Source organism: Mercenaria mercenaria, chromosome 1 (assembly GCF_021730395.1).
Source record: "Mercenaria mercenaria strain notata chromosome 1, MADL_Memer_1, whole genome shotgun sequence".
NCBI lineage: Eukaryota > Metazoa > Mollusca > Bivalvia > Venerida > Veneridae > Mercenaria > Mercenaria mercenaria.
In genome coordinates, this window is record NC_069361.1 from 7,178,052 (window position 1) to 7,281,336 (window position 103,285).

The 103,285-nt window shown below is 36.7% G+C and overlaps 5 protein-coding genes across 11 annotated transcripts; 3 read left to right on the top strand and 2 right to left on the bottom strand.

The window, feature by feature from the left end:
• The first annotated feature begins 475 nt into the window (after window positions 1-475).
• On the top strand, window positions 476-12,946 carry LOC123524609 (arylsulfatase H-like). Its single transcript, XM_045302918.2, has 6 exons — window positions 476-557; window positions 3,885-4,007; window positions 4,340-4,521; window positions 4,798-5,020; window positions 8,287-8,571; window positions 11,945-12,946. The coding sequence occupies exons 1-6, from the start codon at window positions 476-478 to the stop codon at window positions 12,286-12,288; spliced, it is 1,239 nt and encodes a 412-aa protein (XP_045158853.2). The 3' UTR covers window positions 12,289-12,946.
• Window positions 12,947-18,110: 5,164 nt separating this feature from the next.
• LOC123545062 (steryl-sulfatase-like) lies at window positions 18,111-23,718 on the top strand. Of its 3 annotated transcripts, none has more exons than XM_053538841.1 (6): window positions 18,111-18,212; window positions 18,473-18,732; window positions 20,269-20,391; window positions 20,746-21,426; window positions 22,383-22,667; window positions 22,872-23,718. In XM_053538841.1, exons 2-6 carry the CDS (start codon window positions 18,486-18,488, stop codon window positions 23,216-23,218), a joined length of 1,683 nt encoding a protein of 560 aa, XP_053394816.1. In that variant the 5' UTR covers window positions 18,111-18,212; window positions 18,473-18,485; the 3' UTR covers window positions 23,219-23,718. The 3 variants fall into 3 exon arrangements, with proteins under 3 accessions (XP_053394816.1, XP_045187267.2, XP_053394812.1); XM_045331332.2 differs by having other exon boundaries at window positions 18,481-18,732; XM_053538837.1 differs by lacking the exon at window positions 18,111-18,212 and having other exon boundaries at window positions 18,297-18,732.
• A 137-nt stretch (window positions 23,719-23,855) lies between these two features.
• Window positions 23,856-32,024, bottom strand: LOC123545063 (actin, non-muscle 6.2-like). Of its 2 annotated transcripts, none has more exons than XM_053538860.1 (8): window positions 31,701-32,024; window positions 29,808-30,025; window positions 28,649-28,888; window positions 28,277-28,415; window positions 27,207-27,314; window positions 26,537-26,728; window positions 24,752-24,874; window positions 23,856-24,447 (listed from the first exon to the last, which is right to left on the bottom strand). In XM_053538860.1, exons 2-8 carry the CDS (start codon window positions 29,931-29,933, stop codon window positions 24,239-24,241), a joined length of 1,137 nt encoding a protein of 378 aa, XP_053394835.1. In that variant the 5' UTR covers window positions 29,934-30,025; window positions 31,701-32,024; the 3' UTR covers window positions 23,856-24,238. The 2 variants fall into 2 exon arrangements, with proteins under 2 accessions (XP_053394835.1, XP_053394828.1); XM_053538853.1 differs by lacking the exon at window positions 31,701-32,024 and adding an exon at window positions 30,313-31,121.
• Window positions 32,025-35,350: 3,326 nt separating this feature from the next.
• On the bottom strand, window positions 35,351-36,848 carry LOC123525666 (uncharacterized). The gene has a single exon (XM_045304811.2). The coding sequence runs from the start codon at window positions 36,789-36,791 to the stop codon at window positions 35,631-35,633; it is 1,161 nt and encodes a 386-aa protein (XP_045160746.2). The 5' UTR covers window positions 36,792-36,848; the 3' UTR covers window positions 35,351-35,630.
• A 2,419-nt stretch (window positions 36,849-39,267) lies between these two features.
• LOC128555705 (circularly permutated Ras protein 1-like) lies at window positions 39,268-92,151 on the top strand. 4 transcript variants are annotated; one of them, XM_053538875.1, is made up of 17 exons: window positions 39,268-39,410; window positions 48,800-48,956; window positions 51,724-51,918; window positions 63,470-63,652; window positions 64,142-64,361; window positions 65,960-66,148; window positions 67,046-67,229; window positions 67,834-68,072; window positions 70,407-70,491; window positions 70,837-71,043; window positions 72,290-72,482; window positions 74,772-75,017; window positions 75,711-75,827; window positions 80,480-80,575; window positions 81,797-81,888; window positions 83,808-83,931; window positions 91,717-92,151. In XM_053538875.1, the coding sequence occupies exons 2-17, from the start codon at window positions 48,846-48,848 to the stop codon at window positions 91,879-91,881; spliced, it is 2,646 nt and encodes an 881-aa protein (XP_053394850.1). In that variant the 5' UTR covers window positions 39,268-39,410; window positions 48,800-48,845; the 3' UTR covers window positions 91,882-92,151. The 4 variants fall into 4 exon arrangements, with proteins under 4 accessions (XP_053394850.1, XP_053394854.1, XP_053394841.1 ...); XM_053538879.1 differs by lacking the exons at window positions 72,290-72,482; window positions 91,717-92,151 and adding exons at window positions 72,050-72,236; window positions 88,912-89,799; XM_053538866.1 differs by lacking the exon at window positions 91,717-92,151 and adding an exon at window positions 88,912-89,799.
• Window positions 92,152-103,285: the final 11,134 nt, after the last annotated feature.

Sequence of the window (103,285 nt, forward strand, 5' to 3'; positions counted from 1 at the left end):
TATATTATACATATTTTACATTAAATGCATGCGAACATACAATAATTTGCGAATTTTTGCCGTACGCGACATTAGATAATCACTTCCGGGCATGCGCAGAAAACCGCTCCAACTCTGTAGTGAGCTACATTGATTAGAAACACAACCAAATTGGCACTTTGTTGGGGTAAATATCGACCCGTCTGGAAAAACTGTAGCGAGTGCCTTTAAGTACAAAAATATGAAGTAGTAGAAAGATTACACATAATAATCTTCTGACATTTTACAATGTCTATTGGTAATGACTTCATTTGTATCCTTTGCAGGAAAATGACGCTCCTGTTGCTAATAATTTAATTGGTTTCCTTGTGTCGTTGCCAAGCCAAATATTATCCTTTTTATTGCCGATGACCTTGGTTATGGCGACATTGGGTGTTATGGCAATCACTCCGTTAGAACGCCGAATATTGACAGCATAGCTAGCGACGGAGTCAAAATGACTCAGCATTTAGCGGCAGCAAGCTTATGTACACATAGCAGGTCGGCGCTACTTACTGGTAGATACCCTATTCGCACAGGTAAATACTAAATTTAACAGTAAACTGTCAAATTTAATGATATCTGATACACATAAGTCAGTCACGTGCTATGTGTACTCTAGATCCTCGAGAGATATACACGTAATACAAAGACATACGACTTATGAAATTTATGATCTGCAGAATGTACAAAGAACAAGGTCAAATACGAAGAACCACATTCAAAGAACAGTCACCCGTACAGTCTTGGAACGGTCAGTGGCAGAACTACCAGTAGGTTCTTTAAACTAATTTACTTTGCGACACAACTGGGAAGTTATAACTGGTTTACTGTCGCTGACTCTGAAACTCCAACATGGTTCTCTAGGCAATGCACATAACATGTGAATCCCTTGCACACGTAACAGTGACCATTCACGCGAGGCATTGTGTGCCCCTTACCACGACAAAGCGATACATTCTTATGAACAGAGTGCATTTTAGGAGAATAACGGGTGTAACAGATTTAGTTCCAGAAACTTTTTATGAGCCTTGTCAAAACTTAAAGTGGTAAAAACATATTTTATTGCATAACTAATTTACGTCGTGATTACATGTACAAACAACAGTAAATGCAAAAGGGTTGGATAAAAAGTTCTCACAACACTATTAAGTACCCTCCCCTTAACAGTGATAATTACAAGAGATGTAGATACAAACGTATTAATATGGTTTTGCAAAGTGTAATAGCATTGAAAAGAAGAAGAGAGAGAAAGGGAAATACAGTAAAACGAAAGAAGTGACATAAAGTACAATTTATCTCAGGCTGATAAATAATGGCCACAACCTCAACTAAAACCAGGGACGAAGTAATTTGTGAAAGATAAAACTTCCAGTTAATGCATTTAGTTCTTAGTCGAGAACGATAAGTTGAATACTTTTGTTTAACTAAAACGTACATCTCCGGTACTTCTGGTGCTTTAAACCATGACTTAAATTACTGTTTTGATTCAATAAGTAGCTCATACCATAATAAAATAAAACATGGTATAAAATATCTAGAGAATATTTCAATATGTTTTCTTAAGACCTCATAACAAAACAAGGAAACATAATCCTCACTAGTTCTTAAATTAAGTTATTGTCGGAAATAAATTACTTATGTATTATAGAACCATATTATGTTTTATTTTATACATCAGTCTCAATTTCTGATATACCTGTCTTTGCGACAAAGATATCCATCCTATTTACTTATAAAGGTTGTGATACGGATCGTGTTTTCCAGTTACAGTTCTTGCTGCTTCGTTTTGCCATACGACAACTGCATAGTCTAGAAGTGGTCGGAAGAATGAAACATCAATCTGAATCAAAGCTTTCCTTCGCAACGAAAAATTAAGTTTGGGCATAAATGCCTAATGTTTTTGAAGCAGACAGTAAGGTTTAATATTTTGATTACAAGAATATGGAACTATCGGTAATGTTTTGAATTGGATTGAAGATAATTTATCTAACGGTTGTCAAAATATATTTGAAGGGTCGTCTCAATCAGATTTCAAACCCGTGACATCTGGAGTTTCTCAAGGGTCTGCTATTTCTCGTCTATGTAAATGATATCGTTGACAATTTATTGTGTATTTCCCGTATGTTTGCTGATGAATCTTCTCTGGCAATATTGCAAATTTAAAAGATATTTTGAATTATGACCATTTTATTATTTCTCAATAGGCTCATCTTTGGTTTGTAGAATTCGATCCTAATAAAATAGAGGCAATTATATTTTCAAGCGTACTGTCTCATATTTGACAATATTCCAAATAAATTTGTCAGTGATCACAAGCGTCTTGATATGAGTTTAAGTATTGACGGAAAATGGCGTAAGCACATTGAAAATATATTACTTACTGATCTTAGCCTCAGCAATATTTTCTTCAATATAACTAAACAGATCTCTTTTTGAGAGGCTTTTTATGATTTTTAACTTCATTTTTTAGATTTTTGAATTTAGAAATGGTTCCAGAAAATAAGTGGTATGCCTGAGAGACAATGTACATTACACAAAACAGTTGAAAACTGGCCATATATAAACCAGCTCCTGCGTTTATCGCTGCGTTACATGTACATACAGTTTGAAAGTTTGCACTAAATCTTATTAGATACATCTACCATTGAATTATGTTTGCCCCCTACCTCCTGCGAAACGGGGCAACATACAATAATAGGTCAAAGTCGTAGTCACCTTGAGTTGAAATTCGATTTTAGTTCGGCTTTTGCCTACAGTCGTAGAACTTTATAGGATGATTGCCTGTGATCAGTAGATGACATTAATAGTGTTCAGAGTCAGAGTCTGTAGGCCTTGAAAATAGGTCACGGGGGCATTCGTGTTTAACATGTTTTGTTGACTAGTGTTATGTGGCCAGAAATGAACTTTCCAGCCTCATGTAAGCAAACTATTCTGGCACAAACGTTTCCCTTAATTAAAAGTGTAAATGAACCATAGTTCATTTCCCGTTACTATCTATCTCATGAAGGCTTACAAACCTTTGCCTCGTGAAGATATATCGTAAAACTGACAGTAATTTAAACGAAAAAAAAAGAAAGCATTATCCTCTTATGGAGACTTTTCTGTCAAAATAGTCTTTAAAATTGCGTTGTATATCCCAGTAACATTATTATGCGACTTTCTAAAAATACTTCTTATAAACGTCATCACTGAAATGTAGTGTAAACTTAGATGTTTGGTGAGGCTAAAGACAAAATATTCCAATCGCTGGTCTTTTCCTGAATAGTTATCCAAGCTGATCCAAGGCGACTTAAATTATAAATTTATTTAAATCAGATTTATGTGTTACTTGCAGCAGGGGTTGACCCAATCTCTCTATTCTCTACATTTAACTAATGACCCAATGCCAGAAATGTTAATCTATATGTAAATATACAGCACCAGTATTTTACTACTCTACCCCCAGCATTAAAATAACAACAAAAAGATATTTCATTGTTTTTAGCAGGTAATGTTGAAACTTAATTTTTCTCCTGTCCCAATATTCACGTGCTGACGAAAACGCTGTAAATATATACGACCCGGCTTACATACTTTACATATTGGACAGGTTTTGTCTTTAAATTATATTCTTTACAAATAAGGAATCTAATCCTTGTGACATTTTTGGTGGGGGAGGAAGTCTATCCGCAGATTTCTCCGTGTAATTCTCTCTCCTTAAGTCCGATACTGTGAATCCGCTGAAGCTGCTCGAGTGTTGGTTTAAGAAACGGACATTATTTTACGTGTTAGGGTGTTGGACCTGTGCCAACTGTCTCATCCAAGCTTTGGACTGTTACAATTATTCATGAAATAGTTACCGATAATTTTACTTAAATCTACAGGAATGGCTGCACCGATCATGATGAGAGTAATAGCATGGGCGTCCTCGAGCTATGGACTTCCGTCACCGGAAATTACTTTTGCTGAACAAACTAAGAAAGCTGGGTACATAAATGGACTGTTCGGTAAAATATTCTATATACTGAAACTTTCATAATTTCTTAGTTCAAAATTTGGACTGCTAAGGAAATACAATACAAATATTATTCTTTTAAACATAGTGCATGTTTATTTAAGGTTTCAGAGTAAATCATGAAATCACAGAAATATTGTTTAATTATTACGGTTGTCTTGAATAGTTTTTAGTCTACACTATTTTATGCAGCTCGGCTTTGAATAATGCTTAAATCTCATTTGAATCTCACTGTCGATCCCGCTTCGTAGGACATGCTCGATAGGCTCCAGCTTGTTCAGTATACATAATTAAGATACTAACAAATAATTTGATAATTTTCAGGTAAATGGCATCTAGGTATTCACAAGCAAAAGCTTGGTGACTTTGAACATCATCCGTTAAACCAAGGCTTTGATTACTTTTATGGACCTATTCACTCTAACATGGGCGATTGTGGAGGCGAAAGTAGAATAATAACAGGACAGATACCTGGCTGGTATGTGAAATTGTTTTCAATATGGGCTGTAACCGCTGTTGCTCTTTGGTGTTTATTCAGAGAAGATTATTTTGGCGCAATTTCTTTTATAGTTTTTTTATTAATTTGGTCTGTACCCTTGGCACTAGTGTACCTGCTGTTTGAAAATTTCACCCTTTTGAACAGTTTCGTTTACAGAAATTATGATCTAGTTGAGCAACCAATTAGACTGGCGGGATTAAGTCAACGTCTAGTAAATGAAGGCCTGGATTTTGTTCAAAACGCCACCAATTCGGGTAAACCGTTTTTACTTGTTATGTCCTAGGTACATACACACACATTTTTGACGACATCGAAACAATTTGAGGGACGGAGCAAGTTTGGTCGATATGGAGAAGCTTTGGAAGAGCTTGACTGGTCAGTCGGACAAATTCTAAAATCAGTTAAAGAATTTGGAATAGATGACAATACGCTTGTTCACTTTACCTCGGATCATGGAGGTCACCTGGAGGAAGGTACTGACGGAGGTTTTAACGGAATACTAAAAGGTAATAAAATCTGTACTAGTTATGTTAACATTGCTGGTTTGTAGTATAAGACACGAAGATTGTGAATGGTTTTAATAAGGTAACATTATTCAGTTGACAAATAAAACTGACCCATGCATTTGAAATAAAAGTTTTACTTAAAGGTAATAACAAAATGGGTTTCCTGTTGAAATGTAATCAACAAGAATCTGCAATGTAACAGTTGTTGCGCAGAAAGGCATAATATTCTTTGTTCATCACAGTATAACTGATTCCAGTGCGCTCTTGTTTGTATGAAGAGCAATTAGTAAATGGCATGACCCTATATTCTTTACATTCAGTGTCTATGATTTAGTTTATGATTTCATATTTGTCATAATTTCGTTCATTATGCATTTTGTATACTGCTTAGACATTACTGATCATTGACACCTGTAGATTTCAATACAATATGTGCCTATTCAATAAAAGAGAACTGAAACAAATAAAATTATAATGTGTCTAAACTTTCATGTATCTAAACGGTTATGTACATAGTCTGAACGTGCATTAAATATGAATGTGCTAACAACTTTAAAGAGGCTGTACAGAACCTATCAAATTGCCTTTTACAGAAACTGATGTGTCGCGTTCTTCATGTATAAAATCGTTTCCGCTGAATATCTTAAGAACGTCATAACCAACTACGATCCTTTCTCTAGCTTGGTATGCACATTGTTCGTTAGCAGTGAATAATTCATGTACATTTTGAGGATATAGGGTCTAAGATCAAAGTCAAAGTGACTATTTACTTCAAGGGCACGTTGCCCAATTGTCGCACTGACTTTGGTACAAATACAGTTTTCGCTTAAAAATAACACTTTGACCTTAAACCTTCTAACTTGGAAGGTGTATGGTTTATAAATAATCCCTATTGAATTTTAGATCATATTTTCAGAGTTCAAGGTCAGCTTGACTTAAATTCGTCATGGAACCCTTTTGATTCTGGGGTTTCTTGGTCAAATGCCAAGGCTACCCTCATGCTAGGTGACCAGATTGATGTATTATATAAAAGTGATGACCGTTCATCCGTCTATATGCAATTAAATATTCGCTGAATATCTTCAGTTTATCAGAATGCTTTGGCCTATGAGACTCAGATTTAACAGAAACTACGCTTATTTTGTTGCATAACGATTTTTTTTATTTTGACTATACGAAAATACTTAACGGAACTATCGCAAACTCAGCTTTAGTTGTTTTAGATTTCTTATCGGAACTACTTGTGATTTAAGCTGATTGTTTGCGACTTTATAATCATTTACAGACTGTTCGCGTCTACTGAAAAAGAAAAAAATATTATACACTGAGCTTCTAAGAGCCATTTATTTAAACAAGTGAATGAAGTATTGCCATGCAATACTCCCTAATTATCTCAACCGCAGTGATGTATATATGCAAGAGCACCGCCTGCGGGTGCCATCACTTGTCTGCAAATACTGGACAATATGTAAGAAAAGAGTTATAGTTTAGAGTTTCTTAATACAAAAGGGTCATAATTCTGACAAAATACAGGTTAGAACTATGGTTCTTGGCCTACATAGTGCCAAAAAGTAATAAAACCCCTTGTCGGATGAGTTATGAACTGGACAGGAGAAAACCCCAACTGAACTTAAAAGAGTGAAATTGACCTTTGAGCTAGGGATCTGATCTGAGTGTTGAGCATGACACGTCGTCTCATTATAGGAAACAGTTGTGTCAAGTACAGTGTTGCCTCTCTACAACATCACCCTTTGGGAGACGGAAAGTTTGGTTGTTGTTCGGAGGGAGTTGTTTAGAGAAGTAAAATAAAGAACAATAAGCATAGTTTGGAGTGAGTAGCAAATGTTGTTGCAAGGAGGGAAATGTTGTTCAGAGGACCGCTGTAGATAGGGAGCACTTTAATACAAAAATACCTTGATGGATGAAAAGGTTATGGACCGGAGAAGAAAAAAACTTATTGTCATCCGACCCCTTTGAGTTAGGGGTATTGGTTTGTACAGGCCACGTCGTCTTGTTATGGGAAAACACTTCTTTCAAGTAATAAAAAAAAATCCCTTAGTGCATGACAGAGTGACAGGAAGAATACTTTATTGACGTTTGACCTCCCAAGTGTGACATTGACCTTGAGCTATGGGTCTTGCTGTTTTGCATGACACATTGTCTTATTATGAGGAACGTTTGTGTTAATTTATACTAAAATCTCTTCATGGATTGCTGAGTTACATACCGGACAGGAAATAAGTCATGTTGACCTTTAACGTCCAAGAGTGTCCTTGACCTGTAAGCTAGGGGTCCGGGTCTTGTGCACAACATGACCGCTTATCATAGGAAAAATTTATGCAACGTAATATAAAAATCGCTTTATGGATGACAGAGTTATGGACCAGACTGAAAAGAACCCTATAGACCTTTGAACTCCAAGTGTTACCTTGACTTTAAGCTAAGGTTCTTGGTTGTGCGCATGACACGCCGTCTGATTATGGTAATGTAATTATTTTATGCCAAGTAATATTGTTATCCCTTGATGGATGGCAGAGTTCTGTACTGGACACGAAACAGACCCTGTTCACACCACGTTAACCTTTTACCGCCAATGGTGACCATGACCTTTAACGTAGAGTTCGGTCTGAACGTTGTGCATGACACTATGTTTTATTATGGGGAATATTTATGCCAAGTAATAATGAGTTACAGACCGGACAGGAAAAAATCCTTTGGCCTATAAGTGTGACCTTGACCGTTGAGCTAGGGGTCCAGGTTTTGCAAATTGCACGACGTCTCATCATAAAAAAAAACATTTGTATCAAGTAATATTAAAATCTCTTGGTGGATGACAGAGTTATGGGCTGGACACGAATTGCGGACGGACGGACAGAGTGACGGACGGATGGACGTTCCTACATATGGGTATTTAAGTGGCTACTCTTTTGTTCGCTCTATTGATCCTTTAGCCCAGTAAAAGAAAAAAAATAGCCACATAAAAGCTGGAATGAATGACATCAAAGAAAAAGTACAGTTACCTATTGGTCCTATAGCCACCTAAGTATGCAAATGTAAACACGGACAGACGGACGGACGGAATAGCACAATTCTATAGTCCCTAAAACTAATTTAGACCGCTCCTTGTGTTATGTTATGTTTGACTTGCATCAGTTGACCTTTTGCTGTGTTGTCCTTCTGTTGTCTTATTACCAAATCGAAATTCTTCTATAATTTACAGACAAGCTAGTTTAAACATTATATACCTGTTGGTTTCTTGCTTCCAGGCGGAAAATCTCATGGTGCCTCAGATGGCGGGATTCGTGTTCCAGGACTGATAAAATGGCCACGTGTTATAGAGAAAGGAAAAGTCACAGATGAACCTACATCACTGATGGATATCTATAATTTGGTATCGTCGGTTGCCGGGATCAGTTTACCTGCAGACAGACATATTGATGGTAGAGATATTTTACCTTTGCTCAAAAGAGACGTTTTGGTATCCCCGCAAGATTTCTTATATCACTATTGTGGTAACATATTACATGCGGCAAGATATCGGCCACGTGACGGTAAGTAACACCTGACATTGTTTCTTCTTTTTGAGAACGCTGCCTACACCAGTGAAAATCTCTATTTATATCGCAGGTCTTTTGTTTGAGCTATATGATACAACGGGACTAAAGTTCGCCACCAAGTTTTTGAGCTATGGTGAAACCCTGGAAAAAGAACTGATTGAAATTAAAATGTATTAAAATTTATTGAATGGCTGCCGATCAATAGTCAGAACATTACATGAATTATTCATCATGTTGTGTATACGCTTGGATTTCGGTATTGCTAAATGAGATCAAATAGTGTTCATTTAAGTGTGTTCTTTTGTTAATTTTGACATCGTGAAATGCTTAACTTTCCAAGCTGTTTAGGATTCATTTTTTGTATTCCACACATTTTGTTGGAAATAAGTAGTAAAGATAAAATTTTTATACAGGCAAACACACATGTAATCAGATTCGTGATTTAGAAAATTGTATTTCGTATTTTATCAGAAACAGGTCGTCATAAAGACCGCATATTCGTAATAGATTAATGGAAGTGATATCTTAATAAACTAATTGTTACAAAAACATGTCATATATTGAGTTTGCTTTATGTATACTGGACACACGAGTGTATTGGAGCGTGGCGATAAAGCACTGTTTTGACCATCTCCAATTAATGCAACGCATTAGATCTGATACTCGCGTTGACCAATAAGAGCCTTGCTTTCAACATTGTGAAAGTACAAGTTTAAAAAAAAATGTGTATTTAACCTGGGATTGCAGTTTTCGATATGTGATTATCACGTACGGGTTTATAATTCTAATAAGAAAGCTTATAGGAACACATGAGAATAGGTTGTTTTTCTTAGTTTTTCTATTCAAATTTTACAAGCGTTTGTAAGGGGCACCGGAGGTAAACTGCCTAAGGTATAAAGCTTTATATTTAACCATCGGTAAGTACGTGTTCCTCTGTGGTGTATTGGCCAAGAAATAAAACCTGTAAAATATCCTTTGGGAGCAAGAATGCAACCAAGAAGAACAATAGCAGACTCGGTTTGATTGAGTCTGTTCATGAGAGGTAATGAAATTGTGCAACACCTGTCACGCCCCCTAGCACCGGTTTAAGTGGAACTCTATTAGACATATGTTGAATGGACTCCATGGTCCCAAAACAAAGCAGGCCCTGGATTGATTCCCGACTCGCGCGTGATTTTTTCTTGATTTCACATTTTTAGACTCCTACTGGTTGAAAACCAGTTTCGGGGACTATAGGAATGCGCTTTTCCGTCATTCCGTCCGTCCGTCCCGTCCGTCCGCCCGTCCGTAATTTCGTGTCCGGTCGATAACTCTGTCATCCATAAAGGGATTTTAATATTACTTAGCACAAATGTTCCCCATGATGAGACGACGTGTCATGCACAAAAGCCGGACCCCTAACTCAAAGGTCAAGGTCACAATTGGAGGTCAAGTGTCTACAGGGATTTTTTGCTGTCCAGTCCATCACTCTGCCATCCATGAAGGGATTTTAATATTACTTGGCACAAATGTACCTCATAATAAGACGATGTGTCTTGTACAACTTTCAGCTCACTAGCTCCAAGGTCAAGGTCACACTTAGCAGTCAAATGTTAACATGGCATGAACAGGGTCTGTTTCGTGTCCGGTCCATAACTCTAACATTTTTAAAAGGATTTTAATTTCACTTGGCACAAGTGTTCCCCATGATGAGACGACGTGTAATGCGCAAATCCCGGAACCCTAGCTCAAAGGTCAAGGTCACAAGTTAGGGTCAAAGGTCAACAGAGTTTTTTTCCTGTCCAGTCCATAACTCTGCCATCCATGAAGGGATTTTAATATTACTTGGCACAAATGTTCCCCATGATAATGCAACGTGTCATGCGCAAATCCCGGACCCCTAGCTCAAATGTTTCTTGGCACAAATGTTCACCAACATGAGTCGGATTGTCATGCGCAAGAACTAGGTCCCTAGGTCTAAGGTCAAGGTCATATTTAGAGGTCAAAGGTCAATATCAAGAATGACCTTGTCAGGAGCATTTCTTCTCCATGCATGGAGGGATTTTAATGTAACTTGGCACAAATAGTCACCACCACGAGGCACCCTTGTTTTTAGAATTATGTTCCTTTGTTTTTACTATAAATAGATTATATTATAACTTTTTTATTACTGGTCGTAGAGAAAAATCGAGACCACTTTTCTGTGGTACAACATGCATGTAACATCCAATTTTTAGATGTTTTTTTTACCTATCTCTACCTGGTAAAGAGTTTCTTGTGGACTTATATTATAATATAGATTTTTTTGTTGTTACTATAAATAACTTATATGATAACATTTTTATAATCGGCCAAAAAAGATCAATATGAAAACAACTGTTGGTTTTTATATATGCAAATTTTAATCCATGTGTGTTGTTATAACATATTGTTTATACATCATTGACAGATATCAGTTCATTTTGTTATACTGCAGTAGAGAAAATTAGGTGCCTTCCAGCAGGGGACTTTGTATTGCATGGCAATACTTCATTCACTTGTTTAAAAATAGTTTAGAAACAAAACATCGTGTTCTTATGTTCATAAAATAATGAAACTTTTATTCTAATGAAGAAATATTTTAACAAAATCTGAGTCCAATCCCTTTTAACCAAACGAGTCGTCTGATTGGTTCAAAGAAAAATAGATTGTTTGAAATATAGATAGCAATATTGGAAATCCTGTTTTACAGAAAGATTAATTTGAATGGGTTGTCATCAGATCTAACTTTTAGGAAGATCGAGAACTTTAGTCAGATTGCTGTTTTGACTGATTAACGCTGAAGAGCGGAATATGGTTTGATATGACAAATATGTGTAAAAACGCATCATATGACAACGAAAATCAAGACCGTTCTTGCTTAATTCTTGTTTATAAATAGACCAGTCATGAAACTGATAATAAGCAACTGCGCTATATTGGAGCTGATTATAACATTAAATAATCTGCAAAATGATACTGAACTGCTAAAACTTTTTCCTCTATTGTAAATATAGTTAATTTTCGCTTCAGATAAGGAACTTTTTATGTCTAACGCTTGTGTGCAAGCGCACTTTGAAACAATTCATTCATGCCCGGGATATTTTGTTTGTTTGTTGTTTAAACAGATACTTGTCATTCATATGACATTTCTATTGATTAGAGCAATAAAGTGCAACTATATAACAAACGTATGTAAAGTGCGGGGGACTGAAAATGTTAAAGCATGAGTACTTCTCAAGACTTCTCGAAGACGATAAAACTTCCGTTTAGTGCTAGAATATATTTGAAAAATGTTGTTGTTGTTATTTGAAGCTATTCAGAACAAGTGCTGTTATCTAAAATGTTACGTTTTGTATTTCTGACTCAGGAATAAAGACGTGGAAATTGGTGACCCGTGAACCTGACTACATTCCTGGAACAACCGTGTGCCAATTTGGATGCAGCTGTAACACTGACGTCTTGGCAACGCCAAAACTTTACGATATTACCGTTGACCAGGGAGAAACTACCCCAATAGACAGCCATTCTGAAAATTACAAAGAAATAACGCCAATTATTCTAAAAGCGATCGGAATCCATAAAAATTCTATTGAGCCAGCAGAGACTGGGTTTACATTAAGAAAATTGGCGCCAAACTTATCATGGCAGCCATGTTGTAATGGAACATTTGCTTTTAATTGCTATTGTACTGATCCAAAATATCCGGAATGAAAATGTTACTTTTAATTCTTTATATTATAGTACATGACTATTACTCCAGATATATCATATCCAAATTTCATATTTGAAAACAAAAGCAGTTACTACACAGTATCTATGTAAACATAAATCATATATGTTTGTTTGTATCGACAGTACTGTGTTTTAGTTTTAAATAACTTCACACTTAACGTATCAAAATTTCACCAAAATCAAACTATGCCGTTGATATTTTTTACTAATTTACCACTTCATTTCATTTGGAAAATAAAACATTAAAATGTCTCAAATTTACAAACTGTAAAAAACGTTATAGGACAAAATATAGGGTTCTTATTTCGCCCTATCGAAATAGAGCATTTAAGGACGTATACTAGAATTTGGTGCGAAAATTTTCCCAATAACAGAATTTCTTCAAACTTTGGATATTGAAGGACAATCATCTATGAAACAAAAAAATGCAATAAAAATCATAGGTCACCGGCATCGAAAAAAAGTTATCTGCCCTTGAAAACCGCATTTCCCCCAAAAATGGCGTTTTCAAGGGCAGATAACTCTTTTTCGATACCGGTGACCTATGATTTTTATTGCATATTTTTGTTTCTTAGATGATTGTCCTTCAATATCCAAAGTTTAAAGAAATTCTGTTATTGGGAAAATTTTCGCCCATCTCATATACGGGGAATTCTAGCGTACGCCTTTAAGTTATAAACTATTTTCTAGCGTAAAATCAAAATCAACACCTCCGTATTCTTATAAAGGGTTTTCAGTTTGTATTTTCTGGGTAGTGGTAAGAACAGAATTATGTCTCTCCATTATTTGATATTTCTGAAATTCTGAAGTTTAATTAATGATATAATAGTCTGATTGTATGCCTAACTACAGTAAAGGTCTTTTACAGTAACTTGCAAGATGCCGACAAATAGCAAATGCTGGATTACCTAAATTGCAGTTTCAAAAATTATGGAATCGCGCTATGATGTAAAATTCGTTCATTTTATTACTCTATTCCATTTTTAGCTCACCTGAGCAATGCTCAGGGTTAACTTTTGTAATCACGCTGTGGACCACGGAATGGATTTTGATGAAACTTTACACAAATGATCTCTTGGTAGCCCTCTTTCAAAGTTGTTCAAATGGTTCCGGGTCATTGAACATATGGGTCTTTTAGGTTAAAATTAGATTTTTAGCTACTTTAAAAATCCTTTTCTCTAGGGCTTTTGATATTTGGCATTTGATATAAGGGTTTGACTCTCTACCATACTTGTCCAAATTATTACCCTAAGGTAAAAGAATGGCCACGCCCCTGTGTCTGACATGTACTTACTATAGGTTTTATATAAAAAACTTTGAAAATATTCTTCTCTGAATCAATAATGGCTAGGGCCTTGATATTTGGCATGTGAATCAGATTTGTAATTTATGCCGTAATTATTCAAATTATTGCCCTAGGTTCAAAAATGTGAGTGAAATGTATATAATATAAGCTAACATAGAACAAACCTAACTCTGTACTTGAAGCCTTGTACACAGGTGAGCGCTTTATGGTCAGTGACCCTCTTGTTTAAAATTTCACAAAACTACACATAAATGTTGTGTTTTATTCGACGTGTGAACATAACTTATAAGAATACAGAGGTGTATGTAGGGATAATACACGTTTTTTTTGTGTATTAACGTCTGCAGAAGCCCGCGGGATTGTTTGTGACCGGTCTCGGTCTCGGTCACAAACATATCCCAAGGGCTTCTGCAGGCGTTAATACACAAAACAAACGTGTATTGTCGCTATTCTTGCATAAAAAAACATTACACGACGACTAAATGCATTGTTTTCATATGTGATGACTTGACGATTCCGGTACATTTTTTATTTACCATTCTTGTTGTTCTTGGAAACGGTAAACATGTTTTAAATATCCATAACCGGGGCACTAAAAACAACGACTGTGACTCAATGCAGACTTGGAGCGCCGGTATAAATTACAGTCTCCGGTACATACCGGATTAACTAAATTTGAACGAAAATATCTTAAATGTATATATTTTGTAACCATGGTGATACTAACCCTAACCATTAGTCAGTATTTTATGCATATAGTACACTAAATGCATGCGGACATGCAAAAATATGCATATTTTTGCCGTGCGCTAGAACTGATAATCACTTTCGGGCATGCGCAGAAGACCGCTCCAAGTCTGCAATGAGTTACATCGAAAAACAACAACACTACTAAAAGCGTGATTTGAAGGTTTTTGAGCATCTTATTTTTATTTTTAGTTATTACAAACGTTACATTACACATAATTTTGCATATAACTAAAATAATTGATAAACAGGAACACAATTATTTTAAGAATAACAACTTTACATTCGAATTATTTTGAGTACGAACAAACAGAGTACGGATGAGTACGAAGCTAGTGACTAGCTTTCGAGGTTATTATATGAATTCTGCGAACAATCAGGTAAAAACAAACCGACTGATACTAACAAAAATCATTAATATAATACCTAAAAACGGGCAATAGCACAAGTTACACGCGATACTTATTTATTCACAGTTATTTACAATAACTGAACAGACGCTTTGTAAAGGGAGTAAACTCTAAGAGAAGCTAGAGCGTACATTGATGGGGGCAGTACGTTTGGGGTTGGAAACTGATACAGCTAAACATACTATGGATTACAGTGTATCTATAATGCTACAAGAAGAGGTTATTATGGAAGAAACAAGATGCAGATGCCAAATATCAGTCTGCGCAGAAATACATACAGACATCCCTGGCAAAGCATTTCAAAAATAAAAATCATGTATTAACAGCACGTGAATTGCCTTGTTTGCACACGATTTTTCTCCCGGTTATACATGGGCGGATCCAGTGAAAAAAAGTAGTTTTTATGCAAGAATATACGTTTAAATATCAGGCAAATATGAAATGGTATTTTAGATCTTGGTTAAGATAACGACGTCATTTTGTTTTCGACGAGTTGTACATCCTAGATTGTAAAGTGTATTTTGTCACTTTTGAAATATGGATGAAACTGTAAAAGTTTTAGGCATAGTTCGATTTTGTTGAACATCAATAAAATCAAGCGAGCCCTTGCTATCGTATGTCTGGATATACTACCCCAGTTTGAATACCCCGATCCCCCTCATTTCTTATAAAAGCACACCTCCTGTTTGCCAGAAATGAGTGCTACTATTTAAAAAACATACTGTTAATATATACATGTATTACTTAAAATATGTAATTCCCCAGTGTCATCACCCTTCTTTTAATAAACGCACTATAAGTACCTCTCCTATTAATTGAGATGAAAAAGAAGTATTTATAGTTCTACTTACTTATGCAAGTTATAAAAAAGTGAATTATCTTTTGCAAAATGCATATGCAGCTGTGAAATGGTGTGTGAACACCTTGGATGATTGATATTTCAATGTGGTCATCTTATATTAATGTCTATGACACTTACATCAACTATTTGTGATGGGGATATAGATTTGGCTTTGTTCATCCTTATGAAATCTAGGTTAAGTTTGAAATTGGGTCATCTATGGCCGAAAAATTGTGTAACATTATTTTCTGGTATATCAATTGATAGTTTGCTATCAGTAAAACATAAAATGTCATAATCAGAAATATTTGTTTTAATCTGTGTAATCAAGTTTATTTTGTATGCTTCTAATATTTTGATGAAAAATAGAGATTATCGAATTTTCTTCAGTGTTATTTGCCTCCGGATTTAACTCGACATCTCCAGAAATTACAAGTAAAAAGTGAACGATAAATGTGTAATATGCAAAACCCGTTATAAGATCGCTAGAAAGATCGTTTGAATGGTATATTTTATTTTCGAGAAAAGCTGGTGTATGGTAAAACCAGAGATGATGACAATGACATGTATGTAGTACAACTCTAAACGAAAAGTACTAAAGATGTAGATCTATATAAAGATATTAAATGTTGATACATTTTTCTTTATGTACGATTGTGTACGCAATAAGAAACCACAAATTGTGTAAATAAAGAAGTGATCTGTTTTCTCTTTACTTAAAACGTTCTATCAGTGAAATTTTATATTGTGAGGACCTAAATCATCCATAAGGCATAATAACTTCTGCTGTATTTTTACAAAATAAATCTGTCTGGACAAGACATTCAGAATACCGAGTATGTTGTTATTCCAACATGTCTGTTTCTGTTTTGATATGACATTTCTCGGTTTAATCAAGAAATAAATGTCACTTTCTGTGTGTTTAGACGGGTATGAACTACATCGTGACTTCTTGCAATCCATAAATCTTTTATGATTTGCCCAGTGTGGTTAACGCCCGTCTAAACAAACGAAATAGGAACATTTAATTCTGATATTTACCTTTCTATAGAAGCTTGCTACAGAAATGAGTGGTTTGCTTCCATGAGCGTGAAAATATCAAAATAAATATCATTATCATCTTAACAAAAAAAAAGCCAAAACATCTGTCCACGTGAAATTATAATTCGCTGTCAGATAAAAATTCAGTTTCTAATTATTATTCAAAATATCCTTAAATCAATGGAAAAAAAGTAAATGTAGTAGTGTCGATTATCATTTAACGTTCATTAAATACGAAAATGAACGCTTTTTCTTTCTATGCTAAACATACAATGAAGGTAATATTACATAATAAAATACAGAATTTCAACGAAACCATTTTACATACTTAGAATATAGAAAGTACTCGTGCTTCAATTAACTTCACATAATCATTTCAAAGAGTTACGGCAGTAAACTTAGTCATATATCCCAACCATGTTATTATTAAAGAAAATTTACTCTACAACAATAATGTTTTAAATGGCTATACACGTTACCGTGTTTCTCTTGCCAAAACCCTCATTTGATTTTAGTTTTGTTATTTATAATATAACCAAGTTCCGGACCATAGACTGTGATATTAGCCGATAAACATGCAACAAGTAAAATTTTATTTTTACTCCAAAGGGTACAGGAAATAGCACACGTCCTTGTCGTTAGCCTTTATTTCCGTATGGTTTTCCAAAGAAACTAAGACAAGAAGTACCTTTAACAAAGATACACGGCCGCATTAGTCAACGCACACTTTTCAGCTACGAAACGTGCATGTACTCTGCACTTTTACATATGATCGGGTACTAATGAAAAACGAAATGTAGTTTTTAAAGTAAAAATCCTATGCTTTTTATGTACATGTATAACATATTTTACAGAACACATATTTTACATCGTAATTATATTTATCAAATATTAAGACTAAAGAGGAGGGAGCCAAAAAGTGGGGGACGAAATGACCAGTTTGAAATCGTCAAGGGATATGGGGACGAGTTAACTTGGGGACGAGTTGACTATAAATCGTTTACGGGAGATCACTCCGTATCAGAGTAGTAGAATATTCAGATTTATGACGTAAGCTATTTCCACAGGAGTCTTGCAACGGGTTATACTGTCTAACAATGCAGCTCAGACCACCTGCACACCCCTTAAGAAAATATTATCTACTCCATTCGAAAACCTGTGGAATTTTTCATCCATAAATCAAAATGTACAATTTTAATTAGCTGTTAAATGACCATACCCCAGATATTTACAGGAAGTAAAGGTGAAATCAATACCGGTCTGCGGTCAAAGGTACAAGAAATTGGAAAGCAATGTACATTTAGCAGTGAAAGGAGCACATCCTGCCCTATATGTCATCACTGACAAACACATTTCTAAATATAATAAATGATTCTACTCCATTTTGATCTTGGATATTACTTTCAAATCCAGTTTATAAAGTAACGATTGGACACGGTGAATATTTGAAATGATAGCATATCAAAGTGTAATATCAAGTAGTGTACACGGTATACATGTACCAATGTAAACAAGGTCTGTATGGCGTGACCTGGTATATATAACAGTTTCACTTGCTGTGAGTATGATTTACATTATTTCAGTTCGGATAGTTCTATCTAGTTAATTATTCATTATTAATTATTATTATTGTTATTATTATTATTATTATTATTATTACTTGTTAAAGTACAGTCACTTCGACCAGGATGTAAATTATTAACGGTCCTATTACAAAGAAAATGCATACTATAAAATTCATCAGTACAAACAGTTTAAATTGATCAATTTACAGCTTGAGTGCAGTATGATAAGAAATAGGTCTAGATTTATTTACAGTATTTCAGGAGGAATGGATCTTTATTTGTTACTATTCCTTTTGTTCCCGTGTGTAAGCTCCAAACCTAACGTCATTATTTTTATTGCCGATGACCTTGGATACGGCGACCTCGGTTGTTATGGAAACACTTCCGTTAGGACACCGAATATTGACAGCATAGCTAGGGAAGGAGTCAAGATGACACAGCATTTGACAGCGGCAAGCACGTGCACGCCGAGCAGGTCTGCGTTCCTGACTGGTCGATATCCCGTTCGCACAGGTAATACAGAGCTGATATTTTCTTTGTAACAGTATAAATCCACAAAGTAAACTGTGTATGAAAGCCAAACAGGTCTGAGGTTCTCACTATTAATAACAACATAGAAAACGCACATTAACGCGATACAGCCTAGGTTCTTTGCGCGAAAATGCGGCCGAGTATTCATGGTATCGTTGCGTTGAAAAGGTGCGGCTGAGTATTCATGGTACCGTTGCGTTGAAAGTGTGCGGCCGAGTACAAGGAGTATTCATGGTATCAATGCGTTGAAAAGGTGCGGCTGAGTATTCATGGTATCGTTGCGTTGAAAATGTGCGGCTGAGTATTCATGGTATCGTTGCGTTGAAAAGGTGCGGCTGAGTATTCATGGTATCGTTGCGTTGAAAATGTGCGGCCGAGTACAAGGAGTATTCATGGTATCAATGCGTTGAAAAGGTGCGGCTGAGTATTCATGGTATCGATGCGTTGAAAATGTGCGGCCGAGCACAAGGACTATTCATGGTATTGATGCGTTGAAAAGGTGCGGCTGAGTAATCATGGTAATGATGCGTTGAAACTGTGCAAGAATCGTCTATGAACAAGGAATGAAACGAATTTTGGTACCATTATATTAAGGCATTTGATGTATAACGTTTCTTATAACTAGACTATTTTACATGTGTTTTGCCCACTTGGGCACATGTTGTAAACTTGCTGTTAGAGTCATTGGCTGTCCGTTGCCTATCTTGCTTCTTCAGCTAACATGTAAAGCCACGTTTTACCTTGTATACATAATTATTATAACGACGACGATTATGATGATGATATTTTATGAAGGGGAGGCATTATGCTGAATTATCGCGTTGTTGCGTTGCCAGAGTGAAAACACCAAACAGGGCAATAAGACAAAAAAGCAGCAAGATATTCCGTCACATTTTTGGCCTTTGAATTATTGTACGTTCGCATAATCGATCTTTTAAGACGCCATTGATACACGAACTGGATAGAAGATTTGTTAAATATATTTGGTTTGACACGGCAAAACTTTTGGTACTCAGTACATACTCAGTACCAAAACGCGTTAATACTTTACGGTGTAACACAGCTCTCGTTCACGGTCATGCTATAATACAGGATGTACTTTACGGGCGTACATGCAGGCTAAGTCACTTAAGACTTTGCCAAACTTCATCTTTAAAAAATATATAAAACTATTTGACAGAATCTGAAAGATACAATCAAGTAGTTTATTTTTTATGGTATGACTTTGTAGCAAAAGGTGACTTGAAAGCTTGAATTTTTTCTGTGGGCCTTAGCCGCTCATCAGACTTATATCACTTAGCTCGTTGAACCCAAAGTGTCTTTGGTTATATCGAACAATATCCGATCTATTACTTTATCTCCGTATAAACGCTGATTTTCTTTACCCTTTTCGTAACCATTAGAGGTGCTACCGAATGACTGACACCTAGATAGTTAATGTTTTGTTGTGCATGTATTTTGTTTTACTCTTTTCTTATTCATCGGTTAGAGCAAATGTATTTATAACATATATTATAGGCATGGCGGCCACTGGTTTGATGAGAGTAAACACGTGGCCGTATTCGAGTTGCGGTCTGCCGTCGTCGGAAGTAACTTTTGCTGAACAAACCAAGAAAGCCGGATATATGAATGGATTTATAGGTAATGATTAATATTTTCAGGGCTTATAATATTACGAATGAAAAATTCTAACTACACATAAAAGATTGTTTTCTGCAAGCATGCATGAAAACTACGATGTATCATTTTTAAATTTAAAGAAAGTGGCATTTATTTGCAGATTAACATGTCCTTATATCTTGTAAAGTAAAATCTAAGGTTTCATAAGAATTCTATAGACGATAATTCGTTTGGCTACCGACAAGATCTTTTGTTTAGTTTAGCCAAATCAATGTTCCTCCAGTGCTCTGAAACATAGGTCTGAATGTGGACATCAGTATAATGAACTACATGCATGCTGATCATCCTCCATGAAAACTGTTCATTTGTTTTCAGGCAAATGGCATCTGGGTTTGCACAAAGATACGTTAGGAGACTTTGAGCACCATCCTTTAAATCAGGGCTTTGATTACTTCTATGGACTTATTGGCACTAATCTGGATGACTTTGGACATGAAACTAAAGTAATAACAAGCCAAAGGCCTTACTGGTATGGCGAACTGTTTTCTATTTGGGCTGTGACCGCTGTGTCTCTTTGGTGTCTATATAGGGCTAATTACATCCGTGTATTTTCTTTTGTGGTTTTTGTATTTATTTGGTCAGTACCAGTGACATTTGTATACATACTGTTTGAAAATTACACACTTTTAAGCAGCTTTATCCACAGGAATTATGATCTAGTTGAACAGCCAATCAGATTAGCGGGTTTGAGTCAGCGTTTAGTGAATGAAGGTTTGGAGTTTATTCAGAACGCAACGGCAGCAGAAAAACCGTTCTTGCTCGTTATGTCCTGGGTCCATATGCACGTCTTTCTAAGGACAGCTAAAGAGTTTGAGGGGCGCAGCAAGTTCGGCCGATATGGAGACGCGTTAGAAGAACTTGATTGGTCCGTTGGAAAAATTTTAAAAGCAGTAAGGAAGTATGGGCTTGAAGATAACACGCTGGTTTACTTCACGTCGGATAATGGGGGCCATCTAGAAATAGGAACGGATGGTGGTTATAACGGTATACTAAAAGGTATGCACATTTCAGCGTATTACAGACTTCAGACAGCAATGTGAACTAACAAATTAATTGATTTACCACTCAATAAAGTCAGCGGACAAACCATTTAGGGCTCCGTGGCCGAGTGGTTAGTCGCTGACTTCAACATTTGCCTCATCGATGTGGGTTCGAAACCTCATTTGGGTGTAGAATTCTTCACTGAGGAAGCCATCAGTGGCTTACGAAGGTCGTGGTTTACAGTGCCGTCGTGATGAATAGGCACGGAGGGGCACCTGGGTTCTCCACCATTAAAGCTGAAGTCGCCATATGACTTAAATTGTGTCGGTGCGACGTTAACCAACAAATAAATAAACAACTCATTTAATCAAAATCATTCCTATACCGTGTGCTGTAAGAAGACTTCGACTGACTTCATTACACTGGACGTTTCAGTTGCTCAGTTCGTTTGATGTACCTCGTCTCATACGTAATAGCAGATATATAGTAGTATATCGATAGAGCTATGTTGTTAACATAAGCATATGTCCTTTCTGTACCTGTTGCTAGGTGTGTTTTGTTGTGTTGGACCACATTGGCATAATTTAAGGTCATCTAGCGATTTTCCAGTTTTAACAGCATCAATTTACATGAACATTACTTTATTTATGGGCGGGCACCACCGGCGTGGACAAATCGGCTCAGCAGGTTCTTTCATGTATGCTATTTTCGTTGCAAGGTTTCGAACTAAGCAATATTAAGCAAGACTGTAGAAGACCGGTACCTTAACCATTCGGTCAGTGAGTCCCTGATATTGATAGTTTAATATTTTAAGTTTTTATTCATTTAAATATTTCGAAAGATTCTTATTTCTCTGCGATATGGACATCTGTTATCTATGTAAAATGGAGTTTTAATTAAAACTCTCAAAACTTTAATAGTTTCCAAAAGGCGTGAAAATATATGATACATAAATTGCCTTAACTCTGCAGGGGGCAAGACACACGGTTCACCAGATGGCGGGATTCGTGTTCCAGGAATGATTAAATGGCCAAGTGTCCTAAATGAAGGAAAAGTCATAGATGAACCTACTTCTCTGATGGATATTTACAACTTGATCTCGACAGCTGTCGGGGTTGAGTTACCTTCAGATCGACAGATTGATGGAAGAGATATTTTACCTTTACTCAAAGGAGACGTTTCTGTATCACCGCACGAGTTCATGTTTCATTACTGTGGTAATAGATTGAAAGCTGCCAGATACCGACCGCGTGATGGTACGTAGCACGTTCTTGGCTTTCTTATATTTTACCATTTTATTACATGAATTTTATATTCTCGAAAGTTAAATATCTTGAGCTAGTTTACATTATAGCCATGTAAATTATATGAAATCTCACATTTCCTTTTAGACTAAGAAAAAAGAAATCCGTATTCCGTTTAGTAAGATGTATTTTCTGATCTTCTTGTTTTAATAACAGGATCAAAAACATGGAAACTGGTGACACATGAACCTGATTTAATTCCTGGATCAAAAGTTTGCACTTTCGTCTGCAGTTGTAACTTTGATGTTGCCTTAACAACACCGAAACTTTACGACATGACCTCTGACCTCGGAGAAAGTAATCCAATAGACGCAAATTCGAACACTTACAAAGAAATATCTAGTATTATATTACAAGCAATCGACAATCATAAAAATTCTGTAGAACCGGTGGAAACTCAGTTCACTTGGAAAAAACTGGCGCCAAAACTCACGTGGCAGCCATGTTGTAATGGACGATTTCCGTTCAAATGCCTCTGCACAGATCCAAAGTATCCGGAGTGAACGTGCAGTTGGTATTTTGAATGTCGAAATGATCAATGGTAGATGCTTAAGGTGACGTATAGCTGTTCGAAAGTTTAAAAAAGAAATTCCTTGTATACACTCGTTTTAGTAGCAAAGAAGCAAACAAGAATTCAGTTTTGTTTTTGCTCATGTATATTTGTTTAATCGTTTTGTTTCATGTAAATGGCTTTATAAAAAAAGTATAAACCACAAATTCTTCGCCGCTGATTTATGTTGGCAAAACCAATGACCACAACAAAATACATCCAAAGTTATAAATATACGAAAGACATATATTAAACAACTTTCTGAAATATTTAATTTAATTCACGCGCCTTTTCGCAATAGTAGCGGCTACAACATTTCTTGTGCAGCAGTTGAGAATGGATATCTTTGGACTACTAGATGTACAAAAGGAATTGCACTTCTGAAAACGGATTATAACCATAAAATTGCCAAATTTACTACATTACCCGCAATAAAAGGCAAATAATACTTGATATCTATTCTTGATACTTCATTGTCGCTTGAAAGCAGAGGCGAAATATAATGACAGTGTTATTTGAAAAAGCGCTTCTCCTTAATAATAAGTTGTGTTAGTGGAGTATTTCATCAACTGATAGATTTCGTTGAAATTATTTTTCTGAAAATGAACCGAAGTCCCACCACGAAATATTTGTCTGTCTCATCTCGAACCGATGTCTGCCTTAGGTGATCAGGTTAATTAGACGCTGTTAAGTGCAATGCCAGCATGGCGAACATCAACAGAATGGACCAAATAGGTTTTCTAGTCTTCCACTATACATGCATATGCATTTGTACTACCAATAAGCTTTATAACTGTACTGGATACAGATACGTGTATCATCTTACCAAACAAACTAGTCCTGACTCGGACATTTGTTAGGTCAGTTACAAGCTTCTATCATAACATCATATCTTTTCATTGCTCTTGACAGGTAGGTCGTTTCAATGTCCATGTACTTTTGCTATTTTGTGGTATTGAATTGGGCCAACAAGTTAATACACGCACTTCCGATGTACAATTGCCGGTCCACTTTCTTCATATTCCTCTTTGCTTACCCACATACTTTGAAAAGTTGATAAAGATGCTACGATCGAGCCTCCAATCCACACAGAGTACTTCCTTTCAGGCGGCGCAACGACCTTGACAATATTTGTTGGTTGTGTGAAGCTTCTGAGATCTTTCTCTACTCTTTCTGCCATTCCTTAAAGATAAAATTAACTTCATAATCAATATAAGCAGTGTAAACTGTGTATGTGGTAGAATAATTTGTAATTTGTAGAAGATGAAAATACAGGTAAATCTTGGACATCGTATAGAATAAACCACACTATCGCAGATTTTGCTGCAGCACTTTATTACAAATGTATATTATACACTGATCTCGACTAATTTCATAAAATCTACGACCACGGCAATGCATTTAAGCATGTTGCCTTCACTTAGATGCTCTACAATGTTGTCAGTTTGAATGGCTGGTATGTTCACAGTTACTTTAGAATAATTACCTGGGAACATGGTTGAGCCTCCTGACATGATGATATTGCAGAAATAATGTCTCCTAAGGTCTATATCACACTTCATGATGGATTCGTATATCAGGTCACTGAAACCATTCTGCTTTTCTTGCCCTAAACAACAATAAAGGGAAAATTGTTAATTATATGTATGTTTTGAAACAAATTAAATTGAACTGTCATATATAGCGATTGCTTGTGTATCGGGTTTAACCCAAAGTTTTCTTCTCTATGATGCGTGTTATGTTCTGTTTGTTTTTACTTTAAGTTTGTTGCTTGCTTGGCATGATTTCTATCATTACAGAGATAACAAGAGCTGTCCGTAAGACAGCCAAGCTCGACTATTCGAAATATTGTCACAGAAGCAGGAAAATATTACCCGAAAAGGTTAAATATCAAAAGAGTTTTAAGTTCAAAAGGGGGCATAATTTGACCAAAATGCATATCAGTTATGGGACTTGCTGCTATCAACTAGTTTTATAACCCCGAAGGCACATGTGAAGTTTCAATTCAATATCTGCATTAGTTTTGGAGATAGAAACTCGCATGTAAAACTTTAACCAGAATTTTCAAAGTCCAAAAGGGGGCATAATTTTCCCAAAATACATGCCAGAGTTATGGGACTTGACCCAGTGAGGTTGGTAATTGATCTAGAAAAAGAAAAAATAAGTTTCAAATCTATATGCCTTTTAGTAATTGCCGTATGTACTTGCACGCAAAACTTTAACCAGTATTTTCTAAGTCCAAAAAGGGGAATAATTTGCTCAAAATACATGTCAGAGTTATGGGACTTGATCCAGTGAGGATAGTAATTGATCTAGAAAAAGAAAAAGTAAGTTTCAAATCTATATGCCTTTTAGTAATAGCTGTATGTACTTGCACGCAAAACTTTAACCAGAATTTGCTAAGTCCAAAAGGGGGCATAATTTGGCCAAAATGAAGGTCAGAGTTATGGGACTTGCTGCTATCAACTAGTTTTATAACCCCGAAGACACATGTGAAGTTTCAAATCAATATCTGCATTAGTTCTGGAGATAATAACTTGCATGTAAAACATTAACCAAAATTTTCTAAGTCTAAAAGGGGGCATAATTTGCTCAAAATACATGTCAGAGTTATGGGACTTGACCCAGTGAGGTTGGTAATTGATCTAGAAAAAGAAAAAATAAGTTTCAAATCTATATGCCTTTTAGAAATAGCTGTATGTACTTGCACGCAAAACTTTAACCAGAATTTTCTAAGTCCAAAAGGGGGCATAATTTGACCAAAATGAAAGTCAGAGTTATGGGACTTGGTGCTATCAACTAGTTTTATAACCCCGAAGACACATTTGAAGTTTCAAATCAATATCTGCATTAGTTTTGGAGATAGTAACTTGCATGTAAAACTTTAACCAAAATTTTCTAAGTCCAAAAGGGGGCATAATTTGCTCAAAATACATGTCAGAGTTATGGGACTTGACCCAGAGAGGTTGGTAATTGACCTAGAAAAAGAAAAAATAAGTTTCAAAGCTATATGACTTTAATTGATGGCTGTATGTACTTGCATGCAAAAACTTAACCAAGGTGTGACGCCGACGCCGACGCCGACGCCGACGCCGACGCCGACGCCGACGCCAGGGTGAGTAGAATAGCTAGACTATTCTTCGAATAGTCGAGCTAATAAAAAAACTTCAAGTACCGAACCTGGTGGGAAAATGTGAGAGCTGTAGCTCCTATTCATAACTAACTTACTATTAACACATGAAATGAAGAAAAAACATAAATCAGTTAATACCTAAAAGAGTTCGATCAAACAATGCCTCTGCACAACGGAACCTTTCATTTCCGACAATAACTTTCTGACCATCTGGGAGTTCGTAAGTCCTGTCATTGGCGGAAGTACATTGCGTCGTCTGCATTTCCTTCCGGAAGTCGAGAGCTACATAACCCAATTTTTCTTTAATGTCCCGAACTATTTCCATCTCGGCTAAAAATAATCAAAGGCATATTTTTTCTAATCTGATGTCTGAGAAAGAGGAATAAGATATTTAATCTCATCAGTTTATATTTCGAATTTTCATATTTTGTAATGTCTGTTTTTGTCACGGCAAATGAAACATTTTCATAGAAGTGGTATTTGTATTAATTTAACGCCATAAAATATGTTTTAATTTCATGAAATGTGCGTCCGTCAATCCATAAAATTTCATTAAACGTTGATGTGAGGAAATTAACAGAAGTTTTAATACTACACGCATACTTTAAAGATCTAAATTTCAATAAAGAAGAAGCAAAAAATAAGTATTGAAACATAATTAAAGATTTGCGAAAAGATATGCTGTTTTATCAGTTTTACTCGAGACGCATTAACAAAATGTAAACTCTGTAAACAAATATACAGGATAGGTGCCTATTAAAATCAAGCGAGATCCGGTTCGAAATGTAAAGTAAAATATTTTTAATACCGGATGTGCTGAAGCTATGGCCTCTCTCCTGCAACAGTCTGCTTAGATAGCGAGTCAGGTCCCGCCCGGCAACATCTATCCGCATAATGGCGTATGGAATAGGATAAACTGAAAAATTCAAATACATTTGATAGTTTGTTCTTTGATTGATTTTAGCTTATAGTTACACCATATAGACATATTCACTTTCCAGCTTGAATGGTGTTGGGAGACCCAAGGTGCACGTGGTCACCCAGATCTTATATCAGGCACAGGCGGACACCTAAATACCGACCTAGATACGACCATCGACTTTCGACAAGACAACTTGATAGTTCAAATGCAAATGAAACTCAAACTCATGGCTACATACAGAAGGCGTATATTTCTATAGTTAAGATTATATATCCATACTAAACTGATGTAAAACAAAAATAAATGATGATGCCGAAACCTAGAGGTATACATCCACTTTACAACTGGCCTTTGTTACAGGTAAAATTACCAATCTTGCACGGGCAGCACTAACACCCTTTGTAAATTTATTCAGTATCCTGCAATTTCTTGAAGCACTTTGTCAATAAAGATCAAAAGAAAGAAAAACAAATTGTAAAATCTAAGCCTAAAACAGAAACTTGTAATTGTAAAGGCGATGTATGGCCTGATTTGAAGAGAAATTATTTCACCATGTAAATGCTACCAAAATGTGCTGCATCTGTAGACATGACGTTTCAGCATGATATTGATGCAAAACAGAAAAAAGAACAATCCTCTACAGCGCTAACATATAGAACTATTTGGATTTTCCATTGTTCGCGCCATGCGGCTCTTGAATGTCTGCACACCTGCATAGAGACCATATAAATGACTTCTTACGATACGGGTAATAGGGGTGAACTCGTACGAAGATACCTACTTCCTTCGATACGGACAATGTAAGATATGCTACGTGAAGCCATCTACATTCTGTAATTGTTCTTTTTATAATATATGTCATCCATGTTACGTTTCATGAAGATACTTGCCTCATTCGGTAGAAACAATAAATGTATCTATTTCATTTAATAAGGGGAATATTTTAGACTACCTACTTCCTTCGACTGGGACAATATGTGTGACGCCATCACCAGAGTCTATGACCACTCCAGCGTGTCTCCCGGAAGCAAATAGCGACAGGACGGCCTGGATACTAACGTAGAAAGCCGGGACGTAGAACTTTTCGAACATTATCTGTGGATAAATCATACGTAACTAAAGTACAGATAAATCATTGATAAAGTACAACACTCAAGGGCAATGTTTTTCCTAAACATATAGCATTGTAAGGATTTATTTTGACATGATTTTGGTTTCAGCAATATTCTACCGGGATGATACAGTTCGTATGCTTAAGAAAGATATATTAATTAAAGTGTTTTCACGATAATCCATTTTCTGTCAACGTTAACCAACAGTTTTGTTACCTGTGCCATGTTTTCTTTGTTAGCTTTTGGATTAAATGGAGATTCTGACAGCAGTACGGGTTGCTCCTCTGGCGCTACACGAAGTTCGTTGTAGAATGTATGGTACCATATTTTCTCCATATCGTCCCAGTTTGTGATAATTCCATGCTGTATAGGATAATTAAGGGAGAGAATACCCCGCTTTCTTTGAGCTTCATCTCCAACAAACGAATCTCGGCATTCTGCGCCGTGCATTTCTATCTGCAAAGTTGACTATAGAATTATATTTGGAGTATATATATCTTAGCAACTATTGAGCCATAGTTCTACCACTTAACTTACTAGATAACTTATTTAGATATCCCAGCTCCTGTAAGCAAAGGAAGATGGAATGGCACGGGACCTTTTTTCTCATTGTAAAGCTTGATCTTAAACTGACATGGATGACAGTATAGAAGCGCGTTTGAACGTCCTCCCATTATGGTAAGTATTTAACAAGGTTAAGTTTTGTGTAAAAGATAGTCAGTGGCCCGTTTATTATGCTAATGTTTAACATAATTGAGACTGAAGTATTTGCGAAGAATGTTCTGGTATACCATCGACCAATTACGCAGAAAAGGAAACGGCTTTTACTTAGAAAGAGTCTCTTTAGGTTTATATATATCAACAGCTGGTTCTCAACTTGTCAATGCATTTGCAATTGCTTACACAGAAATGAGGATGAAAAAGTGTCCTAGGGATTCGAAGGCGTCGGTCTTTATGTATGTATGTATGTATGTATACTGCTTGACGCCCCTTTCGGGTATAACTAGCAGGTGCGCGTCTGTGCCAGAATAAAAGTTAAAAGAATGACAGTAAGATGTCAAAAGGAAGATAGTGCAAGATAAAACTGTATTAACAAGGGTAAAATCAGGATAAAAACAGGGTGTAGTCACTTAACAGTAGTGGGATGCGTTAACAGCATGTCTGAAATGTTCAGGATCAGGCTGATTAACGATCAGGGGTGGCAGTTGATTCCATAGGGTAACGGTGTATGGAAAGAAGGAGAACTTAAAAACATTAATGTTTGTATGGATCTGCCTAAGGGAGTGGTCGTGCATATGACGTGTTCGTCTCAATGGCAAAGATTTTTTTTATTTATTAAATAGCGTTTATAGAAATATACAGCTGTTTGTCTTACCTCGTATTTAGGGTACCCTATCAAAGAAGGAAAGACACAACGCGGGGCGTCGTCGCCGGCAAAGCCAGCCTTACACATTCCGGAACCGTTGTCAATAACAATAGCTGCTTTCTCGTCTTCTTGCATGTTCTCTCGATCTGGCTGTGCAGTATTAAGATTTTTTATGTATCAACAGAAACAGTTCTTGGCATGCCAACTAAAGGTCAAAGATTGCATGTCTGAAAAAAAATAGATAAATATAAATATAAGTACTTTCTTTAAAATGATATATTATTATTAATAAAAACTGAAATAGATGTTAAGAACAAGGTCAAGGTAAGTGAGATCTGATGATATAATTATCTAAATATGTGTATCTTTCGCATGAATGTCTGGTCTACTTCGCTCGACATGCAGTTAATGGGTCCAAGGGAGATAACCGTACAGGCCTTGTACCCCGGAAAAAAGTTTGTCGTTCTCTGTTAAACAGAATCAGGTATAAACATTGAAAAAAAGATAGTCTTACCTTTCATGATACAACATACGTAAGTTTTGTTTGACTTCCGAATTTGTCACATTTAATTAAACGGTCCATAAAAGGTAACAGTATGTAGAATATAAATATTGCAAACATATAACAGCATTTATATAAATAGACATTACAGGCGGAGATGGCCGATGTTTAACGGTGTTGTTGATTGGTTTATTGAATGATTTTTTAATTACTTCTAAAAAGTAATAAACAAATAAAATAAAAATCACCACTATTCTAAACACAGAATATATCGTGTAAGTTAGGTTTGCCGTGTCGATTTTACGCTACGTTGCTTTTAGGAAGGTCAAACATAATCTATGGTGGCTGGTTTTGGTCATTTATGTTGCGTTGAGGTGCGCACGTACTGGCGCACATACAAACGCGCAACAACGAAAGCGACATGTGCAAAGATGAAATAAAATGTTTCTTTGCCTCGCGTTGGCGCATGCATCAGGGCGAGACAACAAAATGTGCTGTACAAGGCGACAAAACGAAACAACTTTTTATTTCGTCAAGATGCGCAAAACAAATGTCCACGCCCTCGCGAGATAAAATGTTTCGTTCTTTCGCATTCCATGTTTTTTGTTGCATTGTTAATTTCATTTTGTCGCATTGACGCGCGTGCCAAAACAACACACACTATTCAAATATTCGTTATGTGCGTCAGGACGCCACAACGAAATGTCCTTAATCTGCCACCATACAAAATCAATATTATTTGGCTAATGTATACTCGATTTATCTGTATACGGTTCAGTACATGCTGTAATGGATTTATATCATGTACGCTTCGGTACACATTTTTAATTCGACAAGTAACACCACCCAGAAGAAGATATTATGATTCAGTGGGCGCTGTAATAAATAATAGGCATTAAGTTTAAATTTATTCATTCCCAGTTATATACGAATATATCGTAGTTTGAACAAGAAAAAGACTTTCGCGCTGATAGTATATATATATAATTTTTATCTTTAGTGCAGCGGAGTGAAGGCAACAACAACATCCAGTGATCGATGGACCATTTCACACATACACCAAAGTAAATATAACAAAACGAAAACATGCACGACTTGAAATCCTAGTAGTTTTACGGAATTCGGTCCGAAAATGTTTTATTTTTCACAGTTTGACGAGTTTTCTTGGCTGATGCTAAACAGCAGTTTGAATTTGTCAGGGATCCCCAGACGATTCCAAAACAAGCTTGTGATATTCTCCAAATATGAATCACATTTTACTTATTTCATTCTCTGAGGGCGACTTCGTAGTATTAGCTAGGCCTAATATCCAAGCAATAACATATCATTATTGCTCATATTACATGTATAAGGTCATTTTATATGCGTCTCTGCATATCAGACTAAGCTGCACATATTACCCAGACAGAGCTCGTTTCCGCATAGACAGTTCTCTCGAGCCGGATATTCCCATCTGCACCTAAAAGCAGCGAAAGAATCTTCTATTCTTGAACACCGGACTGTTGACTCCTGCTAGCATAACCCCACCACCAATGCCAGATGACTCTTCTGTTGATATGTTCGAGCATACTGCAAAATTCGATAAAAATCAAATACCTTCATAGTTGCTCTTTGTGCCTGACAGAACATTTCTCGATTCAAAATATGTTATTCTAAGGAAAAACATTTAATGACGCTACAAATGAAAAAACTAAACCGGAACTTCGTTTTTGTGCGCCATTACTGGTTGTAGGTGCAGCCGTTACCGTTTAAATAGTTACCATCGAGCCGGATATTTCCATGATGGAAATATCCGGCTCGATGGTAACTATTTAAACGGTAACGAGACTCAGTCGTGTTACCGCGTAAACAACACGAGAGCCGGTGTAATGAAGTATTTCGACCCCCATAGAATAATGACCCCCTCCCCCGGTCATTATTCTATAGAAAAAGTGACCCACCGGTCATAGTATTATGACCTCCAGGTCATAGTACTATGACTCCCCCACGTGAAGTAAACTGAACCTCACGAAGAATATTGACTCCCATAAAAAAACGACACCCGGTCATTTGGTCAAATTTAGTGATAACTCATGTATCTAAGGCCCAATTGCTGCATTTTATGCCCCCACTCGGGGGAGGGGGGCATATAGATTTGCCATTGTCCCTCCGTCCGTCCGTCCTTCCGTTTGACCATTAGCCACAGATACCATCACTTGACACAGAAATCTGAGCATTCCGCAACGGGAAAAGAGATTCTATTTCTAGACGCTATATCTTGGTGTATACGAGGGGTGTTCAATAAATACCCGGAAAAGTGCTCTCATTTCTTTATTTCTAGTCTCATTTTGCTAAAATTTAAAAATATGACGGATATGAACATACTGAATGCAAATACCTAAATTACAGATTTCAGAACATGCAGAATATTTATTTGTCGTCTCCTAGGCAACGCCATCACCTCAAAAGCGGCCCAGCGTCATTATGATGCTGTCATATCACACTTAATTAATCAATACTGCTCGTGATTACCATTGATTCAATGTTTATCACCATTAAATGCATTTTACACCTTCCTAAGAATAAATAAATACTGTTCATATGATGTTCCTGTCGTATTGAAGAAATTAGACACTGAACTGATGCCCTATCAAGGAGCTCTTTAATTTATTAAATGTGACTGAACGTTATTTTTCATGTCTGTAACACAAGTCGTCAGCAGTATTCTCCTGACCACTTTTAAATGTCACGTCCCACTAATAAAATTTTATTTCTTCAGGGCATTGTCCCTTAAACCTCTTTCAGCATAGCATTTGTCTCTTTCCTTGATTTTCGATTCACATCTCCGTTCAACACTGATTTTCAAGCGACGACCAACTCAATATGCCTGCCAAATATTTTAATGATGTCACATTTATAATTTGACGTTATTGGCATAACGCTTACTTTTCATATCAATATTAACCCAATTTAAGAAAAGGTAGCTTGAAAAATAGGTAAGTGGCAAGTAATGTTTTAGCGCATGTAAAATAGAAACAGAGACAAAATTGGGCCGGATGACGTCACATGACGTTGCCATGGGGACTCGCATTTACTTATTAGTTATCCAAAGACAACGTAATTTTGACATATCAACTCAGTATTCTCTAGTCTACATTTTGTAGAATTTTCATTTATTTTTGATGATACATGAAGCATTGAGAGCACTTTTCCGGGTATTTATTGAACGCCCCTCGTACATTTTTTCAGGAAAATAACAATTCACAATACGTTCACAAAACACACCAGTGTCAATAATCCCTGCAAACTTCGGTATGAAGTAATTCTTCAGAAGAAAACTGCACAATAAACTGCTAGCATAGAACTTAGTATTAATAGAAGTTGCAATACTTAGCAGTGGCAGTAATGAGTACGGTAGCGGCAACAATAGAAAGTAGTAATAGTAGTAGTAGTAGTAGTGGCAGTTGCAGTAGCAGCAGCAGCAGCAGAGGAATAAGTGACAGCAACAACAACAGCAGGAGAAGAAGAGGTAGATGTACAAGACGTATTAGTGGAAGCAGGTATAGTAGTATCAGTAGTAGCAGTTGTAGTAGTAGTAGTAGTAGTAGTAGTAGTAGTAGAAGTAGTAGCAGTAGTAGTAGTAGAAGAAGAAGAAGTACATGTAGTAATAGCAATAGAAGTAGCGGCACCAGTAGTAGTAGTACAATCAAAATGTTAACTATTGGCAATGGAGGGTATTAGAGTTGTAGGTCTAGTAAAATTGTCCGTTAGGTTTGGTGGGGATCACTTTTTAATAGATATTATCGTCGAAAGTCTTTTTAGGAGCCGGTGAAGATGTCATTACGTTTCAAAGACAAATAACAATGTTTAACAGACGGAGGGCACCGGAAATGCCTGCCCGGTGTGCAAGAATCTGTTTTCCAGAATCGGTAAAAGCACCGGAAATCCCCGTCTGGTACGCAAGAAAAAAAAAACGTCATGATGCCATTTCTGTTTACGGACGTTTATCTCCCGAGCTTTGGATATTACGCTACTGTAAAAATAAAACAAGTACGTATTTTGTTTTGTTTTATCCGTTGTATATTTTGTAATACACAATATGCAAGAAAAATAATCTACCAGTTGTAGTAGATGCAGATGGGAATATAGAGCACCGTTTCCGCCCTCGAACCGGATATTCCCATCTGCATCTACAACCAGTGACAGGTTATTGTAATCCCGGTGATTTTACCCACGCCGGCAATTTTATTGTATAATTTGGTAAAATACTATATGCAAGAAAAATGATATACCACTGGTTGTAGATGCAGATATGGATATCCTGCCCTCGGGTAACTCGGCAGAGCCTCGTTACGGGTAAAATCACCTGAAACAGCAGTCCGGTGTGCAAGAAAAAACTTGTCTGTCAAAGTTTTCCTTCAGCAGTTCCTTCTAAAGATGTCTATTTAAGTTCTCTTGATGGGTCAACTCACTTTTTAATGTTAGCTTTTCATGCAGCATATTTTATGATAGAGGTAAGTCCTATAAAAGATAAACAAGAGCAAGCACAAGGTAAGTACATTTATATGCTCGTACTTTCTCCTCTATCAAACATTGTCCACTTTCAACTTATTACATAAATAACAACTCATACTTTCATGTTTTAAGACTATATGTTCCTACTTAAGCTTTATGTGCCCATACAATTTTATTTTGTCCGCGGATAAAAAAATACCAGACTTGTCTCCCATTCTCATCTTTTCCTGTCTTGCTTTAATCAAAGTATCACATACGTAGTTTATTTTGGGATAAATATGTTTAAATTAAACTAAGCATTGGGAGAACCGAACGCAAATGATGTATGTGTCACAATAAACGGTATAAATATGTCAGATCGGATCTGTGGATCATCCCTTGTAGAAAAATAATAGCAGCATAGTAACATAAATCTCTTAATTCTTTTGTGTGTGCAAGATGCAGATACAAGCTAATGTTGTCGGGGATGTACATCAACTTTTAAATTTCTATTTCAAAGCCTTTAAACAATTTCAGAAGATTATTATGGAATTGTATAAATGAAACAAATTAAGCAGACCATTTACATTTTTTTTTATTTCAACTATATAACATTATTTACATTCAAATTATTAAAGTTCCATAAAATTGAAATGAAGTATAGATATAAAAATATCAAAATAAGATAACAGTATATATAATTAAATACACAAAAGGATATTTCACAATTCTTGTACCATAAGCACATTAACATGTATAATATACTTTTAAAGATTTTATAAAGTGATTGCACATACTATTACAAACAATGTATTAGGCCTAACACAAATTACTCTTCCACTCCAGATGTATAACATCTACTTTTTTATCATGTTTCTTTTGAGGCATTTTTGCACCATTCTGCTGGACTGGGCATAAGATATGTCTGCTTCCACAGTCTCATAACTTTCTGCGTCCCCAGGCGGCGGTGGCGGAGCGCTCATAGCCATCGCCATTGGAGGTCCTCCGCCCATCGCCATCGGAGGCCCCCCTCTGCTTCTACGCATAGCCATCGGTGCATGAGCCATTGCAGGCATTGCATGTCCAAATTCACTATGTGCACTGTCGGGTTTAAAATTCTTCCGTACATCACTGAGGTTTTTAAAGTCCGCTAGTTTCTTTGCTCCCGGAGATTCTGCGACAGACGACAATTCAGCTTTATTCCTATGAAGCTGTTTTGTTTTTATGCCCTTTGACACCATTTTAGAATGTACTCTTCGTGTAAATTCTTCTTCGTCGATTTCTCTGCCAGCAGCTAAATCTGCCTGTGCCTCAGCGTTAACCTCGTCCATAAAGTGTTCAAGTGACATCTCTTCCTGTGCTCCACCAACAATAACCTGAGTCAGCAACTGAGCTTTCGTTAAAGGAACATACTGTCCACCCGTAATAAACGCTACAGCCATGAAAAAGTCCTTGTAAGGTGTGATACTTGGCTCGCAGCCAACCATATATAGTGTGATGCCTTTCTCAGCCATCCGATTTGTGACCTCCATTGGATCGATACCCGCCGGACATCCGTTTGGAAATCCATCACCGCTGCAGTTCAAACCATGGGGTGGTGCGTCTGAGATACAGACACAGATTTTGGTCGCCTCCTCTCGCCAAGTTAATTTTAAAACATCATGGAGTGCGTCAGCAACTGCCTCCGGGCAGTCCCCACCCCCTGTCGCTTGGCTGTTGCTTAGCCATTCTTTCATAGTTTTTGGAGAAGCCGTAAAATCATGAACACGAGTAACAAATGTAGCGTCTTCTGGCGGGTGATCACGATATTCTACTAACGCCAGGTGAACGTTACTTTTTTCACTGGCAACAATTTCTTCAACTATTTTACGAATATTGTCCCGTGCCGAATCTATATACGATCCCATACTTCCCGTGCAGTCCATAGCGAATGCTAAATCCAATAACTTTATGTCATGTTTCTTCAATGGAGGTCTTTCCACCGTGTCCATTTTTGTTTTACCCGTATTTTCAGCCATTTTTTGTAGACTAATGCATCCAATTTACGGAATGTTTACAACTGACTGCCTCTCTCATCACACACAATATTTATATAGGATACATGACGGCCTTGAACGAATACGTCATATGCTATAAATAGAATTGTGTCATGAAATCAGCCACAGGAACTTGATGCGAGTTGTAAACTTTACATAAATTGCTAAGTAGCATTATAATTTATCACTTGTACCTCCAATTTCACAGTTATTTTAAACAAAGGGGTCCGGCACATGAGTGGATTAAGTTTAATGACTTATTTTTGAATCCTAGAGTCATAATTATGGAAAAAATCATACTAATATAACTATATTAGTTATATTAGTATGATTTTTTTACATAATTATGGCCCTAGGACTCAAATATAAGCCATTAAACTTAATCCACTCATGTGCCGGACCCCTTTGATTTTAAGGGTATAAAAAAATAAAATTTAAGGAGATGTCACGGCTGAGATAATTTAGCATTATTACAAAACACAGTCGGTATTGAAATTGTGTTTCCAATACATGTGCTCATTAGATAAATTCTCAATATCTATGTGAAAATAAGGGATGTGTTTTGTATGATTGCAACACTGTGAGTTGCTCTAATTACTGACAAATGACTGAAACAATAGGAATTCGTACGAGAGATGGATAGACAAAACGACAGTGAGGTAACAATATATTCTTTTATTGTTTTAATGTATGAGTTGTAAGCTACAATAAAGAATACCCATTTTATGAAAATCAAACTGGAAGTTAGAAATAACAGAAAAAAATTAATTAGGTCATGAGTCATCATATACCTGTCAAAATTTGTCATTAGTTTTCACAAGCTGTCAAAATTACTTTTATCTCTCTATTCTGCAAATGCATTGTTTTTGAAAGTATCTTGGACGGATATTGTAGTGTGTAACTTACTTTACATTCCACATTAATATTTGTGCTTGAAATTGCTTTGTTGAGCTCACCGACGTCACATATGAATGTCTATTGTTTTAGTTTACTGTCTGTTATAAAGGTTTCAAATCTCAATATTAAAATATAAGAATTGTTCCTTTCTGGTAGACAATGGAAACTATTTGGTTGAATCATAATATAACAGTTTTTGGAAAGAACTGAATATTCTTTGGTTTTTTGTTATTCACCTGAAATTCAAAAGGAAGTGGCTATTCCTACGGTCCCGTAAGAATAGCCTTACAGGCTATTCCTACGGCTCTCCCGTAAGAATAGTGAAATAGCCCGCAGGTGGCTATTCCTACGGCTCTAAAGACAGTTTTGTATGTCCATCTTGAACTGTTAGTAATAAATATGTAATTATTCTAAGTTTACATCATGTTTTGAATATCATGTTACACGTTGTATGTTCCCTTCATGTCTCGGTGATAAGACATATAAAAATAGAGAAGAGAAATAAAGATTGACAATATTGAGAGAGTTTCTTTCGTGAAAATGTACGGGCCTAAAAAAGATTCTATACTTTTGTTGAATTTATTGTAAAAAAATAGTTAGATTATGATTTACAAAGGGAAGTAATAAAATGCGTTTGCATAGAATGGGGATAGGTCCTTTCGCTTTCAAGCCGACATTTCATTTGATTATTATATAGTCATTATATAGGCTGTTGCATAAGTTATAGACAATAAGTTATATGTATAAGATGATGCTGATCAACTTACACGTACTGTAATTATGCACGTGCATACACACGCGCCGATAAAGTAACAATTTGGGGAAAGAATTCGGCAGTGGTCCTTTAATTTTCTGTAAGGCGTAAAAAAAAATTGTTTGTTTCCGGTATCCCGACCTACCCTAAATTTTTGGCCCGACCCTAAATGTTTTTATGGCCTTGGAGAATATTTTTTTAACTTTTTAACAAAAAGTTGCAAAACTGCACTTTTTATGCTTTAAACATGGCCAGTGATGTTAGAAATCAACTTACTGATGCTCTCAAGGCATTACCCCCTTATTTGCATTCATTGATTTTTTGACACAAAAATAATTTTTGAAAAGTCTCCCTTAATAAAAAAAAAATCCAAAAAAAAAAATATTTTCCGACCTACCTACCCTAAATTTTTTGAGCATGTTACCGGAAACAAAGAATTTTTTTTTAGGCCTTATTAGTTATATCAAATACATGCACAAACATTATAAGAATGATTGATTTTTTTATCTTTAGGTGATAATTAAGCCATTTCTTTAATATAACATTTTATTCTTTATTATTTGAGTACAGACATTAATGATAATTTTGGACTGTCTTTAGAGCCGTAGGAATAGCCAACTGCGGGCTATTTTACTATTCTTACGGGAGAGCCGTAGGAATAGCCTGTGAGGCTATTCTTACGGGACCGTAGGAATAGCCACTTCCAATTCAAAAAGTGACATCACCTTAAAAACGCCAACGATAAAAGTATCATTTAGGCTGTAAACGTACCCTTCTGGCTTAGATGATACAACGCCCTGTGGATTAACGGGAAAGTACATGTGGCTATTTTTAGAAATGAATTAAGATAACCAATGAGAGGTATAACTATTTTTAGTAATGATTGAGACCTATGTAAACAACTAAGGCTGTTTAGAAATTATTTTGGACAACATTCTTCAGCCGAAAAGGTAGGTGTTTAGAATTTGTGATTTTTATGTAATAATTTTGTTATATATACTACGTATATATGTTAAAGGTAAAGTTGTTTACAAACAAGTATTTTGTTAAATACTGGTGACAATATTGGGAATACAGTGTGTGTAGCAGTTCCGAATCATGAGCAGTTCCAAATCTGAATCTATCTATCTATCAATACTGCATGACACACTTGCGAGTATTTTATGCAGGTGCGCGTCAGTGCATAAGAGTTTAAGGTTCATGTAAAGTGTTTGGAGACCACCCCTCAGGTGAATTTTGAATTTGGAAATTTATTCTTCAAAGACTATTACCATTACTAGCTATTTATTATAAATACACTGAATTGTTCAGAGGAAGTAGAGAATACATTATACAAAGGTAAGCTTCTTTGAGAATAAGTATTTTGTCAAAAATTACATGTATACTTCGATCGTCACAGTTTTATTTTGTAGAAAATATCAAACTTCTTTTTCGAAAGTATTTTTTCTTTAAATATGTTTTGTTTATGCCTCTAACATATTTATCTAGGTACTCCCAGTATTGAAATACAGTTAACTTACATATTTTCTGAAATATAGGAGTATTTTGTCATTTTGACAGCTCTACTTTCACTTTAGTTTTGCAATTTTTGCAACTTTTTGAAATGTAGATGTATTGTAGCAATTTTAACACTGGGAGTACCTGGAGAAATATGTTAGGCTAACAATAAGTATAGACCTAATGTCAAAATATTTTTGAAAAAGGAGTTTGATATTTTTTACAAAACAGAATGTGGGCAAGCAAAGTATGTGATATAAGAGAAATATTGTACCGAACAAAACAACCTCTCTTGAATGACACTTCTACTCTTTCTGAACAGTTTGGTATACAATGTATGAAAAACAAAGGCCTATGAGGTCTCAAAACATGAAACGAAAATTTACCCGAGGGGCAGTCTCAAACACTTTACATGAACCTTAAAAGCAGGAATGTACAGGAGAAATAAAGTAATACATTATATAATGTATTTGTGAGAATTTGAGACAAAGCTGATAGTGCTAGTAAAAAGGCGAAATGTACAGTAAATATATTAAAAACAGCCTGGTCACTCAGAAGTCCTGGCCCAGTTTGGTTACCCCTTGCCTAAACTGGTCCAGGGTAGGTGCCTGAGCAATGTCAGCCGGCAAAGAATTCCAGAGAATGATGGTAGCCGGGTAGAAAGAGAACTTGTAATAATTACAGGGTGTTTGAATTTGCTGGAAAGATAGGGAATGCATGTGTCTAGTGAGCCGGGTAGGAGGTAAAATATAAGATGGCATTGGCACAGCAACCAGTCCATGGACAATCTTGTAAAACATCAGTAGCCTGGCATCATTCCTTCTGTTTGCAAGGGAACGCCACCCCAATTGCTTTAACATGTGTGTGACACTGCTGTAATTTGAATAGTCACTGGTGACCCATCGAGCGGCCCTGCGTTGGACCATCTCGATTTTATGTATGTTGAGCTGTGTATGTGGACTCCACACTGAGTGGCAGTACTCTAGTTGTGGTCTAACAAGGGTTTTGTAGGCAAATTCCCTAATATTTTAATTGCTGTTTGGAGGGAATATTGTGCTTAATGAAGTTAAGTGTTTGACTAGCTGTTGAAGTGACCTGGGTTATGTGTTTGTTCCAGTTTAGATCTGAAGTGATGCTAACACCAAGGTATTTTGCATCTGAATCTGAATCTGAATAGGATACGTCGTAGCAACCACTGCTGACTTTCACACGACAGGAGGGAGTGCGCTTAGTCTAACTGAGAGAGTCTATTTCTAAATGAGTGCACTGTCTCTAAGTTCACGACACTGTCATCAAGTTTATTCCAATCCAATACTGTTCTTGGAAAAAATGAGAATCTAAAGTTATCAGTGACTGCTGAGATTGGTTTATAGCACTTTGAGTTGTTGGTTACGTAATTATCCACAATGTTGGAGGTAATAGGGTCAGAATATTTTTTTGCCCTTACTGCTCGTTAAGGTCTCTGTCTCTGAATGTAGTGATTTGCGTTGATAGACGGTAGCTACTAGCCCTTCCACCACCTTGTACATCAGCGTCAGACGGTTCTGCAATGATAGAAGTTCCAACTTTTACAGCATCTCTGTTACACATCCTTCATGTCTTGAGTGATAGTCTTTGGTGATAAAACGTGCTGCTGATCTTTGCACTTTCTCAAGTTTCTCAATTTCACCTTTGGTAAATGGGTCCCAGATTGAGGAATATGATGTAGGTTCCTCCTCAGAAAGCCTAGGGTCGAATTTACTTTCTTTCGTACTTGATCAATATGAGTGTTCCATTTCAAGTCTTCAGAGATATTGATACCCAAGTATGGTCACTTCAATTTAATTCTTCACATGTTGCCAGTAAAATTAAATGTTTTGTCCCTAGAATGTCCTTTAGTTGAAGCAATAATTTCACAAAGTTTTTAGAAGTTGAGTCATTTTGTTCTTCCAAGGGAGATGAATGATGAAAAAAGTGATTCTGAACTACTTGAATGACTATGATTGGAAATGACCTCATAAAAAATTGAAGGCTTTCTTATTTTCAAAAAAAACTTTTTTGCAGATTGAAATTAACTGTCATGACTATGTTTTGAAATGTTTATTTTATATTTTTCATAATTCTGCATTTTTAGCTCACCTGTCACAAAGTGACAAGGTGAGCTTTTGTGATCGCGCGGTGTCCGTCGTCCGTCGTCTGTCCGTCAGTCTGTGCGTGCATGCGTGCGTCCGTAAACTTTTGCTTGTGACCACTCTAGAGGTCACATTTTTCATGGGATCTTTATGAAAGTTGGTCAGAATGTTTATCTTGATGATATCTAGGTCAAGTTCGAAACTGGGTCACGTGTCGTCAAAAACTAGGTCAGTAGATCTAAAAATAGAAAAACCTTGTGACCTCTCTAGAGGCCATATATTTCACAAGATCTTCATGAAAATTGGTCAGAATGTTTACCTTGATGATATCTAGGTCAAGTTCGAAACTGGGTCACGTGCCATCAAAAACTAGGTCAGTAGGTCTAAAAATAGAAAACCCTTGTGACCTCTCTAGAGGCCATATATTTCACAAGATCTTCATGAAAATTGGTCAGAACGTTCACCTTGATGATATCTAGGTCAAGTTCGAAACTGGGTCACATGCCTTCAAAAACTAGGTCAGTAGGTCATATAATAGAAAAACCTTGTGACCTCTCTAGAGGCCATATTTTTCATGGGATCTGTATGAAAGTTGGTCTGAATGTTCATCTTGATGATATCTAGGTCAAGTTCGAAACTGGATCAGTGTGGTCAAAAACTAGGTCAGTAGGTCTAAAAATAGAAAAACCTTGTGACCTCTCTTAGAGGCCATATATTTCATGAGATCTTCATGAAAATTGGTCAGAATGTTCACCTTGATGATATCTAGGTCAAGCTCGAAAGTGGGTCATGTGCCTTCAAAAACTAGGTCAGTAGGTCAAATAATAGAAAAACCTTGTGACCTCTCTAGAGGCCATATTTTTCATGGGATCTGTATGAAATTTGGTCTGAATGTTCATCTTGATGATATCTAGGTCAAGTGCAAAAGTGGGTCACATGCCGTCAAAAACTAGGTCAGTAGGTCAAATAATAGAAAAATCTTGTGACCTCTCTAAAGGCCATATTTTTCATGGGATCTGTATGAAAATTTGTCTGAATGTTCATCTTGATGATATCTAGGTCAGATTCGAAACAGGGTCATTTGCGGTCAAAAACTAGGTCAGTAGGTCTAAAAATAGAAAAACCTTGTGACCTCTCTAGAGGCCATACTTGTGAATGGATCTCCATAAAAAGTGGTCAGAATGTTCACCTTGATGACAGCTAGGTCAAGTTTGAAACTGAGTCACGTGCCTTAAAAAACTAGGTCAGTAGGTCAAATAATAAAAAAACCTTGTGACCTCTCTAGAGGCCATATATTTCACAAGATCTTCATGAAAGTTGGTCTGAGTGTTCACCTTGATGATATCTAGGTCAAGTTTGAAACTGGGTCAACTGCGATCAAAAACTAGGTCAGTAGGTCTAAAATTATTAAAATCTTTTGACCTCTCTAGAGGCCATATTTTTTAATGGATCTTCATGAAAATTGGTCAGAATGTTCACCTTGATGATATCTAGGTCAGTTTCGAAAATGGGTCACGTGCGATCGAAAACTAGGCCAGTAGGTATACAAATAGAAAAACCTTGTGACCTCTCTAGAGGCCATATTTTTCATGTGATCTTCATGAAAATTAGTGGGAATGTTCACCTTGATGATATCTAGGTAAAGTTCAAAACAGGGTCACGTACCTTCGAAAACTAGGTCAATAGGTCAAATAATAGAAAAACCTTGTGACCTCTCTAGAGACCATATTTTTTAATGGATCTTCATGAAAATTGGTCAGAATTTTTATCTTGATAATATCTAGGTCAGGTTTAAAACTGGGTCACATGAGCTCAAAAACTAGGTCACTATGTCAAATAATAGAAAAAAACGACGTCATACTCAAAACTGGGTCATGTGGGAAGAGGTGAGCGATTCAGGACCATTATGGTCCTCTTGTTATAAATTGATTTTTAGCATACTGTTTTTGTTATTTACTTTATTCACTCTTTTTATATTCAATTTGGTAATTAAATATTCTAATTATATGCGTGTTGTTTATTGTGCAATGCTCAATGAGTACACTGTTCACTGGAGGTATTAATCGAGGCATATTCAGGGAACACTACTGGAAGCGTATTGCTATATTAACCCAGTAAAACTGAACATTACTATGTGAGCAGTGAGTGCTGTTTGTTTGTAATATTCTTTGAGCATCAGTCACACTCCAGGTACACTGTGAAATATTCTATTGCTGCTGCTTACATATTACATTGAGTCTATGATAACCTGGCGAAAATGCTTTTAACAACACACATCAGTGTTGAAAAGGAGTACATGGACCAAAACTATAAATATTCCATATGATGAAGTGTTAATCTTCATACATGGTTACGATTTTTTTCGGCAGTATGAACTGGCACTGTATCGTACATAGTTTCTAGATCACCTTTGCACAAAGTGCTCAAGATGAGCTGTTTTGATGCCTCTGTATCACGAAGTTGTCCATTATAGTTAACAATTCTACTGTTAACACTGGAAGAGATTACAATGTTTTGTCCATCATGAAACTTGATCAGAATGTTTCCTTCAATAAAGTCTCGGACGAGTTTGAAACTGTCATTTATGATCAAACACTAGGTCATGTGAATAAGCCATCCAGATGGCTTACGAAAGGTCGATGGTTATTCCTAGGTACCAGCTCATGGTAAATAATGCACGGGCTGTACCTTGAGTCTTCCTCCACCATCAAAAGCTGGACCTACTATAGTTTCGGTGTGAGATTAAACCCAGCAAAATATTTTTTATGTACTTGATCATCATGTATATTTTTTTTCTTTTGACTGACCTTTTTGATGCAAATTTTCGATGAAAATCCGTATGTATGGATACCCCATGGCCAAACTAGTAATCATTTAAATGAAATCATACCTTTTATTTTTACATCTTGTCATATGAACACTAAACCCCAAAGGACACAATTCTGATTGATAGATTGAACGTTTTCTGATGGGTGATTCGGAACTACTACACACACTGTACTATTTAAATGCTAGCACGCGACATTTCGACCCCAAGACATTGCAACCCCAACTTGGCCAAGAGACAATTCGAATTAAAATTATTATTTATTATTATTATATTAAAAGCTGAATGTGTTGAAAAGATTAGGTATACATACAGAATTAGGTATACATACAGGGACGGGGCATCCATGGCCGAGTGGTTAAGGTTGCTGACTTCAAATCACTTGCCCCTCATTGATGTGAAAGTGAAATATTAAGCCCCTTCTAAACTGGGTGTCTCAGGTACATCATTTTAAAAAGTGCACATATTTCACCACATATTTTTCATTATGTCTTGATTTGGAATGAAAACAGGTAATTCACCTGTCTGAACTTATACATTTTTTATCCAGGGTACAATATTGGTGCCTGTGATCAGTTCAGTCACATTACAGTTTTTTTTAATTTTCTGATGATCACATCAGAGATCCAAGCCAGTTCAAAAGCAGTGTTGCTAACAGCATGTGCAAACATTAAACTTCTCTAGGTACTGTATAAGTATGTTATCATTAAGAGGGATATCTAGAGGTATGGGTAGGGACTTAAGTCATTTATGGATCAGATGCTTGATCTGGCACTGAACAAAATGGACCATAGACCAACATAGACAATGAAACAACCTAGACCATAGGAAATCCTGGACCACATTTTAAGACAGCCTGGACCATCTTTCAGAAACTGCCTTTATACAGTTCTACTGAACAATATTGATTATCTTAATCAGCAGTGATTGCATAACATAATAATTATACGAACACTAATTATAATATACAACAGTGGTAATTAAATTATCCTCTGATTATATACAATACACGATGTGCTAGCTGTTCAAGTCACTGACCTCCAGATCGTACGACAACAAAAAAAGGAAATTTTTAGATAATAGAAAATTATTGCTATATTTCTTTAGAAGGCTGTAAAACATAGTTACTGACAGATTATATGTTATGGAAACACAAAAGAATTAGTTGTTTTTATTATTTTTTTTTAATTCAAAATTGAAAAACTTGTGTTTGTAATGGGATTCTATAGATAACCTGCCTTAATTGTAAAGCTTTATATATAACAATTGTTAAGTATTACTGTTTGTTTTGGTCGAGAACAAAGAAAAAATTTTATTGCGGCGGTAGCCCGGGTTTCAGCCTGACTCGGGCATGTTCTTTTTTTTGCCGAGCCCACTTGAGGATGCGAAGACATAGTTGTCCAAATGGCTGTTTGGTGTATGTGCATGCTTGCATGCGTAAATTTGTTTGTCCGAACCATAACTTTGACATTCATGGAGTAATTTCGTTTATATTTGGCATGAATGTTAATAACCTCAGCGTGACAAAGTGTCACACTCAAACCGCAGGTTCCTACCTCAAAGGTTAAGCTCACAGTTGGAGGTTAAAGGGCATGTCAGATCTTGCCCAGCCCATAACTTTAACATGCATTGAGGAATCTTGTTTATATTTATGCCCCCCTTCGAAGAAGGAGGGGTATAATATTGTTTTGCAGATGTCGGTCGGTCTGTTGGTCTGTCTGTCAGTCGATCAGTCTGTATGTAGACCAGTCTGTTTCCGGATGATAACTCAAGAACGCTTGGGCCTAGGATCATGAAAGTTGATAGGAAGGTTGGTCATCAGCTGCAGATGTCCCCTATTGATTTTGAGATCTGTATGTCGAAGTTAAAGCCTTAAAGGTCACAGTGACCCAGAACAGTTAAACTGTTTCCGGATGATAACTCAAGATTGCTTGGGCCTAGGATCGTGAAAGTTGATAGGGAGGTTGTTCATGACCAGCAGATGACCACTATTGATTTTGAGATCAGTAGGTCAAATTTCAAGGTCACAGTGACCAGGAACAGTAAAATGGTTTCCGGGCGATAACTCAAGAACACATGGGCCTAGGATCAGGAAAATTGATAGGGAGTTTGGTCATGACCAGCAGATGACCCATATTGATCTTGAGGTCATTTGGTCAAAGTTCAAGGTCAGATTGGCCAGGAACAGTTAAAACGGTTTCTGGACGATAACTTAAGAACGCTTGGGCAAAGGGTCATGAAAGATGATAGTGAGGTTCACCATGACCAGCAGATGAACCCTGTTGATTTTAAGGTCAGTAAATCAAAGGTCAAGGTTACAGTGACCTGGAACATTTAAACTGTTGCTTAAGAATGGTTTGGCCTAGGATCATGAAACTTGATAGGGGGAGGTTGGTCATGACCTGTAGATGGCCCCTATAGAATTTTAGATCTGTAGGCTAAAGGTCAAGATCACATTGACCCGGAACAGTTAAAGACTTTCCAGACGATACCTTGAGAACGCTTGGGCCTAGGATCACTAAACTTGATAGGGAGGTTGATCATGGCCCCTGTTGATTTTGGGGTCAGTAGGTCAGAGGACAATGTCACATTGAACCAGAACAGTAGAACTTTTGTTTTAATACAGTGAGCAAATAATTTCTGTTCCTTTGTGTAAGTACTGAATGCATCAAGGGGGGCATTTCGTGTTCGACGTTGGCATGAATGTTAACTTCAGTGAGACAGTGTGTCATGTGCAAACTCCAGGTTCCTATCTCAATCTTCAAGGTCACAGTTGGAGGTCAAAGGTCATCTCCAGCCATTAACTTTGACATGCATTGATGAATCTTGTTTATATTTGGCATGAATGTTTAACTCAATGAGATGGACTCTATCTCAAAGGTCAAGATCATAGTTATGGGTCAAAGGGAGGGCACGACATGTTGCCTGTAGGCATCTAGTCTTGATTTAACATTTTTTAAAACTCATGTTCTTATGTTCATAATATGACTAAACTTCAATTTTAAAGAAAGGTCATTTTTAGCGAAAATCTGGAGGTCAGTGCCTTTTAGCTAGTGCTTGCCAGTAAGCTTTTAAATATTGTCTGAAAATTTGCTTTTTAGTCCTTAACTAAGGGTACAATTTAATTAAAACACACAGAGGCATATTAAAAGTTTTATAAAAATATGCAAGACTTAGTGCTTAATTCTTTGTAAAAATTTGTAAATTGAACGTTCTTTATGGTCCTGTTGTATTATATAGTCCATAACCTTGATATTTTAATGGTCAGAAAGTTGAAGACCAAGGTCACAGTGAATTTGAGGCTAGAATAGTTTAGATTAATAGATGGAGAGTGGTTGAGCCTACAGTCATCAAACTTCATAGTATGATTGCCAGTGATCTTAGATGATTCCTATTGATTTGAGGTCATTAGGTCAAAGGTCAAGGCCACAGCATATTTTGAACTGAAAGTTACCTCCTACAGGCTATTGTATAGGGCATGAATGTCTTTCAAATAACTCCTTGTGTTCTCACTAATGTACTAATATGCCCTTTTCCCTGTGGAGCATTAAAATAGTTAAGCATGCTTATTTCCCCCTAACAGCTCCATTGTTTGAATCAAGAGGCCACTATGACAGTGTATTTTATCCCTCAGATGAATTAGTTTAGCCAGTACATTTAATGTATGTACAGCTTTAAGTATACTGATTGTTATATCTTTATTGTTAAGAAAGCAAGAAGTAGATTTGATTTACTATTAAGATGGATGGGGAAAACCAGATACTTGTTATCACTTGGAGGCATGCTGTCATGAGCCTTGTAGGGTTCAGACACATGAGCTGTAGGTAGCTGACACATTAAATTAAACACTAGACCAACGATCCATCGTTTATTTGGTAAGCTTATTTCTGTATTGCTATTTCAGGGATATATTCTAGAGGTATTTCAGGAACAGTACACTTGGTGTCGCAATGTTTTTAGGAAGCAAGTTTGTGTATGTAAGCTCTGGGGATGAGGAGGAAGATATTGTCACTGGTAATGTGTCGTCCGAGGAGGATGATGACCAAAATGATGATGGGGAGGTTTGTATTGAGCTATATTATTCAACTCATGGCTGTGAGAATTGTTTGAAATACTGTTATTAATTAAATTTTATTTTAATTATCCTTGAATTATACTGAGCAAAATAGCCACTGGAAACCCGCTGTTTTTTTTCTTTTTCATCAGTTTCCTAAAATCACTGAGTGTACATTTAAAAATAATAAATTGTGTTGATGTACCTTCAGATTAACCTATAAGTTAATAACATATAGGTGAAAATTTCAAAATTATCATAATTTTGTGAAGTTTACCACCATGACCAATTTTAAGTATTATAAAAATTATAAAAATGCAGTAAAAGGTTGTACATGTTTAAGCTAGCATGGTAGATAAAACTAGATATAAATATAATGTTCTCTTTTTTTTTTTTTTTTTGATAGTGCATGACAACATTTTGATAGTTTCTACCCGCAGAATTATTGCTAGTTTGTAAATTCTTGACATTTTTGTAAAAATAGGGTTGAAGTTGTAAAATGAATAAATTGATATGTTTTGTTAATCCCCCGCTGTGGTGGAGGGATTATAGGAATGGTCTGCGTCCGTCCTTCCGTCCGTCCGTCCTTCCATCCGTCCGTCCGTCCTTCCGTCCGTAACAAAATCGTGTCCGGTCCATATCTCCTAAACCCCTTGAAGGATTTTCATGAAACTTGGGTCAAATGATCACCTCATCAAGATGATGTGCAGAACCCATGAGTCAACCTTGTCGGTTCAAGGTCAAGGTCATAACTCAAGGTCAAAGGTTTGAGCCTGCCATTTTGTGTCCGCTCTATATATCTCCTAAACCCCGTGAAGGAATTTTATAAAACTTGGGTCAAATGATCACCTCATCAAGACGATGTGCAGAACCCATGAGTCAGCCATGCCGGCTCAAGGTCAAGGTCACAACTTAGGGTCAAAGGTTTGAGCCTTCCATTTTGTGTCCGCTCTATATCTCTTAAACCTCTTGAAGGAATTTTATAAAACTTGGGTCAAATGATCACCTCATCAAGACGATGTGCAGAACCTATGAGTCAGTCATACCGGCACAAGGTCAAGGTCACAACTTAGGGTCAAAGGTTTGAGCCTTCCATTTTGTGTCCGCTCTATATCTCCTAAACCCCTTGCAGGATTTTCATCAAACTTGGGTCAAACGATCACCTCATCAAAGCGATGTGCAGAACTTATGAGTCAGCCATGTCGGCACAAGGTCAAGGTCACAACTGAAGGTCAAAGGTTTGAGTCTTCCATTTCGTGTCCGCTCTATATCTCCTAAACCCCTTGAAGGAATTTTATAAAACTTGGGTCAAATGATTACCTCATCAGAACGATGTGCAGAAATTATGAGTCAACCATGCCAGCTCAAGGTCAAGGTCACAACTAAGGGTCGAAGGTTTGAGCCTTCCATTTGGTGTCCACTCTGTATCTCCTTAACCCCTTGAAGGATTTTCATCAAACTTGGGTCAAATGATCACCTCATCAAGAACTCATGAGTCAGCCATGTCAACTCAAGGTCAAGGTCACAACTGAAGGTCAAAGGTTTCAGCTCTGTATCTCCTAAACCCCTTGAAGGATTTTCATGAAACTTTGGTCAAATGATCACCTCATCAAGACGTTGGGCAGAATTCATGAGTCAGCCATGTCAGTTCAAGGTCAAGGTCACAGCTAAAATCAAAGGTTTATCCTTTCACTATCCATAGCAGTGGCGGGGGATTTAGCTGTCTTTCAGACTGCCTTGTTGAAGTACTGCAGTATTATGTAATGAATGTTTCTCATTGCAGAGTTGGTGCAGCCGTTCGGCGCATGCGCGGAATTATTATCAAACGGAACGCACGGCAAAAATACTCACTTTTTTGCATGTCCGCATGCATTTAGTGTATAATGTCCATAATATTTTGACTAAAGGTTAGGGTTAGAATCACCATGGTTACAAAATATATACATTTAAGGTATTTTTGTTCAAATTTAGTTAATCCGGTATATACCGGAGTCTGTAATATATCACGGGCACACCAACTCTGTATTTAGTCACAGCCTTATGTAATAAGCAGTGACATATTGTTCTAAGTATACCCTACATATATATCTCAAAAGAGTACCAGTACTTTCAGTCATATTAACTCTTACCATGTTAAAATTCAATAACGAACATGTCCATCTTACTATTTGGACAGTACCATTTACTATTAAAAGGGGTGCTTACCAAAAAGATACTGACTGAATGGCAAACAGTGCAGATCTTGTTTAAACTGCATGGATGATCTACACTGGTTGCAAAATCAATCATGTCCAGGATGGTAAGAGTTAAGGTGTTGGTAAAATGATAAATGGCAAGTGAAAAGAATAAAGCTTTTTTGTTAAGTATAGAAAGTTTAATTGATTTCAGTGATATAGAGAGTTCTCACAACTTGTGTCAAACCAGCTTAATGTCTGTTCTTTGAAACAGCAGTTAAATTCAGCTGGTGATAGGCTTGAGCCTGTGACCTAACAGTAAGGGGTCAGAGGTTGGATGTTCTACCCTGTGAAGTAAGTATCCACCTAAAAAAGGCATGCAGTAGACTTGTATTTACAATACCTTTTGTGAGTGTCCAGTCATATGACATTTACAGTTTAAGGTGTATAAGGTGTCTTAAAATTTTATAAGATAGCTATATTATGCTGATATAGCTTTACATATGCCCATATTTTGATTCTTGAAATAAATCTATTTGTAGTTATTGCATGTGCTGATCAAAATAGATATTCTGAAATGTCTTTTGATATATGTTGCAGACATGTTTACTGGACATTCTAGATACAGCCGGGCAGGAAGAGTATTCTGCAATACGAGAACAGTACACCCGCACTGGAAACTGCTTCGTTATAATATATAGTGTGACTGATAAGAACTCATTCACAGAGGCAGAGTCGCTCTTTGAATTCTTGAAGAGAGTGAAAGATGTGAAAGAGGGAGAAAAACTGCCAACAGTAAGTAACTTAGACGTAGTTATGAGCCCGTTAAAATTTTGTCTATACTGTAAATTAACTAGACTAGCAACTAGACTGATAATAAAGAATTTGTCACAAAATTTCAGATTTTGTAATTTTTCTGTTATTTTATGTAATAGTGACAACTGCCAGTCTATTTTAGAGATTTTTTCACAGAACTGATTGTAATATTATCATGATATTTGACATAGGATATAGACTGGCTTTATTCACAGTTTTGAAAATGAAAATTTAAGAAATAATATATCATGGTCTAAGAGCTAGTCTATAAAATTACCATGAGTGTAGGCTTAGAAATAGATCATTAATGCTTAGCTTCAGAGAAAGAAAAATCAATCAACACCAAAACATAGAAAGAAAGAGTTGTTTCACATGAAAATGAACAGCATGTAAAACATGTATATTACTCTATGAAACAAGTGTCAGTATACTGATATAAACATTGAATTCTGGAAAAGGACTGCATAAAGGAGCCCCACTTCTGGACAATGGAATGCCTTTAAAAACTCACCATTTTCAAAGAACTGTTACATATGTTTGTTTTGATGCATTTGCAATAGCGTGCGAGTGGTGAAATTTCACATAACTAGGTAGAACACAGTTTCCTGCAATTGTTTATTTTTATTTCTTTACAAATGGCATTCATTTTCAAAGTGGGTACTGGTACAGAATCCAGAAACACTGGTTAGGTTAACTGCTCACCGTTACATGTCTGAAATACTGTTGAAAAACGGTGTTAAACCCAAAACAAACAAAACTAACAAAACCTTTAACTTTACATTCAGTTTGATAATAGGATATAAATAGCAGAAATTCCAATAGAATTTAATGGCAGAAATTTCATGATATTTACAAGATATGCTTGTTTTCACCATTGGTTCTGCATAACATTCACCACAATAAATAAACTAGGGTATGTGGAAACTATGGTAAAGTTGGAGTGGTCACCACAATATATGTAATACAGAATTGAATTTTTGCCATAAATTTTAGAAAGGTTTTTCTCCATTAATATGTTTATTTTTAGCTCACCTGAGCCAAAGGCTCATGGTGAGCTATTGTGACTGCTCAATGTCAGTCAATATTTTCTAAAAAAATCTTCTTCTTGAAAACCACTGGGCAGAATTACACCAAACTTCACAGGAATGATCTGATGAATGGGGTGGTCCCCTTTCAAAATTGTTCAAAGAATTGAATTCCATGCAGAACTCTGGTTGCCATGGTAACCGAAAGGAAAAACTTTAGAAATCTTCTTATCCAAAACCACAGGGCCTAGGGCTTTGATATCTGGTGTGTAGCATCATCTGGTGGACCTCTACCTGTATCATTATGTAAAAAATGGAATCACTACCCGAGGGTGTGCAGGAGTAAACCTGTCAATGAAGTGAGGGCTGATGATTCATCTGAGGATATTTACATTGATACAGTAATTAGTGCTGTGGACAAGATGTGCAATCAGGCATTTGTGGATATTAAAACTGGACGTCTTGGGAAACAAATTTCTTTCAAGATAGACACTGGCGCACAGGTGAATATTTTACCTCATTTTGCATTGCAACAAGTAGATGTAAAAACCGCACTCTGTTCCTCAGTAACGAAGCTCACAGGTTATAATGGCAACCCTTTAGTATGTCTAGGTTCCATTACCTTGCAATGTACCCATGAACCTTCTGCACAGACCAAGTATGTAGAATTTCATGTAGACACCCAGTCACCACCCTTGTTTGGTTTCCAGACTTCCATAGATTTTGGCCTAGTTAAACTCGCACATGCTGTCACTTCCAATTATGTATCATCCCCGCTTAACAAAACAGCAGTGCTGAATGAATATTCCCAGGTTTTTAAGGGCATTGGTTCTATTCCAGGGCAATGTTCTATTTATCTGAAACATGATGCTAAACCTGTGGTTCATCCTCCACGTAGGATTCCTGTTGCATTACGAGATAAATGCAAGAAGGAGCTAGATAAGATGGAGAAATTGGGGGTCATTACAAAAGTAAGTGAGCCTACTAAGTGGGTCAATTCAATGGTGACAGTACAGAAAAAATCAGGTGACTTCCAATGGGTATTTCGTCTGCCATGGATCCGTTCCAAAAGAAAATAGACAAAATATTTGAGGGTCTCCCAGGGGTAGCTGCCATAGTAGATAATATTTTAGTATATGGCAAAACAAGGGAGGAGCACGATGCGAATTTGAGAGCAGTGCTCCAAAGGTCACTAGAACAAGGTATACGCCTTAATCCAGATAAGCTGGAGGTTGGGCAGTCCCAGATTAGTTATTTCGGTCATGTGATATCTAAACAAGGTCTTAGCCAAGATCCAGACAAGGTGTCTGCAATTCGAGAAATGCCTATCCCGGAAAATAGGTCACAACTCGAAACGGTACTTGGCATGAGTCAGTATCTCGCTAGATATGCACCTAGGCTATCTGAGGTCACTTTGCCCATACGAGAATTATTGGCAAAAGATGTAGAATTTCTCTGGGGTGAATCACAGCAGCAAGCTTATGATCAGATGATTGATATCATAACGCAAGCTCCTGTCCTTGCTTTCTATGACCCAGCCAAACCCTTAGAGTTGCAAACCGACACAAGTAGGTCAGGACTTGGGGCCACACTCCTTCAAGAAGGTAGACCAATAGGTTATGCCAGTAAAAGTCTTACACCAAGCCAAATGAACTATGCTATGATTGAGTTAGAGTGTCTTGGATTGGTATTTGGCTTGAAGAAATTCCACCAGTGGGTGTATGGGAAAAAAGTCAAAGTAGTTACAGACCACTTACCATTGATAGCTATATGTAAGAAACCCTTATTTGCTACACCTGTTAGGTTACAGCGGCTGCTCTTAAACATTTCACAGTATGATATAGATGTCACTTATAGGCAGGGAACTCAGATTCCTTTACCAGATACTTTGTCTAGATTCCCAGTCAAGGATACAGATTCGTCCCTGACGGAAACTGTAGAAGTCCAGGTTAATATGGTCAAAAGAAGCTTACCGGTAAGTGACCGGAAATTACAAGAAATCAAGGTCAATACTGACAGGGACAAACAACTTTTGTCCCTGAAGCAAGTCATTATTGAAGGTTGGCCTGATGAAAGAAATCACTGCAAGTCAGAACTGCTAGATTTCTGGAATTACAGGGATGAGCTTACCGTCATGGATGGGGTAATAATGAAGGGTCACAAAATTGTTATTCCTAAATCCCTAAGGGCAGACTTATTGTCAAAACTACATTCTTCAAGTCATATGGGAATAGAGAAAACAATAAGTAGAGCAAGTGATACTGTTTTTGGCCTAGAATCACCCAGGAAATTAAAGATCTCGTTCTGAAATGTCCTGTATGTTTGCAACACAGAGACTCAAACCAGAAAGAACCGCTTGTCTAACCCAAGTTCCAGAATACCCATGGCAGGTACTTGGCACAGACCTATTTGAGTTCAATGGCAAAGACTTTTTGATAGTCGCTGACCATTATTCACATTACTTTGAGGTCAAAGAGCTGCCTGACTGTAGAAGTTTGACAGTTATAAGTAGGCTCAAGGGCATATTTGCTAGATTTGGCATACCAGAAATTGTAGTATCTGATAATGGGCCATGCTATGCATCTCATGAGTTTGCAAACTTTGCAAAGCTCTGGGATTTTACACACCAGACCACAAGCCCTTACCACAGCTCCGGTAATGGTTTTGCGGAAGCATACCTGAAAATTTGCAAGCACATTTTCACAAAGGCCAGAGCATCAGGCACCGACCCAATGATAGGAATACAAGAATATAGGGTAACAAAACTTAAAATAGGTTTTTCACCCAGTGAAATCATGTTCCAACGTCAAATTAGGTCAGTGTTGCCAGTTGCTAAGTCACAATTACTTCCCCGGCAAATCTCACACAAGGTCATTTGTGAGAAATTGTCAGCAAACAAGGAAAGAGAGAAAGTGTATTATGATATGACAGCCAAGCATTTACCACCATTAGAAATAGGAGATTCGGCACGAATTCAACAAGCAAATAAAGATTGGAGTCCTGCAGTGCAAAAACATCATGATAGGTCATACTCTGTTAAAACACCTGACGGTAACACATATCGTAACACATATCGTCGCAATAGGAGGCATTTGTTACAAACCAATGAATCAAAAGAGTGCATACCTGATGTTGACATGCAAAATGTGGAAAATAACAACCTTTCAGCGCCTCAAGAAAATTCTGACTGTATTTCACAATTCTCTGATAAAAACAATAAAAGGTCAGATAGTGAAGCAAGCAAAAAACATATATGAGTAAATCTGGCAGGGCAGTTAAACCTCGGACAAGATTAATTGAAACAATGTAATATGATAACATTAGATAGCGGAACAGGCTTGCTATGTAAACAGAAAACAGAGATAATTAAGTGTTGATAGCAAAAATATGCCATTCATGGAGAAACAGACCTTATGAAAGAAATTTTACGTTATAGTAAATTTGGAGTATTTTGATTTATTTTATTTTAGCTTTCAGAAATTGTGTTCCTTGTTCTTTGCCAAAAAGGGAGATGTATCATTATGTAGATAATGTAGTATACTCACAGCGCATGCATATATTTTATACACACCCAGTTTGGGATGTTGTTTCAGTAGTTGTTAAGGCGCACTCATATAATAAACATATACTTGTAGTAAGAATACTGTCTTGGTCATTCTTTACAATAAGACACTACCAAAATTATTCAAATTATCCCCCTAGGGTCAAATATGGCCCCACCTCAGGGGTCACATGGTTTTTATAGACTTATATAGGGAAAACTTTGAAAATCTTCTTGTGCAAAACCACATGGCCTAGGGCTTTGATATTTTGTATGTAGCATCATCTAGTGGTCTTCTACCAAGATTTTTCAAATTATCCCCCTAGGGTCAAATATTGCTCCGCCCCGGGGGTCACATGGTTTATATAGACTTATATAGGGAAAACTTTGAAAATCTTCTTGTACAAAACCACACGGCCTAGGGCTTTGATATTTGGTATGTAGCATCATCTAGTGTCCTCTACCAAGGTTGTTCAAATTATCCCTCTAGGGTCAAATTTGACCCCGCCCCGGGGGTCCCAAGTTTTACATAGACTTATATATGAAAAAAGTATTAAAATCTTCCTGTCTGAAACCACAACACTTAGAACTTTGATATTTGGTTTGTAGCATTGTCTTATGGTCCTCTACCAAAACTGTTCAAATTGTTTCCCTGAGGTGAAAAGAGGCCCTGCCCTGGGACTCCAAAGTTTTATATAGACTTATATAGGGAAAAAAAACTTTAAAAATCTTCTTGTCTGAAACCATACAACCTATGCTTTTGATATTTGGTATGATGCATTGTCTAGTAGTCCTCTACCAAAATTGTTCAAATTATGCCCATGGGGTTTAAAGAGGCCCCACCCTGGGGTCACTTTGTTACTATGTGAGTTATATAGGAAAAAATACTTAAAAAATCATTTGATCCTATTTCCAAGACTGTTTAGTTATAATTACCTGATGACCCCAAGTAATATGATGTCACTTGACTGTGACCTTGACCTACTGACCTACTTTCTTGTTTTTTAAGATACACCCTTGAAATTTTGATGACATACACAGTTTTGCACACCAATCATAAAACTGAATATCATTGACCATGAATATGACCTACTGACTTTCTTAATATTTTATCATCAGTTTGATCTTTGAAACATGTAGCTCATATTACTCAGGTGAGCGATCCAGGGTCATCATGACCCTCTTGTTTTGTAAAATGAATTTGTTTACCACTATGAAATGAGCAGGGGAATTTTGTGTGAATACCTTTAAACTTTGTTATGTTGTGCATGACGAAGACTTGGTATGTATAAACTTCCTTGTTACAGATAGGAAGTATACATACTATATTCATCTCCTGCAAGAAAGTTGTGTTTATAAACATGCAATTTAACTTTCCCTGTAGATTTGAAACACCAACTGTACATTACTAGATTTAGCTCTAATTTTTTTTTCCATTATAAAGACTTCTGAATGTGTTGACAAATGCAGAGTGTTCATTGATACAGAATGTTAGATTTAATGGTTAGTCTTTAACATGATTGTCAGGTACACTATTACTTTCGCCTATACTGTTATATGGGTATTGGACATTGGACATAAGAAATAGAGATCAATATAATTGCACATGGTTTTTGGCATCATTATAAAGCCCAGCCCCAATTTTATTCAAATGGAGACGATTGGTCCCTTTCTGGTGCTGCCATAGCTATGATCATCAGAAAAATGCCTTTAAATGACTTCTTTTCATGAACTGCTTGATGGATTTCATCCAACCTTGTCTCAGTATTGTTATGAGTCCCTTTCTCAAATTTGTTCAATCAGGGGGCACTTGACTCCTTTTAGGGCAGCTAGATTTAAAAATAGAAATACCTTTAAACAACTTCTTCTTATTAACAGCCTAGTCTAGAGGATCATTATAAGGTCCTTTCTCAAATTTGTTCAGTTGGGGGCAGTTGGTTGCTTTTATGGGCCGCTAGGGCTAAAAATAACAATACATTTAAATGACTACTTTTTATGAACCACTCAATGGATTTTCATTAAACTTGGTCCTAGCATCATTATAAGGCTCTTTCTAAAATTTGTATAATTGGGGGCGCTTTAAATGACTTCTTCTCTTGAACCGCTTGATGGATCTTCATCAAACTTGATTTGTAGCATCATTAAAAGATCCTTTAAAACCCTTACCCTGCTAAATTTTTGTAATGAACTTTTCCATCTTCCAATTTGGACAGTACCATTAACTGCTAAAAGGGGTGCTGACCAAAAATATACTGACTGAATAGTGAACAGGGCAGATCATAATCAGACTGCAAAGGCAGAACCAGTTGTGTCCAGCATGGTGAGGGTTAACAAATTTGTTCAATTTTAGACACTTTGCCCCTTTTAGGGGCAGCTAGAGTTGAAAATAGAAATACCTTTAACTAACTTGTCTATTTTTTCACTGGTAAAATCACTTTATATCAAGGAATTTAAAAAATATACTACAATAGTTTCAGGTTTATAGTTGGAACACTATTTATTTCATAACAGTACTGTAAAGAAAAGTTACCATATATCACATACCTGCAGAAAGACTATATTTATTTTAAGGACCTTAAATGCCTGTCTGTTTATGTGAAGATTTTCTATAACTGAGGGACAGCAAACATAGCATGAGCAAGGTTTATTATCCATGTTGTCTCGAGGGTTGGGAAAGCAGCTGTCAATCAAAGGCAGACACGCAAAATTGTAGATTATGACATCAGAGAGGCAACTTCCGGTGGTTACGCGATGGTCGCTTCCTCTTTAGCTCTGATCGTTCTTCGATTTTTCTAGCAACATAATCCAGAGATGGTATCTTTAAATCTGTGTAAATAATACATAAACATCTCCTGTATTGGTTGCAGTAGGTTTGAAAATCCATAGACTAATTTCCTTAATTACTTTTTTTTTTTTTTTTCCTGAAAGGGAAATACATGACACCGCCATTTTCCCATAATGCACCTGAAAAGGTAAACATCCTGTTTGAGGCATAAGTTTGTCTGTTTTTGTTGTTTCTTATAAGAAGGTAATTCTAGTAAATAGCAATGTTCAAATCAGCTTTGCTTCCATTTACTATTGCATCAATTTTCCTGGTTTATAAAATATTTTTCCTGCCATTTATTTATGAGGAAACTTGCCCAGATGCACTCATACTCATTCAGGACAAGCCCCTGCCACTCCCCACCCACTTCATTACTAGCATGAATGGCTACATGGGAAAGGTAAAAGGACCGGTGTGTAGAGAAAAGCTAACCCTCCCGTACTTGTGTTCCCTGCTCCTAGCGGAATCATATGCACCAGAACCAAACCCAGGTCCAAGACCCCCAAAGTTTCCATGTGCAGTGTGTGGCAAGGCATGTAAGTGGACAACAGCCTGTGTATGCTGCGACACCTGCGACTGCTGGTACCATCAGGAGTGTATGGGAATGACAGATGTGGTTTTTAAAGCCCTAGCCAACTACAGCTGGGAGTGTGTGCAGTGCGGACTTCCAAATTTCTCCACTGAAATTTTTGATACAACGCTTTTCGAAACCAGCAACAGCTTCGACAATCTTACTATTGCCAGCGAAAGCGAAATCAGCTTTTCTTGTCCAAATGCAACATCATCTCCACAACGACGACATAGTTCAACTGTAGATAATTCAGCGAAAAAGTGATCTGATCTACCTCTCAGAATACTTGTAGTTAATTGCCAGTCCATTAAAAGCCCGGGCAAGAGAGGTCAACTTGAGAACATGATCTCATCTACCCAAGCAGACATTGTTATCGGCACAGAATCTTGGCTAGACGATACCATCAAGTCAGCAGAAGTATTTCCGCCAGACTTCAAATCATATTGCCGCGATCGACAAACAGGAAATCAAGGTGGAGGGGTCTTCATATTAGTCTCTAACACGTATGATAGTGAAGAGCCATCTGAAATTACCCTGCAAGAAGACTTTGAAGTTGTATGGTGTAGAGTCAGAATCAAGATCAAAGGATCACAACATCTATAATAAATAGGTTCGTTCTACAAGCCTCCATCAAAATCAGACCCAGAGTATCTGGATTGTCTAGGTCACGCTCTCGACAGGATACCAAGAGGCGCTCATCTATGGCTGGGAGGGGATTTCAACCTATCAGACATCAACTGGTCAAATGAATGCCCCAAACTCAACTCAACACAAACACGTCAATGCCAACAACTAATTGATGTTACTAGAGACCACTTCTTAGACCAGACTGTAACTTCGCCTACAAGAACAACTACTTATACCAGCAACATACTTGATTTATTCTTCACGAACAACACCACACTAGTTAACAAATGTGAAGTCCTCCCTGGTATAGGTGACCATGACGCCGTCTTCCTAGAGTCCAGTCTACGTCCCATTAAAGTTAAGAAGCAACCACGAAATGTCCATATCTACAAAAAGGCAGACTTCCAAAAATGAAAGCAGAATTGGAAGAATATTACACGACCTTTAAAGACACCACCCAACATATGGACGTGAACCAATCCTGGAAGATATTTGAGGATAAACTAAAGACCCTCGCTAATCAACACATACCATCCAAACTAATCTTCGGGAGCAAGACGCACAAGCCATGGATCAACAAAAGCATTAAATCAAACTTCAGAAGACTAAAGAAACTTTATGACAAGCAAAAATCATCCGGCAAATCATGCGATAAACTTAAATACCAAAAAGCTAGAAGTAAGACACAAAAGATTGAAAGACAAGAGTATTGGAAATACATCGAAGGACTCATTGAAGACCCAGTTGAAGATGACCAACAGCGACCAGGCAAACAGAAACGTTTTTGGAACTACATCAAGTCACTAAAAAAAGATAACTGCGGCATTTCCCCACTTAAAGACAAAGGCAAACTTTTTAACGATCCAATAGATAAAGCGAACATCTTGAACCAGCAATATAAATCAGTTTTAACATGTGAGGACAAAACATCTGTACCACACCCCGAAGGAGAGCCATTCCCGACAATGCCAGATATAGTAGTTGAGACACCAGGGATACTCAAACTCCTAAAGCAGCTCAACCCACTGAAAGCAGCAGGCCCTGACATGATCCCGGCGAGACTCCTGAAAGAGCTAGCTGACCAGTGTGCCCCATACCTCTGTGTGATATACAGGAAATGCCTATCGACCGGTAAAATTCCAGAGGTCTGGAGGACTGCAAACGTATCTGCCATCTTCAAAAAGGGCGAACGCTACAAAGCAAGTAACTACAGACCGGTATCACTCACACGTATTTGCTGTAAACTACTAGAACACGTCATTGTAAGCAGTATGATGAGCCACTTTGACAACTACAATATCCTTACAGACAGCCAACACGGGTTCAGGAGAAGCCGGAGTTGCGAGACACAGCTATTGACCCTGGTGTAAGAGCTTGTGTCTGCCCTGGATAAAGGGAAGCAACACGACTTGGCGGAACTTGACTTTTCCAAGGCCTTCGACCGGGTCCCACATACTCGTCTGCTGACAAAACTGGAACACTACGGGGTAAGAAGCAAGACACTGGACTGGATAAACGCCTTCCTGTCTAACAGGACACAGCGAGTTGTGGTTGATGGCGCTACCTCCGAGTCGGAATCAGTCATCAGCGGTGTCCCTCAAGGCAGTGTCCTGTAGCCGATTTTATTTCTGGCCTTCATAAATGACCTCCCTCAACAAGTAACCTCCAAAACTAGGCTCTTTGCCGATGATTGTATCATATTCAGGCAAATCAACTCCTTAAATGACTCAAAAATCCTAGAAGAAGACCTCAGAAAACTCGCAGAATGGGAAAAGACGTGGGGTATGTCGTTCCGTCCCGAAAAATGCAGTGTTCTACGTGTGCATAGGAAGAGAAATCCCTTCATCTTTAACTACACATTGAAAGGCCATACACTCGAAGTCGATACAGTCACCAAGTATTTGGGCGTCCACCTCCCTGAAAACCTCTCATGGAACATTCACATAGATAAGATCACAAAAAAGGCCAACAGTACATTAGGATTTCTCTGCCGTAACCTTAGAATCTCAAACCAATCTGTCAAGAGCAACGCTTACAACTCATTAGTCCGACCACACCTAGAATACTGCTCAACTATATGGAACCCACACACTAAGAATCTAACACAAACTAGAGATGGTACAGAGAAGAGCTGCGAGGTATGCCACCAACCGCTACCACAACACCAGCAGCGTTACATCCATGCTTGGCCAACTGGATTGGGAAACGCTGGAGGCCAGAAGAACCAAGGCACAACTGACCATGTTCTTCAAGATTGTCAACGATCTCGTAGACATCCCCGCAGACCAGTACTTGACCCCAGCCAGAACAACCACCAGATCCTCTCACTCTCTAAAGTACAGGCAAATTTCAACATCCACTGCCTACTACCAGAACTCCTTTCCAAGGCTGATAACACCATGGAACAACCTGCCTGCATCCATCGCAGAGGCCTCCGACTTAGTATCCTTTAAGCGGGGGCTGTCCGATCTCTCTATTTAAGGTGTAGGATCCCAGCTGTAAGTAAACCATTGATGATCCCCAGGGCTGTGCCGGCGTGGCTACCATAACCCGAGAGGCCTTGGGGGAGAAAGGCGAAAACGCAGCTGGGAAGATCTTTTACTGGTATTCTTTCTTTGATCTGTCATGCTTCTTCTACCTATCCTATTATTTTTCTCTTTTTTCTGACCTTGCAACCACCCATCGCGTAATAGTCAAGAGTGACTGAGACGATGTACCGCATAGATGTAGATGTAGATCATTATGCAACTACAATGTAGTACTATATGATATTACATACCTGCAAGCTTTTAAGACAAGCATTCTTTGGGGAAATACAGGGATATCTATCCCTGGAATAGGAATTTTGCATTTCAATACTTTTCCAGCTAGACTGGAAAGAAAAATATTCCCTCGATTTCAAAGCAGCACATACGTACATAACTTTTATGTGCCTATTTCAGGTGCTGGTTGGTAACAAAACTGATCTGTCAGCTGACAGGCAGGTAACAACTGATGAGGGTAATGCACTGGCTACAAAACTGGGGGTACCATTTGTGGAAACATCCGCAAAAACTGGAGAAAATGTGCAGAAGTTGTTTGAGACATTAATACGTCATACGCCTAGAACTAGCATGGAATATAAGGTAACGTTTTGTTATTTTAATTAACCTTCAGTTTGTGTAAAAAATTTGATGATGGTTTTTAAAGGGATCATAATAATTATACTGTTTGTAACTTATGACTGTCACAACTGATTATTCAGTACTAAGGTAATATTTTGTGTGTGAGATGAGTTTATAATACTACAAAATAAAATGTAACAGAATATCAAAGACAGAAAACAAAAAAAAAAAAAAGCCTTCAGTAACTAAACATGTTTCTTGCATACAGGTAATTATGACTCTCTGTATTATAGGGGGATGTACTTGTTTTGTTGTGGCTGTCTGTCTATCTGTCTGTCTGTTACAAATTCATGTATGCTTAGTATCTTTATAACATGTCATTTCACCATTCTTTGTAAATGAAGCAGTATACTAGTTAGACATGTGTTTTTTTCAAAAGCAGACATTTAAAATTGGTTCTTTTGTAACGTGATAAAATAAATTTGTAATCAATTTATGTTGTCTTGATAGGTTGTGATCTTGGGGTCAGGTGGTGTTGGTAAATCTTCTGTCACTGTACGCTATGTCAGCAACACATTTGTTGATTCCTATGACCCAACCATTGAGGACTCTTACAGAAAACATGTCATTGTGAAAGGAATTCCAGATGAAATGAAAAATGTGCCAAAACAAAAGAAAAAGAAAGCAGGACTTTTTGGTGCAAAACCAAAAAAGACTAGAAACAGAAGATGTAAGAGATTATTGTTTTCTGGTGTACAGTTACTAAATGCCCCATTCAAAGAAGATATGGTATATTGTTTTGCTCATTGTCCGTCTGTCTGTATGTTGGTATACCATTTGGTTTCTGATCAAACTTGACATGGTGACTGCCGGTGGTCAGTAGATGATCCCTATTGTTTTAGGGATCTGTACGTCAGTTTCAAGGTCACATTGACCTTGAGACTGAAAATAGTTTCTGCAAAATAACTACAACTAAAAAACACTTTGGCCTACAGTGGTCTAACTTTATAGAATAATTACCTGTAGCCGTTAGATGGTCCCTATTGTTTTTGGGGTTAGTAGGTCATAATTCAAGGTCACAGTGACCTCAAGACTGGAAATGGTTTTCACTTATAAACTAAAGAAAGCTTCGGCATGCAGTCATCAAACCTCTAAAGTTGATTGCCTGTAGTCAGTAAATGACTTCCATCATTTTAGGGGTTAGCAGGTCAAAGTCAAGGTCACAGTGAAGTCAAGCCGCATAATTGCTACAGAAATTTGGCCTAAAGTAAAGTCATCAAACTTCAAAAGATGATTGCCTGTTGACAATAAATGATCACTGTTGTTTTGGGGATCAGTTGGTCTAAGGCACAGTGACTTTGATGATTATAGAGTTTTCCTCTCAGCAACCAAAATAACGTTCAGCCTGCAGTCATCAAACTTCATAGTATGATTGCCTATGGTTAGCAGATTGCTCATTTTGTGTTTGTAGTCAATATGCCAAAGGTCAAGGTCATATTGATTTTGGGACAAAATATGGGCCAGGCCATCATGGGGTCAAACAGATTTTTTTGTATTAATATTTAAATATTTTTGCCATTTTAGGTAGATTGGTAGGCATGAGAACCAGTGCTATTGAATGCCAAAATGTTCTATTTGATTAATGTTCAATAATATGCCACAGTTTGAGTGTTATTAATGTATCATTTGGCATATACAGGAGAACTCTGGCCCTATCAGTATTCGGCATAAAAATGCATGTATCACATCTTTGTTCTACAATAATGTCTGTCTTACTGAGTACTTATAAAGCAGGAATGTATTCAAAATGTTTCTCACAGTATTTTCCTAGATCTTTCAAAACTGTCAGTACCCTCAAGTTTCGAAATTCCAGATCAGCTTACGGTTATTAGCTCATCTGATTTTTTGGGAAAAAAATGATGAGTTATTGTCATCACTTGATCGGTGTCGGCGTTGCCTGGTTAAGTTTTATGTTATGTCAGCTTTTCTCCTTAACTATCAAAGCTATTGCTTTAAAACTTGCAACACTTGTTTATCGTCATTAGCTGACTCTGTACAACAAGAAACATAACGCTATCCTGCTTTTTGCAAGAATTATGGCCCCTTTTGGACTTAGAAAATCAGATTTCTTGGTTAAGTTTTGGGTGTAGGTCAGCTTTTCTCCTAAACTATCAAAGCTATTGCTTTGAAACTTGCAACACTTGTTCACCATCAAATGCTGACTCTGTACAGCAAGAAACGTAACTCTATCCTGCTTTTTGTCTGTATACATGTATGATAACATTAGAAGTATTATAAAGTTATGACAAGGTTCTCATTTTTTTTCAGCTCTACCCCAGGGTAATACATCAAACATAGGTGACAGAAATGAGGGTGGAGGAATATTGAACAGCCTGAAACGTGTATTTAGTGGGAGAAAGAAAAAAGGTGCACCAGTTTTTCAGCATGCTTCAGTTGACCTGAGTGATGATTCTGGTAGCGATGAAGACGATTCAGACTTAGATAGTGGTAAAAAAAGTATGTGTGCAGTTAATCTTAACTATGTCAATGCTGAAGCTTCTCATGTCTGGAAAGCAATTCATTTTGAGATGTGAATTTTCTTCACTGTTTATAGCTGTTTCAAAAAGTTTTTGTTACTTGTAAGACCTTAAACACAGTTTTTTTAATATTTATACAAAAGCTTAATTTGTGTTTGTAATAAAACTGTAATACAGTTTTTATAAGTTAATTGTGTACACTTAAGTTAAATGAAGAAAAGGTCTGTGACTAAAGGAAAAGTATGTACTATAATTTTTTAATTACCTTCTGATATGATATGAGAAACCATGTAAATACAGTATAATCCGTGTTAAAACTCTTCCAAATAGCAAACATCTTAACACAACGACAGTTACTTCCCTTCCCAGTATGTAAAATTCTTAGTAAAATAAACTCCCAAGAGCAAAAATCTCGATAAAGAAAACAAAATTTTAGCCACCTGAATTGTAGAGCATATCTTTAAAGAGATATAATTCATTTATTGTGTATTAGTTTAGCTGTATACAATGACTTTGTTATACTGAAAAATAATTTGAAGTAAATTAGAAGTTAATAAACGGTTGAATTCAACTTACTTCGTATCAGCATATAATGATATATATTAAGTAAAACACAGAGATCAGTCAAGGTCACAAGAGGTTTTGAGTGATCCACACAAAATATAAGGAAAACTATCAGGACCAAATGAATTGTTTGGTTGAGCATGGGTACTTGTGCAGTGGATGCTCGAGCAAGCGCTATTTCACTGTATATGTTTTAAATATTACTTTTATTGTCAGAGAGGTAAATACAGTATGTTTGAATATGCGTTTTGGATTAATGAGCATGTTAGTGAATAGTATGAGACTTTAAACAATTTATGATTGTTTATTACAGTTAGAGAAGAGAAGAAGGTACAAAAAGCAGATGGCAATGTTATGTTACTGAAAATGGATATTCTAGAAGAAGAGCCAAATATAGTAACAGGAGATCCTACAAATTGTAAGGGATGTGATGCCATTTTATCATCTACGTCTGTCTTAGAGAAGGAAGAAGAGGGAGAAAAGTTCACATGGGTCTGGTAAATAGAGTTTGTAATTTAAAAAGTTAACTACAGTATAACACTGAAATTCGAGGTTGAAAGGGGATGAGTAAAGCTTTTTCCCAGGGTTTCAAGTTGTTCCAATCAAAACGACTACAGGGATCACATGCTTTGCTTAGTTCAGCTGAGATGCACAAGTTCTGTACTCAAGCAAGCGATATTTGAAACTTGAAACTTGAGAATTTTCTTAAGCTTCTGTCACTGAATGTTTTTTTCTTGTTATAAGGGACAACGTAGCATCCTACTGATGATTCTGACGAACGTAGTGTACGTTTTGAAATTTTACTAGACAAAAGTTCTATTAGATATTGAGGAGCATTACCAACAAAGCAGTTGTACATATAAGTAAGGATATTTCATTGTATTGTACATTTTATTCCTCCCATATTCCACCACAGAGAAGATAGAGTTATTCAGAGTACACTGTTTTTCCTGACATCACTGTCACTTGTGCTGTCTTGCATAACCATTATTTTTCTAGCTTTAAATTCAATATATCTAAATTAAAATGCCAGCTTGAAGCATATCACTTTGTAGTCTTTCATTTTATGTCATATAGAGTCACTGGTATTATATTTTGTAGTGAATTCTGCGAGCACAAAAATACAGGACTTGACATAACCCCAGAGGAGATCCCTAAAGGAGACAGCTTTGACTTTGTGTTGACCCCAGCTAGACAGGAAACAGAGGAGGGGGAGGCAGAGGGCGCTACCAAAGGGGAGACAACTCCTGAAAAGAAAGAAGAAAGCAAAGGAATGGTTGTTTACTGCATGGACATAAGTGGTTCTATGTCTTGTACTGTGAGGCTCCCTGAATTACAAGGTAAACTGAAATATTCTGTAGTTGATTGATGTTATTTCAACTCGTAGCCTTTGGATCCTACATAAAGATCCACTTATTCTAACAAAATCTGTTGTGTGAAAGTGGTTGGTGTAATACATTGATTTTGGTATTAAATAAATCCCATCCATATGAGAAGTAAGGCTTCCACTTTAAAAACAAAAGATACAGCAATCTTCAAGGCTGTATTTAAGTTATGCAAAGTGCAAACCATTCTAAGTCCTTCCAGGCTAGTTCAGATTTAGCACTGTATTGTTTTTGTTGTCCAATGTTAAATTTCTGTAGCTGTTCTTAGAAGTGACTTCAGACATTTACTTCCCATTGAATTTTTTGTCGTTATTAAGATGTTCTACATACTGACATAATTTTACTCTTGCAATAAATTAATGTAACATGTCTTGTGATTTGTAATGTTTATTATGTCTCCCCAAGGAGACATATTGTTTTTGCCCTGTCCATCCGTCCTTCCTTCCGTCCGTCCGTCTGTCCGTACGTCACACTTCATTTCCGAGCAATAACTGGAGAACCATTTGACCTAGAACCTTCAAACTTCATAGGGTTGTAGGGCTGCTGGAGTAGACGACCCCTATTCTTTTTGGGGTCACTCGGTCAAAGGTCAAGGTCACAGGGGCCTGAACATTGAAAACCATTTCCGATCAATAACTAGAGAACCACTTGACCCAGAATGTTGAAACTTCATAGGATGATTAGTCATGAAGAGTAGATGACCCCTATTGATTTTGGGGTCACTCTGTCAAAGGTCAAGGTCACAGGGGCCTGAACATTGAAAACCATTTCCGATCAATAACTAGAGAACCACTTGACCCAGAATGTTGAAACTTCATAGGATGATTGGTCATGAAGAGTAGATGACCCCTATTGATTCTGGGATCACTCCATCAAAGGTCAAGGTCACAGGGGCCTGAACATGGAAAACCATTTCCGATCAATAACTAGAATTCCAATTGACCCAGAATGTTGAAACTTCATAGGATGATTGTACATGCAAAGTAGATGATCCCTATCGATTTTGGGGTCACTCCATTAAAGGTCAAGGTCACAGTGGCCTGAACATTGAAAACCATTTCCGGTCAGTAACTTGAGAACCACTTGACCCAAAATGTTGAAATTTAATAGGATGATTGGTCATGCAGAGTAGATGACCCCTAACGATTTTGGGGTCACTCTGTGAAAGGTCAAGGTCACAGGGGCCTGAACATTGAAAACCATTTCCGGTCAGTAACTTGAGAACCACTTGACCCAGAATGATGAAACTTCATAGGATGATTGGTCATGCAGAGTAGATGACCCCTAACGATTTTAGGGTCACTCTGTTAAAGGTCAAGGCCACAGGGGCCTGAACATTGATAACCAGTTCCGATCAATAACTTGAGAACCACTTGACCCAGAATGTTGAAACTTAATAGGATGATTGAACATGCAGAGTAGATGACCCCTATTGATTTTGGGGTCAGTCTATTAAAGGTCAAGGTCACAGTGGCCTGTTTATGTAAAATCATTTTTTGGAAATAACTTGAGAACCACTTGACCTACAATGTTGAAACTTAATAGGATGATTGGACATGCAGAGTAGATGACCCCTATTTATTTTGAGGTCACTTGATCAAAGATCAAGGTCACAGGAGCCTGACCAGTGACTTGAGAACCACTAGGCCAAGAGTGTTGAAATTTAGCGGGATGACTGGACATGCCAAGTAGATGATCCCTATTGCAGCCAACCATCAGTGTCTCTTTGACTTTCGCTCCTGACCCCTATTGCCTATAGGACTTTGCATTGGGGGAGACATGCGCTTTTTTACAAAAGCATTTTCTAGTTTCCATAGTTTATTGCAGTGTAACCTAACCCCAAACATATCAGGCAGCAGGACATCAGGCTGCAGGATCTGTTTGAGAGTTGAGATTGAGAACTGCATGGTTCTGGTATTTTGAGGAGTCTAGGAATAAGACTTCAGTTTGTCGTAAGGGGGCCTCCGTGGCCGAGTGGTTGCTGACTTTAAATCACCTGTCCCTCATCAATGTGGGTTGATGTCTCACTTGGAGCGTTGAGTTCTTCTTGTGAGGAAGCCATCTAGCTGGCTTATGGAAGGTTGGTGGTTCTACCCAGGTGCTCGCTTGTGATTAAATTAATGTGCGGAGGGGCTCCTGGGCTTTTCCTCCACCATAAAAGCTGGAAAGTTGCCATATGACCTATAATTATGCTGCAGCGATGTTACACCCAACAAAATAAATAAATTCAGTTTAGCATAATAATGTTCTGAGTCACAAAGGCTGCAGGTGTGGTTTTTGTAACTTCAGCTCAGTGGAGGAATGCCAGAGATAGAACCTCCCACAGTGACAATTCAGTATCAAGACTGAAAGCTATAAAAGATGCTGCCAGAAGGTATGTTGCATCAAAATTATATATTAATACATTTTCTCTTGTACATTGGTTCTTAAATGACAAACTGTGTAAACCAATTTAAGTGTTTCATCTGAATACACATGTGCTGCCATTTTGACAGAAACATTGTTGTCAGTGTTGTTAGCAGTCCAATTTAATAGAAACAATGAAAAGTCTGGTATAATGCCAATATTAGAGCTGATAAATACTATTCATCTAAAATATAAGCTGTTATAATTTGTAGTGAAAGTAAAGTTGGCAAACATATAAATTATGCAGTTAATGAATATATGTAGTATATAAATAGAATTGGTTGGTTAGAAATATCAAATACATCTCTTACAGACAGTTAGAAAGAATGAAGATTGAGTATCCAAACAAACAAGTAGCTCTTGTCACTTTTGGTTCTACTGTGTATCTTTGGGGTGATTGTCACACAGATTCTCCTAGATCCTTCTCTGGAGACATCATGGATGACTATGACAGATTGATAGCTGCTGGCAGAGAGTATGCTACTACAATGGAACTCGGAGGACTGGAAAATACTTTCACGTAAGAATATTCCTACTTACTGAATGCACTACCAATCTTTTGAGATTGTTTAAACCAAACCTAAGAACTTTGGTTTCCAATCCAGGCTCTAAAACATTTTTGAAATCATTCCGAGAAAGTCGCCTTAGAAAGTAGCCCTACCATTGGTCATTTTTATGATTTAACTTAAAATCAAACAATTCTGTCCTTGGATTCATAGACTGGTGATCTGCCTCTGCTACTTGCAAAGGATTGTAAGTTAAAGAAAAATGGCAGTATACAATGATGCAAGCCTGTCTGGTTTGGTTATACAGTGGAGATTTCGAATAAAGAATTTTGATTTAGGAGTTCTGCATGACTGTTAAATTGAAGACCTTATTATTCCCTTGCTGATAGAAGACCAGTTTTAGGGACTATAGGATTGCACTTTTATGCCCATTATTTGGTCCTCTGTGCACATGAAAATCCGGTCAATAACTCTGCCATCAGTCATGGAATTTTAATATTACTTAGACCAAGTGGCCTAACTTCAAGGTCAAGGTCTTCCTTAGAAGTCAAAGAATTTAATACATTTTCTTGGTACAGTATTTTATACATGCATGGATATTTGATTTGGCATTAACATTTAACATAATAAGCTGATTTGTAATATAAACCAAATAAAAATAAAATTGGTGTTACCAGTTACTACCTTTCAAATGTACATATTGCTGTATATTCCCACCAATTAGAATTCAAATGTTAACAATTTCTTATTGTTAATAGTTGTTAAAGACAATTAGAAACAGTAGATTTTCAGATATCCTGTATGCAAATTTAAAGTTTGCATTTTAACATATTATACATATATACAAAGCACAATATTTTGCTAACATCATTTCCAGATATCAGATGATAAGGTTATACTGCAATTGAGATAATGAGTCAGCTTGTAGTGGTTGTAGACATTAGTCCCCACCCCCTCCCCCCAATGAAAAAGTGGACTGCTTTGAAACATTTGTGTTTTACTAATTTTACCTTTTTATAGAAATTTAGACACAAAAATTGATAACTTGAGGACAGAAGGTTGTACTGCTCTTGGTCCAGCTCTGGCTATTAGTGCAGGGATAATTGCTGGTACTCCACTCTCTGAGGTCGTGCTATGTACAGATGGGGAACCAAACACAGGAGTTGGTAACTTAGATACCGCAGCTGGAGAGATCTTCTACAAGAAGGTAAAATTGCTTGTGCTTAAAAACTTACTTTCTTTTTTCTCTCCCAATTTTAGAGGCATAGATCAGAAGATAGGTGATTTAATGACACAGGGGTCCACAGCTCTTGGTCCAGCTTTGGCAATATGTGCTGGAATCATTTCGAGCATTCCACAATCTGAGGTTGTCTTATGCACTGACGGGCAGCCAAATGTGGGCATTGGAAGAATAAATAGAAGTGAAAATGCAGGACAATCATTTTATGAAAGGGTAAAATGAATTCATATGCATATTCATATATTTGGTTACCAGCTATTTTACTCTTACCAAAACATTTGGGGATGGAGGTATATTGTCAATCCATCTTTCTTTCTGTTCCAAAACATGCAGTTATTTCATATTTGATGGTTAAGATTTCAGTATGAAATTCTATCTAAACTGCACAATTTTAAAGAAGTTGACTGTTAAAGGTATGAAACTCAACATCAGTAAATACTAAATGCTCTGCTCTTCTTATATTTATTTATGTTGGTCATTTCGGTGGATTGAGTCTTTGGGTTGCACCCATCTTACCTTTTCTATGCTTGTCAAGTATGGCTGGGTATTCATCCACAAATATCTCGGTATAATGTGGAACAATGTTAGATGAATTATGATATTACATAATCTGAAAAGTCTGTATGTATGTAATAGTTATAGTATGTGTGAGAGTGTGTTACCAGGATATATCAGAGCTAGGGGTACATCGAGGGTATTTTTCTCTGCACATATCGTCGAGGCCGGTAGGCCAAGACAGATATGTGAAGAGAAAAATAACGAGATGTACCCCCAGCTCTGATATATCCTGGTAACACACGAGCATTACATATTATAACTGTTTTATCGCATAGTTTATCATTAAAATTTATATATTATTTTCATTTAAATTTGTTTATTATTATTTTTACTATTTTGATTCCCTTTCTGCGCCTCGCTGACTGAAACACTAAAACTTCTGTTTTAGAAAATGTGTTCCCCAGATAAAAGGTACCCAACAAATTTCTGCATTGGTTTTAAATCTTTGCATTTCATTGGCCAGACATATTGTAAAACTTGTTGTTTTGTTTGTAAAAAAAATCAAAGAAAAAGAAACATTTGAGAAATCTCAGAATTTCATATATTTCATGTATTTCTGAATTTGGCAATAACTATCAAGTCTTTGAAATATTCAAGTTTATTTATTCTTTTACTTTATAAATGTAGGTGTTTGTGACAATTCTTTCTCTGTGAACTGTAAATTGGAGCTAAAATCATCTTTTCCTTGAAAGGAAAAAATTATACTCCCTTGATAGGACCTCAATAGAGAAAAAGTGTTCCGATATATATCGGAACAGTTTTACTGTGCTGATATATATCGGAACACTTTTTTTCTTATGAAGCTCCATAGAGATTTCCGTGTTGATATATATCGCAACAGTTTTGTAAGATATCAGCACAGTTTTGTAGTAATAATGTGTGTTACTATGTATAACATGCTGCAAAGATCAAAGGAAAATTGCCGCACTATGCGATAAATTGTTAAACTCAGCCTTTGTAGTTGACTGAAAACTATTCCTTTAAGTTTAACCGGAATTGATTTATACATGTATTAGGAATTTCAATGTTTGATTAGATCTATTTCTGTTTGCCACCATGGGAAAAAAGGTTTTATGCGGCTAAATTATTTAGCAAAAGGGATTTACCTATCAAAAATACATGTTTTGGTCCAAAAATGTATAATGGCATTTCTTAAATTATGATAACCTCTATGACACCCTCAGTTGTCAGTATATCATCACACATGTTTTTGCCAACAAACAATCAGTGAACTGTTTCAGATACTAACCTTTAATTTATTTTAAAATATTTACCAATTTTTCCTTTGCTTGAGATTAGCAACTTTCAAATGTTTGAGGAATATTGATATGATTGATTGCTTTCAGATAGACTGATTGTCAAACGACTGCTTTATTCTTGAAATTGTAATTTTTAAAAAGACAAATTTTCTTACAGAAAATAGAACAGAATGGTCAGATAACTGATTAAAAAGTGACATCCCAAATTTGTATAAAAAATTACTGCGCACAAATTTTAGTTATTATATTATTGCTATATAATACTATATGCCATATTTTACTTAACAGTTTTGTAAATTTATATTTTGATTGGAATATAAAGTAAACATATGAACATTTTATACTTTTATGTATAAATTCAGCCACTAGTTTGTATGAATCTTTATTTAAAATATTTTACTATGTTTATGACCACAGACACTCGGTTACACTGATGATAATATTATATACATGTATATATCATACATTATATCCACAAGACCATAAAGTTTTAAAATTCTTTTAGAAAGGGAGTCTTCTAATCTAATTTAAAAGTAATTCAACTTTCTGAATACAGGGTTTACTAGTATTGAAACCAGCAACAGTTTGGTACAAGCCAATTTACAAAAAATTATCATCAGTGCAACCGAGTGCCTATACCAGTGTTTATGATTATATGTTTGAAACTCCTAATAACTTCCTTCAGATTGGAGAGTTTGCCAAGGGAAATAACACCAGGTTATCTATTCTTGCTGTGGAAGGGCAAGACACTGGATTACAACATGTGCAACAGTGTGCTGTGGTATCAGGGGGCACAATCAATGTCCTAAACCCATTGGAAATGATGAGACAACTCCGTTTGATAGCTCAGAACTACACAATAGCTACAGCAGTTGATGTGACAGTCATTCTGCACCCTGATCTTGTATTTGATGAACCAGGATATCAAGAGGTGAACTATTAATAACGTTTAATTTTTTTGTAATAGAGCTTTTCGTTCAGTTCCAAATAATTATTGATCTGAGTTGAAGTATTGTTACTTACTGAGAAAGAAACTGTATTAAAATTTATCTTAACCTTTAGCCTGCTGGTGGCAAGTGATTCTGCCTTTGCGACCAGTGCAGACCAAGATCATCCAAGATCATCCTGCATATCCATGCAGGCTAATCATCGTCTGCACTGTTCGCTATTCAGTCAGTAAATTTTCAGTGAACACCCCTTTGAATAAGAAGTAACACTGCCCAAATTTGAAAAATAGACCAGTCCATTTCAGAAATTCAGTAGGCTAAAGGTTAAAGATTTTGGTATGTACAGTTTGTCCTCTTTGAATTACAGGATTTTTCAGATATCAAACACCCAAAAGTAGTCTGGCTATCGACTAGATAATCTTTTTTTTTCTTAGAAAAAATAATCCTGTTGTATATTTTGACTCCATCAGTCTTTGCTATGATTATCTAGTGCCCCAGTGTTTTGAAAAGAAAGAGGACATAATTATTCAAAATTTTAATAGCCTCAAGAGTTATATCCTTTGAACAAACACAGAGTCTGAACACAGACTATATAACCCAAAAGCTGTTGATTAAAAGTTTTTTTGGTCTAGGTAATACTGTATTTTATAGGGAAAAGGGTGTTGTTGATTTTTTAGGTTTCCAACAGACTAGTGAAAGAAGTAGGAAATGCTGCCAAGGAGACAGATCTGACATTCAGGTACAAGGCAAAAGATTCAAAGAAAAAAATCACCAAGAAGTCCATACCATTCCAGGTAATCATTCTAATCTATAAACTATTAGCTTTCTGTATAAAGTTGCTGTGTTGTTTTTATTATGCCCCCGAAGGGAGGCATATAGTTTTTGAACCGTCTGTCTGTCTGTCTGTCAGTCTGTCTGCAATTTTCATGTCCGGTCCATATCTTTGTCATCGATGGATGGATTTTCAAATAAATTGGCATGAATGTGTACCACAGTAAGACGACATGTCACGCGCAAGACCTAGGTCCGTAGCTCAAAGGTCAAGGTCACACTTAGACGTTAAAGGTCATTTTTCATGATAGTGCATTCGTGTCCGGTCCATGTCTTTGTCATCGATGGTTGGATTTTCAAATAACTTGGCATGAATGTGTACCACAGTAAGACGACATGTCGCGCGCAAGACCTATTTCCGTAGCTCAAAGGTCAAGGTCACACTTAGACGTTAAAGGTCATTTTTCATGATAGTGCATTCGTTGTCTCTTTAGGGTTTAATGGGTCAACATAAGACATGTCGTCCAGCTCTAGAAAATGGATTATTTAAATTATTTCTGGGCATGAAGTGTTGCTACCACAAGTTTAAGGATGAAGTAACAGTGGTGTCGCGCGCAAGACCCAGGTCCGTAGGTCAAAGGTCCTAAACTCTAACATCGGCCATACTATTCATTCAAAGTGCCATCGGGGGCATGTGTCATCCATTGGAGACAGCTCTTGTTTAGTAAAGTGTAGGGGGTGGGGGTAACTAATTTCTCTGGACAATAATCATGGAAGACACCTGATTTCACTAGGAGGGGGGTGGGGGGGTAACTAATTTCTGTGGACAATAATCATGGAAGACACCTGATTTCACTGAACTATAATGGAAGATACCTGTGAGGAGGATGAGAGATAAGTAATTTTGTTTTACAATGAGGGGAGATAACATGATTCATATGATGGGGGACATCACTGGATGATGAGGACAGATAACTAAGTTTGCTAGAAAATTCTGGCAGGTATGAATAATTTTAGTTCACTTTTTTGCCCCCCCCCCCCCCCCCCCCCCAGATTTGGTCTTGTCAGTGCATCCGTCCGTCCGAAGTTTGTGACACGTCTAGCTCGAAAAGTATTTGATATAGATTCATGAAACCTTGCATGAGTCTTAATCATGATATGAACTTGCGCGCTCCTATTTTTCATCTGGCTCCGCCCCCTATTTTCAGAGTTATGGCCCCTGAAATAGTCAAAAATGCACATTTTTACCTTGTGACATGCCTAGCTCAAAAAGTATTTGATATAGATTCATTAAACCTTGCATGAGTCTTAATCATGATATGACCTTGGGCACCTCCTATTTTTCATCTGGCTCTGCCCCCCATTTTCAGAGTTATGGCCCCTGAAATAGTAAAAAATGTACATTTTCACCTTGTGACGCACCTAGCTCAAAAAGTATTTAATATAAATGGTTGAAAACTTGCATAAGTCTTTATCATGATATAAACTTGCACACCTCTAATTTTTTGGCTGGTTCCATACCCCTATTTTTAGCTCACCTGTCACATAGTGACAAGGTGAGCTTTTGTGATCACCCTTCGTCCGGCATCCGTCGTCAGTCCGTGCGTCCGTGCGTCAACAATTTCTTGTCTGCACGATAGTGGTTTCATTTATGATTTTATTTTAACCAAACTGCACACAACTTGTATCACCATAAGATCATGGTTCCTTTCTTGAACTGGCCAGATCCCATTATGGGTTCTTAGTTATGGCCCCTGAAAGGGCCAAAATTAGCTATTTTGACCCTTTTCTGCACAATAGCAGCTTTATTTATGATTTGATTTTTACCAAACTGGCACACAACTTGTATCACCATAAGATCTTGGTTCCTTTCTTGAACTGGCCAGATTCCGTTTTGGGTTCCAGAGTTATGGCCCCTGAAAGGGCCAAAATTAGCTATTTTGACCTTGTCTGCACAATAGCAGCTTCATTTATGATTTGAATTTAATCAAACTTGCACAAAACTTGTGTCACCATAAGATCTCGGTTCCTTTCTTGAACGGCCCGATCCCTTAATGGGTTCCAGAGTTATGGCCCCTGAAAGGGCCAAAATTAGCTATTTTGACCTTGTCTGCACAATAGCAGCTTCATTTATGATTTGATTTTAACCAAACTTGCACACAACTTGTATCACCACAAGATCTTGCTTCCCTTTTTTGAACTGGCCAGATTCCATCATGGGTTCCAGAGTTATGGTCCTTAAAGGTCCAAAATTGGCTATTTTGGCTTTTGCAGCCTATAGATACTTCATTTATGGTTTTATTTGATACAAACTTCCAAAATATCTTCAACAACAATAAATCTTGGATTCCATGACAAATCAGATCCAATCGTAGGTTCCGGAGTTATTTTATATCTTATTACCTCCCCTGATTGTAATCAAAATGGATTTATATCAGTAAGACTTATAGGACTTATTTGAAATTTCATTATTGTTATGAGTTGGACTGAGACAATCACGGTAGATAACTATGGACTGATTTTATGCCAAATTACCTCCCTTTATTTCAAATTAAAATGGGTATATCTCCGTAACTAATGAAGATACTGATCTGAAATTTCATTTATGTCAGAGATTTATTTGGCAGATCCTTCTTTTGTTCACTTACAATATATTTTTTTTATTACTTCCCTTTTACGTTACTATAAATAGCTGATTTTTAGTAACTTTTTTATTATTGGCCATAGGGAAAAACAGAGACCACTTTTTCTGTGGTACAACATGGATGATTTCCTCCAATTTTTAGGTGTATTTTGACATATCTATACCTTGTAAGAATTTTTTTTTTCTTTTGGTTAAATTTCTTCCTTTGTTGTTCCGTCCTTTGGACTGAGATATGTTTTCTGAGAACCTTCTTGTCCTCAAGTCAATGATATAAGCTTGACATATTTTTGGGCTTCTCGCCCTTTTTAAAGTTATGGCCCCTGAAATAGTAAAAAAATGCACTTTTTCACCTAATTATGTGCCTAGCTCAAAAAGTATTAGATGTAAATTCAGGAAACCTTGCAGGAGTCTTTATGATGTGGCCTTGCACACTTGGCATTCTTCTTGAGAATCTTACTCTTATTACAGAGTTATGGCCTTTGAAATAGCCAAAATAGAAGATTTTTTGTTTGTGATGCTCATAGCTCAAAAAGTATAGGGCCTAGAATAATGAACCCTTTTCATAAAATGTTAGTTGAGGCTATACCCCATTAACTGCAGACTTGAATTATTGCCCCTTATTTGTGACAAATGTACCAGTGGGAGGCAGCCTGCCCGCTTAGCTCAGTAGGTAAGAGCGTTGGTCTACGGATAGCGGTGTCGTGAGTTCGATCCTTGGGCGGTTCGTATGTTCTCCGTGACTATTTGATAAACGACATTTTGTCTGACATCATTAGTCCTCCACCTCTGATTCATTTTGGGAAGTTGGCAGTTACTTGTGGAGAACAGGTTTGTACTGGTACAGAATCCAGGAAAACTGGTTAGGTTAACTGCCCGCCGTTAAATAACTGAAATATTGTTGAAAAATGGCGTTAAACCCAAAACAAACAAACAAACAAAACCAGTGGGGGGCACACCCTGTGTCCTACAGACACATTCTAGTTGATAATTGGAGATATCTGACTTCATTTGACAATTTTGGGAGACGGATTTGATTTGATGTCACTGTAAAATAGCTTATTTCACTTGATGATACATGTAATTGAATATAAATGATTTCACTAACTTTAGTCAGATTCGCACAATAATTATGGGAGATAGTTGATTTCTCTGGACACTTGTAATAGAGAACTGAATCCACAGTTAACCTTTACTTTGCTAAGTTTCTATAACAAACTTGTCCAAATTGTCTTTCTATTTGGACAGTACCATTAACTGTTGAAAGGGGTGCTTACCAAAAATATACTGACTAAATGGCGAACAGTGCAGATCTTGATCAAACTGCATGGATGTGCAGGCTGATCATGATCTACACTGGTTGCAAAGGCAGAATCAATTGTGTCCTGCATTATAAGGGTTAAATAAGCTATCGTTATAACATGAATACAATTTGTTTCATAAAAAATAAACGGTAATGACCAAGTCTTTACTGTCCATGTTCTTTTAAACTTGTAAACAGGCATGATCTCTGTTTTCATTGCATTTTCCTTCATAATATTATATACATCATTGACAGATACCACATCATTACATTCTGGTAGTTTACTGTGTTGTATGGCAAAAATCTAGTAAAATCAGTTGTCTTTATCTATCATCAAGTGTAAGAATTATTTTCAATGTCCCATTGTCATCAAGTGATATCAGTTATCTCCCCTTAGACAGTGAATTAAGTATTGCCATGCAGTAGAGAGTCACCTTTCAGAAGGTGAATTATCATCCCAACTACATGATATAGTTGTGGTACACTACATTTATAGATGTCATACACAATAATAGTCATGTAATGTTATAGTACAATAAAGTATCATATATATTAAATATCAGATATCATATACATACAGGTTTTGAAATGATAGTTCAGATACAATTAAGGTGAAGACTTCTACATACAGATATCATACTAGTTCACATAACAGTGCAAACTTTAGCCTGTATACTTAGGTCATTAGATGAAAGTTACAGACTATTTACATTGAGGCCTTTACATTACAGGTACACATATCCTACACGCTGAAGTCAGGTATGAGATGCCTAAGAGTTCTCAGTAAAGCCCATGAAGTTACACAGGACAGGAAACAGATGGAAGAGGTAACATGTTACAGTTTCTCTCAGTAATGGGAATGAGTTCTGATTTAGATAATTGGAAGCCAGCATAGGGAGGTAGCTTATTAGGAAGAATACAGATCTACTGATGACAGGGTCATGAGTTTGTTCCCAGGGCAAGGAATATGCTCACTATAACTTTTTGGTAAAAGACATTGTGTCTGAAATCATTGATGCCTACAAAATTGAATGATTTCACAGCATGTATAGGAGAAACCCTCAGGTTTGGTAAATGAAGTTTGACCTTCTGTGCATGCATACATTATCATTGACTACCTGAAGATTAATTGTGTTGTTGTTTAAAATACTAGCAAGAATGAAAAAGGTCACATTTGCATTAGTAAAGGTCACAGTGACCTCATGACAAAAACAGTTTTGATTAAAATCTGAAGAATGGAGAATTTGATCCCCTAGTGAGAAGTATATTCTCTTTTACAATTTGATAAAGACAGTATGTTTGAAATCCTTCATTTTGCACCTGACTCATTTTGGGAAGTTGGCAGTTACTTGCAGCGAACAGGTTATTACAGGTTCAGACTACAGGAACACAGGTTAGGTTATTGTGGAATCATTTAATTTCCTGGGCATGAAATTTTGTTTTTTTACCAATTTCCTTATTTGAAGTCAGTTTTTAAGAGTGAATAAATATATAGTTTATATGTTCAGTGGGATTTCCTTCCACAGAATGTATGAAAATTAGTCCCCGACAAATATTAATTATTTAACAGTAACTGTCTGCCATTACATAACTGAAATACTGTTGTTAAAAGGCACTGAACCCCTCTCTGCAGCTCCGTGTCCTTCCCTCTCCAGCCCCCTCACCCCTCCAAAAAAGCAGCACAATTTTACAAAATTTTCAGGTACTACAATATACATTCAGCCATTTTTCTTAAACATCTTTTTTTATAAAGGCATATAGTGAGTTCAGATTTTAAAATGCTTCACTTTGTTTTGTTTGAACTTTCACCAACACAGTTTATATGTATAATGATATAATGGCTTTCTAGAAAGACACAGAGGTGCACCAGAACCACTGAACATCAGCAAGTCAGCAAGTAAGCTCCATCACATTAAAAGAGGTCTACATCCCATGCAGGATATCAAATTTACAGCGATGAGGGGCATGGGCTGCACAGTGATGAGGGGCATGGGCTGTGAATTAAAAATAATTGAATGTGTATTTTAATAAAGCATTTTGTATTTCAGGGAATAAATGTTGCAGTTGTTGGCGTGGCAACCGTTCAGAAGTCAGCACTGATGGCTTGTCAAGGAAAAACAAAAGAAGCACAAGAACACATGTAAGTGGTCTGAATTGATCTAAACTATGTTAACATTTGAACTTCTTCATTTGTTTTGCTTTTAAGCTCACCAGTCCTGTCACCTAGTTTTGTGATTGATCTTCGTCCATTGTCTGTCTGTCTGTCTGTGCGTCCATCCGTCATCTGTTCACAATTTCTTGTGTACATGATAGAGACCACATTTTGTTGCAACCGATTGTAATCAAACTTGCACACAACTTATATTTGCATAATATCTCAGTTCCTTTCAAAAATTGGCCAGATCCCTTCATTGGTTCCAGAGTTATGGCCCCTTAAAGGGCCAAAATTTGCTATTGTGGCCTGTGAACACAATAGAGACCACATTTTGCAACAGATTTTAATTAAACTTGCACACAACTTGTAATGGCATAATATCTTGGTTCATTTGGAAAACTGGCCAGATCCCGTCTTAGGTTCCAGAGTTATGTCCCCTGAAAGTGCCAAAATTTGCTATTTTGGCTTTTGCAGCCATATAGAGATTTCATTTATGGTTTGATTTGATACAGAGTTGTAAATTATTTTTAACAACAATAGATTTTGGATCAACACTCGTAGTGTCCATGTTTTCTTCCTGATCTTCATGGAACAAGGTCAGAATGTTTGTCTTTATCAGGTCTCGAGTAATTATTGTGGGAGACATATTGTTTTTTGCCCTGTCCGTCCGTCCGTCCATCACACTTCTCTTCCGATCAATAACTGGAGAACCATTTGATCTAGAATCTTCAAACTCCATAGGGTGGCAGGGCTTATGGAGTAGACAACCCCTATTGTTTTTGGGGTCACTCCATCAAAGGTCACATGGGCCTGAACATGGAAAACCATTTCCGATCAGTAACTTGAGAACCACTTGACCCAGAATGTTGAAACTTCATAAGATGATTGATCATGCAGAGTAAAGGACCCCTATTGATTTTGAGGTCACTCTGTTAAAGGTCAAGGTCACAAGGGCCTGAACATGGAGAACAATTTCCGATCAATAACTTGAGAACCGCTTGACCCAGAATGTTGAAACTTCATAGGATGATTGGACATGAAGAATAGATGAACCCTATTGATTTAGGGGTCACTCTATTAATGAATGATTGGTCATGTAGAGGAGATGACCTCGATGACATCGATTTTGGGGTCACCCTATCAAAGGTCAAAGTCACAGGGGCATGAACATGGAAAACAATTTCCGGTCAGTAACTTGAGAACCACTTGACCCAGAATGTTGAAATTTCATAGGATGGTTGGACATGCAGAGTAGATGACCCCTATTGATTTTGGGGTCACTCTATTAAAGGTCAAGGTCACAGTGGATAGAAAATGGAAATTCATTTCCGGTTAATAATTGAAGAACCACTTGACCTAAAACCTTCAAACTTCAAAGGGTGATAGGAATTACAGTGTAGGTGACCCCCATTGTTTTTTGGGTCACGCTATCAAAGGTCAAGGTTACAGGGGGCTGAACATAGAAAACTTTTTTCAATCAATTACTTGAGAACCACTTGGCCCAGAATGTTGAAAGGAAGAAGGATGATTGGACATGCAGAGTAGATGACCTCTAATGATTTTGGGGTCACTTGATCAAAGGTCAAGGTCACAGGGGCCTGAACATGGAAGACTGTATCCAATTCATAACTTGAGAACCACTAGGCTCAGAATGTTGAAACTTAGTGGGATGATTGAATATGCCAAGAAGATGATCCCAATCGCAGCCAACTGCCAGTGTCTCTTAGACTTCGCTCCTGTCCCCTATTGACTTCTTGCATATACGACTATGCATTGGGGGAGACATGCGCTTTTTTACAAAAGAATCTTCTAGTTAAAATATTGGGTCATCCGTGGTCAAAAACTAGGTCACACCATAATAATAATGATATTGTTGTAACAGTATTTCTGTTTGTAATTTACAGGCGCAAAGTGCAGAAGATGATGAAAAGGGGAGCTAAGAATAGCACACAGTTAGAGGAGCAACTTGCCTTCAGAAACGAGTCTGAGGTACTTAGAACTGAACTGAAGAAAGCTATAGTACAAGATGTAAGTATGTCTTTAACTTTATCCTTTTGACCTGATGAAATTATTCAGGATTTCCATTTATATCTGTTTTTCAAAAAGCGTGGATTGTGTGCAGCGTATGGATGGGATCAGATATTCAAATATCCACATCTCTGACAAATATTCAAGTGAAATTTCAGAATTTGAATATTTGTAAATACATGTGTTTCTTTTATTGTTTGCAATTACAATTATTATAAGATGTTCAAAAATGAGAAAACCACAAAATCTTCTATTATTTTACAAATAAATAGCATAATTAATATTCATTTGACACATGCGCTTTAATGCAAGTATCTATTGTAAACGTTAATTTGCTCCAAGATGACTTGACGTAACTCTGTTGAAAACAGTGGCCATTATGTTTGACTGCTCATTTAGACTCCTAGCAAAAGTTATTGTGAGCTTGTCTGATTCTTGAAAAAATCTATGAGGTATTGTTATCAATTGATGTCGACGTTGGTCTTCGTTAAATTTTTTGTTTTGGTCCACCTTTTTGTCAAAAGCTATAACAGATACAGCTTTGAATCTTTGCACACTTGTTTATCATCAGTAGGTGACTATATCAAGAACCATAACTCTAACCTGCATTTTGTCAGAATTATGGTGCTTTTTATACTTAGAACTCTAAATTATATACCTGTAACCAATACATAATGTCCAGCACTTGCAGACGAGTGATGGCACTCATAGGCAACGCTCTTGTTTAATGAAAGGCAACGGATCACATTGTTAGAAATTTCAAGGACACTTTTATAGGAACATCTGAATAACTTGTACAGAATATCCAGATGCTGTTTTTAGTATTTGGTCCCATCCATTAATGTAATGTGATCAAAGTTTTTTTTCTTAATGTGGCTTTCTTGATGTTTCTTCCTAACCTTGCATGTGCAGTTGTGCAAATTGTCTGAATTTATTTCCTCCATCTGTGCTTTATTGCCAGTAGCTTCACATATTTTAGTATTAAAGGCTTAGTTCATGCATGTGGCTTTGAGGCCAGTAGTTATTTATTAAAGCCTTTTGCTTGGTTTAGCTGAGATGTTCATACTCTCGTGTTTAATATGCACAGTTCCACGTTGCTTCATATCCAACTCATATAGCACCAAAAAAATAAAAATGCAATTAACTTTCTTAATTCTAAACATTCATAAAGTTTGAGCACTCATTTTCTGCCATATGATCATGATTTCCATTCAATTCCTGATTAAAAGTTAATCATAAGGTTCATGCATGTGCAACTCATTACCTTATAACATACACATTTAACGTAAAGCCCCTTTTTATGCCCCCGAAGGGAGGCATATAGTTTTTGAACCGTCTGTCTGTCTGTCCGCAATTTTCATGTCCTGTCCATATCTTTGTCATCGATGGATGGATTTTCAAATAACTTGGCATGAATGTGTACCACAGTAAGAGGACGTGTCGCGCGCAAGACCCAGGTCCGTAGCTCAAAGGTCAAGGTCACACTTAGACATTAAAGGATAGTGCATTGATGGGCGTGTCCGGTCCATATCTTTGTCATCGATGGATGGATTTTCAAATAACTTGGCATGAATGTGTACCACAATAAGACGACACGTCGCGCGCAAGACCCAGGTCCGTAGCTCAAAGGTCAAGGTCACACTTAGACATTAAAGGATAGTGCATTGATGGGCGTGTCCGGTCCATATCTTTGTCATCGATGGATGGATTTTTCAAATAACTTGGCATAAATATGTACCATGATAAGACGACATGTCGCGCGCAAGACCCAGGTTCGTAGCTCAAAGGTCAAGGTCACACTTAGACGTTAAAGGATAGTGCATTGATGGGCGTGTCCGGCCCATATCTTTGTCCTCGATGGATGGATTTTCAAATAACTTGGCATGAATGTTTACCACAGTAAGACGACGTGTCGTGCACAAGACCCAGGTTCGTAGCTCAAAGGTCAAGGTCACACTTAGACGTTAAAGGATAGTGCATTGATGGGCGTGTCCGGTCCATATCTTTGTCATCGATGGATGGATTTTCAAATAACATGGCATGAATGTGTACCACAGTAAGACGACGTGTCACACGCAAGACCCAGGTCCGTAGCTCAAAGGTCAAGGTCACACTTAGACGTTAAAGGTCATTTTTCATGATAGTGCATTGATGGGCATGTCCGGTCCATATCTTTGTCATTCATGCATGGATTTTAAAATAACTATGCATGAATGTGTGACACAGTAAGACGACGTGTCGCGCGCAAGACCCAGCTCCATAGGTCAAAGGTCCTAAATTCTAACATCGGCCATAACTATTCATTCAAAGTGCCATCGGGGGCATGTGTCATCCTATGGAGACAGTTCTTGTTCAGTGTATGCATCTTTGGCAGGTTTTACACAAAGAGTGCTATGCAGTGTGAAATTATGTTTTGTGAATAACTCTGTTCTTTTCCAGTTTTTACTACAGCTTCTAAACTCTTTATATAAAAAACTACAGACTTTCAAAAGACACTTGGATTTAAGATGAATTGTGACAGCAAGATTTTCTAAGAAAAAGCTGGAAATATTTCAAAGTTTGTTTTTAAACATGTGTTCAGTTTTGCTTGTACACAAAAACATACGTCTTTGTTTCTCAGAAGGAACTAATTGGATTTCATTTAATATTGGTAATAAAGCTTGAGTATCACTGTGATTGCATGTCTTCAGTGATTTACAGTGCAGTGATTTTTAGTTAAAAGTATTATTTGTCTGGAAAGAACAGGATCTGCACCATATCTAGTTTTGCATGTTGCATGGTGCTGTCAGGTTAAATTATGTTATATGGCTTATGCCTATTACCAAGGCTTTTTCATACTTTATGGTAATGAAGCAAAGTGTTCTTAATGGTTACAGATGCATTTTTAAGTGTCATATTTCCAGCTCAAAGAGAGGGAAGCCTCTTGTATGCACGTGCTACAAGGAAATTCAAAGAATTTTTTTTTAAAAATCTTGAATTTACTGCTCAGGACATCTTTATTTTTCTTACTGCAAACCGTTTCTTTCATAAGAGCTATAGCTTTGAGACTTTCAACACTTGTTTATGTAGGTCAAGAACTTAAATCTCTATTGCATTTTGTGAGAATTATTGGCCATTTTAAGTTAAGAATTAGTATTTCTTGGCAATTTTTTGTTTAGTCACTTTTCTTGAATACCTACTATAGCTTTGTATCTTCATACATTTGTTTGTCATCAGTTAGGATGAATTAGAAGGCTAAGAACCATAACTCCTACATATTGTCCAGCACCTGCAGACGAGCGATGGCACTTGCAGGCAGTATTTTAATCTTAGATGAACTTTTTGAAAGTCTGTATCTATCTCAGTTCTGTACTAGTGCTTTTGCTTTATATCAATTTAACAGGACGTACGGCACAGGTCAGATCAGAGGACGAAAGTTTTCACAACAAACATGCAAATGTCTAGTAATCTTTACCACGGATCTTCAGCACCACAGAAGATGAAAATGATGAAGGCACGAAAAACTGATGACAGATTGGTAACTCAATATCATCAGTACAAAAGCTAAATGTGCACAGCATCTGATGATGTTGATAATTTTACATGACTGTATATATTTGTATATTATTTTTTAGTTTAAACCTTGTACAGTGGTGTTTTTACACATGCATATATATATTTGTTTCTCACCTTCTGAGATAATCTTACCTCATATTGCTTGTCTCACACTGGTTACAGACTACTGTATTAAAGAAAACTGTCTGCTTGGTGGTTGTACAAGTTTTGTCATAAAAAAATACATGAAAGTCTCGGTAAACCCAACAGTGAGAAAATGAATCTGTCACATCCATTAAGCTGTGAACAAGGAGAAATCCCACAACACTGCTGGACCTCATTTTGGATGATTCACTTTATCTACAGATATAGGACGATAAGTGGACATTATAATATGAACATAACAAAACAGTATTGTAACCAGATAAAATGTTGGACAAACTAAACCATTCTTATTTGGAAATTTTATTACAAATGGTCAATCAGACTTAATATTTGAAAATTGCATTTCATGAAGAGTAAGTTAGATCTTCGTTAGAACTGTTAATCACTCATCAAATTATCATTGTTTATATAAACATTTGTATTTTTAAACATTGTTTATTGTTGTTAATCTTGTATTGTTGTGTAGATATGTATATAAATTGTTCACAACCTTTTAATAGATGCCATTTTATTTTCTTTCAAATATATGAGTTGTAAAAATTTTGAAATTTCATATCAGTTTTGTAATTGTTGTTACAGTGTTGTTAAAGTTTGACTTAATACACAAAGAAGAGTAGCAAATGTTTCGGATGGTATCCATAACATGTCACGACATCATATTTATACTTTTGAGAAACAGAAGCAATTATTAAATTTATTTAATTTAGTTTTAGTTCAGATAAATTATTCAAAATGTGTTCAGCTTAAAGAGTAATACATGTATAATATGTAAATCTTAAAGAGATTAACTATAGGCACTAGCCATATGTTTATAGATAGGCAATCCATTATTCTCTTAAGCTGATTATGCCTCTGAAGGGTAGCATATAGTAATAGGCCATCTGTCTGTCCCCTTGGTTTCCGATCAATAACATAAGAATGTTTTGACGCAGAACGTCAAACTTGGTGGTCAGGTTGGCCTTGACTGGCAGATGAATTCTATGAGAGGATTATTTGAAGATTTATCGCAACCTCCTACTGTCATACAGACTATTGATCTTGCAATAAACAATTGAGACAGGATAAACAGATTTTGTGCCCACATGTTATACAATAACAGCTTGCATTTTTGTTGGCGATAAGTAAATGATTCAATATTAATGTAAAATGTAGCTTTAGAAATTTACATTCTTGGCATAATGCTTGAAGACACTAGAACTATCTGTGATAACGATATTGTCTTAATTGTTCAATTAATTTTCTCCATGCTGCAATTCTCTTTCTTGTTTACAACTATAACAGGATGTAAGAGCAAGGTCAGATGAGCGGAGTAACATTTACACGCAGAACATGAATATGTGCAGCAACCGCTGGTACGGTGGGTCCACACTGAAAAAAAATAAACAGATGATGTCAAGAAAATCTTACAATTCCGACCTGAGAGAACAATTTTACAATTTTCAGTGTTAAGAATTATACTTGATGTGATGTGAGATTGTGATATACACTTGTATTTCAGTTTCAATACTGTCTCAAATTCCTCTGTTTTAGGGCTGACAATATTAGCCAGAATATAAAACTCTCTGGTTTTCAGTGTTAACTGTTGATACATTTTGGAAGGCAGAGTTGGGTGTGGTTAATATGTGATTTTTCTTTTTCTTTGTCTTATATCTTTATGGTAATATAAAATTGTACTTTTATAATGTATTGGAAAGCAATCCATTTTATCATACATTTTCACCATTCTGCTGTTTTTCAAGTTACCTGTTTGTCTGTTAGTAATTGATAACCTTGGTATCTCTACATGAAACACTTAACATCTGTGCATTATAACTTATGAATATGTAACATCTGTGCATTATAACTTCTGATTATGTAACATGTGTGCATTGCAACTTCTGAGCATTGCAACTTCTGAATATGTAACATGTGTGCATTGCAACTTCTGAGCATTGCAACTTCTGAATATGTAACATGTGTGCATTGCAACTTCTGAGCATTGCAACTTCTGAATATGTAACATGTGTGCATTGCAACTTCTGAATATGTAACATGTATGCAACTTCTGAATATGTAGCATGTGTGCATTGCAACTTCTGAATATGTAACATGTGTGCATTGCAACTTCTGAATATGTAACATGTATGCAACTTCTGAATATGTAACATGTGAGCATTGCAACTTCTGAATATGTAAAGTCATTGTTTGGCATAACTTCTGAATATGTAACATGTGTGCAATTTGGCAACTTCTGAATATGTAGCATGTGTGCATTGCAACTTCTGAATATGTAACATGTATGCAACTTCTGAATATGTAACATGTGTGCATTGCAACTTCTGAATATGTAACATGTGTGAATTGCAACTTCTGAATATGTAACATGTATGCAACTTCTGAATATGTAGCATGTATGCATTGAAACTTCTGAATATGTAGCTGCTGTACATTGCAACATCTAAGTATGTAGCAGCTATGCATTGCAACTTTTAAATATGTAGCAACTGTGCATTTTAACGTCTGAATAAACAGGATAATCTGTGGTTTCTGGAGTAGTGCAATATTGGACTACCAAAAGAAAATGTTTCAAGGTAATTGTAGGTTACAGTCTGGATAATTGCAAATGATTGTTTCTACTTCAAAGAGAGTGGACCATAAGGATACCATGAAGATTTAGCACATGTTGCACACTAAACTCGGACATAACTTATTGCACAACAAACTGGGACATAACTTATTGCACACCAAACTGGGACATAAGTTATTCACACCAAACTGGGACATAACTTATTGCACACCAAACTTGGACATAACTTATTGCACACCAAACTTTGACACAAGTTAATGCACTCCAAACTGGGACATAACTTATTGCACACCAAACTGGGACATAAGTTATTCACACCAAACTGGGACATAACTTATTGCACACCAAACTTGGACATAACTTATTGCACACCAAACTTGGACATAACTTATTGCACACCAAACTTTGACATAAGTTATTCACACCAAACTGGGACATAACTTATTGCACACCAAACTTGGACATAACTTATTGCACACCAAACTCTGAACATAACATATTGCACACCAAACACTGAGCATAACATATTGCACATCAGACTCTGACAGAACGTATTGAACACCAGACTTGGACATATCTTATTGCACATGAGACTTGGACATATCTTGTTGCACACCAAACTCAGACATATCTTATTACACATGAGACTTGGACATATCTTATTGCACACCAAACTCGGACATAAATAATTTAACACCAAACTCGGACATAAATTACTGCACACCAAACTCAGACATATCTTGTTGCACACCAAACTCAGACATATCTTGTTGTACACCAAACTTGGACATAACTTACTGCACACCAAACTCAGACATATCTTGTTGCACACCAAACTCAGACATACTAGCATCTTATTGCACACCAAACTTGTACATAACTTATAAACACCAGACTCAGACATGACTTATTGCACACAAAGCACACCAAACTGGGATATAACTTTGCACACAAAACTCAGACATATCTTTTTGCACACCAAACTCAGACATGTCTTACTGCACATTAAACTCAGACATAACTTATTGCACACCAAACCCAGACATAATTTATTGCATACCAAAATCAGACACAACTTATTGCACACCAAACTCAGACATAACTTATTGCACACCAAACTTAGACATATCCTATAGCACACATAACACACCAAACCCAGATATAACTTATTGCACACCAAACTCAGACATAACTTATTGCACACCAAACTCAGACATATGTTATTGCACACCCGACTCTGACATAACTTATTGCACACCAAACTGACATACCTTACTCCAAACTCGTACATAAAATGCACACCAAACTGGGACATATCTTATTGCTTATCAGACTCAGACATAACGTACTGCACACTAAACTCAGACATAAACTTATTGCACAAAACTCAGACATCTCTTACTGCACACATAGCACATCAATCCCAGATATAACTTGTTGCACATAAACTCAAACATAATTTATTGTACATCAAACTGGGGCATAACTTATATCAAAATTTATTATGTATATTTGTTTAGAATCTCAGGCATAGATCTGATAGAAGAACTGAAGTTTATACAAATACTGCAAGAAAGCCGAGCAACAAATTTTTTGGATCGTCGACTGCAACACGAGCGAGGCACATGACATCACACTCTTGTTCTGATGATGTATATGAGGACTATTACAACTTTCAGTGTTAGAAAGATAAAGATACAGTGAACACCTTGCATATCTCGGAGTGATAAAACTATTATAGTGAACACTTTGCATATCTCTATTGAGAATGAAAACTTAAATAAATGCTTCTAGACATATAGATATTACTAAATATCCTAATGAAATCAATAATGGGTAAAGTAGGTACATCAAAATTAGTTGATGGAAAGGTAGACGGGTATTTTTAAAATAAAGTCAGGAAATTTGATTTTGAAAAAGCAATTGAATAGGTAAATATACTATTATACAGTACAGTTTCTTTTTATTGAATTTTTGGTATTTTTGTTCAGGTATATTGCATCTATATTCATGTACAGATTGTGTTGCATTCATGTGCATGTATAGATGTTTTAACCCTTACCCTGCTAAATTTATATAATGAACTTGTCCATCTTTCAGTTTGGACAGTACCATTAACTGTTAAAAGGGGTGCTTACCAAAAAGATACTGACTGAATGGCAAACAGTGCAGATCATGATCAGACTGCACAGATGTGCAGGCTGATCTTGGTCTGCACTGGTCCCAAAGGCAGAATCACTTGCCCCCAGCAGGCTAAGGGTTAATTAAATTTTGTTGGCTTTACACATGATACAACAGCTTTATATGTATACAAATCTCTTTCTAACAAAACTACCAACAGACATTACCATTGTATTCAGAGTCCTGTCCCTTTTATAAACCAGCCCGCATGCTTAACTCGGTAGGGAGACATTGGTCTGTGGATCATAGGGCCGCGAGTTCGATCCCCAGAGGGGCGTATGTTCCCCATGACGATTTGATGAAAGACATTGTGTCTGAAATCATTCGTCCTGCACCTCTGTTAATTCGTATGGGGAAGTTGGCAGTTACTTGTCGAGAACAGGTTTGTACTGGTACAGAATCCAGGAACACTGGTTAACTGCCCACTGTTACATGACTGTAAAACTGTTGAAAAACGGCATTAAACCCAAAACAAACACTTTTACAAACCTACTAGCTAAGGTCAAGGCATTACATCACTGGATTAACAGATGGCTTCAGGGAAAAGCCAGCTAACTTTCACTACTATAACAATAGTATATATTCTGGTTTTGGTCCCTCCCCCTAGGCTAATAACTGCAACATTTTGTATCAGAGTTCCCTCCCCTAAATTTGTCACAGATTCACATATCCTAGCTAGACAGATATGAACTAAATGGATATTCTCACTTCAATCTACATATAATTGTTACAGGACACTATAGTGTTCACAGAGGTCCAGTGGCACAAATTTGATTGACCAGGCCAGACAAGAAAGGCCACTGCATAGAGTCTTAGTTTTTGCCTTTCCTCTACATGACAGAATGTGGCCAAATCCATATACTTTTTTTTTCTCCAGTAACTACACATTTTTCTTTTTTATTATTGTTTTTTACCCATTTTTTGCAAGATGCAGTATTTTTTGTATATTTTGTTTATTTGTTAATTTTTATCATTATCTTTTTATAGCTACTATAAAATCATTAATTTTCACGGGGGACTGATTTTTATAGATTTCTTTGTTGAGTACATTTACAAAATTCAGTCCAATAAGTATGTAACATTCCAATTTAGTATTTGATCAAATTTAGAAATCCATGAATCCTTGAAATAGCCATTTTGGCCAGAACCACAATCTTTCTTGCCCAGGATATAAAACAATTGATTGCATTTATCCATTCATCAGTGATGCTAGTGAGAATGTTGTGATCTGAACCCTGATTGGTGTGAGTGAATAAGTGTATTTTTTTCTAGGAAAAGTTTCATGTAGTTTCAGACAATGTCTTTCTATAAGTTTAGATAGTACTGGAAGAATCGATACAGGCCTGTAATAAATCTTGTCTGACTTGAGAGTTTTTCTTGAAAATAGGTGTTATTTTAGCAGTTTTGAATTTGTCTATGAATTTGTTTTGTGAAATACTCAGATTGAATATTTTTATGCCCCCGAAGGGAGGCATATAGTTTTTGAACCGTCTGTTTGGTCTGTCAGTCGTCGGTCTGTCGCATTTTTCGTGTCGTTAATTCTTTTCATGATGATGATTTTCAAAACTGGTGAATGTAACCACAGTAAGAGACTGTCGCCGCAAGACCCAGGTCCGTAGCTAAAGGTCAAGGTCAATTAGCATTAAGTTTGTTATTGCATTGATAGCGTGTCGGTCATATCTTTGTCATCGATGGATGGATTTTCAAATAACTTGGCATGAATGTGTACACAGTAGACGACGTGTCGCGCGCAAGACCCAGGTCCGTACTCAAAGGTCAAGGTCACACTTAGACATTAAGGGATAGTGCATTGATGGGCGTGTCGGTCCATATCTTTGTCATCGATGGATGGATTTTCAAATAACTTGGCTGAATGTGTACCACAGTAAGACGACAGTCGCGCGCAAGACCCAGGTCCGTATCCAAAGGTCAAGGTCACACTTGGCATTAAGGATAGTGCATTGATGGGCGTGTCGGTCCATATCTTTGTCATCGATGGATGGATTTTCAAATAACTTGGCATGAATGTGTACCACAGTAGACGACGTGTCATGCGCAAGACCCAGATCGTAGTCAAGGTCAAGGTCACACTTAGATGTTAAAGGGCTTTTTCATGATAGTGCATTGATGGGCGGTTGGTCCATATCTTTGTCATTCATGCATGGATTTTAAAATAACTACGCATAAATGTGTGACACAGTAGACGAGTGTCGCGCGCAAGACCAGCTCCGTAGGTCAAAGGTCCTAAACTCGAACAACGGCCATAACTATTCATTTAAAGTGCCATCGGGGGCATGTGTCATCCTATGGAGACAGCTCTTGTTGTTAAGGGTTTTGAGATTATGTCACAACTTAATTTAAGTATTTTTGAGCCAAGCTCATCCAGACCCGTTGCCTTTGTTTCATCTAGACATTTTAATTCCTTTATTACGAATTCTTCAGTGACTGGGGGTATCTCAAATGATGTATTTCCCATATTGGTTGTAATAAAGTCCTCAATAAGTTTTTTATTTTCAGGTGTGAGGTTTTCTGGAGGATTTTTTACTGTATTCAATTTGTGAAGAATGTTTCAGGAGTTGTTCTAGGATCAAGTAGCAGGTTACCTTCATCATCATTGATGTAATTAGTCTGATATTTTTTGCCTTTACCTGACAATTGATTGAGATGTCTCCAAAGTGTTTTAGGATTTTTCTTACTGGTTTCAATATTTTCTGAGTAAAAAGATTTTTTTGCTTTGTTTGTTAAACGTTTGACTTCCTGTCTCCAAAATTTGTATTCTTGTTGGTTTCCAGAATGTTTTACTTGGTGTTTTTGATTTATTGCATTAATAATTTCTGTGTTAAACCAGTCTGGTTGATTTTTAGCTCACCTGTCACATAGTGACAAGGTGAGCTTTTGTGATCACCCTACGTCCTCGTCATCATCAGTCTAGTCGTTGTGCTGTCCACAATTTTGTCTGCACGTGTGTTATTTATGATTTATTTTTAACCAAACTTGCACACAACTTGTATCACCATAAGATCTCGGTTCCTTTCTTGAACTGGCCAGATCCATTATGGGTTCCAGAGTTATGACCCCTGAAAGGACCAAAATTAGCTATTTTGACCTTGTCTGCACAATAGCAGCTTAATTTATGATTTGATTTTTATCAGACTTGCACACAACTTGTGTCACCATAAGATCTTGGTTCCTTTCTTGAACTGGCCAGATTCCATTATGGGTTCCAGAGTTATGGCCCCTGAAAGGGCCAGAATTAGCTATTTTGACCTTGTCTACACAATAGCAGCTTCATTTATGATTTATTTTAACAGACTTGCACACAACTTGTATCACATAAGATCTTGGTTCCTTTCTTGAACTGGCGAGATTCCATTATGGGTTCCAGAGTGATGGCCCCGGAAAGGGCCAGAATTAGCTATTTTGACCTTGTCTGCACAGTAGCAGCTTCATTTATGATTTGAATTTAATCAAACTTGCACAAAACTTGTGTCACCATAAGATCTCGATTCCTTTCTTGAACCGGCCAGATCCCGAAATGGGTTCCAGAGTTATGGCCCCTGAAAGGGCCAAAATTAGCTATTTTGACCTAATGTCTGCACAATAGCAGCTTCATTTATGATTTTATTTTAACAAAACTTGCACACAACTTGTATCACCACAAGATCTTGGTTCATTTCTTGAACTGGCCAGATTCCATCATGGGTTCTGGAGTTATGGCCCCTTAAAGGTCCAAAATTGGCTATTTTGGCTTTTGCAGCCATATAGAGACTTTATTTGTGGTTTTATTTGATACAAACTTCCAAAATATCTTCAACAACAATAAATCTTGGATTCCATGACAAATCAGATCCAATCGTAGGTTCCAGAGTTATTTTATATCTGATTACCTCCCCTGATTGTAATCAAAATGGATATATATCAGTAAGTCCTTATAGGACTTATTTCAAATTTCATTTTTGTCATTAGTTGGACTGAGACAATCAGGATAGATAACTATGGACTGATTTTATGTCAAATTACCTCCCTTTATTTCAAATTAAAATGGGTATATCTCCATAACTAATGAAGATACTGATCTGAAATTTCATTTATGTCAACAGATTTATTTGGCAGATCCTTCTTTTGTTCAGTTACAATATTTATTTTAATTACTTCCCTTTTACGTTACTATAAATAACTTATTTTTTAGTAACTTTTTTTATTATTGGCCATAGGGAAAAACCAAGACCACTTTTCTGTGCTACAACATGGATGGTACCTCCAATTTTTAGGTGTATTTTGACATATCTGTACCTTGTAAGTATTTCTTTTTTCTTTTTGGTTAAATTTCTTCCCTTTGTTGTTCCTGTCCTTTGGATATTTTTTCTGAGGACCTTCTTGTCCTCAAGTGCAATGATAACAGGTGAGCGATATAGGGCCATCATGGCCCTCTTGTTGTATTTGACTCTACGTTCCCGTTTTGGGAGATGACTGTCTTGGACTTCCATAAAGGTTTTATGAAAGTAGTCAAAAGCATCATCTGGATCATCATATATATCTAGAACTGACCAGGGCTTACTTTCCAAGTCTTGCAAGAATTGCTTCTCATTAAAGTTTTTATATGACCTATATTTAATTGTTGAATGCAATGGTCCATTTTTACGTTTGTTAATAACTCTGTGAGTAAAACACACTGGAAAATGGTCACTGAAAAAGAGATTAGGAACTCTTACATTTATTATTTGCAATGGACTGTTTGAGTATATATGATCGATTAAGGTAGAAGTTTGAGATGTAACTCTTGTGGGTTTATCTGATAATTTGGTGAAATTATGTGCATTTTTGATGTTATTCCATGCATTATTTGCTGATTTGTTGTCAAAAAAGTTGTAGTTGAAGTCTCCTAGTAACATTATTTCTTTATTTTCAGGAAATAACGTTTCTAATGCAATTTCAAATTGTTCATTGAATTTCCATGATTGTTTTGATGATGGTGGTCTGTATGTGTAACATAAAAGAAAGAATTTCTGGTTATTTGGTTTGAACTCAAGCCATATTGTCTCTAAACTTTCATGTTCTTAGTCCTGTCTTTGCCAGCATGGGTACTTTGATTTTACATAAACAATAATTCCCCCTCCTGCAGATTTCCTATCTTTCCAAAACATTTGATAATTGGATAGATTAAGCTCACTGTCTGAGAAATAGTCACTAAAAAAAGTTTCACACATACACAATACATCTAGTTTCGGATTTTCATCTAAGAAGTATTTAAGTTCATCTAATTTAGGATAAATATAATGGATGTTTAAATGCATGAAGTTTATTCCTTTTTTAGAAAATAAAGAATTTGATGAATCATTGTTATTTTCACTTTTATACGATATTTGGGATTTGTTTTTATCTGGTTCATTTGTTATCTGGTCCAGAGTGGATGTCATATAGCTATGTGGTCAATATACATTGTAGAAGTGTGTGTATGTTGTTATTACTTATTATGTGAAATTTCAGCACACAAATTTAATGATGAACCAGCCCATTTTAGAAATTTAGCAAGCTAAAGGCTAAAAAATGCCAGGCATACTCCGGGAAAAAATCACTGGATCAAGGCTTGTACTGCTGCCATTAGAGCACCATTTTTCATTACTTTATATTTTAGCATACCTGTCAAGATGCGCAATGCGCGCGTGTCACATTGCATTTCGGCCCTAGATCACGCTCCCACGCCTACTATTCCAAGTCACGCGCATTTTAAAAAATAAGACCATTGTTTTTCATAGAAAATAAATATATCGAACATGCTTGATGACGTTGACACAGTGTTTTCACACCGTATAATACAGCTTTTACATTCACCGTTGCAACGTATAATTTCTACTGCATGAATAAACTTCACAAAAAATAAGCATGGAGGGAGGATATTCAAAACAAAGTCTGTTTTGTGTTACAAAAACTAAATTTTTTATATGAGGGCGTCCAAGGCTTCTAGGGGCATCGCTTTTAGGGGCATCGCCCTCCAGACCCCCTGCGAGGGACAACCTTCCCTTCGAACTCCGATCACACTCGTGGCCTTTGTAGAGCCTTGACAGCTATAATAATAACAGGTATTAAAAGCATTTTAACATGTATTTGAATTTTTTATTACTACAATTGATACTGGTTTTAAAAAAGTTCTTATGGAGGGATTATCAATGTAGTAGAATTTTACCAGTCATCATATTAAAAGAATAGCTTACAGATTTAATGTAGCATTACTATATTTAGAGGTCTATTTAGAGATAGACCCTAAAATTTTCAATAATAGTAATACATTAAATAAAGTCTAGAAATTGATTTCCAAGTCCTTGAAATAACAAAAATGATTTCACAAATGTGAAGTTTATGATAGTTTGGTTAATATCAATAACAGAAGTTTTAATTTTTAATTTAAAGTTGTGATCCACAAAGAATAACAACTCTTGCCTTGAGATAAAACTTATAAGCAGAGATATCTATTACATGTAGTTTACTTCCCTTGCAATTACACAATTGAGTGGAAAATGAAAACTGTTTTAGACACAATATCATACTTTTTTGCTCAACAGAAACATTTAGGATTTATTTTTGTGTTTGATTTAACCCTCAAAACATGGTTTCTATGATTCTGTCAACTTACATATGGTAAATTAACTTTTAACAAGCCAATAATAAAATGAAGTACCAGTTAGTAAATAATAGTGCAGATAATACAGTTTTGCTTGTATCAAAATGTCACAATAGAAGCACTTTTGTAATACAGAACACCTGGTAGGATTAGTTAAGTTACAATTATATTGATCTCTATTTCCTATTCCTAGTCTATTGAAATAATGTTACTTGCATTTTAACCACCAAGGTAATATTCTGTTATTACCTAAAATATTATTTTGGAAAGGTTTAACCAATATTGTTGCATCATGCTTGTGGTCTAGTTTATCTTGGTTTTATGCCATTTTGTATAATGATACACATACTGTATTATTTTGACACATTTCTATCATATTAAAATATCAGATCACATGTTTGGCTTTTGTTCTTTTTTTCATACTTGTATGAAATTACTTGTTGGGATAACTGACCAATGTTGCTGGCTATATCATGATGTCATGGTATATTGACAGTCCACCAGATGGAAACATTTTGCCTAAGCTTTTCTAGAAACAATTCAGTATACAATTACAGATGTTCAATTGATGATCAATTTTTATGCACCCCTTTAAAGGAGGGGTATATAGACCAATCCGTTTCCGGATAATAGGATAATGAAAGTTGATAGGGAAGTTGGTCATAACCAGCAGATGACCCCTTTTGATTTCGAGATCAGTATGTCAAAGGTCAAGGTCACAGTGACCCGGAACAGTTAAACGGTTTCCAGATGATCTCAAGAACGCTTGGGCCTAGGATCATGAAAGTTGATAAAGAGGTTAATCATGACCGGCAAATGACCCATTTTGATTTTGGATCAGTAGGTCAAAGGTCAAGTTACAGTGACCCATAACAGTTAAACAATTTCTGGATGATAACTTGAGAACGCTTGGGCCTAGGATCACAAAATTTAATATTGAGGTTGATGATGACCAGCAGATGACCCCTGTTGAATTTGAGGTCAAAGGTCAAGGTCACATTGAACCATTGAGCCTAGGATAATCAAAGATGATAGGGAGATTGGTCATGACCAGCAGATGACCTCTATTGATTTTGAGATCAGTAGGTCAAAGGTCAAGGTCACAGTGACTAGTAACAGTAAAACGGTTTCTGAATGGTAACTCAAGAACGCTTGGGCCTAGGATCAGGAAAATTGATAGGGAGGTTGATCATGACCAGCAGATGACCCCTATTGAAATTGAGGTCATTAAGTCAAAATTCAAGGTCACATTGGCCAGGAACATTTAAACAGTTTCCGGATGATAACTCAAAAACACTTGGGCCAAGGATCATGAAAGTTGATAAAGAGGTTAATCATGACCGGCAAATGACCCCTGATTTTGGATCGGTAGGTCAAAGGTCAAGTTACAGTGACCCGAAACAGTTAAACAATTTCCGGATGATAACTTGAGAACGCTTTGGCCTAGGATCACAAAATTTAATATGGAGGTTGATCATGACCAGCAGATGACCCCTGTTGAATTTGAGGTCAAAGGTCAAGGTCACATTGAACCAGAACAGTAGAACTTTTGTTTACAGTGAGCAAATAATTTCTGTTCCTTGTGCAATTACTGAATGCATCAAGGGGGGCATTTGTGTTCTACGAGCTCTTGCTACAAAATGGTTTCAAGTAAACAAAAGTTGCATTCTGTGTAATCAAAAATTACATTACTAAATGTTCTAGCTTGAATGAAAGCAATTACAGTGTGGATTCATATTCAGAAGAACAGCCATTTTGAAGTTTAATAAGTAACTAACAAAGTATTTGTTTCAAGTCCCTTTGAAAAGGGGAAATTTTCAGAATTTCTTCAACTTTTTTTAGCCCACCATCATCAGATGGTGGGCTATTAAAATCACTCTGCGTCCGTGGTCCGTCCGTCCGTCATTCCGTCCGTCCGTTAACAATTTCTCGTTATCGCATCTCCTCAGAAACTACTTGGGGGATTTTGACCAAACTTTGTCAGAATGATGTATTGGTACCCTAGTTGTGTCCCCCTGAAAATGAGACTGGTTCAACAATTTATGAGTGAGTTATGGCCCTTTGTTTATTTCTATATTTTACATAGATTTATATAGGGAAAAACTTTGAAAACCTTCTTATCCAAAACCACAGAGCCTAGGGCTTTGATATTTGGTTTGAAGCATCATCTAGTGGTCCTCTACCAAGATGATTCAAATTATTTCTCTGGGGTCAAATATGGCCCGGCCCTGGGGGTCACATAGTTTATAATGACTTATATAGGGAAAAATTTTGAATAACCCCTTGTCCAAAACCACAGGGCCTAGGGCTTTGATATTTTGTATGTGACATCATCTAGTGGTCTTCAACTAAGATTGTTCATATTATACCCCTAGGGTCAAATATGGCCCCGCCCTAAGGGTCATGGTTTACATAGACTTACATAAGGAAAAACTTTGAAAATCTTCTTGTCCAAACCACAAAGCCTAAGGCTTTGATACTTGTAATGTAGCATCATCTAGTGGTTCTCTACCAAGTTTGTTCAAATTATCGCCCTAGGGTCAAAAATGGCCCCGCCCCGGGGGTCACATGGTTCATATAGACTGATATAGGGAAAAGCTTTTAAAATGTTCTTGTCAATAACTACAACATTCAAATTTGGACCACATGTATATTTTTGAGTGGCAAGATGAATCTTGACACAAGTTGACTTTGATTTTGACCTAGTGACCTACTTTCACATTTCTGTAGCTACAGCCTTCAAATTTGGACCACATGTATATTTTTGAGTGGCAAGCTGAACCTTGACATGAGTTGACCTTGATTTTGACCTAGTGACCTACTTTCACATTTCTGTAGCTACAGCCTTCAAATTTGGACCACTTGCATAGTTTTGTGCACTGGAAAAAACTTTGAACTTGATTTTGACCTAGTGACCTACATTCACAATTTTGAAGGTACAGGCGTCAAATTTGGACCATATGCATATATCCGTGTTTCAAAATGAAATTTGACATTGATTTTGACCTAGTAACCTACTTTCACATTTCTCAAGCTACAGCCTTCAAATTTGGACCACATGCATAGTTTTGTGTACCGAAAAAAACTTTGACCTTCACATTGACCTAGTGACCTACTTTCACATTTTTAAGGTACAGGCTTCAAATTTGGACCACATGCATAGTTTTATATTCCGAAATAAAATTTGACCATGATTTTGACCTAGTGACCTACTTTTACATTTCTCAAGCTACAGCCTTCAAATTTGGACCACTTGCATAGTTTTGTGTATGAAAATGAACTTTGACCTTTACATTGACCTAGTGACCTACTTTGACATTTTTGAAGGTACAGGCTTCAAATTTGGACCACATGCATAGTTTTGTATTCCAAAATAGAATTTGACCTTGATTTTGACCTAGTGACCTACTTTTACATTTCTCAAGCTACAGCCTTCAAATTTGGACCACTTGCATAGTTTTGTGTACCGAAATGAACTTTGACCTTAAGATTGACCTAGTGACCTACTTTCACATTTCTCAAGCTACAGCTTTGCGTATTTGGACCACATGTACAGTGTTGTGTACGGAAATGAAATTTGACCTTGAGGTAGTCAATAAGTCTTGAAATTTGGAACACTCAAAAATGGCACATTGGTGGGCGCCAAGATCACTCTGTGATCTCTTGTTTTTATAACAGACTCGAAAGATTCCAGTTCAGAGATATGTTGTTTTTGGCCTGTCTATGTCTACAGTACTCTACATCATTTTACTCCTTTGGAAGAATATATTTGCCATAATTATCAGGTTGATTCAGGTAAATGTGACAGGCAGAAGTTCAAGTTCATTATAGTTCTTTACTACATGTACCTTGTAAAAATGTTAGTGATACATAAAGTACTTTTTGTAACTGTATATTGTATGTTATTCAACAATCAATGAAATCTGCCATTTTGTTTCATATTGCAGAGTGAACTAATAACTACCAGCTTTTTAAGTTGTTCATAACTTTCTGAATGGCCAATTATGAAAATTCTATAACAAGAGAATTGTCAATCTAACCAGAATGTACTTTTTAACAAAGGTTCCTTTCCGTTCCATATTTCTTAACTCCTTGGGGCCGAAATGCAACTAAAGGCGCTATATTTTCTACCCCTATAGCGTCGATATCCGGCTATACGCACGTTATCAGGACTCCCCAGGACGGCGATTGACGAGTATAGTCGCGGCACCGAGATCATGCTGATTGCGTCACGTACTTGTTAATTTTTGATAATCCTGATAAAAGCAAAATTATTTTGCATACCGGCT

Coding starts and splice junctions, on each gene's coding strand:
- LOC123524609 (XM_045302918.2), top strand. CDS start 476: ATGACTCAGCATTTAGCGGCAGCAAGCTTATGTACACATAGCAGGTCG. Junction 4,522..4,797: donor AATTGTTTTCAATATGGGCT/GTAACCGCTGTT, acceptor GTTATGTCCTAG/GTACATACACACACATTTTT. Junction 5,021..8,286: donor TTTTAACGGAATACTAAAAG/GTAATAAAATCT, acceptor TCTTGCTTCCAG/GCGGAAAATCTCATGGTGCC.
- LOC123545062 (XM_053538837.1), top strand. CDS start 18,441: ATGATAAGAAATAGGTCTAGATTTATTTACAGTATTTCAGGAGGAATG. Junction 20,392..20,745: donor ATATATGAATGGATTTATAG/GTAATGATTAAT, acceptor ATTTGTTTTCAG/GCAAATGGCATCTGGGTTTG. Junction 22,668..22,871: donor CAGATACCGACCGCGTGATG/GTACGTAGCACG, acceptor TTTTAATAACAG/GATCAAAAACATGGAAACTG.
- LOC123545063 (XM_053538860.1), bottom strand. CDS start 29,933: ATGCAAGAAGACGAGAAAGCAGCTATTGTTATTGACAACGGTTCCGGA. Junction 26,729..27,206: donor CCATAGCTTCAGCACATCCG/GTATTAAAAATA, acceptor GATTATTTTTAG/CCGAGATGGAAATAGTTCGG. Junction 24,448..24,751: donor AGGCTCAACCATGTTCCCAG/GTAATTATTCTA, acceptor TTTATCTTTAAG/GAATGGCAGAAAGAGTAGAG.
- LOC123525666 (XM_045304811.2), bottom strand. CDS start 36,791: ATGGCTGAAAATACGGGTAAAACAAAAATGGACACGGTGGAAAGACCT.
- LOC128555705 (XM_053538866.1), top strand. CDS start 48,846: ATGTTTTTAGGAAGCAAGTTTGTGTATGTAAGCTCTGGGGATGAGGAG. Junction 67,230..67,833: donor GAAAAGTTCACATGGGTCTG/GTAAATAGAGTT, acceptor TATATTTTGTAG/TGAATTCTGCGAGCACAAAA. Junction 80,576..81,796: donor ACAGGAAACAGATGGAAGAG/GTAACATGTTAC, acceptor TTTGTATTTCAG/GGAATAAATGTTGCAGTTGT.